At 42.0% G+C, this 144,179-nt stretch overlaps 2 protein-coding genes across 2 annotated transcripts; one reads left to right on the top strand and one right to left on the bottom strand.

The window, feature by feature from the left end:
• Window positions 1-45,057: 45,057 nt before the first annotated feature.
• Window positions 45,058-92,950, bottom strand: FAM120B (family with sequence similarity 120B). The gene is made up of 10 exons (XM_036381148.2): window positions 92,920-92,950; window positions 91,042-92,084; window positions 86,453-86,633; window positions 80,434-80,529; window positions 74,259-74,431; window positions 70,333-70,425; window positions 54,950-55,156; window positions 50,980-51,088; window positions 49,589-49,702; window positions 45,058-46,218 (listed from the first exon to the last, which is right to left on the bottom strand). Exons 2-10 carry the CDS (start codon window positions 92,056-92,058, stop codon window positions 46,166-46,168), a joined length of 2,043 nt encoding a protein of 680 aa, XP_036237041.1. The 5' UTR covers window positions 92,059-92,084; window positions 92,920-92,950; the 3' UTR covers window positions 45,058-46,165.
• A 6,879-nt stretch (window positions 92,951-99,829) lies between these two features.
• On the top strand, window positions 99,830-108,743 carry DLL1 (delta like canonical Notch ligand 1). Its single transcript, XM_036381147.2, has 11 exons — window positions 99,830-100,533; window positions 100,855-101,166; window positions 101,372-101,432; window positions 101,672-101,929; window positions 104,381-104,441; window positions 104,918-105,048; window positions 105,194-105,363; window positions 105,491-105,707; window positions 106,672-107,464; window positions 107,580-107,694; window positions 108,040-108,743. Exons 1-11 carry the CDS (start codon window positions 100,474-100,476, stop codon window positions 108,043-108,045), a joined length of 2,184 nt encoding a protein of 727 aa, XP_036237040.1. The 5' UTR covers window positions 99,830-100,473; the 3' UTR covers window positions 108,046-108,743.
• Window positions 108,744-144,179: the final 35,436 nt, after the last annotated feature.

The following is a 144,179-nucleotide window of genomic DNA, read 5'->3' as shown; positions in this document are numbered from 1 at the left end:
AGCCCCCTGCTCATATCCTACACAGATCATGCACATGCACCTGGACTATCTGCCCAAACACCTGAAAGAGTTCACAAGGCCAGAAAGATCAAACTCTCCTCCTAAAACACAATAATTTAGACACCAGCCCTTGGCATCTCCTTATCCAAGCTTCACTGGCCCTGACCCCTCACCTCTTCTACAGGGAGTCTCATCCAGCCTCCCCCTGTGAAGAACCCCAAACCCAGAAGCAGAGTCTATTCCTCACTGCTGTTTCTGGCCTACCCAGGTCGTTGTTGACTTTCCTTCATCGGCATTTACTCAACTCAGCTGCAGCCCTTCCTGGATGCCTCACTTCACCTGGGCTGCAGTTTTTGTAAGAAATGTTTCCAACTGACTGCTTGGTTATGTCTCAAGAATTTCAGAGGTCCCCTGTTTTCTTTTTGCAAGCAGTTCTCATACAGTAGCAAATCAATAGCTTCTTATCTCACTGTTAGAACGTTACTAATATTTGTCCATAGTTGATGTTTATCATTAAAGCCAAAGTTCTTGAGTTTCTTTTGCTCTTTTGGGTTATTTTTTGCAGGTCTTGAACTACATTCAAGTCCTTTCTTAAGCCATACAAGCAAATGCTTCTGTAGAGCTGGGCTTTAGATGGAGGCTGTTAAAACAGAGTTTGATGTTATGTTGGTAAATAATAAAAAATTAAACCAAAACTGAACATTTAAAGGAGAGAAAACTGTTTAATGTGAGGAACAGTTATGGTAAGGGAACCGTGCAATAAAACAGGGCAGATGTTGCCCTTCAGCTTCCATCACAGAAACACACTCCTGATTCTCCTTGTGCACTGGCTTCTCCAAGGACCAAAGGAAAAACCAAGAAAGTAGTAAAATGAATAAAAATAATGTGCATCTTTTTTGTGAAATTCTTCAAATTTGTGTTTGGAAAATATGTTTGTATGACGTGTTTAATTTAGTCATTGTCCATTAGCAGTGAAAGAGAAGCTATCTCATCAGTAGGATCTTTTTTTGATGGGGAATAGGCCTGAGTTGGTCTTGCTATGAGAGACCCTTGGATTAGGGTCTTTTTTTACACACAGTCTGGCATGGCTGTTTCCTTAGACAAACAGGCTTTGGGGTTGTTTTGATGCCTGTGAGGTTGCTCCACAGGCAAAGGAGGTACCTGCAACATACAAACCAGGGACAGGGAACCTAGACGGAAGAAGGCACTGGTCACTTGTGAGTGGAGACTGACAGAGACCTGCTCTGAGAGCGAACATGAACTGTCAGTGTGATGGGTCCCCACTTCCTCTGGAGCCACAGAACACCCTGCAGTCTGTCTATGCTCCTTTTCCAAGCATGAGAGACACAATGCCAGTGTGGGATAGAACACTCATGATGTGTGTTAGAATGGCTTTCAGATGAGTTGATGTGGTCCAATAAACTCCACCTTGGCACTCCTGCTCCAAGAGCCTAAAAGAGAGAGGGGACTAACCAGCAACTCTCAGACAAGCAGCTGTGACATGTGATCACAATAAATTGATGGTGGCCACAGTTTTGACAGCTAAAATCAAAACAAGAGAACAACCAGAGCAAGTTTTTGCCTTGTGGCTGCAATGAATTCCCTGGTGGCTGCACGCAGCCACTATTATTGTCTTTGAGAGTCACTGCCCTAAGAGATGAATTCTTTAACAAGTGAACAAATAATTCAAATAGAAATTGAAATTACATTCCTGAGAGGGGTTCAGCAGCCTCTTCTCCCATTAGCAACCGTGGGAGTTACCATGCTCTGCACATTGCCCAGTGATAGCTCTTCTTCCTTCAGCAGACAGCTCTGCTGTAACTGATTGCTTCACAATGTCATCCCAGTTTTCCTCTTTTGGGTACTAGTTGCTGATATGTGTGAATGTGCTGATTTTTGGGCAGGTTTCAGCCTAGGAAAAAAATCCTATTACACAAAGCAAAATGGAAATAGCAGGGAATTAGATTTCAGATTTATGAAAAGCAAAATTTTGTTGAAAAGTACTTACTGTGTACTCACTTTGTGGATAAGCTTGTTCTTTCAAGAAGAGAGAAAAATTCATTCATCCTAGAAAAAGTCATTCTAGGATGTAAAACGATTCAAGAAATCAAACTTAGGCAGTTTGAGGATGATAGATTGGTCAATATGAATTCTGTGAGAAGTACAGATATATTAACTTTTCTCCAAGGTAGGAAAGAGAGAGAAAAGTATTTTCATTAAATGTATTCAGTGGGTGTGGAAAGCCTCCTGCAAGGAATAAAATGTCCTTTGAGTCTATGTCGTGGTAGTGTGGTACTGAAAAACAGAAGGGGTGAAGGAATTGTGAACAGCTGGTGAGTGGCAGTCCTATACCAAAAGAATGAAGTGTGGAGGAGGGGAGAAAGCAATTTAAAAAACCAAAACAACAACAAAAAAGAGCTCAAATCCTAATGACAGTAAAATAAAACCCAAACAGAAAAAGAGAACTGAAGTGTTGGGAGCGTACTGTCAAGCACCAGCTTCTCATGGATTGTAAGAGCAACAGAAGCCATTGTCCTCTGTTGGGGATGGGAACCATAAAAAATAAACTGGGATGGGAACCATAAAAAATAAACTGGGCTGCTGTGTGCTCTCAATCACAATTCTCAACTAAGCCCAGCACAACTCTGGCTCTTCAATATGCTGGATGCTCCACAGAGGGTGAGTGCACCCCTGCCTAGCTGGGGAGATGATCAGTGAGCATTCATCTTCCTTAAAACAAACAAACAAACAAACAAGCAAACCAACAAACAAAAAACAACAAAAAAAATCCCATCAGTTAGAATGTAATTGCTTCATTAAGGCTCTCAGGTGAGAGATAAATAATTGCTGCACGGCAGGGCGGTGGGGATGTGGGACAGGCGGCCAAGCGCGTGGCACAGCCTGGGGCCAGCTCCAGGGAGAGGTTTGGGCTGGGTGCTTGCAGGCGGCTCCGGGCAGGCAGCTGGCACACAGCTGGCACACAGCTGGCACGGGCTCAGCTCCGGGGCCCCTGAACTCACACAGCTGGCACAGGCTCTGCCCCGGGGCCCCTGAACCCACAGCTGCACTCCTTCCCGACAAGAGGAAGGCAGAGGTTTGTGCCCAGCCTCGGGCGACGTGCGCTGGCTTTCCTGGCAAGCTGTGCCCGTGGCGCGGATTCCACAGATTTGCCCCTGCGTGCTTCCACCTGGCACGGCAGAGGTTCAGGCTTTGCCAGGGACTGCTCGTGGCTCAGGCAAGCCCGGCACGTTCCTCAGGACGAGGGCACAGCCCGGCACAGGAGCTGGGGCAAGTACTGCACAAAGGTGGTTAAAAGCTGAGGTGGTTTTTGAGAAAGGGGAGACTGAGCACACAGGCTCTGACCAAGCAAGAGCAGCGCTGTGTAACATCGTGACAGACATAGGCAACAAGGGAAAAGTTTTTCATCGCTTCTCGCAGTAAAAATATTAATGGACTTCACCTGAAACAATGAGACAGCAAGGTCAAAACAAACAGAGAATGTTATCTCTCCCTGTATAGTATCACTTATAACACAAAGAAACAAAGCTAGATAAAGATGGTCTATAAGTGCAATTCAACACAAAGATATGGATGCAACATGAACTCAGAAATTCTTAAATCACAAAATGCCAGCAGGTACCAGGAGGATGCATAGGAAGAATTGTCTCTGTTTGTTAGCCCTGTTGTTACACAGTTCTCCTGACCACTCTTGGAGGCTGGAAAGACCTTCACTGAACACAAGTCTTTTTTGATTTTTCATTTCTCCTTTAAAACTTGACATTCTTAGTGATTAAAAAAGAACCTGTCTTTGAAATAAATAAATTCACATCACATGTATTCAAAGTCCTATGTTAACCTTACTGCCACATGTTTTGACATTCACTATTTTTAAACTTTTTAAAAGGCTTCTGCTCAGGGATGGGCTCATCTTTTTCAGGGCATGATTGACAGGGGTCTATTTCAAAATACCTCCCATTAAGGGAAAAAAAAAAGAAAAGAAAACTACCTTAATGGTGAAGCAGGGAATGACAGCAGCAGACAAAAGGTCGTTGCTTCTTTGTTCTTGAAATCTGAGGAAAATACACAGAACTCCATTGTATGACTTTTTCATGCACAACATTGTCTCCCTTGACCCCATGCACATCTGCAGCCTGAAGTCCTCTGTTATCTCTGGATAACAGCTGTTGCATCACTGATTATTCATCAGTTCCACTTTAGTCTGCCTAAGGTGCTGTGAAAAGACCACAAGTTGCTGAGTTTACTAAGTGAATTCAAGATAAAACCTACACTTGCTGGGGAAAAAAATAGGAATAACAATGGATAACTTTTACTGGACATTTTATTTGGTCATCTGTAGCACATAGGTCTATATTTTAACACACTGGAATTGAAGGATCTCTTTAGAATTTCACAGAATCCCCTAATTTTCTCACCTAATTCCTTTATACTTTTCATTGGGCTTTGGAGAGCAAAATGCAAGGGCAAGGAACACATGCAGTCAGCACTGGAGGAACAAGCAAACCCTTCAGTTATATGATGTGCAGAAGCAGAACTTGCAGAGCAATTAATTAGTGAGGATTTCCAGTTAAAAGAAGGGGGACAAAGAGGTACGTGCACAACCCAACTCCTTGGAATGCAAATACCCCTTGATCTTTATTTGGGGTAGAGGAAGTAATTTCTCTCCTGTCCTCTCACACTTGCTATGGAGACCACAATTCAGTACGCACCTCCTCCCCAGGTAATTCATCTTCTGGCCTCTTCCATCACCACCTCCCCCAATCATTTTCCACCCCTGCCACTCCCCAGTTACCAATGCTCATATTCCCACATGGGTGCTAAATCCCATCAGTTTTTCTGTCCAAAGGATAAGGATGGAAGAGGATTTCTTTGATCTCCAAGACTCTTTCATGGGTCATTTGAAAGGTGAGGATAGAAGAAGGTGAGGATTTCCAGTTTATCAGCAAGGCACTGATGACCACCAGATTGCTGGGAATATAATAGTGGATATTCCTGAAAAAAAAAAAGTTGCTTTGCAGCCCAACACTAAGTTGTTAATCAGCTCCTGGTGTAAATTCATGGGGTGCAGGGGCTGACCCTAAGCAGGTGGTTCTGCAGTGACATGCAGCCTCTATTTATTTACTTACAAGTAAGTTGCACAGCTCCTGTCACTGAAATATCTGCATACTAAACATGTGAGTTTAGATTTTTGTTATGGAGTCCACAATGTACTAGGCATATTACCAGAAATACAAAACCCACCTTGCAGACTGTAAACCAGAGAAAACAGTTTCTGTAGGAGCCCCAGAGGAGACATAGGCTGTATTGTCAGGTGGCCCCTGCTCCTGGTGGCTCCTTTGCCTTGTGGCCAAGCATCAGTAAAACAGGATGTTTGGAAGTCCCCAGTCTTCCAAGCACGAAGGCGCTGCACAGGCACAAGTGTTGAAGGGAGCTGCACTTTGTCTGTGGGAGTTTTGAGTTCTATGGCTCAGGTACAGGATGCCAACACCTAAGTCTACTGCAATGATACAGAGTGACTGAGCTAGAGGTACATATTCAACCTTTGTTTTAAATTCCCTAACTTGATTGCAAAATGACTCTTTTTCATGCTCTCAACTTGTCTTTTGTCTCCTTTGGTTCGTCCGCATCATATCCCTTGCAATTATATCACACTCCCTTTGTCCATATGCCAAGAATTTGCCAAGGACTTGCAAAATCCTCATTCCTGATTGTTTACCTGTTTGGTATAGCATTTCTGCCTTTCTTCAGAAAGCAACTCTGCCATAGCCTCCTTCTGTTGGGCAAAATTATGCAAATTGCATAGATTAAATTGCTGTATAATGGTTGATCAGCTTTTCCTTATTGTTTGCCATTTGCTACACAGGATTTGCGTGCATTTAAGAGTTTTATGTGTTTAATAGTTATTTAAGAAGCTTAGCATGGCTAATACCTTCAAGCAGTTCTGCCCCTGCAGGCTGGAGAGAAGTAAAGGTTACCTCTGGCATCGGTGGTTTTGACTGGGGGAGTTTTAAAAATTATTTTTAAATTTTTAGTGGTGAAGATGTTGGGGATAAGATGCAGTGACTGCTGACATTGTTTGGAGAGAGCATTGCTGTTTACCAAGACTCTCTTCTGTCTCTCTTTGATAAAAGGAGCTACAAAGCAGACCCAGCTCCCACTGGAGGAACGGGTCCAGCAGGACACGGATCTCCAAATTCCATATTTTCTCTTACAGCCTGTTTCCACTCATGTACATGCAAATGCTTGGATTCACTTTGGCAGAAGCACAGGCTCCTATTCTGGCTCGAGGCTGGTTGCAAGAGAACACAGAGGCATTTCCTCTCAGTTGCCAGATCCTGTTCTTGTTAACATTTTGCCAAAGCATTAATCATATCCCAAATCCCACGTGCCCCCGAGCAGACTCTCCCTCCCAGCTGCCTCATCCCCATTCCTTGATAGACAGACTTCCATCTCTCCCCCACTCCTTACACATCCCCAATATTTTCCAAGAGCTGCAGGGTAGGCAGGACAGGAGCAATGAGTGCTCTGCTGCCATCAAGGTGGCTTTTAGGCCATGGAGCAGAGGCCACTCCAGGGCACTCAGCAAAGCACAGAGAATCCAAGCAATACCTACGCCTTTTCTGCAAGCAATTAACTGAAGAAGTCAGGTTTGGTTTTCTTAAACAAATTAGCCTTTTAGTATTGAGTTATATACACCGTTGAGAAAACAGAGAGTAAAGTAAATACGTCCTTGAAAAGCAGCCCTTCTCCCACGCAGCCCCAGAGAGTGCTACTCACACGTTTGCCCACTGCAAACAGATGGGCCATTTTCTTGTGTCTCTATTAGGTAATAGGCTCAAGCTGTGAACAAATAAAGCCGAAAACACCCAATATGCCAATGTGTTAATTTTGTCTTCCTGTAGGTGTCCCTGTCGATTGCAAAATTGAGGCAGCCCCAACTTTTTCGTTTCTCTTTTTTTTTTTCAACAAAGACAAGTTATGACCTTTTTCCTTGGCAAAATAAATTCTAAGCATTTTTCACAGTAACACATACATAAAAGTTGTTGAATAAGCCATATGTGAGAAACAACAAAACTAACTCTCACAACTTGATGGTCTGTCTGTAGCTGTGTTATTTATTTAGATAGCTGGACTCTCCATCAAAAAGTACATCTCTACGCACATTCTTCACCAACCCAAAATTTTAACGATATGCTCAGAACCACTGTACCTAATGTGCCTATGAGTACACACAGTATATATAAATATTTGTCACTTGCGTGTGGTACATGATGCGCTTCACTGGGGTATAGCTCAGGGCAGCATCTGGCTCAGGCTCCACAGATCCTAAAAACTAGTAACACGTGTGAATCGTTCGTCATTACTTTTATGCCCAGACTGTCCCCATGCTTGCACTGGAACTGCCAGAAGATTTTCACAGGGAGCAAAATGGAAGATAAGAACTCCTAAAGAGGCCTAGATATTAACTAAAAAACCTCAAAAATTCAATATTCTTTTCAGTCCAGTTCTGCAGTTCTACTTATTTTGCCTAGGAAGTCTTTCTCCTTGCAGAGTCGAACTCTTCAGGCCAAGGAGGAGCAAATGCTCAATGCCACAGGGATTTGTGTACTTCCCAACACAAATTCAACAGTTCTTAATGCACTCAGGCCTGTACCCAAGAGATATAAAGGTGCTTCTCTTTCTTTAAAGCTTAACCTGATTAGAGTCACCCCTATGACTCTTAATTTACCACTATCAAACTGCCTCTCCTATTGTTATAACCTTTCTGTCTTTCATGAGGGCTCTTTGGAAGCTTTTCACATACTTGTTAAATGCTCTTGGTCACAAAGCCTGCTCAAAGTTCCCTTGATCATGTCATTGCTATGGTGTAAAATTGAATTACTTTTACAATGCGTGCTGTACCCTGGCAAAGCAAAGCCTTTCCCACAGTTAACAGAGGTGAAGGACTCAAAAATAAATGAATAAGGGAGGACCAAAAGAAGTGAATTTTCATTAAAAGGGGGAAAATAACTTTTTCTTGAAATGCAGGGAAGGCAATCTCAAACAGGTCTTTAGTGAGTGTCTGCCAGACACATTATATCACTGTTTCAAAAGAGAAATGGACAGCTGGGGAGGGTTAATAAGAGTGAAAAGTAAAACAATTAAAGTTTGCTTGATTGTTTTTTTGTGGTGGTTATAGAAAACATCTTGTCTCCCAAGAAGAATCAAGAACATGAACTGCTTTTTTGTTTCGGAAAATGGCTGTGGGATATTGTAGGGCTGTGCATCACAAAGTTAGTTCTCATCCTTATTTGTGTCTTTTTTATAGGATTGGACATCAAATGAACAAGGTTATCCAAACCAGAAATAAGTATTAAAACTAGGCAAGCATACACTGAGAGCATACTCCCCATACCCCCAGAAGAAACACTCTCATACATCCCTTCCTGAAAAATAAGCCAGGCTTTGTTCTTGTATTGTATCACCTAAATAAAGGATTTTGATTAGCCCTGCTTGTTCCAGATTCCTGTTACACTGTGCAACAGCAAGGCCAGACTGGCAGCCCCTTGCTCCCTGCTGGAGATGGCAGAGTGCCCCTCGGAAGGCAAGGCACACAGAATCCAAAGGAGAATCCAAGCTTTGGGAGAGCTCCGTGGTGTTGCACTGTCTACAAGGCGTGAAACACCTGCAGCAAACCACAGGGACATGGCTAACATCTTTCTGGAGTTCAGCACAGTGCTCCCGTGACCCCACTGATCAACCACTTTCCCTGGTGTCAAGAAATCAGGCTAATTTTCCTTTCCCCTCTGTTTTTGGTGCCTGACTGTTCATTGCTATTACGCTGAGAGGCTCAGGGTCCCTTCTGTCACAGCCACAAATGGTTTCCTTCACCTTTGGGTCTTCACCTACTTAGCAGCACATCCAGTCCTCAAGCCAGGGCCAGGACCCCCAGGAGCTCATGGCCAGGGGCGCAGCAGTCATGGCCAAGGCCCTAACTGGAGAGGGTCTAGATGTACCCATTCTTATCTTGGGCAGCTCAGTCTCAGGAGTCCATGAAGTTCATGACAGTCCTGAGTGGCTCCAGTCCTGCTTGTTCTGTAAAAGGCTCTGTGCTGCCCTATCATGGGTAATTAATAGTCATCCTCCCCAGTGGTGTTCTTGCTGAAAACATGCTTTTATGAGGGCTTGGTCGTGCCAAGAAGGGGGATTTCATTGTACTAGTATCATGGAAGGTGTTTGTGTGGAGCTGTTTCCACAGTGCCCTGCTCTCTGATGCAGGCACAGCACATCTGGACAGATGTGACCCCTCTGTTGCTCAAAGGCATTCCCAGTTAACCAAGCAGCAAGGAGAACAATGGGAGCAACACCCTTTTGACTTGCATGTTTTTCATCTTTCTTTTGCTTCCCCTGGATTTTCTAAGGCAGGCAGTGAATACTGAAGTGTCACCACTTGCACTTAAAGCCTTTGCAGGTGATGGTGTGATGCTTCTTCACACCAGTATGAGAGGAACCCCCCAGCAGGAAGTCAGTTCTTTCAGGCCTCTTTAGAAATGTGTGATAATCTTATAGTGTATCAACACTTTCTCCCTCCCTCTCTCCCTGCCTCTAATTTCTCTTAAACAAGGCTGTGTTAGTCTCTACGTTTTATGCTGCTGCTGACACAGCTCTCCTTTTCTTTATATTTGTCTGTTTCACACCTCACAACTCAGGGCTTTGAGGACAGGTTTATGCATTCAGTCTGCACCTAGCCTGCTGTGTTGCACTCTCCATGATGCTCTTTTCCCACGTGCTTTGGAAAAGACACATTTGGTGATAGATATGCAGCCTTTTTGTGTTCTCTTTCTTCCTTTTTTTTTCTCCTTGTGCTTTACCTTCTCTCTAAGTGTTGGTCCATATTTAAAATTTGCATGTATGAATCGCATTCTTCCTATTCTTACTATGTTCAGATCCAGTCAGATTTTTTTTTCTTAACACAACCAGCGTTTATTATGTACCATAATTCTGAAGTTTTCCAGGAAAGTAAAGCCCAAGGTTCAAGACCTCTGAAGTCAATGACAATTTGAATATGAATCCACATTCCATAGGAAGACACTTACTGTCAAAATGATGTTTGTTCTATGTATGTATTTGTTTCAATTACCAATCCACCAAATAACCTTTGAAAGATTGTTTTATCTTGATGTGCAATAAAGTTGAAGAGTTTGAGAAGAGTTTCCTGGCCAGCCCTATTTATGTCACCAAGTATTCTCTGAGAGGTTGATTAATTTGCTCATGCAATTCAGCAAACAGGGCAGCAACTTGAGTTTAAATTTGGGAAATAATAACACAGAGGACGGGTTAAGCAATATTCCCAGGGTCATGCTCCAAACAGGAATGTGCTCTGCCACAAGACTGATTGGGAACATGTCACACGAGGCACCACATGTGCCATGATCATCCTCACCACAAAGCTGAGAGATGAGAGATGAAGGGCTTCAGAACCCAGACTTGGGCTTGGTTGCACTCAGTGCTACTGTTTTGTTTGATGCAGATGAGAGGCAGCTCAGGAGGAATTTATGTGTGAACAGGTAAGTGTGTGGCTAAACCATCACCTCTGGGAGCTGAAGGGGACACACCTCTGCTCACTCTGACCTGTAATGCTGCCGTGTGAGTAACTCAGATTAGGTTTGAAGTGTCTCTCTGGTGACAGCAGATAAGGTCCCTGTGGCTTGTTTAGGGAAAGACAAATTATGTACAGTGAAAGGCCTGGAGGGAAGGAGGGGAAACCATAATGAGAAAGACAACACATTCAGTATTGCCCTGACCCTGTAAAAGAGAAAGGGGGCAGTGACCAAAACCCTGGTCTAGATTAGATCCAGAGATCTGGTTGAGGCTACAATAAGATCATCTTCAAAGCTAAAGTCCTGACTTCAATATTTGTTTTCTCATGGTGGGTAAAAGCTGGTTTGAGGGCACTGCTTCAGGCATACCTTGAATACAAAATAGTGTGAAATTCAAAGTGATAAAAAAACCAGATAGAAGTAAGTCATCTGGGAGATGAGAACTTTTACCAACACTGAATGAAATTATACAAAAATTCCAAGATCAGTCAAGTAGGGTATCTTAACATATTTTATTGTGGTTAAATGCCTATTATCATGGGCCTTTCCAGCAAGTGTCTTTTGGTGCATTAGAAAGAATCAGCAAAAGAGCAGTTCTCATGGCTCTTTGAAAAACTCCTGATTTTTAAAAACTTAAGTAAGAGTTGGACTTCTGCCTGAAATCCTGTATCACAGATTGTGTCTCCCAGGGTGAAACTCTGTGTTCAAACATGTGCACATCTTTGCTATAACCAAGCCCTTTATTGTTATGGATTATTCTTTTTAGATGTCCCTGAGGACTTTAAAGTAATTTTCTTATAATTAGGGGTACATGGTGAAGCATGCACACCAGCACTCAAAATGGAAATATTCCTCACACTGCATTATCTGGCACACTCCTTCTGAGGGGTGTCTGGTTTGGGCTGTAGGGTTTTTCTAGTTCGTGTTTGTAGAGTTTGTCTTACATCAAAAGAGAACCAAGAGAAAAGGGAACAAAATCTTGAACCCACTCTCTTTCTTCTGCCACTACTGTGAAATATGTTCCCAAGAATGGGAACAAGAATGAGAGCAGGTCAAATTATGCAGCGCTGGTATATAAGTGCTCTGGGAAGGGTTACTGGGGCATTTCCATTATTTGCTGTGGTTGTTCAGTGGTTGTGACATTTAGAGGGTACTTTGAAGAAAACAGCCTGGCTGGGAAATGACAGCAGAGAAAGGGGAAGGCAGGCAAATGGAGAGGAGGGAAGTTCACAGAGATTTCCTGACAAGATGAAAGGGGAAAGAAAACTCAGTGAGTTCTTATTCAAAAACCATTTTGGTGGCCTCTGTTTGAATGAGAGAACTGTTTCCTAGCATGCTTAACAACTCCTTGGTCCTGTCCAGGAGTAGGCCTCACCAAATGTCTGCTGTGTTTAACACCACAGTCAGCTTTGTAATGTGTGATGAGAATTATTTTTACAGCTGAGCTTCTTAAGACAGGCCCACATGGGTGTAAATCCTGCTGGGTTTTAACACACCTCTGTTGCACTAAAGAGAGAAGTACTGACCTTCACCAGGATTTATAAGGTATACAAAAGTATTTACACCTGATGTTTAAGCCAAATGAAAAGCAGCCTGAGAACCTGGTCTCTCTACAGAGTGTGCATGTGTTGAGATGAGCATGATGACAGTACTTTCCCTGCTGATTCTCAGCACAGCTTTGGTCATGTTACATCCAAACCCTTACACAGACAATGATAATGATAATTGATGTTAATGATAGGAAATCTTCTGTCTTTTGCTTGTTACAAGAAGCCAACAGTGAAAAGCTTTGGCTTTTGCTAAAACAGTGGTGAAATGGGCCATGGGGTTTGAAGGAAAAGACGCCCAAGATCTTCAGCAGTGCCTCCATGCCCTGGGCAACCTGGCCTGTTTTCATTGCAGTCTCTTTGCCCATGTGGAGCTCTTCACCCAACCATCAATACAATGAAGGTCATAATTTCCTAACCTGCCCTGTTGGCTTCCCCATGGGATTTACGAGCTCCCTCCTTCTGGTGATCTCATTTCCATGTGTATGGGATGAGGTGAGAGTGTGGCCATTTCAAAGCCTCGGAAGTGGACCTCCAGCACTGGGGTGCTGAGGGAGGACAGGGGAATCAGCATGAGAATGTTATCCTAACACCTTGGCAAGAATGAGAGCCCTCACACAAATGTTTATTCAGAGGCAGAGGGATGGCCCTGCTGCAAAAATAAAATGCTGGCAGCATTTTATTTTTCACTCTTAGAAGTGTGAAAGGGGGATGGGTAAAGAAATTTACAACTTGTAATTCCCCCTCTGAGACCTACAAGATGATACAGAGTTGTGGAAAAGCAAAAGGCTTTTAAGATGCAAGAGGGAATTCACTGCCCACGGTGAGCTTAAACCTGCAGCTTGTTCTTCTGACTGTGCTTGGAAAGAATTCAGGCATAAAGCTGATGTCAGCAGAGATGGATCAGAAAAGAGCAATGGGATTTTGCTCAAGTCATGGCTTTCAAAATCAAACAAGATCATTCTTGTTTGTGGCTGGAAATGCTCAGCAGCCTGATACAATCTGGCCACAGAGCTGTGCAAGGGGTGAGGTACTTACCAGGAGATCAGCAAATCTGGTCAGGTAATGAAAGTTATCCTCTGCCTAGCAAAAGCTGTGAGGACTTATCTGGTGCTCCTAGAAGAGCTCAAGGTGTGCTAATTAGTGTTGGACACTAATGAAAGGTTAGCATGGTGATTGCTGCTGAACCAAAGCAGTGGCTGCTCCTGCTGCTGCTCAGCACAAGGTGCAGGAGAATGCAGAGGAAAGGTCTTGTGTTCTGAACCAGCCCAATTTGCTCTCAGATGTGTCCTGGGAGCTGCCTTCAGCTCCCAGGAGTTCTCTCTCATCTCTTCCATCTATAACAGGAGCAGGACATGTGGTTTTCCATATTAACATATCAGACCTTTCTCCTGGATGAGTGCACATATGTGATACTGCTAAACATTTTGCCCAATTTTTGAGACTTTTGCAAAAAAACAAGCCTTGTCTGCCCCCACATCATCCCTCAGGAGACCAACCTGTAAGTGTATTTGACATGTGTGGAGCAACAGAAAAATATAATCAGAACATATTGTTGACAGGAGTATTTCAAACCCAGAAAGTCCATGAGATTTCTCTTACTGAACACTTGTGTCCCAAGGATCCTGGATATGAAACTTCAGCCCATTCTTCTGTACTGAGAAGGGCTTTGACCCTGGGAGGATGATAAATTGCGGTGCCCTGAAGGAGATTAAAGCAGGTTAACAGAGAGCATGGCCTTATTTCTCACAAAATTCACACGGGTGAGTTCACCCAGTTTCTAAGGTTTACCTGCCTGTCAATGATAAGCAGTTTGCATTAGTTTCCTCTTTTAACCACCAGCCTCTGGCTAGCTTGTGTTACAGGGTCATGCCTCTACTCCTGATCAGCGAGTCCGTCCCATGTCCAAAGCCTGACCAGCTGAGGAGGAGCTGAAGGGATAAGCCTGGAACAGTAGCTTGATCTTATTGACCAACCACTCTGGACAACTGAAAGAAATTACCACATTTATCTGTACATCAGAAGACAGTGGCACATACTTCTGGCTTGTGTTAACGTGATCAGGACGAACATGAGCAAGGCCACTCCTGTAGAGTAATGTGTTGACAAGTTTTAATTTTTCATTATATTTAGCTTTTAAAATAAAAGCAGGTGATTTAATTAAATGTACATGTGTGAATGTGTTGTGCTCAGATGTCACAGCAAACTATTTTCTAATCAATATAGCATATATTTTCACTTAATGAAGTCCAAAGCTTTTGGTTTGGCATTTTTGTCCCATAGATGGTAACATTTACTCTTCCTTATTTGGGAGAGCAACAGGTCCCAGAGATTTCCAGAGAACCCACAGAGCTCCTGGGTTCTGCAAAATGTCCTCTCTCCCTCTACTCTGGTATAAGACTTTAGGAAAACAATCTGGTTTCATCCCAGTGCTATCTGAGCTGCCCATTTCTAATAGTCAAAGGAAAAGCAGCACTTCCCAAGAACAGGTGTGGGTCTCAAGTGACCTGAATAACCTGAGCAAGAGACTGGCTTTCCCCTAGCTGGAGCAGAACAGAGGAACCATGAGGCTGACTGGAATAACACACCTCAGGGAGCCAAGCCACCACCACCACCAAGTCACCAGGCTTCTGGTTTGTGTCAGCACTCCAGTCTCCCTTCACAGTCACAAACAAAACAGGCAGTCAGTGCCCCTAGGAGAATATTTTCCCACCTATTTTAGGAGGGCCTCAACTGCCCTCTGAAAATACTTGCTATGTCCTGGACTGGCAAGTGAAGAAAGATAGACTACCAGTTTGGATCTGCAGCTTTCAGACAGCCAGTGCTGGATGAGTGCCCTTAGGTATCACAGGTTAGGTGCCTCCAGTTAGTTGATGGGAATCTGGACAAAAGATTGCCAAAGATACCTTTGTCAGCCTCAGAGAGGAGCTTCACATTTGCAGAACTGAAACCCTTTTAAAAAGAATCATAAAAATCTAACAGAAGAGATAAATTAATGTTGCAGACTACTTATTGGACGCTTAGGTCTTCAGATTGAATCATCTTCAGCCTAGTGACAGCAAAACAAGAGCAACCAGAAATGGCTGCAGTGATTTTTGCTGAAGGAAGAAGCCTTCCAGGCTGGACTGAGATCTTGCACACTGCCTGGTCACTCTGGCTAGTGCTAATCTCACCAGCATCTTGGAAGGTCAGATGATAAGCTTGCACATCCACATGGAATTTTCCGCAACAGCCACAGGCATAAGTTATTTTCAATGATCCAACCTCAAACTTCCTATCAAGGCATTTCAATTCCCATGGAACTGAAGACAGAGCACAGCTGGCTACTGCTTTTAGGGGTAGTTAAACTGTATGGAAAATTTGGGCTATTGATTTAAAACCCTCAAATAATTATAATTAGACTCAGGACACTCTGAGTTTCGTGTCTGTCGTGGAAGAATTGTGCAAGCAACTGATAGTGAACCAAAGAAACATTATACATTCTTTACAATGTTATAAAGAACTTTCCTGATTTCCTTATAAATTATCAGGCTCAACCCATATCTGGAGATTCAGGCAAAATGAAGTGATGGTCTGATCTGGTGTAGCAAATCCCACTTTGTTTGGTTTCAGCCCCTTTTTCTTCCAGCAGCAATAGTTAATGTTTGATATGCAGGGCACAGGGATAATTATCACCACATCTGTTTTCTCTATTACAGACTGCATTTTTAGCCATGTAATCACTAAAAATTGGATGGAGGATTCTCAGAATATGTTTATCAAAGACAAGTATTGAGAGGCATCTGTTTCATTTAGTCTGGAAAGAAAAAAAAAAGAAGTCAAAATTGAATACTTACCCTGGAGCAATGATGAAATTATGCTACACACTAAAGTCCAAGCTACTGCTCTATTAAATCAACTTTTAATTCCTCCTTGTTAAATCTGCTAACCTTTCCTGCTCCAGACATGCCCAGATTTCATGAGCATCTTTGCCAATACTAGGAAGCAACTGATGGTAACCAAGAATAGAACGCAGCAAAATTTAATTCCCAGAGTCAAACCAGCTTGTATTTTCCACTGTTACAATAAGCAAACTCTAATTAAGTGTACTAAGCAAAGGCCTGGCTTGCAGAAGCTCTGCACAGACAGTAAAAACTCTGAAGGGCAGGACATGCTTTATTTGACAGGTCCTGCTAAAGAAAATAAAAATAAATACTTACAAGGAACATTCACATAACCCCTTGCTCATTTCAGAGTCTGTGGTTTGCAGATCATTGCAGACAAACTGAAATTGCAGTGCTTGGCTAAGTGAATTCCCACATTTCTGTCTCAAAGTCTTGTTGTTCTTTGAAGACAGAGGAAGTTTCAAGTATTAAAATAATCTCTAAGATCTTCATGAGGCAGTGTACTTGATGCTTGTAGGGAGATGAAAAACCAAAAATCTGTAATTTTTTTCCAGCTGTTTTTATGTTACTGGTAAAGCACCCTGGTACAGGGAGACACTCTCTTCTCACCCATCTCTTCTCCTCTCACCCCTCATCTCCCCTGCAGCTCCTGGCAGAGTTGCTGGTAGAGAACCCTGGGCTGCAGAGCAGAGACATCAATTGTTTGAGAGCTGACACTTCCTAGGTCTCAGTTGGGCCTCAGCTGTGCCCCATTCTGCACCTGTAGAGGTGTTGAGGTGGTGTTGAGGTCCCCACATCCAAACCCTGAACGATCAGGTGGGATAAATTAAAAACATCTCTTCCAGTAGGGAAGATCAGAAGTTGCTTTGCATGAGTTTTGTGTCTACATTAAAACTCTTAGATGTATGGTGACTTCCAACAGGATCTGGAACTATCTGTCTGTCTATCATCCATCCATCCATCCATCCATCCATCCATCCATCCATCCATCCATCCATCCATCCATCCATCCATCCACCCATCCCTACCAGTGTTAACTGGTGTTAATAAAGCACTGCACAGTCAGACTTAAATAGAAACACACATTTCAGATTCATAAAAATGACCACCAAAGCTTGACTTCATGCTAGTCTCTCAGCTGGCTGCTGCCAGTGTGATGAGCTAAGCAATTCCATTTTTTAATGCCATGTAAATGATAGCGCTGTGTTGTGATACATCAATTAAGTTCTTTGAATAAAATAATCAGAAAATTCTGTAAGGATGCTTCTTTGCTTTCTAAAGGGAAGAAATACTAAACCCAAACACAACCCCAGGCTTTGTGTTTATCTGGTGGTTTGTTTTCCTCTGGAGTTAATTCATGGGTTGAAATCTCCACGCATATATATTCACACATGTAAATAAGGAATGAAAGGCTTCACATTCTGTGTGAAAGGCCTCAAAACACTTCTCATAATTTAACTTAATAGATGTTAGAAACGTGCCAACTAAATAAAGTGCCTTACACACATTTAGATGAAGCATCAGTTTTGCAGCTGACTGACTACTGCTCCATTATTTCTACTAATTACATATTTATCTGCCTTAAGGAGCAGTTCTAACTATTGATTCAACTAGAAACAGCTTGCACAAAGCCAAAAATAAAGCAGCATTATGAAGTCAGACTTTTACATGCAAATACAGGACCCAGTCAAGAGGGTATAAAGCAGCAGTCACGTAACTTCAGAAAGACCTGCACCATCTCGTTTGACAACTAAAATTGTTTCATCTCAGGTTTTAACACAAAAGCACAGAAGTTGATGAAAATGGGAGGAACTTAGGGATGACGCAGTGCATGAGGATGTCCTGTGGTCAATGTAAACACATCAGTGCACAAAAGAAAAAGAGCCAGATTCATAAATGCTGAGTATTGCTCAACATGATACAAAGAGCTGGGACCTTCAAAAGGGAGCAATGCTGTGTTTTTAACAGACCCTAATTTCTCAAAAATTAATAGACTCTTCTTTTTACATATCTACTACTCACAGAATGATCTGAAATCAAATCTTGGTTATGCTTGGCCTATGTTTGAACATAATAAGAGCCAATACCCTTCTTATGTAAGTCTGGGTTGCTTCATCAAACTTACACCTTTATGTATAATTTAAATCCCAAATTCCATTTATATAAATTAAATCATGATTTTCAGGGCTCACAGGTTCTCAGGAATGGCTCTGGCTCTCTGAGGAAATGAGTACAGTGTTTAACTGTTGCACAAAACTCTCAGATGCTGATTTTGCTCACCCTCTCCAGTTACAATACACTTTCAGTAACTCATACAAGGTGCATCCTATCCCTTGTCTTCCCCCAAAAAACCATACAAACCAAAAAAAGCAAGAATTATCATATGTCATGGACCTAAATCTCACCTGGCATGGGCCAAGACACCAATGCTGAGAGTCTATGGAGTTGCACTGATTTATGAAACAAAGAGACTAGATGCTGCAGTTTCAAAATATGTTCCTGTAATGTTCTCCAAGACTCAAAGCCCACAAGTGAACATCACAGCCAGGTCAGGCAGCAGAAGTTGAGGTCTTGGTGGTGACAAGACTTTGGGAGGTTGCCTTATACCTTCCTATACCTTCCTTCCTTCCTTCCTTCCTTCCTTCCTTCCTTCCTTCCTTCCTTCCTTCCTTCCTTCCTTCCTTCCTTCCTTCCTTCCTTCCTTCCTTCCTTCCTTCCTTCCTTCCTTCCTTCCTTCCTTCCTTCCTTCCTTCCTTCCTTCCTTCCTTCCTTCCTTCCTTCCTTCCTTCCTTCCTTCCTTCCTTCCTTCCTTCCTTCCTTCCTTCCTTCCTTCCTTCCTTCCTTCCTTCCTTCCTTCCTTCCTTCCTTCCTTCCTTCCTTCCTTCCTTCCTTCCTTCCTTCCTTCCTTCCTTCCTTCCTTCCTTCCTTCCTTCCTTCCTTCCTTCCTTCCTTCCTTCCTTCCTTCCTTCCTTCCCTCCTTCCCTCCTTCCCTCCTTCCCTCCTTCCCTCCTTCCCTCCTTCCCTCCTTCCCTCCTTCCCTCCTTCCCTCCTTCCCTCCTTCCTTTGTCCTTCTTTCCCTCTTTCTTTCCTTTTCTCTTTTTTTAATAATTAATGTATATGTTTAGGGACTTTGACATCTAGCATATGAAAGGCATGTATGTGATCACTGTATGTAAAAGGAGAAAAGGTGTACATTGTATATAATGCTGAAAGTGTACTCATACACGTGTGAATATCCACATATGCTGTGCATTTCCAAGGGAACCCAGGAGGGCTTCTTCTGGAATAATGAAGAGAGCAGTAGATGACTGGGGGGGTGGAAAAGTCACCTCATCCCCTTGCAAAACCAAGCATCGTCTGCACTGCAGGCTGGCAAATAATAAGAAAATAATGCCCTGAAACAATGTGTGCTTGAAGAAAAGGGATGGATGTATTGAGGGAGGGAAGATTTGTAAATATTGCCCACAAATCATTCAGAGCTGCTTTCACAGTGCACTACTAAAGACAGACTAAATTAGCAGTCCACTTCCCCCGCTCTCCTTCCCACTCAAGTCATGTCTGTTTACCCTCAGTAACGACAAAATGTAGACAACTGTCTGCTAGGACTGTGGTGACATTGGCACACACATACCAGACAAGCAGAATGTTGTGGGAAACAGAGATTGAAGCATCTTGATATACGAGAAACAATTATCATGGGAATTGTTGTTTCTCAATGCAACAGCTATAATAAATAGTTGCCATATGCTAAGCACAGATGCCTGCTTGAAAAGCAGCCCTGTGATGGCACAGCCCATGTTCTCCAGAGTCTGGGGCTTTGATGAAATGACTGGATTTTTGCAAGAGCTGCTGCCCCAAAGAAGGGTATCTCAAGCCACTGAAGACCTTAAGGGTAAAAAAAAAAAAAAAAAAAAAAAAAAAAAAGGCAAAGTAGCAGCTTTGCATTTTGCAGGTGGATTTTGCAGTGGGATCTGAAGCTGATTCCTTCAATCCGCTGAGAGAGCTGGGATGCCTCTTGGTAACATGATTTTCCCCTCTGCCTGCTTCTCAGAAAACCAGGTAAACAGAGGGGCACCAAAAGCCTTTCTGAGAAAGAAGTGCTGCCTGCATTACACACGTTTCAGACCTGCAGGAGGGTTTGGTGCACAGCAGGAGCCTCAGGCTTTGTTTGATTTCAGGACTTTTGGGTGGAGTGCTTCATCTGCATCTATGCAGACACACACACACTGGCACGTATGCACATATGCATGCAGGCATGTATCTGCACCCATGCATCACAAAACTGTTCTGTCCATCTAGACAGCAAAAAGTTATTTCTGTAGCAGAGGAGGAAAAAGAAGCAAACAGATGATGATGTTCTTCCACCTATTTCACTAAAACATCTCAGGAGATTTGTGCCGTTCAATACAGAAAGCAAAACAAACAAAAAAACCTAACAGGTCCAAATAAACCAGGCAGTCTGACTTGCACAGTGCCCTGCTGAGGCTGCCAGAACTGATGCTATTTTATCACCACTCCCGATTCTGCATCTTTCTAGAGGCCAGGTTCTTTAAAACCCTATCTTCCTGGCATTCACAAAACCCTGCAGGCACATTCCCAGCCTTTCCTTTCCCAGCACAATGCCAAAGCTAGATTGTTTAGGTGCCTGAGAAGAGCCCAGCCCCCGGGCCATTCAGTCTCTGAAGGCAGCTAGCTACCAGATAATGGCGACAGTTAGGTTAGATTCTGGAAAAAAAAAATCTTTTCTTTATCATTAGACATCAAAAACTTAAAAATAGCCCCTGCCTCTGTATTCTTCAGGTTTTACAGCACTCAGCAGTGTCAACCCTCGCAGTGTGCTACAAACAGCTACCAACATTTTCTACTTCTTCGCTTGTGCTAAAATGGAATTATGGCCTCAATCTGGGCATCCAGGCATTACTGTAACAGGAACATCTGTTTAACACTTGGGTCTTCCCTGCCAGGACACACAGGACCTGACACTCCAACAAGTTCCACTAAGTGAGAAAAGTGGATGAAAATCTGAACCTGCTAATGATGCGGGGTCTGTGTGTGTTTTTGTATGTGTCACTTTAAGAACATGGCAGGGCATATATTTGGAAAGCCAGCTGTAAACCCCTTAGATAGGCTTTGGAAAAAGCCAACCCATCGTGCACAGCAGATGCTGGCTTCATAAATGTCACAGAAGGCAATGATGTAACCTGCTGTACTGTTTGGCTGACATAATTTATGTGTGCTATCATGCAGAATGCTAATAGCGTTTAAAATATATTTTTAAAAGTGTCAACCAGACTAAGAAATGTGTTACAGAAATATCAGCTAGTTTCTCATTTCTCATATGATTAACACAGCAGTGTTTTACAGCTACAAGGAATTTCCAATAACTTTTCACATTTTTCATTCATGCAGTCCCTTATAATCAGAAACTTTCTTTTATCTGAATTCAGTTGTATGCTTTGCTAAGAACTGTTACTTCAACAATACCAGGAACTTCCTTATTATTATCCTATTTATGCCGAGGATTCTGATTGCTACCCCCCACTCCCATCTCAAATTTAAAGGAAAATGGAAAACTGTTAAGGAAAATTAAACCCTGCCGAGTGGTTGCTACGCATTTTGAATGGCCCTTTTGTGCATGTATTATACATACATACATACTACATGAACCTTTTATTGGCTAAATTTGTATCTAGTGTATGTTTATTAAACAGCCAAAAAAAAAGGCGCTGTGAAGAGGCTGCCTGTTTTCAGCCCTTACTGGATTTGCAACAACACAAGATAGCTGAATGAAGGACAAATGCTGAAGTGTTAAAGATCCTCTTTTTTAGCATATGAAGACTTTACAGCTTCACACTTGGAGTTCTCAGAAGTGCCTCTGTTTCCAGGATCTTTTTGAGCTCTTATTTAAACCTGTCAAACTTTTTTTTTTGAAAGCTGTCCTATTGGTCATTAAAAGAAAAAACCAAACCAAACCAACAAACACAAAAAAAACCCCCAAACAACCAAAAAAACCCAAAAGCCAAACATAAAGGGTGCTTTCACAGTGCGCCAAACCCAAAACAAAAAAAAACCCAGACAAGACCAAAAACAAAAACAAAAACAAACAAAAAAACCCCAAAAAAACAACAAAAAAAACCCCACCAGGATTTTTTCCCATCAGCTATTCTAATAGCCTGTTAAAGATATCATACAATGATGGCAACACCAATCCACAGGCTATTTTAACTCTGAATTCCACAGTGCTGTCATATGTGAGGGACATATAGACTCAGATCCCATGGCTGCACTTGGCTGGTGACTGGGCAGCCTTTTCAGTCTCTCAGAGCTGACAAGAAGGAATGAAGTTCAACACTGGCACTGGAGTCTGCTTGACTTTAGAGCTAGGGCTGGAGGCATTTTGCAGTCCTTACCTCATCCTTCTCCTCACAACATTTCTATGGAGAGCAAGGGAAGCACCAGCTGGAGTAAGACACCCATTGGTTTCAGCCTGTAGCTAATGCTGTGCAAAACAAACTTTTTGCTGAACTGAGGTTGCCCTTGACAAGTATGGCACAATGAAGCTGTTTAGCCTATGAAGTGCTACCCAACAGTTCAGGGCAACACCTGCAAGAGCAAGCTGAAACCATGTGGATAAGAGGGAGAAGTTCAGTTACTCCAAATTTAGCCGGAATTTAGCTGCAATGTGCAAGTTGGCACTTGCAAGCTGTGAAAAGCAACAGAAGAAGGAGTCAGGAGCCTGCCTTTAGAGTCTGTTTGAAGGAGAAGTTCAGGCACATCAAACAGTATCTATGATGAACCAACTTTGTTCATAGGAGACAGGAAGCATTCCTCCTCTTTTAGCCCATGCTCATTAAGGAGGGCAATTTCCTTCTGCTTCCTTTGGATGAGAAGGCTTGCTCTGGAGATATTTGCAAGTGAAAAATCTGACACTCAGATGAAGGGAAGGGTTAGAAAACCAGTAGCTGGTGGAGTTAATGACAAGAGGTATCTGCTCCTGTGTGTTGCACCACGGTGTGTGTGAGAGGAGTGACACAAAGCACTCTGCAGGATAGATCCCGTGGAACAGAAGGACACTCACTTGCCAAGATACACATTTCACCAAGCCCTGCTAGCAGGAGCCCTGCCCCAGCCTCCCTGTACAGATCTCCTAGCTGAACACACTGATCAGTCAGCAACACATAGTACTGCCAATACACAGCCTCAGGATCTAAGAGTTGGAGCTTTTAGAAAAGATACGTCTCTAAATTTATCTAAAAGATAAACCTCTAAAGATCCATCTACATTTCCTCATTTCTTCTTATGAGCTCAGGTGGAAGTATCTTTACAGATAGTGTTATGGCACACTGTCTGCAAGGAGTTCCCCAGGAATGCCCTGAGCTTGAGCTCTAAATGCAAAGAGATGTCTCCACCATCCCTCAACCCCTGCAATGGCTTACAGCACACCCTGCTCCAAGTGTTTCCTGGTTTCCTGAGCTGCAGCAGCTGTGGGGCAAGAGAGCCATCACTCCCATGTCTCACCAGCCACTGGTTGCCATGAAAGGGATGAGTATGGGTGGCACCAGCATGTCCCACTCTGGTCCAAATGTCACCGCAATGGAAGCATTGAGGGAACAAAGGGCCGAAAAAAGACAAGAGCAAAACATTACTCTTCACTCCTGTCCTAGTGCTTCTCTATTTTGACATTTGACATTTTGACATTGCCACTCAATTTTGACATTTATTCCATCATCTCTAAGCACCTCCGATGATTTATTTCAATAACATGTGTATGTTTTTGTGGCAGATGAGATCTCAAATATAGTTGCACACCCTATTACCAGCAGTTACCCCATACCCTGCTCTGAGTGGGGGGTACTGCAGCAATCCCAAGGGACACCTCCGGCCCATGTTGCTCACTGGACTTGCAGGGCTCCCTTTCTTCCACCTCCTCTGTCCCAGTGACTCATTTCTGATGGGCAGTGAGGCCTCTGGGGAGCAGGGCTCAGCCTGCTGGCATAGTGGCTTTTGTTAGCTCTGCTTTCTGACACCTCTAATTCACGGCAGTCTCTTAAGCTTTTGGCTGGAGTGTCAAGAGTTCCTGTAGTGGGATCTTCGTCTAATCTCCTCTGGGATAGCCTTAAATGCCTTGTTTTCCCTTTTCCTTTTACTTGGGCATTGTTCTTTTTGGTTTGCATGTGGCTAAATTCTCAAGTTGACAGCAGTTACTGGGAGTATGGAGGTAACTTCAATTACTTCTTTCATGGTGAGAAGTCCCTCCTATTTTCCTCAGCTCTGCTTTACACAGACTGAGTGGTTGCTTTGGCTAATTACCTTAATTGTCCCGCTCTAAGACAGATCTACTCCCTGTGTTTGACCCCCAAGTTTTCCAAGGCATAGGAAAAAAAATAGGCAAGAATGACCAATGGTTTCAAGCATGCAGAGCTGTTTGAAATAGGACAAAACCTCACATTTGGAGACATATATCTATGTTAATTGTACCTGCCTAAATTTTCAAAGGAGATATGCTGTTAGGAAAAGTGACCTTCACATCACATTCCTAAATGGACACATCAGCAGATAAGAAAGTGCCCAATGCATCATGGATTCACAACTGCAACAAAAGCAGGAGGAGGACAGAATATTATTAAACAAAGATAAGAGCCTGATGTTTAACAACCATTTTAAAACAAGTTTACTAAAAAAGAGGTTTGTTCAATAATTTTTCTGCACATTTGCCCAGATTCATGTACACTCAGCTCTCTGAATATCCTTCAAGTTGACTGGCCACTCTCCACCAGGTTTGATGGAAGTTGAAATTGCACCACAAATTATTAAATTCCTACAAGTCTCTATGTAAATAGACACCTGGGTTGAGGAAGGTGGTTCTGTTTGTGGCCTCACTGAAGACAAGTCCCTATCAAATGCTAAAGGTTACTAGGTGCAGGGAATCCGTATGGGAGACATTACATATTTCTCAGACATGGGGAAAAACCTTGACTAGAGACGACATTTTATTAAACATCAGAGTATACAAAAACAAAGGAGAAATCCTGCAGACATCATGCTACTCCAGTTCCTCTACTCTTGCTGTGAATTTCTTGCCTTAAATTTTAACTAATTTGCTTAGGTGGATGATTCCCAAGTTTCCCTGCCTTGCTCATTATGGGCCTTTTGAAACATCTAAATGAAAGCAAAAATACAAAACATTATAGAGGCAGTTAATTTGCCTTATCAATCAGATTATTTAGTCTTGCATGTTTGTCCATCCAAATGCAGGTGATCAAAGAAAGGTGAGTGGGAGAAATGTACTAACAGTGCCCTGCACAGGGTGTTGCTTTCTGAGGGTAATATTTATTTCATTTATGGCACTACCAAATACTGCTCTCTGGGCCTAAAGGGGGCATTTGCAACCACATAAGTTTTTGCTAAATATGTTGTTTTAATAAAGATTAAATTCTTCCCAGGAACTTATTCATTTCAACAATTTTTTGGTCCAGATCCGTCTTGTCACTTCCTATTACAGAGACAGTAAAGAATGAATGGAAAGGTTTCAGTTTTCAAGACTATGTACATGAAAATCCAGTAGCAGGGGACTCTTCTCTATCTGGTTCTAAAGGGGAGACAGAAAAATAATAGCAATATCAGAAATTTATATGAGTTGAATAAAGCAAAAATTTGAATGAAAGCAATTTGTTCTCACGGAAATACATATTTGCATTATTTTGCTGTTCTATCTTACTGAAGTTGTCAAATTCTGCCTTTTTGCTAAAGTTTCCCACACTCTGTGTGATTAAGGGAAGTCAGGGATAGTGTAAAGAATATATGCATTCCGCCTCCTATTCTTGTTTGAGTGTTCTCTGAGGTGGAAATAGAGCACCGTTATTCTTAATCAACAACTCTGGTAACTAAGTGTATAATTCAAAGGGACAAATTTTAAGTTAGGATGGTTTTATTAAATTTTATTTTTATGTGAATCATCAGACTTTTCATCATCTCTGGTTTGGCTGTTGTTACAGAACTTATCTATGTGTTTTAGCAGCTAGATGACAAATTACTGCTGCCAATCTGGTTCAGCTTCTCCAAGATGGTAACCAAATAAATGAAAACTGAATACCACAATATCAGTTTCCATGATACATGTGCTCATTCTGCTTATGTTTACATGATGGTGAACCTTGCTGCTGCCCCTTGTACACATCTTCTATTGCAAATTTGTTACATCAGTGAAAGCAAGCCGTGAAGAGAGAAGTCAATGTTTCTGAAACAACAGAGAAAGTGTGTGAGGGTCCAAACACTTCACACCATTTTGGAATGCCAAGCTCTAAGCTAAAGTCACATTTGACTGTTCATTTGAAAACACTCTTCTGAAAGCCACCTAAATCTGCAACCAGATTCTGTTTCAGAATGCTGCCTGAGGCTTGAACAAAAGTGAAGCATCACACATTCAAGATTATGAAAAGTATGAATAACCCTGGCCAAAAATGGATCTTCTGGGGTGTCATTGGGTAAAACAGTTAAAGCAGCAATGGCTGCACAGGGAGACATTTCCAGAAAAACAAAAAGCCAGGATCCAAGTAGTATGAATTTGTCTTCAAAAAGAAAAAAACCACGAAACTCAAAATCCACAGTCCCCCCCAAAATACTTCCCCAATGTGATACTTGAGAAGACAGAGGAGTAGCAATTGCCTGTAAGATGTAATACACCATGCGCTGATGCTCAAGGAACATTGCGAAGAACCAGGGTCCTTGCCATTTTCAATAGAGAAACTGTGGCTGCATGAGTCCACTAGTTTCTGGTGGTGTTGCTATTTTACTTTCCAGCAAAGGCAACCAAAATAACAGCACTGAAAAACACCAAATGGATAATCCAAATTTTGGATATTTCACAGGGAAAAACCCTTTTGCATACCAACCTATCTTTGCATTTTTCATGAAGTGTCTTTGTCAGTCCAGGTATGATTGCAACTTTTATCTCTAAGCAAGAGTGATTCTATTGAAATAGAAAAAATAAAAATCAATCAATAATAGTTCAGCTGAGAAAAAAAGCCTTTGGAGCCCAAAAGACCAGGTTTGAAGGAGACACTAGGTATGTATCAGCCAGGGCGACAAAGGGAAAACAAATCACATATCCAGACAAATTGTTGATGGATATGCTTGCCAAAGATAATTTAGTGCTGAACACTGAGCTGAAAGCAACGAAGTAAAAATCAATAGGCATCTGAGTGGTGCTGTGTGGAGCAGTTTTACAGAGGACAGCAGACATCAAAGTCTGCAGTGAGAGTGAGCTGTGGCCTTTTCAGTGCTCAGAACTGAATTAAGTCGAACGCACATGGCTTCCTCATACAATGCTAACAGGATAGAAGGAAGACTTAAGCCCATCAGCAAGAACAGAGCAACGGATAAACCTCTTTGACTAAGACTTAGTTTATTTAGTCAGATGGGGAAAAAAAAAAGCAATCCACCAAAGCCCCCCTGAAACCATCACTATCCCATCTGTCTGTGTTATTAACAAAGACTTGTCCAAAGGCTGAGTGGTGTTAACAAGGCATCTCTGCTCATTTGAACTATACGAAGGTGCAGAAAGTCATAAAGTTAAAACATTGTTAAGCATTTACCAGACAATAACAACAAAAGGTGCTGAGAAATCCAAGAGGATCCTCTGCCAGCAAATATTTCAAGGATACAACTGCAGGACATGAAATCCAAATTAGAGACAAGTTTTTTTTCTTGTCCCATCAGCAAGTCAAACGTCATGAAATTCTTTCTTTAAAGATAGTGTGGGGGTGTGGATGTAAATCACAACAGTAAAGTACATCTCAATTCCACTGTGATCCTCTCTTTCTCCCTAGTCAGAGACCACCACAAGAACACAGTACTTCTCAGAGAAGGAAGATGTGTGTTATACTGCATGCTCCAACAATGAGCACAACCCAGCAGAATTATAGATCTTGGCTAATGCCTGAGAAAGTCAGAAAACAGTCACAAAGCATCACTCCCTGACAGAAATATAATAGTGTGCTCCCCTGGGACTGACACTTGCAGGGCACTGATTGGCCTGCATGTCTTCTGGGGATGCAGTGCTGTTGGTGTTTTTTTCAGACAAAGGAAAACTGGGAGCCCTAGAACTCATGCAAAGAAAATGTCATTATCAATACAACTTCGCAGGGTTTGGACAACCCTGGGAGCTTTCATCAGGCTTCTTTCAGAAATTACAAGAATTCACATGCCATCTGTTTGTCCCTAAAAGTGCAACAACTGATGCCATTATCAATCCTTCTCTGCCAAAAGGGATGAAATCGACTCCAGCCAGCTTCCCCCATGCAAAGATTGCTTATTCCAGCATGAACTGCATGCAAACCATTAAGCAGGCATTTGGAGATGATTCCTGCAATGTGAACCCACTCTGCTGGCTCCAGCAAGTTATGGCTGGACAACTGATGCCAAAGGGAATTTGGACATTCAGTGGATGTCTGAATCATCATCACCAAAAACTGTCTTGAAGCTTATGAATTACAGATGTGTAGTGTCCCTTCCTGCCAAACTGATGAATGCTTATGCATTAGTAATGGATTCAAATGCACAGAGATATGCAAGTTCCAAGCTGTACCAAGTAAAAGACTGAGAGGAGCAGTTTGCAAGATCACTTCAGTGAAGATTTGGCAGATGAATATTAGAAAGGGAATAATCATCTTATACAAGATCTGTGAAGAAAATATCTGACACAATTCCACAGGGGGAAAATATAATGTTGTTTATTATGGTATATTTAAAATTATCAGTTCCCTACTTGTGTTCAGAGCCTCTTTTTTAGCCAAGAACTATGTACTTTGATAAAGTGAAGGTTGCCAACAAAAGCATGCTTAGCAGCTCTAAACTACCCCACTAAGGAAGCTTGCACATCTACATAAAGTCTAGAGGTAGCAGCACCTGCAAGGAGCTTCAGAAGAATTTTGACCACAGGAATCATGAGCAAGAGGAATGCCTGACCTTGGCTCACCAGATGTTGGCTGGACAAGACACTTGTGCATTGTAAAATCCCCTCAACTCTCTTCTTTTGAAAGATGATCCTTTCAAAGCTGCTAAAAATGAGAAACTGTCATTGTTAAATGGAAATTAAATTTCAGTGGAGACAATAAGATAGCGCTAACACAGGGGAAAAGTGGCCCTGGTCTCTCTGTGTCCTGGCTCTCACTGTCCATCCTGGTGGTATCTTGTCCTGCCTCCTGAAACATGGGCAATTCATGCCATGAATTAGACTGGGCAAAGCAGATTCAGGTACACCCTTGTCCTCTCCCAGCTCCAGCTGAATCTGCTCCAGTTTCCCATTAAGCTAGTAAAAGTACTGTGGAAGGAAGAGAATAGCACAGGGTGAGAACAAGCAGTCAGAAGCAGAGGAAGTGTGGATCTACTGCTTTTATCAATACTGACAACTTACGCCAGCTTATATTATTTGTCTGACTACAATCCTGAGATCTTCCAAATAGCTTCTCATTCCAGCTTATATATTACCACTCCATAATCCTGTCATCACTGCCTGAAGCTGGTCAAAACACTGCAAGGAGAAAGCTTTATGGAAAAGAGGGTTTCTTTTTCAAAAACTAAGCTCAAGGCTTTCTCCATGTATGAAAAGGACTGAATACCTGAAGACTACTCCTGCACATTTGGATCACCCCAAAACCCACTTTGTCTCATTGCCCTTGACAATCACTACTGCCTGATTACTGAGCACTGAGTTTAAAGCAAAGAACTGTGGAGGTGATTGAAGAGACTGAGGAATAAAATCAAAAACCAAAAGCCAAAGCTGAATAAATTGCTCACACTCATTCAGAGACCAACCTAACTTAGCTTGAGCACTTCTCTCCCAAGTTACAGAAGCAAAACCATCCCCCTGTTTCCCTCTTTTCTTGTATGCCACACACAGTTTCTTGTCAAGCTCTGATAGTGTGCAAACCCCATGGAGGGCTCTCATCTTCAGTGGGAAAAACAAGCATTATTCACACAGCTTTGGCTCACTCATTTCTATTCACTAACAGTGTTAGCAACAAGTGCCAGCTTGAAAGCTTTAGGTCAGGATTTTAAAGTAAATGTCTTTCTGTCCATTAGAGCTCCCATCTCCAGGATGCTTTGATTTCTACATAGCTATGAAAAGAAAAAATTTTAAATTTTATTAATTTTGTCACAACTTCTTAGTTTCATTTCACTTGTTATCAAATTGGCTTTTGTAATAAAATGATTTTAAACACATTTTAATAAATATTTTGTTTTAAAAACTTACCATAATCTGCCATATTTTACCATGAATTAATATGCCTTTTAATATTGCATTTTTGAGTGCTTTAATATAAGGAGCATAAAGAAATTGGCATGACTGAAATCAGAACTTCACCCTTATTGTAATAAAAATATTCAATCAATCTGAAAGAGTAAAAAGTCTCTTCTTTGACCTAGATATACACTGATTCTGAAAAAAAAGCAGATTCCTTCCACCCTGATTCTGGAAAAAAGCATCCATGGCATTCATGCCCTCCCATTACTCTCCAGCCCTGCAGACCCTGGCTGTTCTGGCTCGGGGGTACAGCGGCTGCTGCTGCAGCTCCTTTGGACTGAGTACACGGCTCCCAGCGCTCCCCCCGAGCTGCAGCTCGCTGCTAACATCTTCATGGCCATTGCTTTTTGGTGAAATTGATTTTTTAAGGCCAAGCTTCTGCATTCAGAGCCTGCAGTCCTCTGATACCTGCTGAAAGTAATTCCAGAAACAGCCAGAGACTCCTCCTCGAGGGAGGCATGGTGCAGGTACCACAGTCCCCTCCTTGTCCCCAGCAGCTCCTCCCCTGGACGGGAGCGCACTGGAGAGCTTTTATGAAGTGCCATATGTCTAATTGGCTGAAAGGTAATATTCAAAGCTGCTCTTGGAGCTCAGGGACTGCAGCTGGCAGAGTGTTAAATCAGTTAACAGTTGGGCCTTTGCTGCGCTGCACCGCTGCTGCTGCTGCTGCCGCTGCTGCCGCTGCTGCTCCCGGGCCGCTGCCCACTTGGGCTCATTGAGCTCCCCACTCAATGGAGAAGGCATCTCTATTGTGCACCTCAAAGCAAGCTCACAGGCCCTGAAAGGGAAACAGGCCCCAAACTACTGGGGCAGATCGTATGACAGGATTACTTGCTTGTTGTTCCTCTTTCTTTCTTTTTTTCTTCTTTAAAGGACTTCTATTGGGCTACAGGAAGGAATTACGTGAGGGGGAGACCGTATTACATAGTGACAGCTGGAAACCTGGGGATTGCAGGCTAGTAACGGAGCTGGGTTCCTTCTGTTCTGGCTGGACACCTACCTAAGGCATCTTTTAATTAATTTGTGCAGAGAGTGATCTCCAGAGCCCAGGCAGCACAGGGCAAATCCTCTCACGACTGGTATTGGTGGCAGCCTGCCCCAGCACTGGGGTGAGAACGGGGTTTTTTCACAAAAGCACACACAGCAGCTCCTCGTTGCCAACCTTAGAGCACAGAAGTGCAAGCATTTGTTGTTCTTACAGGATCCAGACATCTAGGTTCATGAAATGTGTTAGAGCTGTGATTAAGCAGAGCTCTGAATGTATGACAGTCCAGTCACAGCAGAGATCAGGTTCTTGGCTGGCAAAAATCAGTATTTCTCTAATGGTGTCAATAACTATTTTCCAGCTGATGAATTTCCCTAGCAGCCCAGCACTGCTCCTGTAACTGGCTCTAGTACATCTGCCGAAGCAACATCAGGCAGGGAATTTGTGACCACTGCTCTCTTTCTGCAGGCTGAGGCTGTGTGTGCACCTCACACCCCTGTACCTGTGCTTCCAGTAGGACATCTGCAGTTTGCCTTCCAGGGCTGTAAACAGGCACAGCACCAGGGACCTCTGGCATTCCCCAAGGGGAGGACAGCACTCATTCCATAGGTGCCCATGATGGCAGTAAGGGAATTGCTATCTGGAGTTTCAGTGTGACCCTTGGCCCCTACACTTCCTAGAAATGCACAGACATTGCACATTTCTGGTAAATTACATGTATATGCCTCACCTCACCTTGCTGGTAGCATCTCAAGGCTTCAAAGCTCTTTAACTGACCACTCTCACTGTTTAAAGCACTCAGTTAAGACACAGCATAATCTGTTTTAGCACATGTAGAAAGCAGTGCCACTGTTTAATCTGGGCCTAAGAAGTGCACAAATGTGCACTCCTGCCCTGGGTAAAAATAACACTTTCAGTTGGAACTACAAATCCTGCTGGGGGCTTGACTTTTAATGGTTTATGATGTTAGTATTCCTTCACATTTTTGGACTGAAGGAAAATCAAGCTGTCAAATCTTGAAGCAAAGTGTTAAATTCTGCTTTGTTTTGATTCAAAATGCAGAGTTGTCTAGGTCTGTAGAGATACCAAAACTACCAAGCTCTATGATGTTCTTGGAGAGAAGAAAAGATCGACCTAATTTTCATCTACGTGCTGGCACATTTGCTCCATTCTGGCAACCAACAAGGACACCAAAGTGGATTTAAAAGCAGACTGGGATGAAACAAGTTGCCACAAGAGAAGGTTTGAATTTAGAGTGCTCAGGCTCCTTTGTGGTAATTGTGATAAGCTGCAGATAAATGCTTTTGTCATAACCACAGTAAAGGCAAGGTAAGAGACCTGGCATGCAGCTCGACATAAGCACAGGGCACTGCCCCACGTGTGCCACAGAATAAGACCTAACACTCATGCACTCACCACAAAGCAGATGAGGCAATGTAAATCCCCACCCTTGCTGGCTTTGTGTTAATTTGTTCATGTGCTTGTCCCTGGGGTGAGTAAAACCAGCCTGTTCTGCCAGAGCGTCCCGAAATAGCAGCATTTGCTGAAATTGTACATTATTATTAACACCTAGGATTACGTCAGAATGGATCATATCTTATCCAGCTCTACCACACATGTCATGTGGTCTCTGAGCACACAACATTATTGTACTATTCAGTCATTTAATTAAACAATAATTGATGCAGAGCATGAAAAATAAAGAGCCTTTTTTCCAAAAAACTTACAACTTAGCCTTATGAAAAGATGGTTCAGATACCTGACAGAAATGGGAAGAGGACTTTTGTGCTAGGAACAGAAGAAAAGGGGATTTTAGAAGCATGAGAAGTAAGTGGAGCTGGTAGAAAGGCCAGCCAGAGTACAGCTGACTGGCCAGGCTACAGGAATGACTGGATTGAGATAGGAAACAGAAAGGATAGGCTGGATGAAAGACGGATAAGTCTGCTTTTGCAAGCTAGGGACTGAAAAGGGACAATATATCTGAGAAAAGATTTTCAGGAAAATTGAAAGAGGCTGGAGAGAAGGGAATTGAGAGAAATGGAAGGATGACGGGATAGTCTTCAGTTCCAAAATTTGGGGCTGAGACATCAGGTCATTCAGGAACCAAAACCCCTGGGTCAGTGAGGAAAACACTGAGGAATATCCACACAACAAGTGAAAGGCCAAGCCATTTCACAACTTCAGAGTGCTTAACATTCCCAAGCATCCAGACTTTCTGTATCCTAATGGCTGCCACATTTCATCCTCTCTATTGTGGTCAGCTTCACCAACCCCATTCGTTTATTCATTTATGCTGCTCAATCCCCTTCACATATAACATGGGAGGAACAACAGGGCTGAGTCTTCTCAGCCCTGGTGTCTGGAATGCAGCTCCTCTTGGCACCATGGCAGAGCTGGGGCTCTTGGTGAGTAATGAGGGGCAATCTGCTGTGGTGATCTCAGCAGGCAAGGCTGGGAGGTGGGCATGCCTCCCGTCTAGTGCCAGCTCTCACACTCGCTTCTCCCCCTGTAAACTGGGAATGCCACCTGCCAGCCCCACAGGCTTGTCATGAGCATTGATTAATGTCTGCAGACATTTTTAAGAGAGCGGGAAGCTCACCAGACAGAGCTGCTAAAAGGCTGAGTGCAAATGGTTTTATCACTGCTATGGCTTAAACTGAGGCCCATACCATAAAAAAGGATTGTTACATTGGATTCAGTTATGTCCAAAAGATCTGTGGCTGTCAGGCACAACTGCAACATGCAGAAGTCTCAGAACAAGTGACTCTTAACCAAGGGAAAAATAGCCCATCCCTTGCCTTTTGCTTTTCTCCAAAAATCCCTCTGTAGCCTTGCATGTCTCCGGGGCTGCGGGTGTTTCTGCATGATGCCAGTCACAGCTTCTTCACAAAAGCTTCCGAAGCGCTACCAGACATTCTCCCTCCACCCTGGGCTCCCACTGGAAGCATGCCTGGCCCTGGGTCCTAGCTGTAATGCCAGCAGTTACTTCACAGGCACATTAGCTCTGCTGCAGCCTTTCAGTAATCTGCCCCAAAAGTTGCACCTTGAATTTTGACCGCACTCCCCACCCAGGCCAAGGGAAACTGCAGGGATGGGGTAACCCCTGCCACAGCGGAGCTGCCATTCCAGAGCACAGATAAAAGTGAAACCTGAGCAGAAAATGTTTGCGGTGCCACTGGCAATCAAGGGCCGGGTTGTCCCAGCAACGGGAACACTTCATCAGCTCAGCTAACAGATGGTCAGTGAGCAACAGGCAGCATATGTTCCAATAAGCACTGACATCAGCACAGATGGAGGGTGGGCAGGAGGCTGGCCCTGAAACATAACCTGACATTTCCTTCTCATTTGGTGCTGCATTGTTATAACTCACACAGGAAGATTAGCAGGGAAAAGTGAATAGCATTAGGGAATCTGCTCAGGAACCGATTACTAACACTTCACTGCAGTTTTAGATTTTTACTTAACCAGAGTGCAACATTGTTAACAACATTCAGGGGCAGAAAAGGAAAATGCACTGGGTTTTAACGATGGGGCTTTATTTTCACCACAGACAGGTTTTCCCAAGAACACTAGTTAACAGATTGCCACCTTCTAGGAGCCTAGATCTCCAGTTCCACTATTTCTACAGCTTTTTCTTTTACTCCTTCCATCCCTCCCCCAACAAAATGCACCCAAATACCCCACAGGATTAAATAAAGCTCCACAACACATTGTCACAAAGGGCATAGCTTTCCTCAGCCCAAAATAAACTTTAATGCTTGCTAAAAAAGACAGAAAAACAGCCACAAAAGGGGAAAAAACCAATTAAAATAAAACATATATTCCTGCTGATGAACATTCGATAAAAATAGGATTCAAAGGAGACTGTAGTCCTTGGAATCAACAACTGATCAATCTGGGATTGAGGGTCACTATACAAACAGGTTACACACAAGTTGTGTATTTGCAGGCTTGCACTGAGGATAATGGGCAAGCATGCTGCATGGCTCCAAAGTGCCTCTTTGTGACAGGCAGCAAGATGCCAAGTAGATGCATCCAAGTGATGTAAGAGTACAGCTGTATCACAGGCAGATATTAAAGGGAGGCAGCATGTGCAGCCACAGCCTTCTGTTACCTCGTGAGATACCTTTAGAAGCCTTTTCCTCCACCAGCTCATGGGAAAGTTTAGCAGGCACCTCCCTTCAATGCTAATGGCACTTGTATGTTCATCCATCTCTTGTGTCAGCACAAGAACAGACCCTCCAGTGAAGCCTGTCTGCAGTCCTGGGGGACTGCCAAGCTGTTTTGGAAATGGCAAATGCTTCCATCTCTGCTCCTTGTGCCTTTCTTTGGAGAGCATGATTTTGGACAGAGATTTGCAGCCTGGATAACCTCCTGTACATCCTCCTGTTTATTCACAGTTTCTTCTCATGAGCTTTACCCAGATGCTCTGCAGTTGTATTGCCCAGTTCACACAAGGATCTCCTGCCCATCTTCAAACTACAGTATCTCTGAGAGAAAAATACAGCTTTTTAGCAAAGAGCTGCACAAGGAGTCATCTGCTGATATTTTCAAGTGGCTCCTATTTTGCACAGCTTGGTATCTGGCCTCAGCAGTACAGAGTTATTGGGGTAATATTCCACACATTTAGTGTGGAATATACACTGCAGCAATCACTTCCCATGCCTCTCAGCTTCCTAGTAACTTCTAAAGATGGATCTGTGCTCCAGCTGATGACAATGAGTGTCACAAGATTCTGGTATATCTTGAGCAAGGTCACAGAGTCAGTAAATGATAGCTCTAGGAAGGTGCAGGGGAATCAATCAGGTTTCCTAACTCTGACCCCCATCCTAATGATTAGACAGAATCCTCTTAGAGCAGAACAAATTAAATCCTCATCAACTCTGAACACGTGTTCAGTGAGAGCTCCCAAATGAACCATGTGTGCCACTGAGTGGACAGACACACGGAAAGATCACTGCATAAGGAGCAAGGAGTCCCAGGACTGTGCTCTTGCTGCTAACTGCCAGAGGTAAGCACTGCAATTCCAGCAAAGCCACTTAAGAACACTTTTAACCTGAGAAGACTGAGTAGCTGAGCCATTTTTGATCAATTTAAAGCACAAGGATGCCAGACTGCTGAGAGATTCTCCTTTTATGCTCTGGGCTGTGTTATGCTTTATGCCATCCATGACTTTCAGTATCAGAAAGACAATCTGCAAGTCTGGGACTGTGCTCTTGGAAGTCCACCTCTTTTAGAGTTGTTTGGGGAATGGTGTTGCAGTCATAGGGGATGTTTTGCTCCTTTCCTCCACTGCATGTACAACCAGAGCTGGTACATACTCACTGATTTGGTGCAGCCTCACTCTCCCAGTTACACCAAAGACTGTATTTCAGATATCACCATTGGGTCCTCTGGCAAATCTTCACTGATGTTAAAGCAGTGCAGATCCTTTATGGTGAACAGTCTTCTTAAGTGGAAGTTGGAGATGGTCAATGATAGCCAAAGTCAAAATGAAAAATCCAAAGCATGTGTTTTAATTGCAGCAATAATGCTGACTGTTTACAAAACAGCTGCAGGGTGAGCATATACAGCCAGTTTCTGCCAGTTAGGAGCACTTGGAATCACATTAGACAATTGAAGTCTTTCAGGATCCAGAAGGATTGGTTTGGTTTCATAAAATGTGCTTTTTATGGGTAAAAAAATTTTCTGTATCTCTCTTTGCAGTACACGTGTTCCAAAACACGAGGCACGTGGGGCATTCAGATTATTTATCCTACAAAGCAGGCCCTGAGTGTGCTATTTCTGGACAGAGTTAGTTTTTCTAGGAAAGTCAAAAGCCAAAGGATGCTAACATTGCTTAGATCTCCAGAAGTTCCTGCCTGCATGTCCATCAGTTAAGAAATCAACCTGGCCAAGGTACCTGAGCATTCCCTTCTAGTGAGTCCCTCTGTTCTCTGAAGCAGCATGGATAATCTGGCAGGTAAGCAGAGGAGTAACCTGAGCAAGGAACAGAAAGTGGGGAGACTGCTTCTACCTCTCCTTCACTCTCCAACTTCCTGATCCTCAGAATGAGCAGGATAGTCATGTTTACTGAAATAAGAAGAAAAGGGGCAAGGAAAGGTTAATTTTCAATATAGTAAATAAATTCTTTACAATAAGAACAATCATTCACTGGAACAACCTCTGCAGGGATGTGGTATGGTCCTCATCACTGGAGGTTTTCAAGGTGTGATCAGACAGGGTGCTAAACAATCTCATCTGGGCTCCTTCTCCCATGGAAGGTTGGGCCAGGTGATTTTACAAGGCCCCCTCAAACCTGGGCTGTTCTATGATTCTATATCTCCCACTGCTTTAAAAAACCCACCAAACAAGTTCTACAAAATGCTTTTGGGAAGTGAGACTGGTTTCACCTTAATGTGGAGCGAGTCCTTCTCCTAAAGGGAAGGGAAGGTCCTGTGTTCCCTCACCTGCTTCCAGCTACCAGTGTCTGTCCCTTCTTTGTGCTGGCCACAACAGACAGATTAACTGACCAAAAGCTAGAGTTTGTTCTTAGCTTCTTGGGGAGGTTTTCTCTCAGTCAAGCCTGAGAGCTTGACTCCCTGACTTTGTGAACAAGGCATGAGCAAAGCAAGCCTGTGGACAGTAGTTTTCAGTTTGCTGTAAAACACATGACTGGAATTTTCAGGAGAGACAAGAGTAGTGTCATTTGCCTTTGACTTTTGTGGACACACAGCCACAAACGTGGCAGACACTGGTGGGTCTTGTCTTCAGCTCCAACCACTGAAGCTGCAAAGTGCAACCACGGGCAGGACCTGTAGCGGATGTGCTGCACCCACAAGTGAAATCTTGTTCAGACAGAGAAATGAAACCAGGGCATTGTCCACCCATAAAATACAGGTGAGTCTTTACTGAGAGCACCTCCTGGAAAAGCAGGGTGAATGTTGCAGCTGCTTCTCCTGATGTGCCCACCAATGTGAGGGCTCCAGTGACAGGTTAGAGAGTCACAAATAGAGAGATCCCAGCAAAACTTGCTCTGAAGCAGCATGAACAGAGCAGTTCTAACAAGGCTCATGCAATGTTAGGGGCATATTTGTGCAGGGACTGGCAGTGTCTTACAAATAATTGCAGGTGCCTGATCTTAATGCTGCAACTGCTTCTTTTTGTCTGTACTGTAGCCAGGACTTGTGAGCGAGAGAGAGATTGAATGCTTTGTAATGAAGGTATATTGTAACATTTCTCTCCAGGTGGCACTTTGTTAACAACAATTAGATCCTGATTCATCTTTGAAGGGCTAATTCTTATGTGGTTTGCAAGGGTCCTACAAGGAGCAAGTGTTGAGTGGGGGCACTTTAAAAGTATTAGTGGGGGGGGGGGGAAAGAATAGTGCCATAAGAAATTTGCAATACAATGCCCAAGCCTCCTTTGCACCCCACAGTAATTTGTTCTTATTCCTGTTATTATCCCCTCGGGCACTAATGGTCACTTTATTAATTAGTTGAAAATTGCATTCTAGGTCAAATGGCAGCTTTTTTCCCTCCCATTGTTGCAAATTGCTAGTGGTATGGCCCAGTAAATGGCAGTGTTACTGCAAAATGGGAAAGATCCTTTGCTTTTCAAGATAAAGCCTATGGACCAGCTGCACTTTCCATGGCATTTCTAAGCAGAGCATTTCCCCAGGCCTGCTTTTAAGCAGTTAGGAATTAAACAGAACTCACTGTCATTGTTAAGATTTCTAATCATAGGCTGTTACTGTATTTGCTCTCACTCTCCTCACCCTCCCCCCTATTTTAATTCTAGCCGAGCCTGTTCTCTAAGGTGCATCTCTGCAGTGCTTAGCCCCATTTTCCAGCAAAGTAGGCAGTGTGTTTAGGTGCCTTCATTTCTGGTGCTCTGATGGAAATACTTTAGAGACATCTGCTTTTGCAGAAGAGGACAGATGCTTGACTTATTTCTGAGAAATAAGGCCATGTCTGTGGCCTCTGAAGTTAGAGACATGAAAATTACAAATCACTCTTGAAAATGTTTGCTGGCTACTGAATGCAGAAATAGAGCAAACCACAGTCTCAGAAAACGAAATGGAAATTACAGATTTTGTGAAAGTTTTTTCATAAAGAAAACTCCTACTGGGGACAATAGATGTTTAGCCTTTAAACCAGAGGATCAGCCCACCAGAAGTGAACATCAAAGCAGTCTATTTTCCATTAACTACTTTCTGCAGCCTACTGTGCTGGATGCAATCTGTCATGCCAGTTTGTAGTCCAGCAGTCAGGGAAACTACCAGAAGTTAGAAGCCTAATTTCCCAGCACTGTCAGCCTAACTCATCTAAAAGGATGCAGTTCATATGAAGCAAGTTGCACAAGGTGCCTGAGACAAAGCACAGCCTTTAATTTTTAGTTTTTCAAGCAACCCTGGCCTCATATCTGATTAATTTTCTTTCATAAAATTATTTTTAAACTTCTGTTCTGCTAGTCCCAACTTAAAACCAACAGAATTCAGGGGAAAAAAAAAAAAACAGACCCTCCCTCTGGCCCTTTGGGGATTTTACTGAAGGCAAATAAAGAGCAAGAAGACTTTTTGTAAGGGAGGAAAATGCTACCGAGTTTCTTACAGAAACTTCACACGTGCTACCCTCACATACCTAGAAGCACAACTGTTTTGTGACTGAAACTATTTGCCCTCTAAGGATAGATCATATCCAGCACACAGAGAGGCATCTTATCCTCCAGCAGGCTGAACACTCATCCTCTCAAAGCCTAAATGCTGGAGCTGGCACCAGCTGTAGCCCCTAGTGAGCAATACACAGGGCAGCCAAAACCCCCCCAAAACTGCACTCCTGGATCATAGGGACAGAAGAAAAGCTTGATTTCTCTTTTTTCTTCTTGCCCTCTCCTCTCCCCCCTCCCTTCCTGTTTTCTAACATCATAAATGATCAGCCTTGCTAAGCTGGGCTCTTTCTACAGGCAGACAGGGGCGTTTATGAGGGAGAAGGATGGTGGAGTGATTAAGCAATAACACCTTAGTGTAAACAAATGCACAGTGACAAATTTGGGATTTCTTTCCTGCTTCCAACAAGGAAGTGTTAAGACATGCAAACTGGCTCTTGTTAGCACTTAATATTTTTTCTTTGATGCTATTTTTTAACTTGCTTGGAGCAAAAGTTTCTTACAGCACTATTTGTTGCCAAGAATTAATATAGTAACCAGCAATGCAAATAAGTAAAATAATTCCCTCTTCAAAAAAAAAAAAAGAAGGCTGAATTTGCAGGTTAGTATTTCTTTTGTTCAAAACTTCAGGAAATATTAAAATCTAATCTTTATTTAAAGCATAAACCACAATCAATGCCTAGATTTGCACTGGTGTCACACAGTTATAAGATGAGCCTAGATAGGCAAGTAGTCCATAAAAACCACAAACAAATCTGCATTAAGTGTATTCCAAACCAGTCTATGCTCAAGGTTTCTGATTTGTTTTTAAAACCTAGAAGTTTTGGTCTAGATGCACTGACCAACTTCTAAATGCTCTGTGCTACTGGACATCAACTGTATAGCTGCTCTCCCTCTTCTGTCTGGAAATGCAATTTTGTAGTGGATTTGTTTGAAACTCTCCTGTTTGCTCCTTTGTGAAATCCCCTCTCTGCATAGGGAAGGTGGAGCAGAAATTAAATCACACCTACAAAATGAAGGCTTTGTTAAAGAGAGGAGTATTGCAAGTTGCTCAAGGATTTGGGGGAGCCTTCTCACCCTATGATTTTTTCCTATGTGTATTATGTAACAAGAGGTTCAGCCTCATCACCAGCACCCTGCCTCAGACCTCCATAAATGTCACTGGAATTGAAAACCCTCCAGCAGAATGTAGATCAGAAGGACTGAAGGAGCTGATGGGTAATTAAACTAGGGACAAAGATGATTATCAAAAGGCAGCTCATTATACACTTACATCCCTTTCAGATGAGCTGCATCATGATCACAAGTGAAAATTAAAGTGTTATCAGGAAGTAGATACAGAGCCTGCTGGTTTTCTGCTATTAACAAACAACCTCTTGCCTAAAATAAAGCTGAATGTCACAAAGGTAACTTCTGAATGGTTACCTTGACCTAACTTTTCCAAATGCCATAAATACCACGCAAGTTTCTCATCACTTTTCTAAAAACTGTGATTGCTTTCACTGTTTGAGTTTTTAAGCCACCTAAAACATCATAAGGAAACACATCTGATATCAGAACATCTCTTACAGTACAGTTTTGCTCTTTAATATGAGTCCAAAAACAAGCTGCAGACTTGGCTACCTAATTTTTGAGACAGGGTGCACTATTTTCTATTAAAAAGTCTGCAGCTATCAAGCATTTTCAGAGAGCTTATATCCAGGATTGGTTTCTGTGCCTAATATTTCTTGTATCTTCTGGCATGAAAAAGAGAAGCTTAATACATTTGAAATATCAATGTATTAATATAAAAAAAAATCATACCTAGATTAACTATATTAGCAGTTAATATATCCCTATTTATCTATGGGACCACTACTAAAAAAAGGTCATTTGATAAGTGATCTAATGTGTACTGGGAAAATAAGAATCAATGCAAAGACAAATACTCAGAAAGATTCAAAATACTGCAAAGCCTCAAAATACTAAATTGATGGGTTGTGTGCACCCATACCTTGCATTCTGTTGTGCCCTTGCTTCCCTAGCCTGTGTAGTTTTCAGGTTTGTGCTTGAATCTGATCACCAAATCAAGTCCTTCATCTCCAAAGGAATGGTAAACAGTCATCACAAATGTCATCACTGAGGAGAAGAGAGTCTTTTGGTGATGCTTACTGGCAAGATACATTTTGATATTGAGCATGAACACCCAGAGCAGAATACAACACCATATGACTGAAATTCTGCACTCAGAACAGTTCTTTGCCCTGAAGAAATGCCTATCTCCCTATTTCACAGAATCACAGAATGTGCCCAGTTGGATCAAGTCCAACCTCTAGTCCTGCCCAGCATCATCCCCAAGAGTCACACCATGTGCCTGAGAGCATTGTCCAAACTCTCCTTGAACTCTGCCAGGCCTGGTGCTGAGTATTTGTATTTGTAGTTTTTAGAGGTATAGGACACAGTAGGTGCAATTGCTACAGCTGATGTCCTGCCTGCACTCTGATTTCAGATGTGTTAGTGAGTTTTAAGCTGTGTACTACCAGAGCTGCTACCCAGGCAAGGAGCAGCACCCAGTACAGCACCACAGTCAGTAACTGGTTTCGATTCCTTACCTGAACAAATATTCCAGACTCTAAGATCGAGGGGTTTTAATACAATAAAGGTACTTTCCCAGTTGGCACAAGCAAAACCAAACATTAGACCCATTAGACCTTAATTTCGTAGTAAGATAAATTTAAGATAAATAAATTTAGGCTGGTGAGCACTCAGATAGAATACCCTGCCAGCTGCCCCTGTCTGTTACAGACAACTTTTCAACTCATCATGTGTTGTCTCAATGCCATACTTCAAGGTAAAAACTGTAGGCTAAACTTAATGCCTCATCACCAACCTAGGGCTCCAAAACAGTACAAGCCACAATGCTCTACAAGAATCAGTTTCAAGAACATACTCTTTAACAAAGGAACTTCTGTGTTCTGCACCAGCTTCACATTTGTGGTGGGCACTGCTGAAACACAGTGTACCCATCAGCCTGGCTATGGGTGAGAAAGGTCTGGGTGTCAGCTGCAAGGTTTAGGAAAGCAATGAAAGCAAGGTCCTAATTCAGCAGGGATGCACAAAGACACTTGGCTGGTTTGTAGCCATTTTCAGTTTTCTGAGCTGATTTCAGCCCACAGACCATATCTATTGTTTTGACACTATCCAAGCACTATGGTAGCTTCAGCCAAACTTCCTGACCCCCTGTGCTGTCATGGAGCAGCAAGGGGGGCCTGCTGCACAAAGGAAGGCAAGCCAGCAGTGGAGGGGCAATGTAGGGCAGTGACCTCACTGCTGAGGCTGCAGTCCTACAGCACCTGAAGAGCAGCAGAGCAGGTCTGATGGTGTAACCAGTGTCACACAACAGTCCTGTGATCACTGGACAAGTCCATGGGGATGAGGGATGTCCATGTCACACAGGGAGGTCAAATCATCGAGGCGAAGGCAGAATCAGAGAGGCACGGTGCTGGATTCCTACAAAGTAGATTAGGCAAGCACCAAGGACAAGGACCTGGGCTTAAACACTGCTCTTGAGTTAAGAGTCTTGTGAGATTCCCAGGAGGCTTCCCACAGCTCTCTCACACAGATCCTCCTCACTGACCAGCTGGATCCAAGGGCACCCAGCTGTAGGCAGTCAAACCCCTTTGAGGACCAGGAGGAGAGCATGGCAGTGCCTTCAGGATGCAGGCATGGAACTGTCAGTCACCTCTGCACCAGGGACATGGGGAAACTCTGGTGCCTGACACAGTCACCATCACTGAGCCCCGTCCTGAGCAGCCTCAGGATGACCTGCACTGAGGAGCTGCCAGGCCATCCATCAGTGTGTACCCATGAGGGCAGCCTCACCAGACTCAGAACCTCATGGCATTCCTGTGCTCCCAAGCACTATAGCAGAAACATACCAAGGTTTCTGCATATTTACTGGGCTGACCATGCTTCTATAGAACCCAAAGATACTCTCTAGGAGAAAGAGGCTCTGCACCACAGAGGACTGTCCCATCAAACTTCCAAGTGAAGGAGCATATACTAGCCTGCCTGCCAGTTTAGCTGCCAATGGGGAGTCAGTGTTTAAATGTGAGCATGTAAACTTTTGATTTTCCTCCCCAGCATTTAAATAAAGATCACCTTTGCAATATAATACCACATGCTGGAGTATCCTTATACTTTTGCTCAGACAGCATGGCACAAAAAGATCTGTAGAGCTTTAGGATGGCTGTTCCCCTCCATCTCAGCACAGCACTTGCTAAGATAGCAGAACAAATAAAATTGTAGTCTCCTGTTTTATAAAAGAGGCACAAACCATATATCTTGATAATTGCAGTGTCACAGCATTGTAAGATTAACTCATTGTTTCAGGGTTTTCTTCAGTCCAGATTCAGATTCCCAGTGTGATGGTGTCACAAATGAACAAAGCAATTTGAGAGGAACGATACATGAAGAGGAAAGCTGATAGATGTGCTCCTGTCAGTCATTCTCTCACAATGGCCATGCCACAGTTTCTGCTGAGTCACTGTTGACAAAGTTATTGATGTTATGGAATGTTCTCTGGATCCCCTTCCATAAGGGGAACACATAAGGCTATTAAATCAATCCACAATTTCAGTGAATATTTGATGAAAGGCAGCTACCCAGAGCACAGGCTAGAGAAGACTAAGCAGTACAGAAGAACAAGAATGCTTTCTTCACTTCTTTGAAGTGTTCCTTCACTTCAAATCCATGTCTGTTTGTCCTCTATTCTGTAACCATTCAAAACAACCCTATGGTCCACATATTAAACTAGAACAATATGATTTCCTTCTAGTGTCCGTAAGCTTTGTGGTATTGTGAACAATTCAAAATTCAGTGAGACAGGAAAACAGCACCTCTATGTTTCAGCTTCATGCTTCTGCTTTCCCTCCACTATTCCTGGTGGGAAAAAAATCTTTTGGCTTGGAAATAATAATAAGCAGCTTCTCCTTATGGTCTAACATTAGGAAGAAAAACAACCTCATAGAGACGTTATCAATTCTTCAGTAATCAGGGTAATTATTACCAACAATTCATACCACAGCTAGCACAGCAAAACTCCCACTCTGACTGTATTTAACTTTGTTTATTGAGGATAACAGACATCTTTTCTCATATCAAAGCCTGAAGAAGGAATTACTAACAAATTCTGGCACAGAATCACATTCTTTTAAAATACATTATTATACATCATGAGATCCCTGAAACCAGAGAAGTCTCCATAAAATTCAGACCACATTATTTCAAAAGGTTTGTAGGGGAGGGATAAAAATGATAGCAAAAACATGATAGTACAATTACAGTCAGTGGAAAATCAATTGAAAAAGGAAGCAGGAATACCCCTATGATGACAGCGCATTTCCTGAAACACAAATCAAAACACCGTGTTGTGTGAAATGGTGTTGGCTCATACTTTTAATAAAACTAGAAATCCTTATTGCTTTTTATTTTGGATTGCTGCTATGTACAGAGTATGAAAAATATATTTATTCATTATACAAGTAGAGCATGATAGATTCCTTCCTCAGTTGAAAAAATTATAAAAAGTTCCTTAACTAAAAGTATCAAATGTAAAAGCAATTTTTTTCCTTTGTAAAAAAGTGTTACATTTTACAAGAAAGTCACATTGTTTCACTGGCAGATGATGCTTACAACAGTGATGTCATGTTTCAAACTTTTCAGGGTTTCAGAAACAATGGTATAACCCTTAAAACACAGATATAATCCACAATCAAGACATAAACCACAATACAGTGTAGACATGACACATTATTCATGGTGAGGAAAGTATTGTAATATAAACAACTATTACAAAAATATGCAAAAATTATAGCTTAAGTCTTACATTTACACTCAGGAATTTCTCACAATGTTATAAAAAACAATTCAGACTTTCCCTTGTCAAATGGACAAAACAGCGTAGCTATACTGGGATGCTACCGTGCCTCAGGTAGCTATAACTTAAGTTTTGGTGATTCTGGTCTCATAACAAGCTTAGACCTTACATGATAAGTCACTAACAAGCTGAACAGCCTCAGATTTGTGTGATTTTCTCCACAGTCACACTGTCCAGTTATTCTGCACAGTTCACAAAAACCAGGTAAAAGCCTGAATAAACAAAAATTTTCCCAGTGGCAACTATTCCACCATCCCATTTGCCACTTGTAGACATGAATTCTTTACCGAGGAGGATGGTCATGCCTTCTCCCATGTGGATGTCCTGATCTTCTACCTGGAGAGAGTAAGAGAGGAATTAAATACATTCAGTGAACATTAAAGCAGAAAAACAAGGGCTTATTAGGATAGCATGCAAGAAAAGTTACAATTATACATATCTTAAAAAAATACATGTCCCTGCCCAGTTGGTGTGTAATTGTGGCTAGTATTCCGAGATCCCGGAGGATAAAGTGCATGGTGGCTCTTTTTAAAACTCTTGGGTGACTGTAACTTTTAAGCCTACTCAAGTTAATGGGTTGGGATAGTGAATCTCATCTGTGACTGGTAGATCTGACTGTATGAATTCAGGTAAGGATAATATGCTGTTTAGAACCAGACATAAGCTATATTTACAAATATTTTCATACTGGTTTAAGTGTGCCTGTGCACCATACTGCTTTAGTTAGAGAGCTCTATTAGCAAAGCAGCCCCACAATGTAAATTAAATCTTTTCTCAGCACTGAAGTTCCACCAGGTCCCATCTGCATTACAGTTGTACCAAAATCCTAATAATCAGAAGCATGGTTGAAAGCAACACCAGTGTGGAAGACTTGACTAAGTATCTTGCAAACGAGAGGCTGCTTGTATTATCAGCAGTTATGTGTTTTACAGTGTGCTAAGACTGAAGTGAATGTACCCTTTTGATGCAATTACATTCTGTGAAGAAATGGATAATTAACAGTGATTTCCATAGTTCTTAATGCTCAGTTTATTTTTAGGTTCTTAGAGAATGAGTTAACATTGTGATGTATGAGTGGTCTTAACTTCTAATTAATGAGGTTTGTCTACCAATAGGGTATATGGGCTGTGGTGTGGTGTTGCAGCCACAAACCTAAAATCCATAAATTATGAAACAAGAAATATTAAGGGGAAATCTACCTTCCTGAGGCTTAGATGTCCTGCTCTGAGTAACACAGATGTGCTTTTATCCATTTGTAACAGACAGCCAAGAAATTTATGGAGAGAAGTTAAATGAATAAAATCAAACAAAAAACCCCCAAACCTTCCCAAAATGCAAAAAAAGCCACAACTGAATTCCCTGCGCTCAAAATACAGCTAGAGGATGAGGTGCTTATTACAGCAGCTGGGTACAGCAGCTACTACTGGCCATATAATGAAGGATGCCTGAGTCCAGTTCTTGCTCTGCCTGAGGGGATTCCAGCCATCCTCTAAGAGAAATGCCACTGCTTCTCAGGTTGATGCTTTTTTGGAGTCACTCTTTACTCCACTGGTGAAGCTGAGACATTGTCACAGAATTCTTAAACATCAACTGATAAGAGAGAGCAAAGGCTGCCTAATCATTATATGCACTCCTGATAGAGAAGATATGGGTCCCATGGTTACTGTTCCATTACTTTTTACTATATTTAATCCAATGATTTATATATTATATGGAGCCATATGATTTATCTATTATAAGGAGCCATAACAGTGTACCATGGAAAGGTACATAGAGGATGGGATAGACAGATATCAGTATTATTACTAGGGAGTTTTATCACATAAGCTACCATGAACAGAAAATGGCTGTTTTTTCTTTCTCTCTCTTTGCTGAGACACTCATATAACAGACAACAGCTACATAGAGAAGTAACCCAAATACCTGTGCTAATATTAGCAAACTTAATAGAAGAATTTTGCCAAAATGAGTCATGTTGGCAGATCACTTTAAAAGGAGCTCTAAAACATTGAAGGGCTCTTTTATAAGGACAGATGTATTTTTCCAATAAACCTGTTTCACTTATAACACAGGCAATTTAACTGCAGTTATGGGATCATGTTTTAAGAGTGTCCTGAGGGTAAGAAATAGGTATAGTGTAGAAGAAGCCAAGATGTTTAAATAATGCTACTGAAAGACATTTATAACACAGCAGCACGGTTACTGTGGAACATACTTTGTGGAATACACCTAGCCATAAAATCTCTGGAGCTGGTCAGAGATTATCTAACTCCTGAATATCAGGGTTCTTCAGATGATCAAGAATGGGTAACAATGACCAGTTTGGGTTTTGCATATGGTCAGCGTACATACTCTATATTTTAGCTTTATATTTTACATAGAGGATCAAATAATATTATTTGTGAATCAAATGATATTATCTTACTCTGAAGCATTCAAAAGTGGCAGCTGAAACACATTTAAGACTTCACTGTATCTATTTATTATTTATCTTTCCTAATCACATCAGTGATCTTATTTGAAAACCTCACCTGGAAATATGAAAGAAATTCAGGTTCTGCAGACTTAATAAAATAATTGATGTTTTTTAAATACCTCTCTTCCATTTGCTTATTTTCTTTCATCTACGTGTATGTGCTTCAACTCACAGTAACGAGGAAGTAAAACTGAATTAAGTCAGCTCAACAGTGTTATCCACTGTGGTGTTTCACTGAAATGTGTGTTCTTTTCAAGAAGTGAGACTGGTGAATGATTTAAGATTAATGCCAAGGCAAGACAAAACTTGCATTTGTATCACTTAGGCAGTGACCTGGAAGCAGGGACCCTGATCTAGAAAACCACTTAAGAATGTGTTTAACTTTATTCATATGCTTGAGGGTTTTGTTGAAGTATGAACAAAGATCTACAGCTAAAGACTTCAGACACATTTCTGTGCAGCTGTGCCAATTTGTTTTAGAACAATTACAATTTTAAACACAGTTCAGCTGAGACCAAGCTTGAAAATTACAAATACCACATGAAAGCTTATTTCCCAGAACACTGTGAGTAGAAGATGACTGCAGATTACAGTGCTACACTCCACCTCACCCTGCAGAGTTGGTTTTTGCAAGAGGCAATACACAACTGTGTAACTGATGCTGATGCCTTGTGAAAGCTGACCTAGAACAGAGGCTAGACAGAGTTAAAGAATGAAGTAGGTATTTATTAAAAGGCCTCAATGGATACACCTTGGGCAGTATAAGAGCCTAGCCAGGGCTACACCCAAGAAGAACCAAAATGGTCACAAAAATGGATGACCGGTCATGAGGTCTCACATTTTTGTAAGTTTTGGAGTTAATTGTCCAATTACAGCTTTAGGTTATGAAGTCCCATCCTTCTTGTTTTTCCTCTTCAGTCCACATTGTTTATGCTCTGGGCCCAAAACAAGTATAGATTGTCCTTGGTCCCTAGCTGGAAAAGGACTTGTTCTGTCTACCTACTCTGTGAAGAGAGCTTACCAAGCCTTAAGGTGAAGCTCAGAACTACACACTAAAGCAGCACAGAATCTGAAAAATATAAAAGCTAAAACTTAAAGCATCAGTGCAAGTTTTGTTGCTGACTGCTGTAGGGTTACTGCCCACATAAACATGAACTGCAGGTAGACACAGAGCTGATATACTGGTGATAGGGACAATTCCAAACCCACAAACATGCACCCATTTTTTACCTTGGGATTGCTGATGTCTTTGTGTGAACTCCCTCATCTGGTTGTGATACGGAGAAACAACATGACTTCTGTGTGGCTGTTGGAACCTGGGATTATAATCTCCTTGTTCTCTTCCTGAAAAACAGTAGTCACTAAGCAACTCTGACAATATGTAAGATTAAATGGAGAAAAAGAGAGACAGTGTATTCTTTTTTTAGGAAACAGAGTATTTCTTAGTTAGAGTATTTGTGCCAAAATACTCAAGCACAATTATGATCTTTCCAAGCTAAAGTCAGCCTAACAAGCATGGTTCTTGCCCTCATTTCCATCTATGCACATCATGATTACAAGCTGTTAACAAGTGTATTTAGAAACCAGATCAAAATTTTATGACACAGATTTGGAGACTGCAGTCATTAAAACAAACAGAAATCCCTCTCCAAATTGGAATCACAAATCATAATTAAAATGGTTAAATATAGCTCTCAAGGAAAAGCAGATGCTACCAAGGTCTGGTATTATAAATCACCAACAGATATCCTCAATTTTGAGTGTCCAGCATGAGCTTGTTGTAGAGACACATCAGAAGTACTGCTGCCACATAATACAAAGTACTGAATTAGCAGAAAACAGTTCTGTCTGTTGTAATTTGCTCAAGAAATTCTGAAGGGGCAATTTTTATTCTCACAGACATTATAACTGATCAGGTATTAAGCAGGTAATAAATATAATATGAGCACAAACACTGAGATTCAGTGTAAATTATTTCAAAGTCTTGAAGCTTCAACATTCAGGCTGATATGTGATTGATTTAAAAAAACCTTTTAGATGTTTTTTACCCTGAAAGTCAGGTAACTCAGGTAGGGAAAACAATTCTGAAAACTGAGTTCTTTAGCAAACTGTGCCATAAAGTTGGGGGAAATAGCAAGATCTTAAGCAAGAAAGCAGAGTTTTTCAAATTGCCCAAAAGCCCTCTTCTATTTTGAAATATGTCAGCAAATGCAATAAGAAGTATTTCATCTTCAATGCCTCATTCCGACCTTCAGCTATCAATGTTAAATAGCTCCCCTGAGGGATTGAAAGAAAAAGCTAGGCCCTTAATTTCTCATATAAAAATATCTTTAGTCACTGAATAAATAGTGATGTTTCTGTCAATTAATGATACTTATTGCATATATCTCACTAGCTATGTACCTAGATGGAAATATTATTCTATAAAAACTTGGGTAATCAAATTCACATAAATTGCTAAAAAGAGTAAATACTTTCTTAGATCTTTTCATTGCTTCTTGGAGAAAGGAGTTCAAATTTACTTAGCTTGATGGATTGCCTATGTAATTGCTGCTGCTGTTGAAGGATAATTTAGCTCATCTATATATTAACTTTACTGAGAAAATTCACACAATGCCAACCTGTGTTAAATCCATTCCCTCTTGGTCTGCTCTGTATTGTTCTGTTCTTTGCCATGCAAATCTTGCAAATGAGAGACTTCAGATTCTGGAAGGGTGTGTACAAAGACTCCTGCAGAAAACACAGTTAAAAATCAATTACTCTTCTGCTCTTCTTTCTTCAGGTGTAGCACAAATCAAACACAGACACAACAACTCTAAGACTTAGCCACACTTGTGCACGCATGAAGCTGGTAGATCTGGTTCACACTTTAACAGGAAATAAAGTTTGAACATTTAATATTAAATGTGGATACCTGGAAAAGTGAGTAGGGGTGCAGAGGAAATGCTTTCCCCTTTCTCAGTGAAGTAGTTTTTCCTTCTCTGCTCACATCTGCAAATCCCTTGCTGTCCTGTCCTATTCTATGACCTTGCACCTGCAGATCCCCTTAACTAGACTTCCATCTGCAATACCTCAGGCAGAGATGGTTAAAGCCTCCAGATAAGGACTGATGAACTCATGGAGAATATACCAGTTAGAATCAGTCTCTTAATCTCATACATTAGAAACAGAACTTACCCAACAGTAATACATCTGCCCCAACTCCTGACTGATAAAACATAACTCAGTCTAAAAAGAAATGGGGGAATTAAATTCAAATGTTTACCTTGTGGTGCGATAAAAAAATAATCTACTGTCAAAAGGACAAGCTGAAGCTACTTAAGGATGCAATATTGAGAGATGTGATACATCCTTGACTTTCTCTGTTTTCTGAGCTCTGAAAAAGTGACAGATCTTAGAATGTATTTTTTTTTCGGATTGATACTGGGCATGTGGGATTTGCTACACAATGAAGAGAATTAGGAAAAGAGAGATTTTAGAATAATATCATAATTTATTATTTTCATAAAACTGAACTGATTTTTACAGGATGACATTTCCTTTTGAAGATGACAGGATAAGGTAAAAAAATCTAATAGGTAGCAAGGCTGCAGTAACTAGAGAGGTTTCTTAAATTAGAGTCTGACTCCCTGAATGAACCCTGCTGAGAACTTCCCTAACTTCCCTAATACATTTCTTGAGTTAACAAACATCTTTAGAGAGACTTAACTAAAACCCACAGATTTTTTAAAATTTTGTTTACCACACAAACTGTGTCCAGCCTGTGAAGAGCACAGAGAAAAACCTTTCATTTTATTCCTGGGAGAATAAACTCAGAATGTATGGAGGTTGGATGAAAAGCGAAATCAGAAAAGAACAAAACATCAATTATGCCGACCCCATGATGTAATTTGGTTCTAATTTTAAAAAATTGACCATGAACATACTCATTAGTGAGAAGCACAATAAAAAGGCTAATAAAGTGATAATATCATTGCCTCACTTCTTTATGAGACTATTATAGCCAATTTTCTGTGTGGATAAACAAACTAATATGATTACAGTTTTGAAAAACAGAACTAGCATAATATGAGCTTAGCATAATTTTGTAAAAAAACAAGATGGCTCTATTTTTATTCTTATCAGAAGCTGTCCATTTTTTTATCTTTAACAGCTGTTAGGCTACAAAGAGCTGAGCTACACAAAAACTTGCCCACAAAAATATCAACTGTATTTAGTGTACACATTTTCTTCTTTTGGTATAAGAACCAAAAGGAAGGTAGGAAGCAAACCCTAAGATGCTCAAAATTTTTTTGCACATGTAAATATTTAACCAGGATTGTATTTCCACTGTAATTGTCAGAAACCTATTAACTGTATTTAAGCCTATCAGATTCAAAACAACACTGATTCTGAGATTGCCTCAAGTCCCTGAAGTAATGCAACTGTCCAGATAATAGAGAAAGGACCCTAGAACTTAGGAGACAAGCACTGAACAACCAAAAGAATAACTTTTTCATATAATTTTTCTTTTCCATAACAAACATACCATATAGAATAACTTCTTTTCTGAATACAGTACTGTCATTATCACCAGATTAGATTTGTGGTGCTCAAGGTTAGATTGTTAACAAACAAGTGCTGAAAGATCTTGGCTTCCAGCAGTACATTAAGCTCTGCCAGGAACTAGGTACCATTTTTATTTTTTGAAGCTGAACTTATAATAAGAGGAAAAACCAATCACATATACTTGTTCTCTTGCCAGTGTTCCCAACTAAACTGGCATCTCTTGGCAATTCTCCCCAGAACAGATTCTTGCCTCAAACTGATAAGCTGAAAGCTATTTTATTAGTCTGGGTACATATCTCTGCCATATATGTACCATAAAATTGTACCTAAAAAAGAAAAAGGTATTTAAACTACTCTGAAAGTTCACATAGCTAGAGTATTTTTCCTCACAACAGAACAGTTTATCTGGGGCTTGTTTAAAACAGAGCATCAGGCTTTTAAAAACCCTAACCTAGATATTTCAGTTGACCAAGGATATTTCTAACTCAATTCTAGGAAAGTAAGATCTTTCTTCATCTTCGTTATAAAACAGAATAAAATAGAACTCCAACACTAACACAAGATTTTAAAATGTTAGGTAAAACATACTACATGACACATTTAAAAATATCTGTATCAATTAATATAAAAGTTGTACAGATTTAAATTTTTATTGTCAAAGTTTTCCACTAACCTGGATTCTAACCAAGAGGAAAACAAGTATCAATTTCATTTTGGATTCTTTAACATTTTCCCATTTATTCTTTAAACCCTCTATTGTTTTGTAAAAGTCCTGCATGAAATCCTGGATGAACCAAAATCTACTGAAATCAACAGACCAATTAATAGGAACCACAGGATTTGGATAGAGGTTATGGTCCTAATCATATGATTGAACACATATGGAAAGGATTATTCTCCTCCTTCATGCTAAAAACATGTTCATTCCACCCACCCACAAGAGCTGCACTCCTCACTCCAGACCAGCATGGGATGCAGCTGGACACAAAATCAGATAAGATAGCCAGTTATACAAAAATAACTGGCACTGATGCATAAGATTAAAATTAATCAAAACTGAAATATTTTTTCTCTTTAATTAATTTAAGCTCAAGTGATACATTCAGTAGCAGGTAAAAGAATTTCAAAGGTAAGATTTTCAAAAGTAGTTAAGTGGTATAGGCTTTTCAGACACATTAATTGAGAAAGACACATTAATTGAAGGTCTTTAGAGCTACCTTCCCAGATGGGTACAGATCTACCCAAGCATCTCTCCACATATTCTGTGCTGGTGGGGCACAAGGCAGGTCAGGTTTGAGGCTTCCCCAGTGCAACAGCACAGTCTGGCACTGAGCCCAGCAGACCCTACCGGTGAGCCTGGCCATGCTGCCCCTGAGCAGCGCACAGTGCTCAGCAGCACCTCCCTGCCCAGACAGGTCTGAAATCACACTGCTCTTTTGGTAAGACAGCATGCAAATCTTGTAAAGCTCCAGATTTGTAAGATAAAGTGGAACTGAGAACCAAATAAGGACTTAAAGCTACAGGAAGGTACTTGGGGAGATTCGAAAAGAAATACCCATATTTACCTATTCTAAAAGATTGTACCTTCTGATTTGAAGTTCCTCTTTGAATTTGCCAAACCTTCATCTCAAAATTTAGGTTCCTTAATGCCTTTAAAAATATCACTCTTAAACATTTGATTTTTTAAAGGTGTTCTTAATATGTTGCTTAAAATCTTATGGGAGAAAGATCTCATTAATATCTCAGTACTAGAAAACTATTGTGGGCATTTTCATTTTTGAAATTGACAACTATTTTCCTTCTATTATTTTCTGAGTAGTGGGAACAAAATCAAAGGTAAAATTACAGCTCCCTTCATAAGTTCAGTATTTCTACTTTTTTTTTTTAATTTTGTTTTGTAGAGAGAATGAAAAAGGAATGAGAGAGAGAGAAGAAAAATACAAAGAAAAGGGGGAAAGTGTAAACATGAATACAAAACAATCAACAAAACAGACAGGTACATTTTTACAAAGAATGCAGAACTAAAAGGAAGTGATTACTTACATTGCCTTCCAAAAGTTCTTCCACAGAGCAACCTTGGTGTGCCTTCTGGTATTTTTCTTGAAAAAGTTTTCCATCAAACACTACCCAAGGCATCAGATCATCCATCCTGAACGGAAAGCCACAGGCACTGTTGGCCATGAGCAACGTTGTAAGGCCACGGATAAGGACAGCACCCAGGTGTACAGCCCTGGGGTCTACCTGTGCAAGCTGGGAACACACACACACACACACAGGAAACATGAGCCATCTTATATGGTGTCTGTACCACCATAGAAACACGCAAGCAGCAGAGAAAATTATCAGCTGTCCCCATGTTGTGACAGTGATGGCCCTCTACTCCACATCAGAATTTGTCTGAGGGTTCTGTATCTAGTTTTATTCAATAAAGTGGAAGAAGTGAAGTTTAACAAATACAGTATCTCATTCAAGTTTTTAAGACAAATCATTCAAAATGTAAATGGAAAGACAAAATAAATGGCCCCACAGTATTTTTCAAGCATTAGCAGCTCTGCAGGGAAAAAAGTTCTGTTTGTGGAATGCAAAACATGAACTGGTCAGTGATCCACTGACCTTCCAGAGTTTGCTTACCCTGGAAATGTTACAGTGTTTAGACATCATTTAAATTGCAGCATTTGACAGAACAAAGTTTATTTTGTATCCTAGCTTTTATTTTAAACACTCCAGAATTTCCTTTGACTGTAATCTGAAAGTCAAATTATTTCACTTCAACCTGGATGTCTCCAGAAGAAATACTGGAATTGTGTGACCTCATTTAGAAAATGCAAAACGAGAAGCTCAACAAGACAATTAAAACTCACAGCCAAGATAAACTCCATGTGTGAATTTAACATCCTGTTGTGGCAGAGGACAGCAAAATATAAAAAACCTTGAATCCAGTATGGGGAAAACTCTGACTTTAAGCATTGTTAAAACAGTACAAAGCTCTCAGTGGGCAATGCCTTTTCCAGTCTGTTCCACAGCAGTCTGTTAGGATCAGGAGAGATCATAACAGTGCGGCCATCCATGCTGTAATCCCTGGTAGCTGGTGTACCCTTAGGGTATAAATTATAACAGAAATGGAGTATCTGGTATGGATATATTCAGGAATGGAGTACCCAAAACAGTCCAGAACAGAAAGGGCAAAAAGTGACTCAAATTGTCCTAGCCCTAGCTCCTGCAGAGGTGTGAACTATTTGTCTGAAATGCAATGGAAAGGGTTGGCCATTATTACTACATCTTACACCTTGAAAGATCTCCAAAAGACTTAAAGGTATGAACATACAGCACCAGTGCCTTATGTTTTAAAAAATGACAAGCAAAATCAGTGAAATGTAGTACTAATGAATCAGGATTTTTCCTTCCTAAGGTCCACATAACAAAATCAGGAAACCTTTGCCGGCAAAGAAGAGCTACAAAGCTTCTTCCAAGAATGAAAATCATAAATCGTTTGGAGAATAGAGCCAGACCCTGGTGAAGGAATTAATTTTTCTGCACTATTACACAATGAGCTGAGTTCTGTTGCAAAATTTGACTAGGTGAAGCTGACCTCTGTGATGGGGCTCTCCCCAGCCACAGACAAGGGGCAGTAGGGTTCTGTTAAGCTGACTTGAAGATACGAGGTGCATCTCCATGAGCTGCTTTCTGCAAAATGCAAAAGCAAAAGAGGACTCAGATACGAAGTTGCAGGCAGGGAGATGCCAGGCAGGGAGGTTCAGAGCCCTCTGGGAAGAACTTATTCTGTCTCTAGCGATTCCTGGAAAGGCATCAGGCTCACCACCAGGGCACTGACCCAACAGGACAGTCAGTAGCTGAAATTCATCCAGTGCAGACAACTGGCGACAACCACTGGCATCCAGACAAATGCAGACAACACAAGCTAATTTCACAGAACTGTAGGATGGTTTAGGTTGAAAGGGACCTTAAAGTTCATCTTTTTAGTTCATCTAGTTTCAAGCTCCTGCCATCAGCAGGGACACCTCCCACTAGAATTTGAGCAGTCATTTAGAAAATGAAAGATCCATATTTTTCTGATCATGACACTTCATATTAGAGTAAGGAATCTCTCTCCTGCCCTCCCTTTAAAATAAATGTACTTTCAGTAGGGGATAAGGCCATTGAGTTTCAGGAAGTTATTGCCTCCAGATGTCAGCTACCATTTTGCCAGCTGAGACTAGTAACTACATGCACACTCATAACTTTCTTGCTCTGGCAAGTAAAGCAGGGGTTTGCAAACTGTTTAACAATGCTGAAGGGTACTTGAAAGAGGAATGTGGTTTAAATGAACCAGTATTTGAACTAAAGTAAACTGCTAGAGTGCACACAGTCACTTAGCATGTTGCAGCTGAGATTCTCACATTGCATTTACTAGATTGTTTCTGAACACCAGATCAAACCTGAAGATCTGCTAAGGAAGTGTGTTCACATCATTTACAATCCTAGCTGTGCTCTTTTCAGTTAAACTTGAGACACAGTGACCAAAAAGATAAAATAATGTTGCTGGTGACAGGCTCTATGGTTAGAAGACTTCATTGTCTAGGGATATCAGCCCAGGACTTTCCTAAAGCGATTTAGTATTGGGGGGTGGAGGGTTTGTGTGTGTGTGTGAGGGATATCAGGTAAGGCTTGGTGTTTTAATGGAAATTAGTATGAGGAAGACCAATGCTAGAGCTATCAACAGTGATTTCTTTATTTTAAGAGGATAGGAAATACATTGACTAAAGGACAGTTTCTATTTTCCATGTCTGGCAATGAAAACCAAAGAAAGTGAAAGCACAGTGAGCCTATAACAATGAGGCTGTGCACATGGCAAACCACAGAGTGGCCTTGCCATGGGAATGCTCACAACTGCTTGGTGTCTGCAATGTTAAGATGTCATGATGAGAAGTGGAAAATTCCAAAAGAAAATAAGTCTTGTCTTGCAGGGCATTACACCCTAGAGATTACTTCCTTTTGGAAATTGTGTCCACTCTTTTTACCATTTCTATAAACTCAGGACCCCAGTGAACCACATGAGATGCAGCCCTGTGATCTCACTGCTGCTACTCCTACCACCAGCTGATGACATTTGTGTGAGAGAAACAGGGACTGTGAGAGAACTGCTCCTCCTGCACCAGCTACCTCTGCTCTGGGCCTGCTGCTGAGCCTACCAATGGCAGGTCCCCACCCTCCCAGCACTTGGGGAAAAAGAGAACTTTTTCCTGTTTGAAGACTCAGAACTCAAAAGTTCCCAGTCCCCTAGCATCATTGCAGCAGAGGTTACTGATATCAGAGGCTTGATCTGAACTGGGTAAGCTACTTGAAAAGAGCAAGAGAAGTGCTACAGCATCCACAACACTATGCATAAAGTTTTTTTCTAACAATTTCAGAAATCTCTTTGCTAGAAGACTTATATCACTGAGTTCAGGCCAATCTCTGTGGCTGTGTGCATGTGCACTGGTGACAGAAAGAGGCTTGGCAGAGTGGAAGGTGTTTGCTCACAGCAGCACTTTGCAAGTCTAGACCGAGACTGCACATCCTGCTGAACAGTTTTCACTTACAGGAAGAGAAAATACATGGATCTTGTATATGAAAGGCAAATTTCCAGTTCAAATTTCATCTAATGAAATAATAATTTAATAATAATCAGGATGTAAAAATACCTTTATGTTTAAGGAAACAGTAGTAGTCCTCTGACTCTTCTTTGTAGATTCATAAGGGATTTTTTGATAGAGGTCTAAACCTTGTACTATGCATTTTTAAAGCTGCTCAAACTATTTTCAGGAGCATACAAAAAAAAACCCAAAACATTTGTCCCTCAACTAATTGGAGTTTAAAAGCTTCAAATTCCATCAAAATGATAAATAGGTTCTATGACAGTTGAAAAGTGAGGGTGAGTATCTGAACATGCCAGATGTCAGCAGATACAGCAAAGCCATCACACCATCTGAATTTCTTGAAACCAAGGAGAAAATATATGATGACAATTTCACAGTTCTTTACTTGTGCTATTTTACATGTCCTCTGTATCTCAATGCACTAAATACAACATTTAATTTAAAATGTGCTCCTTTAGTAGGATTTTCAACAACATTCTGGGCATGCCCCTTTTCAATGTAAAAAGTCTGTATTAATAATTGTTACTTAGGTTAGAGTTTACTTTTTTCCTGTTCTGTTGCTTTCTTCCTGTGGTGAAGTTGAATACATAAGACATGACTATGGCTAACATTTTGACATAGAAATTTTAAAAGAAAAAGCTTTAAAATTACATAATACATTTCTCCACTCCTCCCTTCCCCACCTTCCTCACCCCCCTATAAAAGAACATACCTGTTTTTGTGATGAAAGGGAAAACATAACATACAAGGACAGTTAAAATTAATCAATTCAACAATAGTTACAAATCAATATAATTTGTCCCATGCAATTAACTGCTGGAATTCAAGTGGTAGTGATCAAAATCTGTGTACTTGTCTGGTTTAACCAGCTCCTTTTAGATCCATTTGAACTCAGTTGGTATATCATCAGTATTGCTGCTTCTTACATTAACTCTCCTAGCAGCCACCTGTATCTATAAATGACCAAATATTTAACCATAGGCAATTTGTGCTTGAGCAATAAAGGCAGCAGGTAGATCCTATCTCAGGAACTTGTCACTAGAACAGTAAGGCTTAGCTTTGCCTGAGAGCTCTAAGGCACACCATGTTCTAAGTATAGAGAGACGAACGCTCAGCTGAGACAAGTCCTTGCAATGGAAAGCAGCACTAAACAACCTCAACCCAAGACAGAGAGCAGATTGTCCTGCCTTCAGCCATTACTATAAATTCCTAGTGGTAGCAGGAAAAGGATGCTAAAGCCCCTGCACACTGGAGCTCTACTCTCTGCTCTTGAGAAAAGGATAACTTAAACTGGTGCAATGTTGGTAAATTACAGGAGTGTCACCCTGCAGAGGTGGGCTGGTGAAATAGTGCATTTACTAGGCATCAGTCAGCTTTAAGCAATAAGCTGCTGGGCCCTGTCAAACTGAGGGGGGAAAGGAGTGCCAGTATTTTGAAAACAGACTAAGGTTTATTCTGATGAAAGATTATGGCTTAAATTAAGCTCTTCCTGCTTAAACAAGGTGTGTGCAAAGGAAAATGGGGATTGAAAAGAGATCCTATGAGGGCATTGGCTGCAACAGAAACTAGAAAAACCAGTTTTTAAACACTTCTAAGACTTTGAAGTAAATATTTAGCTGTAAACAACCCAATTGTTTAGTATTTATATGTTCAGGAAAGTTTATTTACTGTGTTTTATCAGGACTTTGATGTAAAATGATACCTCTCTGTGGAACAACACTCGTATTTACATTAAACCAAAACCACCACTGAAGTAAACTTTAAAAAAAATTAAATATTGCTTTTACCATTATGCACCATTAAGCACAAATAGTAACACAAAAGTATTACTGCTAACCAATTTGCAACTAGAAAAAATTTCCTTCAGTTCCAAAAAGATTACATCTCGTTTCTTGTTTAATTTTTATAAACAGCTGCTTTTATCAGAAATCTTTATCATATCCACAACAAACCCCAGCATAAGTGACACTTCTGTGATAATTAATTTCACAATTAAAAAGTTTTTTCCTCTCAGCTTATTTATTCAATTCTGCAATGGACAGCACGTTAACACCTGCAGAAAGACTGGAATAACATTAGTTCCCTTATTTTAGCCACAACTGCTCAACTCTGATCTAAAGTGCTAGTGACAGTCCCCAGTACCTATGACATCTACAGAATGCTGACATCAATTTTGAATATAGTCACCAAGCTAACCATCTGACTGTAGCCCAGCCAGCAGCCATGTCCTTTCCACAAATGTGAATGGATTTTAATTTCTAGTGTCTTAAATATTTACTCATGTTTTTGGTGACATACTTATCCTCAAATCTCCTCACCTTTCCAACACATAGATAATATTGAATTTTGTTGGTCAGGAAATACATTTTATTTTTTTGGGACTCTGAAAATACTTGTAGCCTGTAGCAATGTTTCCCTTTCACATGGATGCCCTAATAAAAGTGATGCCACAATAAAGTTTCATCCTGTTGGGCAACTTAGAGTGCCCTCTCCATCTTCCTGCTGTCTATTTAAAACAACCAGCAGTAAGTATTGTTCTCTTTGACTCTTACATTTCTGTCAAATGCAGCTGAAATTGGCCAACACATTCAAACGTTATTAGGGGACACAGAAAAAATTTAGAAAGCATGCAAAAGGTCACTTCTCTCCCAGTAACTTTCCATCGTAAGCCTTCAAACACCAAATTTTTTCCACTCTTTTACTTTCTGACATTCACTATATATTTCTGTATTCTACTCTATGCTGTCTAGCTCCATTACCAAAATCTTCAAAATAAGGGTCTTCATTTGCTGCTGCCTCATCCTGACCATACTCCTGATCTGAAGTCCTTATCCACACCTTAATCCAGCACTATTCCTTTCTTTAATTATAGGACTGGTCCATGGAACACAGTTTTAGGTGTAAAAATTCTGCCACCAACAGAACTACTGGGCAGAATGTGCTTGGCTGCCTTTGCTGATGCAGTCTGTCCTTCCACAGTCTCAGACTCCATTGGCAAATGACAGCTCCTTAGGCCTGCAACTGCTCAGTTCACTGCTACAATTGTCCCAGGCTTAATTAGCCAAGCTTAAAAATCAGTATTCTTTATTTTCCTCCCTAGATTCAGAACGCAGGTTCAAGGTTTATTTAATTGTCCTAATGTAGGATCATCCCCTCTCTTAAGCTGTTTGAGTTTGTATTTCTTAAGGGTCTGATTTATTTCAGACTGCAAACAACAGAATTTCACAGAATTGGACCTGGCAAAATTTAGCATGTCTGAAGCACTGCAGCTTCCAGAAACATTATCACAACTGTTATTCATGTCAAGCTCTTCAAATAAAACTGTCATTGAACCAAGATACCTTGTGTAGAGAATTCCAGTAGAGCAAATATTGCTTGCCAGTGCAATATAGGTTTTGTAGGGTGTTTTCCCCCCCCCTTGAGTTTCTTTGTATTGCAAAGCAGCTGCACAGTAAGATTGTTGATACTGCGGTTCACCCTTTGAAGTGATATGGGCCACAGCAAACAGTTCTGGCTAAGGAATTTTCTAGGTGTTAAGTCCACAGGTTGAGAAGGAAAAGAAGAACTTGTCTGCTTCTATTTCATGACAATCCCAAGCTCCAAGACAAATCAAATGAGTCACGCAGCAGCATTTCAGATGACCTGTGAAGGGAACTGACAAACTGTAACCTGTGATCAGGGATGTTCAAGATATCAGGATTTCATTTGAAACTAAGCTACAATAGAGTATCCACTCCCAGAACACCTATTCCTTTCAAAATGGAAAATTGCCAGACACAGCTTGAAAGTTGCTGCCTTTTGCACAAGAATGCCAACCCTGTGCTGTGGTTTAGATGAATGCATACAGAGAAATTAGAGAAACCTTGTTTGGTGCACACAGCTGTCGCATAAATATAGTCTTCTGAGCTATTCAAGAACTGACTACAAATTTAGGTTTTAATGAAAATAAAATTATTTACAGGTAGTATTCTACATTTTCTTGTGTTAGCACTATATCAGAGCAAATTAAAAATAAACAGGGATACAGTTAATGTGAGAGTAACTTGGCCATTTTTAGAGACTTATTGAATACAGAGAAGAACGTTGTTTTAAAGAAAATGCATGCTCTGTAACTAGCCAAACTTTGGCACTGCAGCCCTTCAGCCAGCACTGGACTCTGCAGGCACTTTGCTGATAACATTTCAGCCTCAGGAACTGATCCCCAGCCATTTTAAATCAAAGGATACCTTTTTTTTTCTTTTTTTTTTTTAACACAGAAGGTGCTGTGCCAAAATAAACTTCCTGCAGAACACCACTATGCTTTCAGCCTCCTGTAATTGAAAAATACTACTTACCATTGCTCCTAGGCTGAACTATTCCTCTATTGTACTGGAGCCTCAGGGTACAAATACAACATACAATTGTATGATTTTGCTAGAAAGTTAAACATGCTGACATGCTGATGAGATTATAAACCCTTAACTAAATCTCTCCATAAATCACTAATTTTCTTTGGAGGTAATACGCAACTACCTATACACATTTGGTGTTTATTGTCCCTGTTTGTTCTTTCCTCACATGTAACATTGGGATCAGAATGTCTTAAGAAGTGATGATGTCTTTGGATGCTAAAAAATAATGCTGGTAACAGATATTATAATGCACTTTTAACACTTTTCTCTTAACACAGTTCCATTTCTCTCCTTCAACCACATCTCAGCTGTTTCTCAATGAACATCAAATGAAATAATCCCAAAACAAGGATGAAGGGGAGGAGAATACATGTATGACATCAATATTTATGTTAACACATTAAAAGTTCACTTTCACACAGCAATTTTGGCTAAAAAACTTATATTATTGAGACTATTGTTACAAGTAAGAACTAAAAACTGAACAATTTGACCAAAGTCATAGAAGAAGCAATAGATAGGAACTGAACACTGTCTTGACTTTTAAACCCTGGACAGTGGCCATGTCAATCAAGAACACATTTGAAAAGAAAGGGAACAAATCAGTTCTTGCTGTTTCTGACACCTTCCAGATGAATATTTCTACTATAGTAATTTGAAAACCTCCAGGACATCCAGCAAAGCACTGTAGCCCCACATCTATAAATGCATCCACGTCTCATTGGCTCATTTCAGCAAACACTTGGCTTCTCTGAAGCTGCACACAGCCATCTGCTCCTTTTTCCAGGGCCAGCCCAGCCAGATGTGCAGCTGGCATTGCCGCTGGGGCGTGCCAGAGGCGCGGGCAGGTGCAGGCGCCCCGAGCAGATGCCGGGCAGGTGCGCGCGTGCAGCCGCTTCCCGACTGCGCCGCTCCCTCCCTGCCCCAGCCCCTGGATGTCACCTGCCCTGGGGGACACAGGGCAGCCCTCAAAGGCAGCGGGAGCAACCCCACCTACGCCATGCAAACACCACCTCCAACCCCCACGGGCTGCTGGCTCCTTCCAGCATACAATATGCAAGGAAGTGAGAACTATTGAACTCAGAAGTAAACGTACACTTTGACCAACACAAACTTGGCAGGAAAATGCCAATTGATACCAGAAATATTTATTTTCCCCTCTCTGTAATAAGTTATCTCTGACTTTTTCAAAGCTGTCAGTTTGCTTGATATTTTGGGAGAGCTTTATTACCCTCACTACTAACAAACTTGTTTCACTTCCTGCAATATTATTTGGCATGGATTAAAAATTAACAGCAATTTTGTTATCTGAAATTCCAGAGTGTCTTTTACCTTAAGAATCCTGAAATATTCTTAAGCTATATACAGTCTAAAAGCAATTTATAACTGAAACATTGCTGCATTTCCATGTTGTTGAAACCTTCCTAATTATGAGCTACAGGACAGTAAAGGGGAAAACTCACAGAAATGCACAGCAAACTTAACACAATTATGCAGAAAAATGCAAGACCATCTTCCCCAAAGGAATAAAAATCCTCTTTTTAAGATCCTTGTTCAAAACCTTGAGCAAGATTTTCCTTGTAAACAAATGAATTTTTTTCACAAAGTAGAAGAGATGACCTATAACTCAGCTCTCTACAGCTACCTGAAAGGAGGCTGTAGTGAGGTGGGAGTTGGTCACTTCTGCCATGTTTCAAGTGAAAGGATGAGAGAAAAATGGCCTTAAGCTGCACTAGGAGAGATAAAGATTAGAAAATAGGAAATTTTTTTTCACTGCAAGAGTGGTTAGGCACTGGAGTAAGTTGCTCAGGGAGGTGGTGAAGTTGCCATCTCTGGAAGTGTTCAAGAAGCATCTGAAGATGGCACTTGGGGATGTTGTTTAGGGGTAAATAGGGTGGTGCTGGGTTGATGGTTGGACTAGATGATCTTGGAGGCCTCTTCCAACCTCGACAGCTCTGTGATCTAGTTATGCTGTGGTTTGTATTTGTGCCAGTTTCATATAATAGAATTTAGACAGCTATGTGAATTCTGGCATTGGGGCTCACGTCAACTGCAAAAAATGTTCAGGAAAATAGACTCTAATAATACTAATAAATACACCAAATTTTGTCAAGAAGAAAATGGGGAGAGTGGGGCAGAACACCAGCCTTGTCTGCAAGTTGAATAGGTTAGTTATGCCCAAGATTTCTTTTTAATATGCTTATGAACCAACAGCAGCAAAAAAGGTAGAGCTAGTTGTCAATAGACTAAGAAAACTTTATTCAGAACTTCAAAGATGCTTATGAAAATAGCCACAAATTTAGAGATGGGTCTTTGAAAAGCAATGAGTAACTACAGCTCCTGAAACATAATTGTATTTGCACTAATGTTTGACCCATGTAACTGCAGTGGAACTGTTCTATTTGGACCGGTTCATTTAAGATCTTGAGTATATGAGAAGAATATTTCTAATTTTGAACAGGGATTGAACCAATACCAACTTGAAATCACATCCCATACTGCTGCACTTTAGTTCCAGATTAGCCCAGAATGCTGAGGAAACCTAAAGACCGCAGATGAGAAAATGGGCTGGGGAGCAATGCCAAGATCAGCAAATCACCTCAATCCCCCCTGCTCTCCACCACCTGCCAGTTACAATCCTGCCTATAATTTTTAGAACACTTTTGACAGATGCAAATTTTGAGGGAATATGAACCCTGATTCAGCAAAGCATCTGGGAATGCACTCAAATTCCATTTTAGTTACTACTAATATACATTACAGAAGCAGGTCTTTTGGATATAAGAAGGGTTTATCCCTAAGATCTTTACAATATTCTTACTTGCATTTTATGTTTTACTCAATCCAGTTAGACTTCAAGCAAATATTAATTAGGAAACAGTCACACAGACACAATAAACATACACTCCCTGGGGGGAAAAAGGATTTTTTAAAATAATCATATTCTGACAAATACAGATAACTCACAAAGGCTGTTTGGGGTCTGTTTGAAAAATATCACACGTAATGGTGTCAGACAAACATAGCCTGGCTTGCCAACACATCAGGAGATTGAAATTATTGAGTGTTCCGAATCTGGGTACTATTTATGTCCTTTAATCTGCATGGCACAGAAGAAAAAACACAGGATAGATGTAGCAACATCCTTTAAATCTGAGGGATCCCAACCAAGACATCCACACTACTACTTATGACTCTAAAACATAGTGCTATTTTACATGGATGTGGCCAAGTATCTCCCTCAGGAAAATATTCAGAGAAAAGTACCTTGTGTAATATTGGTATAATACCAAGGTAAATCAAGGCAATTTTGATTCCATGACGCTGCACAATGAAAAATACTCAAAAGTTCTGTGCAACTAAAATTCTTGCGAAAGCTATTTTCAGCTTTCAAGCTAGTTACCTAGTTTGCTGAGTACTTATTATTATTATTCCAAATGTAAATTAAATAATACCTAATACATATTGTGTGAAAGTTCATTTGCAATCAAGTTTCAAAGACTCTTTGCTTCTTTAATCTAAAATGATTGTGCTCATTTCACATCGGTAACAATTTTAAATAACAAAAAACTCTTAAAAAATTGAAGAAATATATTTCAGTGCTTGACTGTCTTATACCTCATACACAGCCAAACTGCTCCTTTTACAAGTGGTATAAAAGATGTTATTACTCTTAAGAAGATATTCTGGCAAAATGGGACATTTTAAAGCAAAGCTATCAAGGGTTTGCAAATGGCCTGAGTTCCAGCAGTGATGTGTATGTCTACCCATGCACCTGCTATTAACTTTTTCTGACATACATTTCACTGCTAAAATAATTTATCAGGACCCAAAATTAATCTACTGATTTCCAGTTTTTATTTCCTTTTTAACCAAATTTTTCCATCTCATCTTGGGTCACAACTTTCAGAAAAGATGTGATTCACAGCTTTACACTTCCAACACAATTTTTTCATATTGTCACATACTTAGTGAAATCTTAGAAAAAATGTAATTGTGTTTATAAGTCATTATAGTTTTTCATGTTTGGGCAGTATTTTACATGCATTATTGTAATTGCACTTGTAAACAACCAGGGCCAGCACAATGTAAGAAACGAGTCTGGAAGCACAACTGCTGGTGCCTCTTTTTCTCTGCAATGGCCTCCAAGTTAGACTGATGGCTCCCTGGGCTTTTTGCCAACACCACACACCAGATTTAAATAGAAAGAAGGGAACTAGACAACCTGGGGTCCAAAATTTAATTCTGACCTTATGTATAAGCTCTATGGGAGGCTTGGGCAAAGTAGAATGCTAATCTACCATATAAGGGGGGCACCACAAGAAAACTAGAAAAAAATCTAACCAGAAAAATGTCTTTTTTATCATGTGCACATTTTGGTATTTTGAAACCATCGATCTTGAAAAATAATCAAATCTTTATGTATAAACATTATGTTATTCTCAGACAGTAATATTTAATGTACAGTGTTGTTACATGTTCACAGCCCACTTTCTTTCAGCATGAGATAAACTATATTTTTTTATGGCTTTAACCCACTTTATTCAAACCATAGACTTTTCTGTTTCATAGACTTGTGGGTTTATGGATCTCATTAACTATGAAATATGGACAGCATATTAGAAAGTAGATTTGAAAGTGAAGGCTGAAATGCTCTCTTCATTCCATCATAACGGGCTTTATTTATATCTCCTCTCATATTTCATATTGGAAGTTAAGTATTCTGCTAAAACATATTTGCTAATTGACTTCTTTACAGAAAGAGATATTTTTTTAAAAATCAAATTAGTGTTCTTCAAAGAAATACTTACAAGAAATAAACATTCTTTTCTACATTTAAATATACTATAGTGTTAAGTCCAAAGTGGCAAATAAGAAAATATTTTCATAAAATTTTGCAGATGCTGACAAATTTTACCATTTTCTTTGGAAGCTCTGTGATTTAGCTGTTTCTAGGAATTGCTTTTAACTTTTCAGTGGAGAACAAAAACAATTGTAAACAGATTAAACTCTATTCCTGTTTTCTTACTGTAAACTCCATTTATTAATCAACTACATGTTAGTGCAATTCATTGCACTTGGATCCTTTGATTTTAAACACAAATATCTAGAAAATTAAGCTGTTAAACACCTATTGAAACATTATTCACTATTAAAACAACTCAATAACTCTATTGAGCAGAACTCAGTTTGTAAAATGACTAAGTAAATAAACTAATGAGTAAAACTGTTTAAGCTATTCTGAGATGGGATCTTGAAAATTAGATGCTTGAATGGTAATTCTCAGAAAGCTAGCTTTACTGATCATTATTCTTAGAATATTTGTATAAGATATTCTATTTATTTAGTGCCCTGCCCTTTCAAGAGAGAATTCCCAGGACATCATTAAGTTCTCTATTCTTGATACAGCTTGACACGACACAGATACACATACAACTGAGAAACAGCAACTTTTTTCCACAGGGAAATTCAGGTCATCAAAACACAGGAAAAGAGGTTAATTTGAAGGCAATGAGGGAAAGTTTTGAAACTCTTATTTATGTATTCACAATCTCAGAAGAGAAAGAGACCAAAATCTTTCCTCACTATTCCCTTCAGAAGGATTTATTCTGGCTCAAACTATTACCAAAGGCACTACCGTGAATTTTGACAGAGCAAGACAAGGAGCTGATCTACAAAGTGGTCTGATACAAAAAATTTCAGTTATGTTACATGCATCTTGTGCTGGTTTCTAGCACAGCAGAAGGCATTGTGGGACAGTGCATGAAGTGCTTATATAAGCAGCAGAGTGACATAACTTTGGAAAGGAGTTGGCAACGGCATCAGTAGTCAATTCCAACAACATTCTGTCCACTTCATGAAGTGGTACATGACACAGTGTAAGACCAGCTTCACACTTCCTGCACTTCTGTGTGCACAGCTATCTGCCATAAGCTTTGTGGGCAAATAACAAAATCTTGTGAACAACTTTCAATCAGCACAATGCTGATAAGCAGCATACATTGATTTATGTTATGCATTTGGATGCAGATTTGTATTTCCAAAGAGCCACAACACAAATGAATCAAACAAAGGCCTCTAATTCAAGCAGAATAAACTTAGAAGCACTTTAGAAACTTATGTAACAATCCCTGTAAATGCATCTATAAACAAGTTGTTTCAACACTTCCTGCTTGGGCTTGATTTCCCTTATGGTGCTGCTGAATGACTGCCATGCAGACTTGAAGTACTGATCCTCCCAATGCCGAGTGCAGCACTATGTGCAGTAATGTATGACAGAAATAAATCCTACATTTCTGCTGTGTTCCATATTGCCTTCATTTCATTGCTTCCTTTTTGTTACACAGTCAGCTACAAATCAAATTTGTGATGACTTTGAAGAAACTTGTAGGAGCCTGGACTTCATCTGCTATAAGGAATCGAATAATGAAACTGGGATCACACTGGTTTTGTTATTTTGGTACTCGTGCACTAGAAACAAATGGATAGTAACAAGAGTGTAACCTTGAGATCAACAAAAAAGTACTTTCAAAATTCTCTCATGGACTGTTCAAAGAAACAGGGAATTTATTGGAAATACAAGCAAGATTTACAGAATGAAGATATGTTAAGGTTCTAACCCTTTCCCACTTACTTTTATGTAAACCCACAACTCAAATAACAATTGACATGTGGAGTCTGTGCTACACATTGCTAATACACATTGATTGCAATTTCAGGCTATGAAATTAAAAATACTCTTGCATAATTTCATGTGCAGGAAGAATTTTTTAAATGGTTCTTCTGCAATAACCTTCTAGGAACCTTCAATCCACATGTAGAAAGGCAGAAGATAAGAAAGGAAAAAAACAGATTTGGATGGAGTATATATAAAATATTTAAAAGAACTTCCAAATAGTTACAGAACAGTGTAATCCAAATGGTTTTCACTGCAATGAGTAACATTAGGTAACTTTTTTCTGGTTAGGTTTATACTGTTTATATTCTCCTTCAAGCAGTAATACCAAAATTTAATTTAATCTAGAGATTTTCATACAACTCACATCCAAAACCAAAATCCTCCTCAGTAGAAAAAATGAAGCAATGTTGTGTGACAGGATTGACGTTACCAATTTTTCATCACATGGAAGTTTGGAAGCTAAGGAAGGAAGAAATCTGAGAATAATTTGCTCACTCTAGGACTGCAACCACTACAAAATGTCCCTTCCATTTTAATTTTTTGTGTGATTAGCAAATATAAGTATTCACACAAAGTATAGCACACCAAAAGCCTACATAGTTACCCTGACCCTTAGCTCCTGTATCTGTAAAAAAACTAATGTAGAATGGTTTATCCCCAAAACATTCATCACAATGTTTCCATGAGTATTTCATGCTACATAATTATTCCAGTGCATACCTGCAGGCCTGTCAGTTGAGCTGCTGATTTCCCTTTGAGGCAGAGAATGAGTGCCAGAAATGCATTTAAGTCCTCCAGAGAGAGGCTACTGACCTAAAACAGATGAAAAAATGACACATTATCTTAAGGTTCTGAAGAGGACCTTTCTGAAAAATTGAATCCACTTGCTCAAGCACATCAGACTTGGAACAGTGACCTCAATGACCACCAGGAATGCATCATCTAGGAAAACACACAGGGAACAAAATACATTCTTTCACAGCTTGAAGCAAGTGGATACCCCAACACTTGTGTATAGTGTATACACATGGATTTCCACACACCAAACTAAATGCCCACCCTTCATTTTTCCCTTTTCCACTTCCCTTGGAATTTCTTAATAACAGGAAATTTATCCCTCTCTGTTACATCAAGCATAGTTAAAAGAAAAAGAGATTAAAAAAAAAATTCCTTTAAAATCAAGACATAGGATAAAAATCACCTCAATGAGCCACAGATATGATGACCATCAGGAATTTTAAAAATTGCTTACACATTTATCTGTTAAACATTTCAAAATATTCTAAAATATTTCAATTACCTATTTTAACCTAAATTTCAGGATTTATCAAAACATATTTGACTTCTTTCAGGTTTTAAGGCTACTTATGGAAGCAGGGAAAACTTAAAACTAAAACCTAAAATGTTCAAGTGGGGAAAAGGAAATGACAAGTCTATATTGATGTAACAGCTCACTTTTATCTGTAAAGTGGGCACTTTTTTTGCTGTGAAAAAGTGTTTAGAGATGTTGCAGAGGCACATGATCAGCACAGAAGAAACACAGCACCTTGAGAGCAGCTGGCATGATTCCATAACACTACCAGTGGAGTTCTAATCCTTTCCTTCCTCCCATGAAACACTGTGTATTACACAAGTGCACCAAGAGCACTTATCTGTTACAGCAGCTGAGGACATGCAGAGAGATCCAACGTGAGATCCACAGAGCATTACAGTTCCTTATCATTTGGAACTTGAGGAAAGGTTTCTCTTGCAAAATGCGGAAATGTGCATTGTGGGTGTACAGAACACTTAAGAGGCTGCCAGAACCTCTGCATTGCCTTTCTTTTAATAGGATAAAAATCATTCAACCACTATTCAGATTTCTTTTTTAATCAAGCCCCATTGCTTGTCCCATCGTAAAATACTTTCTCCTCTATGATCTTGACTACGGCAAAAGAATGTGAGGGATATCAGAAACATTTTAAGCTTTCAAAATGCTCCTTGGTATTCATTAACTCCACCTGTCTGCTAAGATCTGATAATGGCCCTCCTTTACCCTGTAATTCAAGTCAGGTGTCACCTTTGTGTATATGGCAACAAGAGAGGTTTACTAAACCTGCACATTTCATACACTGAAGTAACAGAAAAAGTGAGTTTTATCTACAAACAATTCTTAATACCTGCACAATTTTGTCCTAAGAAAAGGAAATCAAAGATTGCAAGGACAACAGCAAGAAAATGCCTCTAACAGAGCAGATCAGCCAAAAATGCTTACCAATGTAAAAACACTTCTTCAGAGAAATATTTTATTCAGTGATCAAACTTGGTGAGTTATCACAGTTCCACTGTCAGATTTAATCCAAAACTGTTAGAGACTGAATGAGAAAATTCCCCTTTGTCTAGAGGCTTCACTGTTTAATTTGAATTCATTTGCTGCTTTGCTAACTTTAAAGACAGACCTAATATTTTGTAATTTTTTTGCTATTTTTGTTTTTAATTTAGAACTATTTGAAAGGTACCCTTGAAAAGAACATTTTTCAAACCAACACTTTTTTACATAGTTAAGGTTTGTTCAATGGATTTTTTTTTCTTACCTAAAAAAATGCATCTGAAGTTTTCATTAAATACTTGCACATACATTCTGAGGAAGCCAGATGGGTTGGTTAGTATGCTGGTTCCTGCAAAACCCTCATTTTTAGCTTAGATTCAATTATAAGTAATGAAATTTTAAAGAATTCTATTTTCCCTCATATGAGCTGAAGGAAGACTTCAGGCCTGCTTCAAGGCAACCTACAATTTTCTCAACTTAAATAATTTCTGAGGAAACAATTCACCTTCCTTCTCTAATAAAAATTTAAGACCAAAGTGTAAAGACAAGAGTCAGAACACAGCTAGACAAGCCTTGTTTTCTCAGCTATAAAACAAATGGAAGCAATATGGCCAGCTCAAAGCACGGCTACTGACACTCCTGCCCTCATGTTTTCCTCTCAAACATCCCAAGAGAACAAACAGACGATATCAGAGAAATAACCAAAGTTTAAAATAACTCAGCAGTGAAAACCATTTTACTCCAAATCAATTCCCCAGTCTGGTTCCCAGGGTAGCTTGTATCAGTGCAACTCTGAGGGCAGAAGAGAATCAGGAAAATGGGGCAGTTCTTGTGAAACTGGCACTGCTATGAAAACTGAGCCCTTTGCATGAGCTCTCTGCTGTTACTCCTGCTGAAACCAAGAGCTGTAAGTGTGATTTTGTCTCTGTTTATAACAGTGGCCATTGGATAATAAGTTCTGAAAACCATTTTCCTGACAAGCATTTTTTTTCTATTTTATTAATACCCTGTGATCACGGGTCAGTAAATCCACATCTCTGCAGGTGTTCCATCCTGTTACTCCTCTTCTTAATCCCACTAAAGAAACCCTTCTCAAATAATTTAGCTATCATGCTATGAAAGGGTGCACAGAATAAATCAATAAATCGTGGAACATTTATGGTGGAACTATTCCACAATAAAAAGTGGAACAGTGATAAATGAAACTGCATTTTCATATTCTAATAGGAAAAACACTTCAAGTATGTTGAAAGGTAGGTACATGATATAGATCTTGCTGACCTGAAACTGCAAAGCATGAAATGATGTTTAGTAAGTATTATCTTAAAAAAAAAGTCAATTTGTATTCTGTTATACAAATATTAAAGAAAAAAAGACCCATACAGATCATTTGTGTAATTCCCATATGTACTTCCTCAATATATCATCTAAGTTTGAGTAAACATATGAAGGGAAATGAAAGGAAAATTCAGGGAGAACTTGTTTTCATGTATCACACACCAGTACAAATCTGTTATTGAGGAAATTGAAGCCTAAAAAAGCAAAACAAAAGACAAAATGCAGTTCAGTTTAAATACAAGTGAAACTGAGTTTATCAGATTAGATAAATGCATAATCTGCTCATCCTCAGAGAGGAAAATCTGCTTGTGAGATCACCATTGAAAATGTGGCAAGTACAGGCAATATATTAAATGCCTAAGAGAAAAGTAAATAATGAAGCAATATTGTATTTAATCTTGTGTCCCTTTTTATTATAATTAAAGTAGTCTGCAGGATGCCAAGTATTTGGAATTATAACAGAAATGCTACCTAATGATCCCCTATTACTCAGAATTTAATGAGAAGGGCCATATCCTCAATTCTGGCTTGAAAATTAGTAGACTGATGAGATGGCATGAAAAAGTAGTCAGTGAGAGCTGACTAAATATTTATATTGTCTGTTTGCACAGTCTGCATAGTCACCTGAGGGAATGTCTCCTTTTGATGACACAAAGGAAAGACAAAAGGAGCAACTTTAATTTGCAAACAGGTCCCAAAGAGCAGGGGAAATCCCTCAGTTTATACTCTCTCTGCTAGACTGCCCGAGGGGTTTTGTCATGGGCACATGAGAGTTATGATTAGCTACTAAAAACCCCAAGTATTTCTTGAACAGGATGGTGCACGCTAAGTGGAGTAATTAAAAATACTGTAATTCAGTACTATTAAATTTGATCAGCTATGCCTACAGTAGGGATTAAGAGGAATGCCCAGCACAGGCTAGCAAAAACCACTTTATTTGTCCTTTGCACTTATCGGGGCTGACAGCCCTGACTGAGGGGAAAGCAACCATCCCTCTTACTTGCATCATAAGATAGGCCAGCAAGCAGCAGAATCCTGCAACAGGTGCTTCCAGAGCTTGGAGCTCTTCCATCTCATCTTGAAGGTGAAAGCATGCCAGAAATGTGCTATACCGTTGCTTCTCCACGTCAGGCCCCTTGGCAAGCCACAGTGTTTTCAAATTAGGTGTTCCACCTACAAAAGAAATCCATTATTTTATTTTGGCAGCAACAAGATGAAACATGTCTACCTCGTTACAAATTTGAAAGGAAATGACTGCTCTGGCAGGAAAGGAAATGAAATGCTCTTGGCACTTGCCAGGACCACAGAGTCAAAAATAAAATGTATTTGACAAAACTTGCATTTGAAAAAAAAAATTAACAAAAATAATGGCCTATAATTTAAACCAAATTTATTGAATACAGGCTTGTTTAAGCAGAGTGGACTGAATTCAACCCTTACAATAGACATAGACAACCTTGAGACAGCAAGCATTTAACCTATGCAAGGGCAAAGTTTGCCTGCAAGTGTGTTCTTTCCCTTGGGGATGCACAGCATTAATTGAGGCTCACTTCATCGTGAAACAGTGATTCAGTAGAGAACCATCAGGTCTGTTTTTCTCTCTCTCTGCTGGAGTTAACATATCAGGGGTCCCCAAAGGATGCTCACACTGCCTCCCTCATGATCACCTGTTTCAATGACCACCTCAGCCACTCGGTGGTGAGCAGACACTCCCCACCAGGCACTGTGTGGGTCTGGCTCCTCTGCAGCACGTTCCAGTTTGGGAACAAAAACCAATGGGATCTGGTGTTTTTCACTTCCTAAGCTACTGTATGAAACACTGCTGCAAACACACACAAAAGATCTGTCATCAGTTATGAATAATGGATCTTTCCAGACTTTCTCTAGTATCATTCATGCTTGTCTCTAAATCCTTAATATTTACCCCATGCTGCCATCTCCCAGCTTGTGACACGTGTAATGCAAAATTTGCTCCTCATTTAAATTACATTTAATCTGTTATCAAAATAAACATTAAGGCACGTGAAATAACAGAACAGTGAACTGGTTATGCCTGGGAATCTCAATAAAAGACAGAATCGTACCATAAAGTACGGCTGCTTCTGTAGTTAAATACAACGAGGTGTGAATTTTAAATGTGGACTAATTAAGCTACATTTGGTAACACCTCTTCCTTTTTTATGGGACATGCAGCAGCTGCAGACCAGTTAGGAACACTTGGTGATAATAAATGGTTAAAGTGACAAGGTGCTGAAATCTACATAGATGATGTTTATTTAGCCAGGAAAGCCCATTAACCAAATGGTACTAATCCTTTGGAGAGGGGGAAACTAGAAGAAAAGTTAGTATTCTCTTTCTTTATCTCCCTGATGGATGTTTCCTTTACTATTTTTGAGGCTAACTCTCCTGTCAAAAGTTTTAACCATAAAAAGAACTACTATCATAAAATCCATAAGTTTCTAACCTTATTTCTAAGGGAAATGTATTAAGAAAAAAACCCAATTGCTTGATTGGAGGTAGAAATGCAGGAAAGAGATAAAATAAATAGTGGCAGTGAGTGGGGTAGTATAGACAGAACAGTAAGACTCACATTACTGGTTTTGAGATTGGAAATTGCTGCCTTAAGAAAAAAAAAGAACAGCACAGACTGACTTCCAGGAAGAAAATTAAATATAACGTGCATGAAACAAAAAAAAAGCCAACTTCTGCTACCAAGCCTAAGCAACCCTGATGTGTGAGACAAGCTGTATATGGGTAAACTCAAATTATTTTGACAGTTTCTGCACATAAAGAGATACACCAAGAATCAGTTAAAAGAAAAGTTCTCTTTTGCATCCAGGGGCATAGCTAAAAACAGAAATCCTTCCTTCTTCAGAGTAAAACCATTAACTTCGTCAATATTCAAGATTATAGATCTATATTGAGAGAACGAAAAATTCAAGACATCTCTTCCGTAAACAGTTTCTTCCACTTTCAGAAACATTTACTTGTGCCTGGGAAAAGAGGGTACTGAAAAATTATGAGTTATTTACTCTGGGAAAGAAAATTTGATGCTGTCTCCTTTAGGAACACACCAACAAAAGGCGCTTTTTTTCTGAAGGGTTCTCTTCTTCAAGTAATAAAATTTCATGTAATACCCAAGACTAATCTATTATATCAAATGAAAGATAAGTAAAACAAAGAAACAAATATCCTACATTTAATGACTGTCCCACCCTACATGCAGTCCACAGCAGATTTAATATTCATCTACAGTAGATTCTCAAAATGTTCTCTGCTTTACGTACATCCTCACTACATTATTTACAGTAATTAGAAAACATTTCTGAAATAGAAATGTACTTGGAGAGGAAGGAGAAATATTCTATTTTCTGAACATGTCTATACATTTCGTAAATTAACCTGAAAAACAACCAAAACTGAGTAACAAAAGAAAAACACCCCAAAACATATTTATATCTACCTAATTGAAACACCTTTACTATAAAGACTAGTAATGATAGAATTATCTGTTGGGGTTGTAGGAACTACAATTTCCCATTAATTACACAAACATATGCAAACATAATTACTCTCAACAGGCACAAAATTGTGTGAAAACCACTATGTGAACTGCAGTTCTCAGGAACCTCAAGAAGAGGAGCTTTAAAAAGACCTCCATGGAGGTGAGATATTACTTGCCTAATACAAAAACAGACAACACACAAATTTAAAAAAAAACATGGACAAATCACTTTTTACCCTTTTTCTTTATACTCACACATTTAATACCATTATCATATAGAAAGCAGCATGAGAAACAAAAGAATTTCAAGGGACTACATAAACATTTATTTCATCCGTTTGAATTTCAATAATTGATTTATGGATATGCAATACATGCAAAAGTTGTGGAATGCATTAATTCCATTATATCATTTAACTCAACACTTAAAGGTGATCCTCACACTTAAGTTGTAGCAAATTAAGTTGTAGCAACTTAAAACACATCATTACTGTGTATATAGATGTATAATAGTAAATGTTCATGTATATTTGTAATGACTATTGAAATTTTATTTTATAACACTACTAATAGAACTTTAATACTTCTTCATTTTTACACACTCATGTAAATACCAAGGAATAAAAATAAGTTTATAAAAATGTACTTGCTAGGAACACTCAACAGTAACTTCTCAACAACTGTGGCCAAAAAACTCAAATGCCAATTAAATCCGACCATTAAAGACAGAGACAGCATTTTGAACTTAAACATATTCATGACACATTCATGAAGGATGCAATGATTAGAATACTGAAAGTAGATCCAAACTCTGTGGTATGAAGCTACAATATCCTCTGCATTGTCAGAAATAAAATGAACAGCAGAATGTATACATTTCCAGCAAAGACTTTAGAACTTTTTCTGTTCCACATAAACTGCAGACATATCAAATCTAACTGCTATGTTCACAAGATATGGATGTGAAACTGTATTTTCCTAAATCATGGATCTTCTAACAAAATTGATTTGCCAGTGACACTTCTTATCAATATAAGTGCTGCTCTGTCAATGTGTGTAAATCATGATCATATTCATTCAAGCGAAAAGAAACATTCTAGAAGGAAGAGACACAGACAATGCAAGAAAGCACAGATGCTAATTCAGAAGACTGTTGCTCAAAAATAAAAAATATAGTTAATACATGCTATATTTTAAATATATTTTAAGTTATCATCTTACTTACCATCCTGCCTTTAGGATTCGATATTTCATTTCTAAAAAAAGCTAACATTCAATCTATCACCTGCAACCTTTCCAGATGAAGGGCACTTCTGCTGTTTTATACACACACAAAGTTAGTAGGAATTCTACTTTGTTTTTTAAGATCAATGCAAAATTTAAAATATTTATCATTATGTTAACATTATTTTAACTGTGAAGTTTAAACTTCACAGTTTCTTTAGACTTTTTGATCTAAATCAAACTGAAAGAGAGTCAGGATTTTCCATATATTCTCAGTACAGCTCTAAGGTAGTTTTGATGATCAGGTTATCAGATTTTTTCCAAGAAAAGAAAAAAAGAAGAACCTTCCCAAATTTATTGCACTTCACTTTTGATGTTTCAAATAGGTTTTTGGTAAAATTCTTTTTTGTCTTTTTGAGTAACCTGATCTTGATTGACAGTCTTGAACTCTAACTTCCTAAAACAACTTTAAATTTAGCTCTAAATATAATCCCTGTCTGAAAAATGTGATGTGCTGTTGAGAACCTTATTTGGTGAATTAGAGAGTAATGCTGTGGAAAATCAAAGACGCATGAGCAAATGTAAGGCATACAAATATGGACTGCAAAAATTTTAGAAAAATATTTGTCTGCTGAAGGAATGACAACAGAGCACTAAAAATAAACACTAAAAGTCCTCCTCCCATTTTTTAATAGTCTGCTTGAACAGCTTTTCATTACTGAGTTAGTAAAGATTGTATCTGAGAAGATTCTGTTTTTATAAACTCCACTTATGTGGTTGCTATAAACAAACACACTTAAAATCCTGTTTATTGTCAACATGAAGGTGGGTTCTATGTATTGTATGTTTGCAGAGCTATAGAACCAGAGTACATGAGATTAAGTGCATTCTCCAGAAAGGGAGGAAGCAAGTATACTATCTGGGAGGGAAAATGTCACAACAATATGCCAGACAATTTGAAATGTAACTACGTAGGTACAGTTTATATTTTGCTGAGTTCTGTTTCCTTGTTTTTCAGCATGTTCCCAGACCACTGTATGCTGAAATAAAACATTTGCACAGGATGAACTGATGAATTTTCACTCTACATATTCATATTCCGTTTGAAAAATTTCACAGCAATTTCTTACTATCATAAAGCCAATTAGATAATCACTCTCCTAATATTGTGTACTGGACAGTGAAAGTACTGTATATCAAATAAAAACTCTTTTGTACTTTGTCTATATAACCAATTTCTTTCTGAACAGTCCTTTAAAAAGGATTTTGAAAAGGATGATATCTAAAAAGCAACTGATTTTCCTTCATCTTTGATTTCAAAGACTCTCATTAAATATATGAGTTTCAAATATGAAGATAAATATTCAATCTTTGGATACCGAAAAAGAAACTTTACTATAAATTTACAAAGACGTGCCTGCATTTCAGCTTCTGAATTTGGATTTAGACCAGATCAGCACAAAGACTGCTACAGAAGACGTAGGATGCCCAAGGAAGATGCGCTGGTAATTACTGTCCAAAAGCTGAGTAACTTTTGGATAGTAACTAGATAGTAACTTTTCTTAACAAAATATCAATGCTATTGTATATCAGTGGAACAAATACATTTCATGTGAAAGACTAGAAAAATCGCTGAGCTGCTGATCCATTTGCTAACAGATGACAGAGAGAGAGAGAGCTGTGAGATCAAGGATGAATTCAACTGCATGGACAAATGAACACTTAAAACAATTTTCCCCTGACATAATAAAAGTTTTTACTTCTCATCCTAAACTTATACTGAATGATACAATTGTGTATATATATATATACACAATTATATATATACAGTGCTCAATCTTTTCACTGAAATGTATGATACTTCCTCATAAATGTAACACATTTCTAATAACTCCAATTTCACTAAGAGTGTTCATTAATGTGTTTTTTTTACCAAAGGGAAGAAGATAAATCCACACAATATACTTAAGAGAGTAGAAACAGCTTCACAGAAACAGCCCAATTTTATTTTTAATTAAAAGCTGGAATCTCTCTCTGGATTGTCAGAGATTATATAAAAATGACTCCTTTTTACATTCTCCACTGTTCTCATTAACACGATCTGTCAAACAGCTTAATGGACGAGTTTTACTATGGCCCCACACACCACTTGTCCTGGCCTCAGAGCAGTATTTAGAACTTCTAAGAAATTGTCTGCATTTTAAAACTGATGTTTGAATTAGCACTGGGTTTAACAAGACAAAACATCAGCAAAAAACACGTATCTCAAAGCTGAATCCTATTATAATTACAAAGGGTAATTAAAAGCAACTACAAGGGTGCAGCTCTTCAGCTCCTTGTTCTCCACAGTCATCCTGGATTCTATATCAAACATATGATGGATTGTCCAACCTCATTTTAGTGAAGTGGTTCTTTCAGTTTAGATTAATACACATTTTTATTCTACCTGTTACAGGAGGTTGTACAGGTTGTATCAGGTCCGGCTGCTTGAGAGGATTTCCAAAATAGACAAACCACTCTTTTACCAAAGGACAGGTTCCACCTAAAAAAGACAGAATTGGATCAGTAAGTCAAATGCAAGTATTGACACTACTGTAACAGCTGGGATAAGCTGTGATCAGGATTCTAAATAGAAGGCACTTGATGACTTGTTTGCTCAGCTTTAGAAACAAACCAAGAAAAAATTGTTTCAGTATCTTTATGACAAATCATCAGAACAAATAAAGAGAGTTTCAATTACATACTATAAACATGAGTTTGGACTGGGGAACTGCAACCAAAACTGTAAATACAAGAGTCTGTGGAAAACATTCTGAAACAGGCTTAGGTCTTTCCAGCCCAAGGCAGCTCAGGAAGCTCTGGGGGCATGTGCCATAGCTCAGGGACCTGCAGGAGCTACCTCAGTCTCTCAGCACTGTCACACTGCCACACATCCAGGCAGAGCTTAATATGATTCACCTCCCAACTTGCCCTGACGTTTCCTGTGTCAGGGATTGAGCCAAAATCTTAAAAGGGAGGCCTTGATGGCTATTTGAAAGCTGACAGCAATGGAGTCATCCCACCATCAGATGCAGAGCTTTTACAGCCCATTGTTCCAGACCTTTTATCGAGCACTTGGAGTAGAGTTTTCAAATATTTCCTTTTTTTCCTTCCCTTGTCCCTTTCCAGATTCACAGGATTGCATCTCTAATTTCTTCCAGCTCTCAACCAATATTAAAGCCATTATCCTTTAAAAATCCTGCCTTTTATCACCAATTCCAAACTCCCTAAAATTTACTGCACAAGTATTTTTGATGCCATGTGAACCTTAATCAAAAACTTCCCCTAGATTAAACCAAACCAAACAAACCTTTCCAACACTGTCCTTTCCTTGTCCATGCAAAAAGGTTTTGTCACACAATTTCCTGATCTCACTCATAGCTCAATGCTGGAGATAACTGCTGACATGAATGAAAAAGTATTGTGCTACCGTGCAAGGGCAGAAATTCCTCAGATGAATTTCTAATGTCAGGGGTAAGAGAAGGGAAAAAAGAACACTACAAAATCTGTTTTACAACCTGCTCCTTCCTTCCTTCCTTCCTTCCTTCCTTCCTTCCTTCCTTCCTTCCTTCCTTCCTTCCTTCCTTCCTTCCTTCCTTCCTTCCTTCCTTCCTTCCTTCCTTCCTTCCTTCCTTCCTTCCTTCCTTCCTTCCTTCCTTCCTTCCTTCCTTCCTTCCTTCCTTCCTTCCTTCCTTCCTTCCTTCCTTCCTTCCTTCCTTCCTTCCTTCCTTCCTTCCTTCCTTCCTTCCTTCCTTCCTTCCTTCCTTCCTTCCTTCCTTCCTTCCTTCCTTCCTTCCTTCCTTCCTTCCTTCCTTCCTTCCTTCCTTCCTTCCTTCCTTCCTTCCTTCCTTCCTTCCTTCCTTCCTTCCTTCCTTCTTTCTTTCTGGACCTGCAGCACAAACTCTGAATAAAGGTGAGGGACTGAAGGACCAACACATGGAGTATGAGAGACTGTGTTACACATGACTTGCCATGCTTATCTATTCAAAAACCAATGACATTAAAAATAAAATTTAAAATGCCTACACTAGAGGGGACAAAAGCCTTAAACTGTACATTCCAATAGCTGAATAATCTCACATCTTGATTATAAATCATTGTCTATGATAACGTTATTTCATTAACAAAACCCTTCAATCAAATAACCCAAAATCACGTTCGGAAACATTCTGATGTTTTAACATTCAGTTTTAAGATTTAGTGTGTGGATTACTCTGCTTTATTTAATTTATTCAGCTCACTCAGACTCCTAAATTTTAGCCTGGTTTCTTAAGGAGGCAAACCTAATGCAATTAGGACATCTGTCTTGTAATTAATTCATGGATGTACTGCTCTGCTTCAGCTAAATCTGCCAAAGGAGAAGTGATTTCAAATGGATTTCAAAAGTCCTAAACATTTTGTGAAACTGAAGTCAGCTGACAGAGGGATCCTATTAGGGCACCAATTGAAAGTAAGGCAGGAAAGTCAACTTACCTGTTGTATCCAAACGGGCTGAATGGCAAATCAATACACAAACAGCTGTAGAAAAGCTAGAGATGAGAGAAAAGGTAGATGGGACTTGGGAAGAGCAGGAAACAATAGGGAACTGACTTAGGAACACCATATACTGCAGGAGGGAGTTGTCAAGGACATGAGAAGAAGTTAAGATGGTATAAAGAAACATGGAGATAGAATAACTTTGCTGGTGAGGAGCACTGCTCTTTATGAGTTCCACAACTCATAGAAAAACATATCAAAATGCGTCTTGATTCTAAATACCAGTAAGAGAGTATTTTTGACATCAACCATTGATGCACAGTAAAAAAGGAAGCTGATAGGAAGTCTACAGTTTCATTCTTTACATGTTTGTGAATGTAGGTACAGGACATAGCCCCACATCAGCTGAGTGCTTTTCATTACTATAGCCCATTAGTAACAAACATATATCACTGTTCACATAGATAGCCAAATAAATATAGCTGAAAGCAAAGTCCTGCAAATTGATGGCCCATTAACATACCAAGAACAAAGTGGAGATATGATTTCTAAATGTCAACCCTCTCTGCATGGAAATGTCTTGGGGAAAGAAACCCCAACTGTTTTCCCCACAATGCATATAAAGAATATCACCAATTAAATTTTTTAAAAAAGCAGTTCCTTTGCTTAAATAGATTCTGAATGACCTGTGAAAGCACTGCCTAGGCAGCCTAAGGAAACTTCAACTATGTGCAAACCATGAGAGAGTTGGAAAATGCTGTTATGTGTGTTCCTCTACACCTGCAACAACCCCAACTCTACTGAGTGGTCACTGGTGATAACTGGCAAAAATTCTGCTAAGGGACTGGTTTTGACAGTGTCATAGCAAGAATCAGTCTGGCCTGCTAATGTTAGAACTGGGAGTGATGCCAGGACTTCGAGGAGCTGGCCACGGGCTCAGGCTACATTACATAACCTCCTAATTGGCAATGGACATGCAGGTGCAGGTATTTTCATGGACTGTGTTAGTGCCAAAACCTGCTGGCTTTGTTCTGAACCCCTTCCACACATAAGAAAGCTTGGCTGGCCTATCAGGGTGTATTATTTACTGTTATTTTCCCCTCCTACTTGAATTTTTCCAGAAGTACTTTTTCTCAGAAAGATGCTAAAGTGTTGACAATTTCTATCACCATAGGCAATATTTCACATACTGATCAGAATGGCTCAGTTAATTATAAGTACACTTTTGAAATACACAGACAACAAATCCCATGTTGTCAGAATCATCATCAGCCCCCTATTTATTTCTGTAGCATCAAAAATAAGGCTGTGATTCTCCAACATTTCCATGAGTAAAGGTACGTGCACCACACACCAAACTATACCAAAGGCAATGTTATATAAGCAATTGTTTCAGCAGCTCTGCTATCTTTTACAGGCAGGCACTGATTTGCTCATTCCCACTCCCTGCCATTCCCTCAGGGTGTTTCAGCACAGCTGCTTGTGGCTACACAGAGCCGGATAGGGAAACAGAGCAGGTTAGTTACCTGATAACAAAAAAGGCAGGGAAGAGAGACAGAGGCTATTTTCAGTTTCTCAAACTAGGCCACCACACAGCTGCACAAACAGCTGCAGCAGCACAACTGAGACAATGTGCAAAGATTGAAATGAGTGCAAGAAAATTATTTGAAGTGGCACTGATAGCAAAAGCAACACATCCCACTATGACTTCAGGCAAAGTGGCATGGTATGGGCCAATGGCTTCAGAGGATATGACATTCTGCTCCTATGGATTTGTGGGTCTCTTAAGCACCCTTAAAAATCTAGACATTCAGAACTAACAGTCTCGTGTTTCAGAGTAGGGCAAACGGTTTACATTAGCTTTAACCTGTTCTGACTAAGACTGTAACCACTACTTTTACTAAATTTTGTCTGCTTTGCCAATTAACGGTAAGTAATCTGCAAACTGCAAAGAGGTCAGTTTCCACCATATTTTAATTGATGATATTAAGGAGTAAAAAAGAGGATCACTAACACATGCATGATCACAGCAAACTGGAGCAAACATTGTGTAGAGTTAGTCGAGTTAGCTTCAAATGTGCTACATCAGCAGCTGTAAAATGGTGGCAGACTCCACATGGACTAATTTAATTCGTTGTCTTGTTCCAGCAAACTCTTTTATAATGCTAACCCAATGTCATTCTACATTATACTACAACCTATGGACAGTGTAGACTACTTCTTCCCATCCTATCCCTTATCAAATTACAAAAACCAATCAGCTTGATCTCATCTGAGGGAAACTGGCAAAGGATTCTACTTACTTTGTAAAGAACAAAGCTTTGTAGGTCTAGCACTGAATCCATAAAACCTAATGCTTACACATACCTATGCATTCCAATACAGACTGTGACTAATGATTTACGCTCTTGACTTAGAAGCAGCTATACACTGGAATAAAAAAACAGCTCATGAACTACGAGGAAGTGACATGGTTAAAGCAGTTAGAGGTAGACACATGCATTGAAAATGCAGATTTAATAGAGGCACCCATGCAGACACAATCTACCTACCTTTCTGGAAGGGTTAAGGACTGATTTTCTAAACTATGACTTAGTTTAGAAAATTATCACTAGAATTGGAAGCCTGAACTGAGAACAAATAACCTATGCTATCTGTCGTTTTATTCTAAAATCACTTCCTTAAAAGAAGACAACTCTCACATTAAAATTTCATTTTCAATATGACTCTAAATAAACATTTCTGTATTTCAATTCTAATCTTCTCTGAGTACTAAACCCACTGTAACACAAATGCTAACCTGCCTACTACCCTGCCATCTTGCAGCAACAACTGTTAATTAGGAATTTTGGCCTGGGTGTTTCTGAAAACATCAATGAATATCCTGCTGTTTAGATGAATAACTAAAACCCAACCAAGTTATAATTATATACAAAATTTGGAGGCAGTACACCAAAAAATGAAAAATGACAGATGCGCATGATTACTGCTGGGATTTTTGTTATTCTCTCCAAATTGCTATGTAAACTCTGATTCAGTTTTTCCTATTATGGCACAACTTCAACCTCTGGCTGCTGAGTGAAATCATGTACTTAATTACCTTTTTGTGCCTTTCTAAGCAAATAGTTTGAATATTAGGTTTGATGGCGGTGCACTTTGATCAATAAAATGTAAAGCGATTACCACGGAGAAATCAACACATTCAAAAGAGTAAAGTTCAGTACACTTTTAATTTTCAACTCACTGGCTGAAAGACAATGTAAAGATAACACTTAACTAATGGAAGTCTTAAGAACATGAAATTGGTCCAAGGATGTGAATAAAGAACTCTCTGTCTTCAAGGAGATGAATGCAAGCACAGATATAAGTACCTGCTACCGAATCTGTTTATACCACTGGATAAGGAAATCATATTTTCTAGCACTTGGATGAAAGAACTAATAATAGCTGGCATGACTACTTGCATTTGTATTATTACAGTAACTGTATTTGACTGCTCTGAAAATTGCAGAAAATCAACAGAAGGTAAAACTTTAACAGTGCATTATTGTTCTGTAAAAGTGTATTACAACTCACTAATTCATCTAGAGCCACACTTACCCAAGAACATTTGGTTTCATATACCTTCAAACTTTCAAAAATCTCATAAAGACCATTGCTTTGCTCAATTTTTTCATCATTAACAACTTTCACAACTTCCCATTTAGCAAGGAAAAAAGCTCCAATTTTTAAAAATCACTTTAAAAGCACTGAAATGGAGCAGCATGTAGAAAAAGCCCCACAATTTCACATTTTCTCTTACTTCCATAAGAATTACATTTCAGCTGTTCAGAGTTTTTATACTAAATGCATTTTCTATCCTAAATGCTGATAAAGCAACTGAAGCAATGAATTCAATATTTCTTATTTCAAAATTGAAAGTACAATGGTGTAAGTGGTTTAATCCTTACCTTTTCCAGATTCCAGCAAGATAGAATAAATATGCTGACGAGCAGGGCGGTAGATAAGTGCCTGTCCAGGAATCTCTGTATCATAGTCATCTTCCAAGGAGTTGCTGCACTCAATCTCTCCATGACTCAGGATATTGAAGATCGAATAATTTTCAGATTGGATATGCTGTTCTTTAGCTAACTGTTAGTTCAAAGAAGGAAGAAGGCATTATCTCCAAAGTTAAGAATAATCAAAAAGTAACAATATGTATTCACTGTTTGAGGAAATAGATATTTCTCTATCAGTAGAAATGGAGGGAATAGCCAGGGAGGGAACAAGTGCTTTTTCAAATAACACCAATATAGTTTATTTTCATCTTTTTGTGGAGAGGAATCCCCAGGAAAACTGTCATTACCTTTCTTAGCCCCTCCTTTAATTAAAAAAATTTAAAAGCTTGAACAACAGTTTTCTAGAAAGTAATTATTCTTAAAATTAATTCTGAATTCTAGCATAGCTGCCCTCCTTTGGTCACCTGAAAATCTATCTTCTTTCTTTAAACAGTGAGTGAAGGCACAACAAAATGCAAACTTTCAATTTTATCACAAGATGAACTATATAAGACAGCAGTATTTCTTTACTGACCTGACTTGGTGTAGTTTACATTCTGGTAAAATTAGAATACTTAATTTCACCATACTTTTACTTTGCAATAGCTCTCCACTGTGAAAAGAAATGCCATCTACTCTAGTGAGGAAAACCAGGTCTGTAGGCATGTTGCTGAAAAGCAGAATTAACAGCATCACCCAGGCTGCACATTAACCATGCACTGGATGCAAACACATCTGGCTACAGCAGCTGGCTACAGGCAGCCTCAGTACCAGCAGGGTCTGCTGGTCTGGAAGAGCCTAGGTGAGAAAGCAACAAAGATGCTCTCAGCATCATTCTGTGCTCATCAGCACAGAATTCCAACCAGTAACACTGGCAATCTGGATTGGTCAAGTGCACAGACAGACAGACCTTCTACTGCACAATCCCAGACCAAAACTTGGGGTGTTTAAACAGCTGAGCAGAGTGAGTATTTCCATAGGGTGCCACTAACAAATTCTCAGGACCTGTGCCGTATGGTGAGCAGGCACTGATGTTTCTCTGCTCTGCACTCCCTGCATGTGTCGGGCCAGTTGTACTATTTGGGTTGTGCCATCCAGCTGAAGCCACCACAGATTCTTTCACTAGGAGTTACTGGACCACTGCCCAGAAACAAATTCACCGTTTCTGCAGAATTCCAGTATCTGCAAACCCGGAACTCAGCAGGTGAAAGCTGCAGTCATTCACTGGGTAATTAGTGATCAAAACTAATTCTACTAAAATGTCATACTTTCTGTGTACAGTGCCAATCAACAGAGCACTTATACAATAAATTAAAGGTTTCCCTGCCAGAAATACTTCAATATTCCTAATATGTGTAAACAATGTAATCCCATCAAGTATACTTTTGTATAAAATAAAAACAGAGCATCAAGTATTTCTAAGCATGATTTTAATGAAGCACTGAACTATTGCACAGAAACCAGCCACAGATGAGACCATTAACAACACTAGCTTATTGCAATTTGCCAATAAGCTACACATCCTTATGTACTGAAAAACTACAAGCTGATTTCAAAAGTACTGCTGTATTCAATGTCTGTATCTTGAAAAATATTTCTGATTCATACCTACAATCAGCTAGAAAGTTATGCTCTTCTGAGAGAAACAGCAACATGAGGCTATGCCCTCATGGTGGGAATTGAGCTTTGTGTGCCATTTAGCTTTAACCTGTTCTGACTAAGACTGTAACCACTACTTTTACTAAATTTTGTCTGCTGAAGCTCAGACAATGTACAAGGTAAGCAGAACTACATAAGGGTTTCAAAATATGAAGCAAAGCACACACATTACATATTCAAATATTTGAACACTTGTAACAAAAACAAAAGAGAAGTTAACATGTCTAACATTTCTACTGTAATTTCCTTGGCCCAGGGACTGGCTTCATGTATGATTCTTGCAGCAACAGGGAAGTGTTCTTCAATGGAGTTTCTAAACATTATTACTTTATTAGAGCAGCAGCTCAGCATGATGCTTCAGAACTTCAACCCTTCAAATTAAAGACCAAGCCAAGAAATAATGACCATTTGTCATAAAGACCACATGGTACATTCTCTTAAGGAATAAGGATATTGCCACTTTTGTCCTGGCCATAATCCAACCTAGATAATTGCATTCTGGCTGTTTATTCCTTGCACTTCAAGCAGAAAGAGATTTTTCAACACCTTATTATGATGTAGGGCTGCTGATTTTTTAAAAAATCTTCTATTTAACTACAACAGTCAAAAGTGATATGTACTGTAGCTATGTGTGGTGAATATAAAAACCCAAATATATCTACAGTTTAGCTGAAATGAGCACTGCATAGGTTACAATGCAGTTATAAAATGTTTTATAGTCTTTTTAGAAAGCAAAATGTAAATTATATTGTTACTTTAGAGTAACATGAGGAAACAAAAATAGTTTTAAAGAAAATGCTCAAGATAAGCAAGAGAAAGAAAAAAAACCTTCTGTGTTTGAAGTCTACAAGGACCTAATAAAATAGGGAGTAACAGATGGCTAATACAGGCTCTAAAATACACTTCCTTGTATAGATTTTTTAAAAAAATCTCAATATGTTATCTTAATTGCCACGAATTGACAGAATTGTACTCTAGACTTACTTCTGTACCATAAACTCTGATGCAAGGTAGCACATTTTCTATTAGCCAGGTACACAACCCTAAGCTAATATATCCAATTTCCCAGAGTGACTCAATCTGCCATACTGTATCTTACCCCCACACCAGTGCATCCCTGTCCATATGGCATGCCATAACTAAAACTTGCTACTGCACCCCTGACCTTTGGGAATTAATAAACCCATTGAAGTGCTTTTGGGTCATTCAGGGACAATGAAAACAAGGATAATTTAAGCTGAACCAAAAATGACAAAATACAGACTTATTGCATTTGACACTGTCCTGTACAACATCCTTGTCCCTGAACGGGAGAAGCATGGATTTCACAGATGGACCTCTTGGTGGATGAGGAACTGGTTGGATGGTCACACTGAAAGAGTTGTGGTCAATGGCTCGATGTGCAAGGGGAGGCCAGTGACAATTGGTGTCCTCAGGGGTCAGTACTGGGACCAGCACAGTTTAACATCTTTGCCAGGAACACAGGCAGTGGGATTGAGTGCTCCTTTGGCAAGGTGACACCAGGCTGTGTGTACCATCCACATGCAGGACGGAAAGGATCCATCCAGAGGAATCTGGACAGGTGGGTCTGTGCAAACCTCACCAATTTCAACAGGGCCGAGTACAAGATTCTGCACTTGGGTTGGAGCAATCCTGACCACAAATTCGGGCTGGATGGAGAATGGATTGAGAGCAGCTCTAAAAAGGGCTTTGCTGAGGGTGTTGCTGAGTAAGCAGCTTGACCTGTGAGTTTGACCAGCAACGTGTGCTCACAGCCCAGAGAGCCAGCTGAACCCTGGGCTGCATCCAAGGCAGCATGACCAGCAGGGCAAGGAAGGGGATTCTCCCTGTCTACTCTGCTCTGGTGACACCCTACTTGGGGTGCTGTGCCCAGCTCTGACATCCCCAGCACAGGAAAGACTTTGACCTGTTGGAGTGAGTCCAGAGGGCTGCAAAGATGATCAGAGGGCTGGAACATGCCTGCTATGAGGACAGGCTGAGAACTGGAGTTGTGTAACTGGAGAAGAGAAGGCTCTGGAGACACCTTAAAGCAGCCTTCGAATACCTAAACAGGGCTACAAAAGAGCTGGAGAGGGACTTTTCACAAGGGTCTGTAGTGACAGGATGAGGGGAAATGGATTTAAACCAACAGAGAGTAGGTTTAGATTAGATATTAAGAAGAAGTCGTTTGCTGTGAAGGTGGTGAGGCACTGGCTTAGGTTGACAAGAGAGGAGTTGGATCATCCCTGGAAGTATTCAAGGCCAGGTTGGATGGAGCTCTGAGTAACCTGATCTAGTGGAAGCCTCTCTGCTCAGAGCAGGGGTTTGGAACTAGGTTATCTTTAGTCCCAACCTCAACCATTCTATGACTCTGACATGATTCTGTAGGAATTTCCATGTCTCCACCACAAGCAATTTCAACTTCTGCATTCTTAGCACAGCTACCTTGATACCTCCACTGCAAGGCACAGCCAAGCAGATCACTGACCAGCTTATGGCTGACCTGTGGGTTCTCAAAGTAAAAACCAAGTCAATACACAAATCATATAAACACGGGAAGTCATATAATACATGGGAAGTACATTTCTGTGTCCAGCTGCTGGGCTAGACAGGAGCTGCTCCCCATTACGTGACCTACCTGATATTTCAAAAAGAGAGAAACTACTTTTTATTAAATGTGCTGCATCTGTGCTCATATTAATGCATGCAATAATTGTAACTGGGGCTCTACTTAACAGACAAAAGATTCTTGCACAAGCAAATTTAAATCAGTAAGATTGATCACTAACTTCCACTAACTAGTCATGGCAATGAAGTGATCATTCAGTTAAAAAACAAGTTACCTGAAAGATTTCTTTATCTTGACAGAGAGCTGATTGTTGTTGAAGGGATAACATTTGACAATTTGTTTCATTGGGAGGAACCCATGGAGACTGCTGCCCAGGCAAAAGGTAGGAGCTCACTCCTCTGCAGAGCAATGTCTTGTCTGATCCCAGAGGTAGAATCTCTTCCAAGTGTTTCAGGCTGCTGTACGAGCATGGCATTTTTGAGATGTAATTTGCTACAGAGAGCAGTATGTTTGTTCTGTTGTAGCCGCGGTTCCTGTGGGGACTGCTGGTTAAACATTTGTTCCAAAATCCTTCCAACATGCTTTCTGGAACAATATCATTGCCAAGCAAGCATGCAAAGAGAGGAAGGTGTGTCAAACTAATACCCAGCACACGGCAAAGAACTTCTCGAGAGTACCTAACAGTGACCAGTCTGTCCAAACGGAGGTTCTCAATGGAAAAGTAGGGACATGTGTCATAGATGAGGTAGTCACTATCTTGCCCCAGAATTCCTATACAGTTGTGCTGCAAACCATATGCAGCCACCTCAAAGTCTGCCTCTTGCAACGTGCAGATTGTTTTTTGACCGAGTGATTTCAGGGCATAACGCGTAAAAGTAGGCAGAGCTGAAGGAAGAACAAACATTTCTCTCCCTGGCTGTTTCCTGTGAGTCTTGATAAACTGAAATAATCTGGCTATTTCCTCAGTATTCTTCATCCTCCGTTTGATCCACTCATCTCTCTTTTTCTCTTCTACCACTCCGTCGAAGTAAAACACCAACTTGATACCAGCTGCCATAAAAGCATTGATAAAATCCTCTAAAATGGCAAGGTACTCCCGCCACTGGCCACCACACACCCAGGATTCTGGTGTGTACCAGCGTCTAACACAACTCATGGCATCTACCACGATAACAGGTGGGCAGTCAGGATGTTCAATGCGATGCTTTTCTGCCATTTCTCTCAGATCTACCGTTTGGCACGCATGAGGGCAAACTCTTGCCACAAATCCCTGCAAGCCTCTAACACCCATGGCTGATCTCCAAAACTCACAGCAGTCTGAAAGAAAAGAAATAAAAACAATGTTCTAAGATGCAATTCTGGAAAACAACGAAATTCTACAATAATATTTTTAAAAGCTGCTTGGAAACAGAACTGTTATTTTTTTGAATTTGCTGATAGTTAACAGCTTTTAACAATTTGAAACAGTTTCGTTTCCCTCTGCAAACTGAACATAAGTACTCATTCATTTTCCCTTCCACTTCTGGCTTTTGTATCAGTGAAAAATATAAGTATCAAAAGATTCTGGTAAATATGACCAAACAAAATTCACTCATTCATTCACACTGAATGAGTAAGGCTGGAAGGAACCACGAGTCCAACCTGCCTGTTCCAGCAGGGCCATCCTAGAGCACACAGCACAGGATTGCGTTTGGACGGTTCTTGAGTATCCCCAGTGAGGGAGATTTCAGGTTAATAGCGTATAGAGAAGAACACAATACAAGAAAAACGAGGACAGATTTTGGTTTTTTATTAAGAAATATACATGCTTATGGTACTCAAAAGGAAAAGGAAAGTGAGTTTACAAAGTACAGTGAATAGACAGCTTTTAAAAGCATTCCCGAAACCTATCAGTTAAAGACAGAGTTCTGAATGCCACCCTTTTTAATCACAGTCTGGCTTGGAAAGGACCTCGCAGGGTGCCGGGGGCCGCTGCATGCAGCCCCGGCAGGACCGACCCCCCGCCCCGGAGTCCGTGCGGCTCCCGGGCCGCGCTGCCCGCGCACCCCGGGACCGGGACCCCGAGACCCCGGGACCCCGGCGCCCCGCCCCGCTCGGCCCGGCCCAGTCCCGGGGAGCCCCGGGGGCCCCGGCCCCACCGCCCGGCACTGACCCGAGCGCCGCTTCCGCTTCCCGCGGGGCGGGCGGGGCCGCGCCTGCGCCCGGCGGCGGAGCGGGGCGTGCCCGTGAGGGGCCGGGCCGTGCCTGTGGAGGGGCCGGGCCGTGCTGGTGAGGGGCCGGGCCGTGCCTGTGGAGGGGCCGGGCCGTGCCTGTGAGGGGCCGGGCCGTGCCCGTGAGGGGTCGGGCCGTGCCTGTGGAGGGGCCGGGCCGTGCCGGTGAGGGGCCGGGCCGTGCCTGTGGAGGGGCCAAGTCGTGCCTGTGAGGGGTCGGGCCGTGCCTGTGGAGGGGCCGGGCCGTGCCGGTGAGGGGCCGGGCCGCTGGCAACCGCGACTGTCCCCGCTCGCGGGCTGCGGTCCCTGGGCTTTGTATGGCCACAATGGGGCCGGAGGGGCCATTGTGCCCCCCAACAAACCCGGCCGGCACGGAGGGACGGGGCGGGGGACATGAAAGCGTCGCGCACCGAAATCGCTTCAAACCCCCCCGAGTCGCACTTGGGAGATTTATGTCCCCCCGGGCAGCGCGACCTTTGGCGGGGGGCGGGTTCGCTTTTCATTGGGACGATTGCCAGCGGAGGGGAACCCCCGTTGTCCCCCGGGCCGCACGTTATCCCGGGATAACGCCCTAGGTGCGGGCCGGGAGCGGGACCCGCTCGCAGCCCGCCGGCAACAGGTGGGGACCTGAATAACTTCACATCTTTCCGGGAGGGGCAAGAGGGACACGGGGGAGCCCATGGGAAGATTAGATCAGATGTTATTGCCGGTGAAAAATTAAAGAGAGCGGTGCTCTGGGGAGTGCAGATTAATATATTTGGTGACTCCGAGTGCACAAAGCCTCACCATTGTGGCTGTGTCTGAATGCCTGTGAATAGGATGGAGCATATGTGGCCTGTCACCGCAGGTGCCCACATCTGTTCGTCTCCGGGCAGATGCTCTCAGAAAAGGGGAGAGCATTTCCAAAAGCTCAGGCCCGCCCCATCCATACCCATCCTCTTTCTCATAATCACCTTCTGCAGAGTAGTTTTTGCCTGCACCTTCTCCCACCCCCTGCCTACCCTGAACGTGGAGAGATGAAGAAAGAAATAAAAACTCCACAAATTGGAAGTGGCTTGGAAAGCTCTGGAAGCACGTAATCAAACTGCTGCCCCCTCTCCTCCCCCAAAGTTTATTAGCAGCAAGTTTTGCACTGCAGCCAGTGCGCAAGATGCACACACTGTGCAAAGGGGGGGAACACAAAAACCCTTCATGCATGAAATGCAACGCAGTACAGCAGCACTCTGTGCTGTCACAGGGCTCTAGAGAGTGACCTGTGCTGGAGTGGTGGTTTGCAGCTAATATTTATAGTTCTGGCTTAAGATGATGATTAATAATGCTGAGCAAAAGTTTTCCTACAAGAACTGGCAGAGACAGTGAATATTGCTACTGAAGTTGGTAGCAGAATGGGATCTTTCCAGCCATCCAACAGAATCTCGTAGCTGCTATGCAGAACATTTTTTTGAGGATGCCATCACATTTTTTATCACCTGTACACGATCTGAGTCCTATTGCTCACCCTCCCTCTGTGACGCTGCTGCCAAGACAAGCCAGGCCTCAGCGCTACATGGGGTTACACTGGCCTCGCTTTACAGGGGTGCTGGGGTGCAGGATAAATATCAGGATCAAGGGATATTTAATGTGTTAAGGCACTTCAGAAGGTTTTCTAGTTCAAATATGTTCGGTGGCTTCTGGTGTGGTGAAGACCTTGAGTATCCTTGAATTTAAAGGCAGGCAAAGATGCCAGTACTCCAAATGCAAGGCCGAGGTGCTCCCAAGGGGCGCACGGGCAGGAAGAGCCTTTGAAAATGCGTGTCCCAGAGCAGGGGCAGGGGAAGGAATGGCACCTGCCCAGCTCAGGGCACCCACAGGAGGTTTTGGGAAAAATTATGTCCCAGACCGGGGCAGGTGGGGGGGGGGGGGGGGGAACCCGAGGGCTAAGGGAGGGCAAGGAGGGGGGAGCCTTATTTCCCCGAACCCCTTTTGTCCTGTCGTTCCCTGGGGGGTCCCGTCGTTCTGGCCCCCTGGGCGGAGGTAAGCAGCCCTTCGCCCTTCCGACTTTGGGAGCAATGACAGCTCACGCACACGAGTGATCAATTTTATCCCTCTTAGTTTCCCACAAGCCAAATCCCGTCGGAAGCGAGCCAGGGAGCAAACCCAAACAAACAAGTAGCGCAGAGAAACGGGGCCGGGACGGGGGGAGGGGGTATCTGGCTTTCTCCTCGTGTGCAATCAGTAAAACACATATAGGGGCCACTTCGGGATTTGCCCAGGGAAAGGTTGGAGAGCAGCTGGCTGCGGTAATCTCCTCGGGAGACAAAGGAATGCCCCGTCCCAGGATCACAGGTAAACACACAACCATTGTAATGAAAATGAGGGGCTAGGATAGGGCCAGAGCAGATGATTTGCGATTTCAAAAAGGGGGCTGGGGGGAAGGGAAGACCCAGAGCTGCTTATCTATCATCTGGCCTCGCTGTGTGCCAGCTGAGCCACGCGACTGCCCTTTCTTATTCTAATCAGCACATGCCTTTGCAACTTTGGGCTAACCTACACGCTAAACTTCTTAATCCTCCTCCCCGCATACGGCAAGGGCGGCGGAGCGCCCCTCCGGCACCGCAGCCCCTCCGCGCCCGTCAGGCACCCGCCTCGGGTCGGGGCGCCCGGCGGCGGGGCCCGGGCAGCGCCAGCACCCCCGGTCACACCGCCGAGCCTGGGGCCAGCGGGGGAGCCGGAGCCCCGGCTCGGGGGCACCCTGCCTGCCCTCCCCCCGCTTCCCATCCCCTCCCGCCCGGCCCGGCACGGCCCGGCCCGGCCCGGAGGAACAGGTGAAGGGGCGTGCGGCGGAGGGGCAGCCGCGCACACATACCTCCGTAGGGACTACAGATCTAATTAAAATATTATGCACACTCGGCTACACATAACTCCACACGTTCACGTCCCTCCGCCGGCGCACCGTTCGCCATATGCCCGGAGCCCTCCGTCCCGGGAAAAATCAGTGTTGCACGCCAGCGATGGCAGCGCGTCGCCCTAATTAATATACGCACATATCCCACCCACCCCCCTTTTTAAGTGACTTTTCCCATAATCTGGCTCGCTTAGAAATAAAAGCTGCGGCTGATGGAGAGCTCTCGGCCGCGCTGGTCCGCGGCGCGACCGTAAATACTCGCCGGAGCAGGAGAGGGGGGCTGGCGTTGCGGGAAGGGTATCAATTAGGGGCAGGGAGGGAGAGCACAATGCCCCACCAGCCCCAGCGAGCCGCTGGCAGGCGGGGCCGGGCCTGCCGCGTCCCGGCCGTGCGGGGTCACCGCGCCCTGGCGGGGCCCCGCTCCCCGCGCCCGCCCCCGGGGGTCCCGCCGCCGGCTCACCCGGGGGGCGGGTGCGGCCGCGCAGGGCGCCGGGACGGGACGGGACGGGACGGGACGGGATCGGGCGGCCGTGCCCGGCAGCGGGGGCCGGTGGCGGTGCGCGGGCACGGCGAACAGCGCGGGGGCGGCGGGGGGCGGCGGGGGGCGGCGGGCGAGCGCGGTGCGGAGACACGCGGTTGGGAGCGAAAAAGCGCCATTTGGTTGGGAGCAGATGGCTGGCTGGGGGGCTGATCGCGTCTAAAGGCGTGTCATCCCCCTTCAGCGAGAATCCCTAAGGGCTCCCCTTGTCTTCGAAATCAATGAAAATTAAAGTGCAGAGAATGGATGAATAGTTAGACCTCGAGTCCCTCCTTTGTTCGCCTCAGCTACTGGTGGGCAGGAGTTAAACTACAACAGCCTCCTATAGAAACACTTAAGTTAAACAGTCTCCCCGTTAGTCCAGCATCTGAAAGAGAGAGGGAGAGGGGGGAAAAAAGCAGAAAAAGGAGCTTTCTGCTTGATTTCCCCAATACAGAATCGCGTGGCATAAATTAAGCCAGAGAAGAATGAGCGCCGTGGGCAGGATCCTGCCGGCTCTCACGGCGCCTTTCAGTCACGCTCAGCAGCGGTAATCGAGAAATCTGTGCCACGTCAATTTAACAAATACCCGGTACCGAAGGGGGGTTGTTAAGGATTTGGGGGCAAGTTTTTTCGGTTTGGTTTTTTTTTCCCCCATCACTAGGTTAAAGGCCCTCGCGCGTGTAACTTTTTATTTCCAGTTTTTTAAGCAAGGAGACGCTAATGGACCAAGTTTCTATCTCTCGCAGATTAAAAGATCCGCGTTGATATATCACTTCTCGCCTCCGCCGACGGGCCACCACCCAAATTTCAAGAAAGATATTGCCGCTCGCCCCCGCCCCCCCGCCCCACTTGCTTAGTAAACCTCATACGAAGTGATGTTTTCCCCCTCTCTCTCTTTTTCCCGGGGATAACGCCGCAGCAAAGTTTGCGAAGCAGCGACAAGCCACTTGAAAAGATGTTGACGCTAGGTGGCAAAAGTAATGTGCAGTGAAAACCGGCGCTGCTGCGGGATGCGCCCCCCCCGCTCCCCGCTGCTGAGGCCGGGCACGGCGGGGGCGGGCGGCCGGGACTCCGGGGATCCGCTCCGCTCCCTCCTGGGCCACCTTCCCTACGTCCTCGCACTATGCCTGCGGGATCGTGGTCCCCACCCTGCCCAGACACAACTCCGGGGTAAAAAAAAAAAAAAAAAAAAAAAAAAAAAAAATCAAACCCAAAAATTCCTGTACATTTTAAACTTTTGCTTATGCGTCGAGCGGCGGGGAGAGGTGAGAGGAAGAGCACCTGGGTGTAGATGGCTCGTTCGACTACAATTTGATGTAAAGGACGCACGTTGAGTGGCAAAATGTTGCCAAGATCTGGATGCTTGTACCAAGGGTTGGAGTAGGTGGCCTGGGTTTGGGGTAGGTGCCACGAACCCCTAGTAAATGAATGTGGGCAGCTACAGTCCTGGAACAGTCAAGAAGAGCTGGGCTGAATGAACTCATTAGTGATTTTCTTTTAATTGGTATTACTCAATGCTTTTACTTTAAGAAGTCTTTAAGATTTTTTTTTTCCTAGCGCATTGTAAGATAATTTGTGATCAAGACATCTGCTTCAATGGAAGCCACATTTTGCCATGCAAATGCACGTTTCAACCCAATAAAGTCGCCATAATAAGGCTTTTAGCACGGCATACCTACAGTGAGGTTATTGTAGCCAAATCCTCTCCTTTCGCACACAAGCTTAATCTGTGTTGAAATGATCTGTTACAATTAAAATGACATTTACAGAGACAGTCACACCTTGCATCCTAATGAATCCGCCTGCGCCTACCAAAGGTGTTTAAACAGAGGGCCTAAACAAAGTGGAAAACCCTGCTTCGAGTGACATGCCAGAGTTGCCCTCCAACTTTTATCCCCTGCTTCCATCCATCATTAAGAAACTGCCCAAATGGTAATAGTCTCTATCCCTTTTTCACCGCACCAGTAAACTCCTTTCCGTATTTTAAGGATCAAAACAAAAGTTGTACTGTCTAATGGGTACGTAAAAAAAATTATAAAGGTGACGACTGGTGTAAATTTGGGCTAGTTTATTTTGTGCGCGTATGTGAGTGTGTGTGTATGTGTGTTGTGGAGGGGGGAAGTGCTGGAAGGGATTTCTTTAAAAAATGTGCGGACATTGTTGTAGAGGCAGTAGCGTGCGCCGAGGGGAGCTCTTTCTCTCCCTCGCATTGTGCAGGGAGCAGGTGCTGTCTACATTACCATACAGCTGAGAGCACAAAGAGCTAACTGATTCAGCCCTCACACAATAACAAACGGCCTTAATGACAGCCACGCGAACGACACACACCAAACTCACTTTTTACTAAGCTGAAGGACGAAAAAAGAGAGAGGGAGAGAGAGAGAGAGAGACGGAGAGAGAGAGGGAGAGGTTGCTGGTGATGATGATAATAATCATAGAGGGGTGCGGGACCCGGGCTCAGCGAGTGGCTCTCTCCGGCAGCGGTGGTGGCGGGGACGGGACCCGCGGAGCCCCGCAAACGGGTCCCCTCCACGAGTCCCCGCCGCCAACCCGCCCGCGTCCTCCCTCGCCGCCGGACCCCCGGGGATCCCCCGTGCCTCCGCCGGCGGGATGCGCGCCGTGAGCGGAGCCTCGGGAGAAGCGAACCCCGGGTCACTTCGTCCACGTTCGTTGTCCCCCTCCCCAATTACCCCGGTTACGCCAGGGTAAATGCAGTATGAATTTCATGGTATGGGACTCTCCTCGTTGCGGTTCGATGGCTCCCACCTCCCTCGTCCCTTTAACGCCGGAGAAGCCCCTTGGAGTAGTCACGATCACCGAGTCACTTTTTGGGGTCACGGCGGCTGCTCTGCACGTTCCAAGAGGCAATTACAGCCCGCCGTCCCCGGGGCTGCTCTCTGGCCGGAGCGTGTTGCACTGCCTCTCCCCGGTGCAGAGGGGGTGTTACCCTCTCGCCGGAGCAGAAGGGGGATTCTTGCGGTTACCAAATTTGCAGGAATGTAAATGAACACGTTTTGTGAGCGCGAAGGGGAGGGGGAGGAGGGTTGCACATTTTACAGCTCACTGACCATTTGGCGATCCATTGAGAGGAGGGTTTGGAAAAGTGGCTCCTTTGTGACAGCTCTAGCCAGATTGGGGGGCTGCTCATTTGCATCTCATTAGGCATGCAGTCGGCCGGCGGGATATAAGGGCGGCAGGCGCCCAAGGAGAGGCAGATCCTTAGCGCTTCACCCTCGGAGAGAGCCGCCGAGCCGAGCCGAGCCGAGCCGCGGCACGGAGCGGAGGCGCGGCAGCGCAGAGCAGGCACCCCCTCCCCCGTAGGAGCACACCCGGACACGCTCTGTTCGCTGCTGTTGAGACAAGAGCTTATTTTTGTTGGCTGGGATTCTTCTAAAAACAAAAGTAAACCCACAACAAGGAAAGAGAGCTTCGCTTCCTTTGCAAAAAAAAAAAAAAAAAAAAAAAAAAAAAAAAAAGGAAAAGAGAAAAAAAAAGAGAAAAAAGGGGATCAAGGCTCCGACGTGACCTGCCCGCCACCGCTGCTGTTTGACACCCACCAGCCCCGACGTGCGCAGGGCGAGCGCAGCCGCGCCGAGCCGCTCCCGAATCGCACCGCCCCGGGAATTATCGCCGCTGCCTCCGCCGCTGCCTCTGCAGGGATTTCCAGATCGCCAATTTTTAATCTTCCTTGGGAAGCCTTTTCTCTGCCTCTGTTGGGAATTAAGTTGCTTTTATTTTATTATTTTTATTTTTTCTTCCTGAAGAAAAGGAGGAGCATCGTGGATTGCGAAAGAAAAAGAGTTTAACAGATAAATATTATTTTTTTCCCCGTCCTCTTTTCCTCTCTTTTTCTTTTGTCATCCGAAAGAGCTGTCAGTTGCCGACAGGCTAAGTTTAGAGGTATCGGCAAAAGGGAAAAAAAAGTCAGAGACACTCCTGACAGAAGGAGACCGTGACACTAACTCTTCCAGCTCTGCTGGGACGAGCGGCTTTGGCCGCTGTGTTTTTTCCCTTATCCCGAAAGACACTTTCCCCTTTTCCCTCTGACGAGAAGGGGGAGGAAAGCGAGGGCACCAGAGCTGCACCTCCAAAATGGGAGGTCGGTTCCTGCTGACGCTCGCCGTCCTCTCGATGCTGCTGAGTCGCTGCCAGGTAAGTGCCCGCGGGGTGGGGGACAGGAATGCCTGAATGCCTGACCCGGGGTCCCTGCCCCGGGGAGTCCCGCGGGGATGCCGGGGACAGGAATGCCTGACCCGGGGGTCCCTGCCCCGGGGAGTCCCGCGGGGATGCCGGGGACAGGAATGGCTGACCCGGGGTGTCCCTGCCCCGGGCAGTCCCGCGGGGATGCCGGGGACTGTTGCTGCCGGTTGCAGCCGTGAGGAGCGGGGAGGGGGTGCCCGCCGGGGCCGGGGCCGGGGCCGGGCTGGAGAGCGGGCTGCTCGGGGGCTGACGGCCGCTGTCCCCGCCTCGCAGGTCGGCTCCTCCGGGGTCTTCGAGCTGAAGCTGCAGGAGTTTGTCAATAAGAAGGGGCTGCTCAGCAACCGCAATTGCTGCCGCGGGGGCGGCCCCGGCGCCGGCGGGCTCCAGCAGTGCGACTGCAAGACCTTCTTCCGCGTCTGCCTCAAGCACTACCAGGCCAGCGTGTCCCCCGAGCCGCCCTGCACCTACGGCAGCGCCATCACCCCCGTCCTCGGCGCCAACTCCTTCAGCGTCCCCGACGGCGCGGGCGGTGCCGACCCCGCCTTCAGCAATCCCATCCGCTTCCCCTTCGGCTTCACCTGGCCCGTAAGTGGGGGGCGATGCTGGAGGGGGCGGCACATATCCCTCCTGTCCCGTCCCTTACCATTCCAAGAGGCCACCAATCCCCTTGAAGTGTGAAGATGGGAGGGGGATAATGACTGCTAACTTCTGGGGACTGGTGGCACTGTCCCTTGGGCCTACCTGCTCTCATGCTCTCCTGGTGGGTTGTGTCTCCTTCTACTTTTCACAGGGCACATTCTCGCTCATCATTGAGGCTCTGCATACGGACTCACCTGATGACCTCACCACTGGTAAGTGTCCTGAAACACACTTTTCCCTGTAATAATCCCAGTCCTGCAGCCCTATTTTGTCCCTTTTCTCTGCAGTGTGTAGCACATTCTCCTCTACAGTAGCAACAGTGGCAACAGAGGCCAACCTGTTGGCTTGCAGCCATGTCATCCTGCCTCTGCAGCTCCCTTCCCACCAGAGACCCCGCTATGTCCTGCCTGCTTTGGGCTCTCTAAGCACTCTCCTCTCCACTTCCCCACAGAAAACCCAGAGCGCCTCATCAGCCGCCTGGCCACCCAGAGACACTTGGCAGTGGGTGAAGAGTGGTCCCAGGACCTGCACAGCAGCGGCCGCACCGACCTCAAGTACTCCTATCGCTTCGTGTGTGACGAGCACTACTACGGAGAAGGCTGCTCTGTCTTCTGCCGGCCCCGGGATGATGCCTTTGGTCACTTCACCTGTGGAGAGCGTGGCGAGAAAGTCTGCAACCCGGGCTGGAAAGGCCAGTACTGCACTGAGCGTAAGTGTCCACCTCCTTGTCTCCTTGGGTGCCCCTTGCAGCAGGGTCTCCTGAGCACTTGGGGTTGGCGGAGGGCTGTTTCTCTGACATCAGGCCCCATGGGGAGGGAGAACCAAGCAATGGTGGATGGATGTCTGCTTCCATGCCCAAGCCTTATCAGTGTGAGGGATGGGAGAACTCAGCATTGCCACAGAAAGTTAATGCAGACAGCCCCTTCTCAAGCCAACAAAATGTCAGTGCCAACACTACACTCTTGCTCATTTGCTTTAGATCGTTTAATCTGGAAACAAAATGTTCAGCAGTTGCTTGAGGATTTATTAAAATATATCAGGACTACTTTTTATACCTATCCACTCTCCAGCCACACAACTTTGATATCATCACCTACAGGGTACATAGCATCAGGGGAGGGAGCTAGGCTTTGGTAACATCCACGTGACAGCCTTGTGGGTAGGCTTGCTATGGTCTGATCCTCTGTGGTCTTGTATTAAGAAAAATATTGGGAAGTCCAAGACATTCTCTATGGCTTCAGGACTGTACATTTCTCATTTGGGGTACCCATATGCTGCCACTAACAATTTCTGCACATGGGGCCACAAGAACGTTCAATTTATTCCTCATCTCTCTTCTGTCCCATTGCCATGATAATTAATACCAATAAAGTAGTGAGGGACATGAAACATACCCCAGAGCTTGAAGTTTTTGAGGAATGTGGTGTGTTGGTACAGCAGGAAAAGCTGGGACAGTAAGCAGATCACAGACAGGATAGTCCAGGATGTCAGATACTTTCCGGTTGTACGAGATTCCGCCCTTTGTAGATCCGTAGCAGTGGACACCCAAACGTGCACACAGAGCCCCTGCTGCAGCCTGTGATGGCATTCTCTGTTTGTGTGTATACACGGGTCTGAAATATGCTGGCAGATGACGTACTGGGCCAGTGCTCCTCTGCAGTCATCAAAGAGCCAGGCAGGCAGGAAGAAAACAGTTCCAGGCTGTAAAGCAGCCTCTCAGCTTTCTTCTTGTTGTGTTTTTGTTTCTCTTTAAACCCACCTACACTGTGGTCTCAGCTGAGCTGCTATCAAACCATTCCTGATTGATTATTCACACTGTTAGTGAGTGCTAGGATGCTTTTAGCAGTTCACGGTACGATGTTGCACAATAAACAGCAGGCAAAGGGGCTCGCATTTTCTTTGATAGTGTTTTAAATGAGAACTACAACCTTTCCTATGATCAAAAGTGCCTAGCCCAGTTGTGTCAAGGGGTGGGGAAAAAGGAAGCATTTTGATAATGAGCTCTTTTGAGGCTGTCAGCACTTTTGAATGCCTGTACATCTCTGCTATTCCCACAACGAAGCAGAAGGCTGTCCATCTTTCTTGACTCATTACATACGTTCTTTGCTGTGTTTTCCCTCTCAGAAAAAAAACCAGCTTATAGCACTGACACAAACCTACTAGGCAGGGGAGATGTGTTTATGTGTGCATGCAAAAAGAATGTTTTGCCGTTAGTGAGTGGAGCTGCCAGTTGCAGATTGCTTCCCGTTGCCTTGCCCCCAGCTCCATTCTTTCCAACTCGGAGGCGATCTGATTATCAGCACTGATTCTTTCTTTCTTTTTCTTCCCCCCTCCTTCCCCTCGCATGCCATTGTCTCCGGCTGGCTTTGTTGAATTAAAACTTTGCAGTGCCTGCTTAATGAGTTCCATAACCAGGCGAAGTAATGAGCAGAAGTCCCTTTTTTCCCTTCTCTCATCCTCCCTCCCGCTGGCCCGCTTACCTCTTTTACCAGGGCTGCACCCACCCGCCCGCCCCTTTTTGGAGCAGGGCGGAGGGGGGAAGGAGGGAGGGAGGAAGAACTTTAGACTTATTTATTTGAATAAGAAAAAAAAAAGTTTTTTTGCAGCGAAATCACGCGCGTGCCATAGATTAGCTGTGGGCAGGGATAGGCTGCCCGGTCGCCGGCCGCCAGCCCCATTGGCTCCGGGGCCGGGGTATTGTTGCAGTGGGGCAGCTGCTGGGAGAGAATAGACAATAGAGCAGCTGTCTTGCACTGGCACCCTGCACACCAGCTGTCCACTCTTATCTGCACACACACTTTCGGGGGATATTAAGAGGTGGAGCTGTGTGCATAGAATTGGAAAAAAGGACTTCTGACCCTCACTGGGAAGGGAAGGGGGGTGAGGGGCTGTGGGGAAGGGAGCAATTGTGAGCCCTCTTTTGTCTGTGTGCAACTGTATTAAGAAGAATGCTCATCCCTGGTGATAAGTAAAGTGCCCAGTTACGGGGCAAGATCAATACTCCTTCAGACTCCAGAGATTAATTCAGCTGCGCTTAACTGCCCCAACCTAGTAAAAGGGACTCACTCCCCACCCACAAGGTGCTCCCAGACTCAGACTTGTAAAAGAGAGTTGTTTTGGCACCAGTGCTGATGTCTTTCCCTGCTTGGTTTGTTTACAGCGATTTGTTTGCCTGGATGTGACGAGCAGCACGGCTTTTGCGACAAGCCAGGGGAATGCAAGTAAGTTTTCCACTCCCTTCCTGCTTCCTTCTTTGTCTTTCAGTGTTGATGCCTGGTGTTAAATAAGCCATTGGACATTTGAAGGGTTGGTTTAAAGGCCTTTCTTCATATTAGATGGAAATTTGAAATATCTGGTTGATGCCAGATCGAAGAATTATTCCATAAGTCAAACATCACTGCCATTAATATTAACCTAATGGGTTTACAGTGCTGTGTGTAAGGTTTGGTTCTTTGTTATTAGAGTAAACAAATTAACTATCAGAACCATGGGTCTGTCTAAGGAAGTGGAAGAAATAGCTAGGTCTGATGAAAGCTGATGCTATGGTTGGACTTGGTGACTTTCTCACATGAGGGATCACCGAGGGCTTTTAGGAAACTTGATCCCTGGCATCGGTGTGCTTGCAGAGTGTGATAGGGTTTCCAACTGTGAGAAGTCTAAATCTGAAGAGAATTTTTTGTCATTTTTTTTTTTTCAGGTGCAGAGTAGGATGGCAAGGGCGATATTGTGATGAGTGCATCCGATACCCAGGCTGCCTTCATGGAACCTGTCAGCAGCCATGGCAGTGCAACTGCCAGGAAGGCTGGGGTGGCCTTTTCTGCAACCAGGGTGAGTTCTCAGTCCTTGCCTGAGCATCTGTTTTAAAATGCAGAAAACAGGCAACTATTTTCAGCTCACCCACTGTCTGCTAGTCTTGCAAAGTAGCAAGCACCTTGGTTGATCTCTTTAAAAAAAGAAAATATATCTTTTACAGACCTGAACTACTGCACCCACCACAAGCCCTGCAAGAATGGTGCCACGTGCACCAACACTGGTCAGGGGAGCTACACTTGTTCGTGCCGACCTGGGTATACAGGCTCCAACTGCGAGATTGAAATCAATGAATGTGATGCCAACCCTTGCAAGAATGGTGGAAGCTGCACTGTAAGTTTTTTGTTAAATTCCTCCAAGGGAGGAGTTAATGTCAGTTTTACTAATTTTTAGAATCTCTTTTTGGATTTCAGAGCAAGTTCCAACAATGTTTTGATAATCTCTCATTTCTTCCCCCCAGGATCTGGAGAACAGCTATTCCTGTACCTGCCCCCCAGGCTTCTATGGGAAGAACTGTGAGCTGAGTGCCATGACTTGTGCGGATGGGCCGTGCTTCAATGGTGGGCGCTGCACTGACAACCCTGACGGGGGCTACAGCTGCCGCTGCCCACTGGGTTATTCTGGCTTCAACTGTGAAAAGAAAATTGACTACTGCAGTTCCAGCCCTTGTGCTAATGGTAAGGCCAAACAGCATACCCTTACTTTGGCGTCTGGTCTGGAGTTCATAACAAGGAACACTGATCAAGGCACACTGATGAATCATAGAATCATAGAATGGTCTGGGTTGGAAGGGACTTTAAAGGTCACCTAGTTCCAAACCCCTGCTGTGGGCAAGGACACCTTTCACTAGACCAGGCTGTTGAAAGTCCCATCGAATCTGGCTTTGAACACTGCCAGGGATGGAACATCCACCACTTTTCTAGGCAACTTGTTCTCTCACAGAATTTTTTCATAGTATCTTATCTAAACCTGCTCTCTTTCAGTTTAAAGCCATTCTGCCCTTGCCCTACCACTATATCCTCTTGTAAAAAAGTCCTTGTCATGTCAATAGTTGACTTGATGGAGGAGGATCTCTACTAAGAAAGCAGTGGTGTGGCTTGGGCCATTGCTTCAGATTGCATTTTCTGATGGGGTGGCTAAGTAACTTGGTCTGAAGAGTCATTCATGAAAGCGTGGAAGATTATACTTTCAAATCCTTTACAAAGGGTTTTAGAGGTCTGTGGATGCAAATGCCACACAAGTGCTAAACATTATTACTTGTAATCTGGTAACAGTAATTTTCCTGTTTTGATTATACTAGTGAAGACTTTCTGTACTGTTATCCTCCTTATTCATTGCCACTCAAACTCTGTAACATGAGATGTGGTGTTAATCTGACCTGGACTAGTGTTCAGGTTCAAGCTGAGTGAAATGTTAGAAAAGGAATAGAATTGAGAATGAAAAATAAATCTACTTAACAAAAATCTTTCTTAAAAACATGTGCTTTTTATGTTGGATTAGACTTGTCAAAGGTCAAGCTGACCTCTCAAAAAGAAAGCTTTCCTCAGCTGCTGGTTGTGCCTTTTGCCCCAAGAGCAGCGAGCGGGAGGCTGTTGTGTCTGGCTGCCCACCACTCAGCTCTTCCCCCTTGCTGTGTTGCAGGAGCCCAGTGTGTGGATCTGGGCAACTCCTATATCTGCCAGTGCCAGGCTGGCTTCACTGGGAGGCACTGTGATGACAACGTGGACGACTGTGCCTCCTTCCCCTGTGTCAACGGAGGGACCTGCCAGGATGGCATCAATGACTACTCCTGCACCTGCCCCCCAGGATACAATGGGAAGAACTGCAGCACCCCGGTGAGCAGATGCGAACACAACCCTTGCCACAATGGGGCCACCTGCCACGAAAGAAACAACCGCTATGTGTGTGAGTGTGCCCGGGGCTACGGCGGCCTCAACTGCCAGTTCCTGCTCCCCGAGCCGCCGCAGGGACCCGTCATCGTGGACTTCACTGAAAAGTACACGGAAGGCCAGAACTCCCAGTTCCCCTGGATCGCCGTCTGTGCTGGGATTATTCTGGTCCTCATGCTGCTGCTGGGGTGTGCTGCCGTGGTCGTGTGCGTCAGGCTCCGAGTGCAGAAGAGGCACCACCAGCCTGATGCCTGCAGGAGTGAGACCGAGACTATGAATAACCTGGCAAACTGCCAGCGCGAGAAGGACATTTCCATAAGTGTCATTGGTGCCACTCAGATTAAAAACACAAATAAGAAAGTAGACTTTCACAGCGATAATTCTGATAAAAATGGCTACAAAGTCAGATACCCATCAGTGGATTACAATTTGGTGCATGAACTCAAGAATGAGGACTCAGTTAAGGAGGAGCACAGCAAATGTGAAGCCAAGTGTGAAACGTATGATTCAGAGGCAGAGGAGAAAAGTGCAGTACAACTAAAGAGGTATCTCACATCTGAGTGCAGGGGGCAGCTTGGCTTTGAAGGGGGAGTGTATATCTCATAGGTAGCATTAAGCAACAGTCATCTGACTTGTTCTTTCTCTTTTTGCCTTCAATAGTGATACTTCTGAAAGAAAGCGACCAGATTCAGTATATTCCACTTCAAAGGACACAAAGTACCAGTCGGTGTATGTCATATCAGAAGAGAAAGATGAGTGCATCATAGCAACTGAGGTTAGTAGGGTTGGAACAGCAGAGAAAAGTCTTGGTCCACGGCTCCCATCCAATACATGCCAGGGCAGATAAACTCCTTTCCATAATGCCACACAGTGGTTTGTAATGTTGAAATCCAGACAGCTTGAGTTTATGATCCTGTGGATGTTGTAAAGACAAGCTCAGTGACTTGCTGCTGTGGATGTTGTGGGTTTGACAAGTTTTGTAGACTAGGGTACAATGGCTGAGGTGTGCTGACCCACCTCTTGGTGTGCTTTATGCAGTCCTGACCCTCTGCAGCCTTACAGCCCTCTTCATATATTTCATTAACCTCTCCTGATCTCTCCTTGTGTCTTCTCTTTCCAGGTGTAAACCAGAGGTCATATGGCAAGGTGGTTGTTCAGAACAATTTCAGAGGAGACGTGCCCCAATGAATGCTGCTGAAAGAGGAATGGGAGATAGATTCCTTCACTGACTGCTGCTGAGAAACTAAATTCAGGCTTGAGCTGGTTCTCTACTGAAGTTAGCAAAGTGACTGCAAAATAAAGAAACAAGATGGACACCAGGCAAGGGTCTGTGTTCAAGGATTACTGTTGCACTGCCTTTTATGAATTTTATCATTGCACTATGGTCAGTTGCTTTTCTATATATATTTAAATGAATGGACTTAATTACTACATAAGAAGCATGCACTGCCTGAAGTGTATATTTTGGATTATTATGAGCCAGTCTTTTCTTGAATTAGAGACACAAACACTGCCTTTATTGTCTTTTTTGATACTAAAATGTGTTTTTACTAGGTGAGAAAAAGTGTGTTATTTTTTTGAATCTGTAAAAATATTTTCATGATAATTGTAAAGCTTGAGTATTTTGTGATGTTCATTTTTTTATAATTTAAATTTTTTGGTAAATATGTACAAAGGCACTTCGGGTCTATGTGACTATATTTTTTTGTATATAAATGTATTTATGGAATATTGTGCAAATGTTATTTGATTTTTTTTACTGTTTTGTTAATGAAGAAATTCATTTTTAAAATATTTTTCCAAAATAAATATTATTAATGATAACCAGAGTGCTATGTTTATTCCATATCTGATGATGAACTGACTGAACTTTGCAGCCAGGCATCTGACAGGCCTGTGTGGACTAATGGGGGCATTGAGTAGGACTGAGACTTATTACAAAGATTGGGGAACAACTTTTTGTGTGTAGACCCTCCATCTTTCCCCTCCTAACCTTCTGACCTTTTGACCCCATGGCTGTGCTCAGTCTTACCCCAAAGGCAAATGGCAAAACCTTGAGTAATATTTGCCCCGTCATGTTGGGCTGTGTGTTTATGTAAACACATATGGAGTCACTTCCTGAGGAAGAGCAAGAGTTGAGTGCACTCCATTGCAATCCAGACCTGAAACATGTCATGACTCAACTTCTCATTTTGTGAAAGCTCAAACACTTGCCTGGAGTCCAGGGGAGTTTGGGACACACCAGCAAGGGAGGGCTCCTAGCTCACGTCCTTGATGTGCTCCCATGGGCCCTTGAGACCTCCCTCTCCAGGAAATAACAGTAACTGACTGGTGGCCACAAATCCCCTGACCACAACACCTACTGAAGTACCAGCTGTGTCTTTGGTTTCTGCTTTGCCCCTGGTGCCTGCTGCCTTCATTGTGGGACAGTGTGATCCCATCCCCTGGCTTGGCCCTGAATGCTCAGGCAATTTCCCCAATTTAGTTTGCTCTAACGAGCTCGCCTTCATGTTGTGCTGCGTGTTAATCTGCAGACACCCTTCAGAAACAGGCAAAGGGTTCTTCCACTTCAGGAAAATAAGGAAAATCTAGGGAATAATCTCATTTTTACTCAATTGTGGGCCTTCTGCAGCTTTGCGAAGATGGTGAAAATCCTCTGTCCCCATTCACTTCAGGGGAGGGGGATGATATCCTAAACACAAAGAATGGGATAGCAGATATAATTAAGCAATTATTGCAGCTGGTGATCTTTATGTATTCTCCTTACTTTAGTGTGCATAAGTACATCAACCACTGGAACTCCACTTTTGTCTGAGGTCAGTGGAAAACTCACACTGACTGCAGAGGCTTGTCTGTTTATAAGCTTAGCTTTTTGCAAAGTGAAACCTTACACAAGGCATACAGGCTCACTTCCCACAAAGTGTCCTGATGAAGTTATCATCTTCATCTATCCTAAAGTGTCCTTTAAAGGAAAGTTTTCATAAGGGGAGTGATGTGAGATATTGAAAACCAGCCTGTCAGTGACAGTCTGAACAGCAGTTTCAAGTTGAGCAGTGACATAACAACCTGCCAATAATCAGTCAATGCATCGTATATTAAATGAGGCATGATGGTGTGTATGGCAGCAGGTGCTCAGTGCAACATAATCTCACAGATTGGACAGAAAAGTGAGCCTTGGAAGGTGTTGTTGCTATCTTTGTTGCTCATTTGGCCAAAGCACTTTATTTCTGTGTATTTCCTCTTCTTCCCAAGCTTTATGGAGCAGGCTCGTCTCTTATGAGGTACTGCACTTTGCAGTCAGTGCCATGGTCTTGGCTAGGCTTTCTTAATGCTGCTTCTGTAGAAACAGCAGTAACAAAAGGAGGGCCATCAGTGGTTGAGTACTTCTGCAACATCAAGTCTTCAGTGCTACAGCAAGATCTACTTTAATTTACTGTCAGGTAAAGGTCTGGAAAAGCACACAGCTCTGCTCTTGTGAAAATGCACAGTGTGGTGGTGTTTGCAAGGGTTTTAGGATGAGGGAAGAGATGAGAATCTTGACTTCATGTTTTAGAAGGTTGATTTATTATTTTATTATATATATTACATTAAAAGAAAATGATATACTAAAACTGTACTAGAATAGAAGAAAGGATTTCATCAGAAAGTTAGAAAGGAAAGGAATGGAAATAAAATCTTGTGACTGACTAGAGAGTCTGAGACAGCTGGAATGTGATTGGTTATTAATTAAAAACAACTACATGAGATTAATTAAAGATGCACTTGTTGCATTCTACAGCAGCAGATAATTATTGTTTTTCTTTTCTTTTCTTTTGAGGTTTCTCAGCTTCTCAGGAGAAAAAATCCTAGCAAAAGATTTTTCAGAAAATATGTCCGTAACAGCACAGCATTGGTATCTACCTATCTTTGCTTACAAATAAAACACCTTTGGAAAGATAAGTTTGTCCAAGTGTGCTAATTATCAGCAGTGCTGAGTTTGGTGAGTGACAGAAAACTATAGGCAAAAAGAAGGAAATGGTCCTGGCTTTCTGAAACACCTCCTGAAATGATAGCTACACAGATCAGCCCAATGGCTTCTTCTATTTCTGTCTTGAGCAAGATTAGGACTACAGGCACACACAGGATTTATTTCTTCTACAGGATCACCAAGTCCCTCAGCCCTGAGTGGCTCACAGTGACCAGAGTGGGTTGAGGTACGCAATGTGAAGCACTGGTTCCCTTCTCCTCACCTCACTTGGGCCTTACTGGGTAAAAAAATGGGTGATCTAGGCAGGGGGTCTAAGTGGAGCATGTCTTGCTTGGGAGAGAGGATGGCAGATGCAAGCAGGGAGCAATGTGTGCAGGTGGAGCACACTGGCCAAGGGGCAGTGATGGGGCAGTGCTCCCTCCAGGATGGGAGCTCTGCTGCCAAAGAATGGCAGGAACCTCCTGGTCAGCAGGGTCTCTGAATGGCTTCCTCATTCTAAAACGAGAGGAGAGCCTGCCTTGGGAGTCCATTTAGCTGGGACAGCTGGGAATTCAGGGCCCAATCCAAAGCCCATTAAATTAATGGAAAGGTTCCAGCAAACTGCAGGGACACGTGGCACCGTGTCCCTCCTGACACAGCACATCTCCGTCTCTCCCCAGGGAAGCCGCAGGCACTGATGCAGCGCGTGGCCCTCCGGGTGGTGGACAGGAAAGCCTGCGGCTGGTCCAGCCAGGTCTGTGCCCTGGGCATCATCCCCCTGGAGCCAGGACTTTGGGGGCCTGGGCTCCCTCCTCAGGTTGTCACTGTGGCACTGGTAATTCAACCTGCAACATCTCCTTCTCTCCATCCCCTGGCAGCCCTGGAGGACCTGGCCTCCTTGTCTGGAGCCAGTTCTCAACAGGGTGGCCAGAGAGGGCACCCCTCAGCCCACACCTCTGCCAGCCTGTGTCTCTGTGGCAGGTGGCATTTGCATTGTTGGCACAGACAGGACATGTCAAGAAATTAGAAGAAGTAGGAGAGATTAGGTGCTGGGAGGTATTATCTGCCCTGGTGGTAGACAGAGATTTCTTAGAGTATCACATCTTTCAATACATAGAAAACTTTAGGTTCAGATAGAGGTCTTAGGTTTAATTGCAAGGCACAGCTTTATAAATTGATTTAAATTTATATTTGTGCTTCTTTTGTACACAGTGCAGGACAGTTTGTGTGTCAGGAAACTTGGGTGCTATTCCTGGCTCCACCACAGACCTGATACATAACCTTGGGAGAGGAAGGATGGTCCTGTGGTCAAGGCACTGCAGAGGGACTCAGGAGGGCCCCCTTCTATTTCCAGCACTCCCTCCAGACTTCCTGTGCAACCTTGGACCTGTGTCACTTAATCTTTCCAGGACCTTAGGAAAATGGGGGCCTCCTGGTTGCTCTAATAGGGAGAAGGTCATTTGTGCTTGTGAGAGGATACCGTGGTGGTGGGGAATGTTAAAACACCCTTTGAGGCAAGTAAGGCTATTTCCTATTTCTGCACATCAGACTGCTTGTCTGTGAGGTGTGAGCTATTTTTGCAAAGCACTTTCAGATGCCTGCATGGAATAGAGCCCCCTCTCACAATTGAAACATCCATCATCTCAGAGAGGATATGCAAACCCTGCACTGGCAGCGAGGAGACAAACTGGAAGGGGGAGGGAATGTGTGTGCACAGGGTGTGCAGAGGGAATGTGATACAGCTGTGTGTCCATGGCCCAGAGAGGATGTCACACACCATAGTGCTGACATGGATGGCCACAGTGCCATCAGCCTCCTCCTGCAGATCAGCATCTGCAATCAAGGTCTGTAGTCATCTCTGCTGTAGGTAGGTTCTCTTACAGCAAAACAATTTTTCAGGTAGAGGTGCAGATGATTAAACTCAGCTTGGAACTATGAGGGTCAAGGAGGAAAGCTGCAGAAATTATGCAGATGGCATTTTCTCACTGACAGACACTGGGAAACTTCCCTATTGTTGCAGCCTAACATCCAAAGTCATGTACTCCAAAAAAAATTATCTGAGAACTATTCCTAGGCCAACTCCCAACCTGAGAAGCAGTCTCTTCTGACACCTGACATCTACTTGTGTCAGAAGAATGAGGAGCCTCTGTTCCCTTCCCTCCTTGGGAGGTACATTTTTCACCTGGCTGTTAAGACCTGGCTTTCTGCCTGTGTCTGTGTTACCTGCTACACAAATCAGAGAAATCAAGAGCCTGGCCAAAAAAGACCCAACAGGTACTGAGAGGCAGATTTTCAGATGAAACCTTGAGCCTACTGCTGTGACAAGAGGACAGCTGATGCTGCTGCTCTCGGTGAAGCAGAGAGGCGGATGACAGACCCACTGCCACCCACTGCTTGCTGCCTCGTCAGTGGGCCAGGGCCGTGTGGGAGGTGGGGCTGGAGATCACAGCATCCTTGTGACAGGTTGGCTTTTTTCCTTAGGAAGAAACACCCTCAGTCTTTTCTCCTGCTGCTGCACCAACAAATTCAACACTGCTGGGGCTGCTCTCTGACCCTATAGCCAGTCACTGTGGGTCAGTCTGCACCCACAGTGTTAAACTGCCTTACTCCACCAAATCAGCTGCTTACATCCACCCTGCCTGTGAGGCATGGCTCCTGCTTTGTGCCAAGGAACAGCCTGGGATTCTGATAACTGTGGGGCAAAAGCTTGTCAGGGACCACCACAGCAGTGCAACACTACAAATGATTGCATTTTAGAGACCAGAATCTGCTTTTCCAGGACAGGTGTATCCAGAGTATCTTAGTGATGTGTTCAGGAATGCCTTACTCCTTGGCACAGATGAGGAATGGTGTGTATCAGCTGTGGGAGTAACTCTGAGGGTCAGTGCAGGTCCATTTCACCTGCTAGGGCAACTATATAAACTGGCATTGCTTACTTTACAGCCTGCCTTATGCATGGGTTACATGTGAAAAGGGCAATTTTAAATTGTATACAACGATTCCATCTGAACAGCCAGTGTGGATGAAGCTATATTGAAAAAAGTCATGTACATCAGTGTAGATATAGGTGTCTGCACTGACTGTTTATCAGTTTCTTTCCCTGGTTTATTTATCTAAAGCGTGCCAGTAAAGGCAAGTTTGTACCATTGTGCTCTCCAGAGCATGGCTGTGCAGCTATAAAGAAGCAAGTATCATTAAAATATTACATGGCTGTTTGGATAAGGTTTGAGTGCTTACAGCAAGTTAGTGTGTCTTCACATGGTAATTTCCCACGGTGCTGGAGGCTGAGCAGGAGAAAGGATCAGAACTGGGCTGACCTGTGTTCTTTTTCATAACTTGAAAGTGGAACTTTGTGGGGACAGCACTTTTCTGTGAGAAAGAACACAGCAGATAGACAAATCTGACCAGCCCTTATTGCAGCAAAGATCTGCTGCAGAGCCATTTCTGCTCCCACCATTGCCAAGACATTCATGCTGGAGGCAGCTGATGGTCATTTCTAATCAGAATTTTTACGTACCAGAAAACTGTGTTTTATGACACTCACAAGTCAATGCTTTTACAAAGGAGATTTTCAGTGGAGAAAATGTTTTTCAGCAATGGTAAACTGAAATACCCTCTTGAAAACCTCTTATGAGTTTCATTTTCTTCATGAAGCAAGATAGCAAAATGACAAGTGTTTCCCAGCAAACAACAAATTATCTATAAACTTCCTTTTTCTTTTTTTTTTCCCCCCCAAAATAGAAGTGATCTGGGAATTTTGTCTCATTAAAAAGTCGCACATTTTACTTTTGATTTTGCTTTAGAATGCAAGCATTTTTAAAGATAAGTTCTCCCCCTTATCCCATTTTCTGGCCCTAAGTAGCACTTCAGGGTCCTGAGGAGGGTTGTACTTAGTATAATCAAACTGCATTTTTGGACAGATGTCAGAAAATACTTTTAATGGTAGCCTGGAAAAGGAAAAACTGGTATTCTCAAGCACATCTAATTACATGAGGGAAAATGTGTTATGAGGTATGAACTTTACTGTAATATTTTACCATTAGTCTAAACAATTCAGGAAGTTTTCAGTGAAAATACCTTAACTATACCTTAACTAATACCTTAACTAAAACCCAAGCTATGTCAAATCACATACTCATCTACATTTAAAATAAACATTGTATGGAGGAGAACCAGGTCTTCTGCATGATCCATGTTCTGCAACAAAGATAATTTGGCTATTAGTTGTGTGCTTTCCTTTTTAAGTCACTAAGAGATTTTCCTTTACAAGGTTTTCCATACATGAAAACGGGGGTGTTTACCAAGGCCACCTGTCTGAAAAATGTGAGCCTCTCTTTTCAGTCTGGTTTTACCTTAGTGTGAATCAAAGGGCCCATGGAATTCTCCACTGGCCTGCAGTGGTGATGGCTTGGCACAGCTGCTGCTCCTGTGACTGTGGGCGTCTTTGGAAAAGTCGAATGCCCGTTACTCTCACTCAAAGCCAGCAGGATTGTTCAGAGCAAAAACCAACATGGAATACTACATATCCTGCTTGTCACAGCCTGTATCTTAATTTTCTTTCTTTTTTTCTGTATCAATTTAAAGAAAGGAATTGTGAAAAATGCATGATGTTGTGTAAGTTCTTCTAATTGACTTCAGGAAGTGTTATCTGGAATGGCAGTTGTGAGCACACAAACTCAGCAGACTTATCTGCGTTATCTAATTACCAGACTATAAAGTTCTGCTGACATTTCCTTTTGATAAATACAATACACTGCTTTCTTTATCTATCTGTATTAAAGAAACAATGTTCTCCTAAATCCAACCCCATGCATACTTTTTACTAAAACAACATTATAAACCCCAAGACTAACAGAAATGTTGTCACAACGTCAACAGTCTTAAAGGAAAACAGTGGCTTTCAGATGAAAAGCACTATCTAAAGGTGGTAGGAAACCACTACAAATCTCAATGTTTTAACTGTGAATAAGCATGAAACAGATTTCACAGATATTTATTAAGCAAAAAGAGAGAGCTAGAAAAAGAAAACGGTGACAAAGAGCGCATTATTACATGTATGCTTACATTTCTTCACTAGTGCTGTATTTACACACAGAAATAGAGAATCAGAGTCATTTAGGTTGGAAAAGATCCTTAATGTCAAGTCCAACTGTTAACTCAGCACTGCCAAATGCGCCACTAAACCATGTCCCCAAATGTCACATCTACACATCTTTTATATGTTATTTTATACTATAAATTACTGTTTACCATAAGGTATTTAAGGTATTTAAAGGTCTATTAAGGCCTTTCAGGCCTTACTTCTGCACATGCACAGGAAGGTTTTGGATGATTGTGGAAAGCAGCTGTGCCAGACTAGCTTTGCTGCTGGAAGTCTACAGGTAATGGACATAAAGGAAAATGCCTCTGAACGATGCTTGTTGATTTTCTGTTCTCTCCTGATTCACCAGGCTCAGATGCCTCCTGCATTGGGAAGAGAAAGGGCAAGAGGCAGCCAAGGGTTGTTGTAGGGTTGAGGTAAGGCAGGACATGGTTTTGCCTGGGGAACCCTGCTCCTCTAGACAGCGTCAGGGTGGGGAAAGGCAGGTGAGGAACCTCCTCCCCAGCTCTCTGGGGTACCCTGGCTGTGCTTGATCTGAGCAAGGAACTCTGACAGAAGGCAAAAGTGACACGGTAACCTTGCAACACCTGTAGCACCAAAGCCCCAGCTTGTATGCTCTCTGCATTTGCATTTACCTCAATGAGAATTAGGCACCAGGGGGACCACACTGGTTGGGAATCCTTTGGCACCTGTACACACCCCACAGGCACTGTGTGCCCCCACCTCTGTCACCAGCTAACCAGGACACACCAAAAATTAGAGGCTGCACAAATGTTCAACAAAGGAAATGGTATGTCCAGTGCTTTTAGAATCTATGCTTTAAAACAAGAAGGAGCCCACAAGTGAAAAAGAAAAGCTGTGATAAGATGTAAACACACATTGTAGATCAAATGTAGCCACCGAGTTCTGGGGATGTTCCAAAGATCACTTTTCTATCAGTTAGAAAAGATACCCATTTCTGTCAGAAATGCTAAAGGAAGTGTTAATGACTGGAATAAATAACAGGTGCTGGGAGCAGCTGTTACTGATTAATGACTTGTCTTTTTTTAAATAGGTTTTCTGTTGGGGGAATCAGAAGTTTTCAGTAAAACTCCATTGTAAGACATTAGAGGAATGTTTTTTTTCCTTTTTCTAATAATGTGCTCCATTATTTCTAAGGCTAAACAGATTCAAGATTTAATCTAAATTAATATTTGAATTTCAGGCCATCAATAATTGAGGAGGATTCAAACCACAATACTTCTCAATTACACAAATTACTTGCTTTCTTTAATTTATTTTTTCTGCCAACTTTCTTCTTGTTTTCTCTCACTGTTTTTGTTCCCTGCTCTCTCCTTGCCTTTACCTCTCTACACCCCTCTTTCTTTTTACCTGAGCTGTCTGGAGATGGTGCTTCCAATGCTGGTTATATTTGGCCCTAAAGCTGGTTTTTTAATAAGCATATGAAGGATGATGAGATTGAATGTCACAAGAAAGACTGCCACTGTTGCCATTTCTCAATGATGAAGTAATTTAAAAGTCACTGAGGACAGCTCAGGGAAAACATCTGCTCTGTGCCTTGAGGCCATCAGGGAAACAAACAAAACAGTGTGATGGAAAAGAATACAGAAAATACAGTAATAATTAGAATTAATTTTTATTAAATAATTTTATATGCATGTAAGCCCACTTCAGAAATAATGGCAACTACCATAATACCTCAATTTTAGCAAAAATGGCACAGGGGCTTCTATCCTGGCCCCTTTGAAGTCAATGGCAAGGCTGGTATTGACTCAGATGGAGTCAGAATTTCTTACAGAAATCTAGGTCACTCAAGACTGCCTTTCCAGTAGTCTAGAGCCCCATCTCCCTGCATCCTAAAGTGGACAGAACCCACAGTCAATTCCCATCTCTGCACTTCAAAGCAGGTGGCCTCATAACTGAGTGGATTTCAGGAACTGGTGGAGGTGGTGGGGCATGTGGAAAGGCTTTTGTGTCATAATAAAATGTTAGAGTTTCCTCAATAAAGAGTAAGTAAATATGAACAGTAAGAACAATTTCAAGAGCTTAGTATGCTTTAGAAAAGTATTCTTGTTCCTATCAACTGTGAGGCAACAGTAGAGACAACAAGGAATAGAACTCAAGCCTTAGTAAGGCTTTACCATACCTGAGGCATGTCATGTGTTACATACTTTTCCTAGGTGAGTTTCTGTACTAAATGTTCATTAAAATTCTTTTTCTCTTTTTTTTTCAAGTGGTAATTTAAAAACATCACCAAAGACAGGATGCAGTATGAAATAAACACAGAGATTTTTTCCAGTTTAGAGACAGAGCTGAAGTCTTGCTTTGCATCCTGACCGTTTGTGAGCATGCAGAAACTCTGAGTTATCTTCATCTGATCGGGTTTTTTTTCACTCACTCGTCTGAAGTTGTTAAAAATGCTGTCAAGCCATGACTTCCATATACTGACCAACTTAATTGTCTTTGCTCACACAAGGAAAACATACTCATTTTGCAACAGAGCCTTAACTGGGGAGAGCGCTGCACTATTCTATACAACACTGGTTAGTTGTGACAGTTTTGAAGAGAAAAGCAGACACAACTGTTAATATGAGGGGAGGAGGAGAAGGTTAGGGCTAGGAAGAAGGTAATGACATGGATGACAAGGGCCAGTAGCTCACGATCTGTGAGGATAAATCAGCCCCTGTTGTGTGCTGTGCACCATGGCACCCACCGAGTGTGGTTCCAGGTGTAATGGCACTTGCTATGTCCCCACTGCCATCTCCCAGGTGCTGTGACACCAGGGCTGTGTGTGCTCCCACTGAAACCCAGCACAGCCCTCAGCTCATTTGCAAAATGTGGACATTGAAGGTTGATGGAGCAAAGACAAATGGATATGGCCCCAAACAATTCTAGAACATCCTGCACAGTGGCATCTATTTGCCACCCACCCACTGTATTTCTCACCTGTAACCATATCTAAGATTTTTTTTTAGCTGACATGACCAAAACAAAAACAGTCTCTACATTTAGAATTCCTATGAACACTTCACAATGGTTCCAAGAAAACATCCTGGGCTTAAAACAGTTTCGAAAAAAACATGAAGTACCAACCCCTAAGGGATGTCTTTGGATATGCATCCCAGTCATGACCATCCCCAACTTATTTAAAGTTCCTCAAGAAGTATTCCCTCTCCCCAAAGAAATCCATTCCACAGTTTTCAGCATCCCTCTCTGACAACCAGGATTTCAAATCCCTTTATCTGGAGACAAACAGAAAGAGTGTGCTTGTGGTGAATAATTTGAGCTGATATTCTTGCCAGCTGTTAAGGGACACATGCAAAAAAAGAAAAAAAAATCAGTGACATCTGGTCAGCACTGATATGTCCTAACAGAAGTATTTGTTTGGGAGTGGGGAAGGGGTGGTGGGGGTAAAGAGAAATACCATCTCCATGCACCTCCTTGCCCCCTTTTGAAAACTGAAAGTGATAACATTGACCACAGCAACTGGAACAAAAATTGCAACTTACATCATGGGGAAACAGTGACATTACATTAGCCCATATTACACAATGGTTGAGCAGTTGCTTTCACACACTAAGCTTTCAACTTTAACTTTTTTTCCCCCTTAAGCTACACAATGGATTTTTTTGCTGAGTTGGAAAATATCAGGAGACAGGCAGAAAACCTTCCTTTTGTTCCTTCATCCTGCCAAGCACCTCATCATAAAGATTTTTTCCCTTCTGTTCTGTTTTTCTTTCCCAACTTCCTTTCCCCTTTTCACCCTCCCCCACTTTTTTGTCAAATAAATGTGACTAATTAACAGCATGGCTCCTCTCCACTAAATCGTAAAACCACCTCCTTTAATTTCATGAAGGTGATAACACTGCATCCTGGTTCTTCTTGGGAAGTAGACTTGTAAACTACCTTCCAAAGTGCTTTGATTCAAGTGATGGTTTTCTTGGGCCTCAAACTGGAGGACAAGCTGGCTTTAGTTCAATAGGAACTTCAACTCTCTCCTTCTCTATTGGGCCTGCTCACTGAGGTACACCCAGCACAAGGCAGTAGATAATAGAAATCCCAGAATGGAAATGCATAAAAAAAGTTGTTTCCTGGGGTCAACAAAGGACAGGAAAAGAGCCAACAATCACTTAAATAAACAGTATTCAGAGAAACAAAAAAAAAAAAAAAAACCAAAAAACCACCCACAAAAAATCCAAAACTAAAAACCCACAACAAAACAACAAAAATGCCCAATGCCCAAAATACCACAAAAAACTCTCAAACCAAAAAATACCAAAAAAACCCTAACAAATGCCCAACCCCCCCCTTGTCTGTACAAACTGACTTACATATGAGGGAAGCGATGGTTTAGAGCAACCCACTGCTCATTCTGCTATGTTTAATACTGTTAGGAAAAGGAAATCAAAGCCAAATAAAATTTGGAGGGCACTTATTCTCAGAAAAACAACTTTTTCCCCTGCTTCCCACCTCATAATTATAGTCTGTTTTTATATAACACTTTTCATCATCAGAGCAGTAATGTCTGCAGGGTGGACGTTTCCTGGGGATTATTAACTAGCTGAAGGTTAACAATTTTCTGCTGCACCTCAAACCAACAGCTCCTCCTGACTTCTCAGTAGCTCTTTAAAAATATTGCTTATCAAGATTAGAAGAGTGGAAGACTAATCATGAGTTTTGTACTTGACAGATATCTTAGAAGAAGCATGACTAGAAAGAGATGAAAAAATGTCTTTAGCTGCAAGAAAAAGATACAACAGGGGGAATTCATTATTTCTGAATTCTGCACTATGATTTACTGTTAACATGGCAAAAATCACCCATACTAGCAATAATGCCAGTAAGTTCTGACTTCTTACAGAAACCATAGGGCAATTGCAGGGGAGAAAAGGCAAGTGAATTTACCCTGTTGTGAGAAAATGCTTTGCCTTCAGTTCCAGAATGCTCAAGGAAAAATCCAGATTTGACAATAGGCAGGTGATCTGTAAATTTAAAGCATGGAAAGCCATTTGCTCTCAAATGCAATGGGTCAGCTGTCAGAAGATAGCCTTTGAGAGTTTCCTGGTTGGAAAAGTTTAGTCTTGCAGGAAACAGTTTTAAGGCAGGAGACAAGAGTCAGGGCTCTGAGAAATCTGTGGAAATGGTGGGTCTGGCTGTTCTTAAGAACCTGTGTAAAGAAGGGCATGTGAGGGCACGTGATTTATCTTTGTCATTCTTTTGAGCTCTGCTTCCCACATTTCCCTCTGCACTCTGGTGTTAGACACTGGCTCTCTGCCCACAAGGTGGGTGAGGTGCTCTGAGTAAACCCATTTGATACGAGAGACCTGGAGTCTTCTTTAAAGGAAAGAGCCCTAACTCTTGAATAGCTGCTTCCAGAAACACAAAACCTATCAGAACACATGTGAAGATCAGCTGAGACACTCAATTCTATCTAATCTGCTTCTTCCTAACTGCAATCTCTTCTTGGAAACATGAGTTCAAATGGGTGAGACATTTCATGCCAAGAGAGAAGAGGAATACTTGTGTCTCCAGTTTGCTGTGGTGCCACTTTTTACCTTGTGAAGCCTTGGTCATAGAACTCATGTCCTGCAGGATATCAGTAAAAAGCTATATAGGTCCCTAGCATTTAAGGCCTCAAAACAAGAATTCACTGGCACACTAGTTCCTTCTGTCCATATGTTCAGAGGCTGTCTTTGCTCTATAAGAAAAATCCAGTGTATTCCATATCAACATCAAAAGGTTCAAGAAAAGTAATTCTTGACTCTAGTACTTAGAATGACTTATTTCTTTTAAATTTATTTATCAAACACCTAGAAATAAAGAAATGAAGCAAATATATATATATTTTTTTCTACACATGTGTATCTTTATCCATATCTCTGACATACATGCACACATACACCACACCTATCACCATATTCTGTTTCTTTCTATGGACTCCTCAGAGATTTTAAAATTTATTTCATGAAATTGAATTGCTCCTTCAAATATTTTTGAGACTGTCTTCAATGAATTTCTGGTGGAGCTAGTGGCAGCCATTATCTTCTTCAGAACTCCCACAACTAGAATATATTTTTGGACAAAGGTGTTCTCACAGTCAGGAGAGGGGTCTAGTACTTCTGGATCATAGTTCTCACACTGAATTGATGACAACCCATTGGGCTAACTGCTGTGCTCCAATTTCCTATCTCCAAAAACTGAATTGTTACACTTGTACTTCTTGTAGTGTTTTAGAAGCACCTCGGAACATTAGCATTCCAGTTATTCCCTCCAAAACAAAGTAGAAATAGCAGTGGGATCAATTCTGTCAGGGCAAACAGCCCTTCAGAGAGCATACAGCACTCCAAGTACAGTATAATCAGCACTTCAGGTGCAACGGCTTGGGAAGAAAAGTGTTGTATAATTAGGTGAGCAGAAGTGGTGAGGTTCAGTGGTGAGTGGCAGTGAAAGCCTTTTGGATTATGAGTTCTTTTAGAGCAGTCAGAACTATTTATTTGAATTGTTTATCTTGTGTGGCTGATTTTCAATGTTTTTTATCACTGAAGCAGCATTGAATTACAGAGTGTCACAGGTTGAATATGAGAGCAGAACTATCAGATTATCTGACTGATAAGAAACATTTCTGTGGTAGAATAACTGAAAAAATAAAAGCCAGTCACATCAGGAACATTGCTCAGAACTGAGATTAACTTTATGAGGATCAGTCTAAAGGTTGTGATAACAAATAACCAAATATTAATCTTATTTACATGATTCATTCAACCGTGGCACCTTGAGTCAGCAGTGAAGGATCAGGTACTAACACACAATAAAGTCATAGGATGGGATTGAAATTACATCTTCCAGGACCTTGTACAGGAGCTAAACAAGACTGAGGCACAAAGGGATTGATTTAGAAACCCAGTTCCCCATTGCTGGGGACACGCTTGGTACCATTTAGCTCTGAGCTTTGGATCACATAGTTCCCTAAAATTCCCTCATCCATAAAGCTACAGGAGCTTTATGATACTGGGGGCAGGCACTTGCCTTCAGGCCCAGCTCACTGAACTTTGGAGACATCTGTGCCCTGCCTGAGAACCCTAACGGGGCTGACCTCGCAGCATATGGATCCTAATGCATCCCAAGCCATGGAGGCCCAAACAAAGGATGCTAGGTGGGGTGGGGTGGGTGATTGCTTAACTCACTGAGCACAAAGAGAAAGACAAAGTGTGAGCATAGAAGGAAAAAATGTATGGTTTGCAGACATCGTAGTTTGCTGATAAACTGGCAGCAGCAGAAATGATGCAAATGATCCTCTCAGCTGAAGAATTAGGAAATTTAGTGGGGAGGAAGGCAAACATAGTCCTACCCAGAAGAGAGTCCAGTTGAAGATAATGGCATTCATGGAAGCAGTTTGTCGCTCATAACCTGCGATGGTCAAGCTGATAGCCAAATTAAATAGCTGAAAAAGATTCTTGTTTAAGGAGTGAGAGAAGAAATTCTCCTTTGACGGAACTAAAGACTGGCCTATCCAAACTAGAAATTGAAACAAATGCAGATAACTTCTGTGAAGTTCATATAGAAAAATCTGAGGAATTAGTATGTGCTGAAAAAAAGTCTGCTAGAGACAGTTTGCCAGTAGTCTGTGACTGCACTATTCCTATGAACCTTGCAGAACTTTACAAGCAACTCAGAATTAGCACTAATAGAGGCTATTTTGGGTCACAGAGAATTTTCAGCTGTGAGGTATTTCTGATTTTTCTATTCCTCCTTTTCTCTTGATGCTTTCTGATCCTCAGCTGCATTGCAGAGCCTGACATGGCAGGGAGGTCAGCTTCAGCAGGTAAGATCAAAGCCCACAGGCAGGCACAGCTTCACACTGTGCTCTCTGGCCAACCCATTTTCATTAATGGAGACACAATCCAAAGATTGCTGTAACTCTTGGCACATATGTAGCTGTGGCACTAAATCCCTCTGTACTGGTTTTTGCAGAAACACAACAGGGATCTCTGCTCCTTGCTCTGGCCTGTCATCTTTTCAGTGATTGCAAGTAACAAAAAAGAGAAGTGTGTGTGTTTGGGGAGAGAACAGCACATTCTGCAGTAGGTGGATGGGGTCACGGCGCGTGTGCATGGCCCGAGTGGCAGTGTGCAGTGTACGCCTGAAGCAATGTGCACTTACAATTAGTTGAATTTCACTGTGTTGGAGATGGAAGCTGACAGGCCACCACACAAAACCTCCCTGCAGCCAGACTCATGCTGAGATCCAGAGCGGAAAAGGATTTTAACTGAAAGGCTTTGAAGGCTTTAAATATGGAGGCAGTGAATTCATGCACTGTTTACCTTTGCAGGCTTGGCTTTGACTCTGTCTTTCATTTTGTTTTAATGAAGTAGGTGGTCTCATGTAATTCCCAATTACCGTAAAACTCCAGTGCCCTAAACCCCATAGCTTACAAGTTATGAATATTCACTGAGGCTCACCAAATTCTGAAGAACTGGCAATATTGCAGTATTTAGACATAAACAGCTCAAAACAGGTGTATCTTCACAGAACTGTCTATTGCAGGCATGTAACAGCTTCTGAAGAAGCATGTGCTGGTGACTCCACTGGGATACTGGATTAAGTGGACCAGAGGTCTGAGCCACTGTGGAAATTTGTTTCCAACTGAAAGAGCATTCTGCCATTCACAGCCTATTTATTCCAGTACTGATCTAACTTAAGAATAGATCAAATTATTCAGAGGAAGGTCAGAAACCTCAGAGGTGCAATTCACGTGTGGATGATGTTTCTATCTGCCCCTGAATTTTTTTTCCTGGTTTATAGTCTAAGAGATGAAGACTAGCATATAACATACAATGCATGTTTTAGCTTACCCATTTATGATATCTGAATGACATTCTTCTTAATATAAATACTCACCCTTTTGTGATTCACAGACCTTATATCCCACAGAATACTGTGGAGATGGGCTCATCCTACAAACTCTACATCTTGGCTCTGCCATTTAACTTCCTTGCCCATGGCAGGACATTCATTCCAACTCTTTATCCATGGCAGCAAAATTAACTTTGCACGTACTCTACTAGTAAACCTCTGAGCAAAGTAAGCTTAACTTCATTTGAACTGAGAAAGGATCCTAGAAAGGCAAGGCTTCAGCCAAGGCCCAGATAGCTCAGTTGTCATCACATGTGCCTCTGACTTGCACTCCTCTAAGTGGTAGCTCTTCATGCTCCTGCCTTAGAGATGGACTCAGGATCAGGTGAGACCAATGCCTACTAAACATTACTTCCTCCTACAGCCTTAATACTTTTAGCGAGCAAGCAAGCAACAGCTTTCTTTTAGATTTTGGTAACACCCTGAGAATTCCCACTCTTCATACTGTGAGCTACAAGGGAATTCAGTGTGCACAGACAGCTCTGCTTGTGGACCATGTTCATTAATGTCCAGACTGAAGCTGCTGAAAGTTTCCTTTTTTTTTTTTTCTTTTTTTTTTTTTTTTTTTTTTTTGTTGAGAGAAATCAAACTGGAGGATCACCAATGAGAACTGAAAGGGAATATCTTTCATGCAGATGTATCACTTATTTCTCTCCAGCTCTAGAGAAATGCAGTAGAGATTATATATGCCTGTGAGGACCACTTCCTGCCTTCCACATGGATTGCCTCTAGCCACAGTCCAACTGATGATGGAAAGGGAATTGTGAGAGCTCAGGAGGGCACCACATGCGGGATAACCATGTGTTTTTTGAATCTACTTTGAGAATTGAGTGTTGCTTTCCTTTGCACCTAGTCTGCCAATGAACAGTGAGGCTTGATGTAGGTGGTGAGAAGGACATTTGTGTATGTGTGAGAGGAGCACATATGGTAAAGACCTGCACAAGGCACAATGTGCAAAAGACAGATTCCTCCTAATTTTAAGGCCTCTTTCATTCCTTGTCCATATCCCCTGCATCTATGTGTCATAACTGTACTAGCACACAAACTTCTCATGAACTGCAATGCTGGGAGTATTCATTCAGATGTCAGGTAATCCATGAGCAGCATGGATCCTACCACTTGGAGACTGCCTGATGGGAACTCACACTCTTAATACTTCTGTTTGTGTCCCTGAAAGGGAAAACAGATACTTACAAGGTGCATTTTCTACTTTTTGAGGTTTGGTTTGACAGTGTTGCTGGCAGTTCTGACACCCTTCACTGCTTTTCTTCTTGTCTGCAGTGGGGCAGGCCCAGATTTACCTTGTGGAAAACATCACTGGCCAGCACCAGGCTGGCTTTGAGCAGGCTTTGGAGCACCTGTTGGTGCCCCAGCTAGCCAGACCATCCTGGCATCTCTGACGTCCCATGGCAAAATCAGCATTCCCAGGAGATGTTTGAAGGACACAAGGTAGGTGGCTGTGGCTTACAGTGTAATTGAAAGTCCTCCTCACAAAATCCTCTTCCTAGTACTTTATCTCCTCAAAACAGGGAAGGTATCGGCTGCTCAGAGAAACACCGATCAAATAAAAGATTAAAGCTCTTCTCTCTAGGGCATCAATTTTTATTAAGCTATCAAATTTCACATTTTATTTCTTCCTACATTGTTTTAACATCTTAGATTGAGCTCACTTTGTCAGGTTCCCCCCTCACATAAGCTTATTAAAGTTCTTTGGACATATCTGCACGTGAGCCCTGATGTCCCTACACGCACATCGGTGAAAGCGGGGCTTAGGCCTTGGTCCCGCTTTGCAGACAGAATTTTAGCTATAGACCCTTAGGTCCCAGGGAGTGGGCTTGATAGCCTGATGGGTCCTTTCAGAGCCCCATGCTCACACCAACACTCTTCTGGGGCCACCAAGAAACAACGGTATCCACCTGCAGGGCACTGCTGGCCTGGGGCCTTAATACCCCTCAGCCTCCCCAGGATCTGTGTTGACAAGAGGTCTTTTCCACTTCAGAGGACTCCCCTTTGCCCTGAAGTCTTTTGTTGGCTCAAAGAGCAGATGTGGTGCAAGCAACAGCAGTGCCAGCTTCCCCCAGCACTCACCTGGAGGGAGCAGCTGAACAAGAGGAGGAGGTGGTACAGCCCTACTGATTTTTCCATTCTTCAGCCTTTTAGCTGAGCTGGCCTCAAAAAAGCACCAATTACTGCCACCTGTAGCAGTGGTCTTGATGATGTGGAGAGCTGTCAGCTGGGAAGTGGACTGACACAACCAGTTCATTTCACATAGGTCAGCAAACAGCCATCAGATTAAAATGATTTTTGTTCGCTATCGACCTGGGCTCGATTGGAACCAGTGACCCAGAGATGAAAGGCTCAGAAAGAAGGGTTTCTATCTGGTGTATGGTCACACATCACTTCTGTCTCCATCTCTCTCATTTTCTTGTCCAAAATGCTTTCTTTTCTTTCTTTCTTTTCTTTTTTTTTTTTTTTTTTTCTCCACTCAAAAAATTAGAAATCCATCCTCTACTCTTTTAATTGCAATGCACCATATGGGGATCTGTTGAGGTTTTGTTAAGGCTTCAGTAATCTATTAGTCATTCTCCCCTTTGTGTTACAAAAGATCTATCCTTCAAGAGGCATGTATTGATTTCAGCATTTCTGCAGCTTGTTTGAATTTGGAGGGTACTTGGTGAAGTAAACCAGAGCATAGGTTGAAATCAACAACAGTAGCAAAAAAGCATGAACAAGAGTCAGTCTTACAGAGACTTCAACATGCAAACTATACAAGGAAAAATTAAAATGAATGGGACAGGAGATATGCTAGTAGCCCAGGCCTGCTACTTTTGACGAATAAAGCAATGTTCTTTTGGATCTAAAATGTCTCTATCAATTTTTAAAATATGGACAACTCTTTAATTTTATCTTATCATCCCATTCTCTCTCATTTTTTGTTACTTAGTCTCCCCCTACAACATATAAATGTAGCTTCTAACCTTTTTGTTAGAAAAAAGAACATATACTGGGAAATGAATATGCTTAACAATTTTTTGTGATAATATACTATTCCAGAATTTTTCCATTTATTCTTTTTTAGAGAGACTTTCCCTCTCATCTATGCTTAAGTCCCACTGTAATAATAGGAGCCCCAATATTCTCCTGAATTGTTGCTTATGAAATTCACAAGATGCTCACAAATCTTAGTTTCATGTTAGCACGTGCATTTTTTTTTTTTCTTTTGATGTCAGGGACAAAAAAAATAATAGGACTCAAGTAAAATTTTAGGGCTTATACAAGTGATGCCAGTAAAGATGTGGAACTCTGCAGTGGTTCTCCTTGCCATGATCATGACATTAATACCTATTTTTTAAGGATAGCAAAGAATATCTACATAAAAATGCTAAATCCTCTCTTCTTCTAAATTAATAGTGCAAACATGGTAGCACACTACTTAAATCAATGTAATTTTCAGGCATTCAGAACAAGGCATTTTTCTAGGACCATATTCCCCTATAAAATTCATTATCTGTGATAAACTATTCATTTTGATTAAACCTGTAATCCGTCCCCTAAAACACTGGTTATTATCATCCTCGCTACAGTTCAGTAGTACCATCATCATCCTCACCCCACCATCATTACCATATGAATCACTGGTAATAACTGATTTTGTTGGGATAATTGCTTCTTTGTCATGTCTGCAGTTGCATTTCCAGCACAAGGGTGATGGTTGAGAACCTGGAATGGGCAGCAGTTAATTTCTCCAGACACTTTCATTTAACCCACAGAAATGTGCAAGCACTAGCCCTTATTCTGAAGCTTTTATCATTTACAAGCTGGAACTTGCTAACACACTGGTCTTTGGGTCTTTAGAGGGAGAATTGTTTTTTTCTTTTTTTTTTTTTTATGGAGAGTGAGCCCTTTATATTCAGGTTGTAATACTGAAAACACAGAAAAATCGTATTGGAAGGTACCCTGGGAGGTCTTCAAGTCCATAGCACTGCACCAAGGCAGACTCATCCCCCTTCCTGAGAAATATTTTCTATCTGCTTCTTTCAGACTTTGAGTGACACAGATCCTGCAACCACTCCTAGTGATCCAGTTGGGCGCTTCCCTGTCACAACTGTTATAAAGATTTTCTCATGCCTGTCTGTTTTCCAATGTCTAAACTCCAGACTTTTGGATAAGGAGAGCAGGTTATTCTCTTCTTTACTGGAGACCTTTGCATATTTGAAGACTCTTATCTGGTGCCAATCAGACTTTTCTGAACATGACAGGCTGAAATTATTCAGCCTTCTCTCATCTTCTAGGGGGTTCCTCCAATTTCTGTGCATCTTGCTTCAATAGCTGTACTCAAATTTGCACAGAGCACCAGTGGTGAGCTAAGTTCAGGACTGTCACACACTGACAACACGTGCTGTAAAGTCAACAGATACATAAAACCTAGAAGATAAAGTATAAAACTACATATATTTATGAAAATTAACAGAACATCTTATACAAGCCAAATTATTACAGCAGTGGCATCATTCATTCAGAGTGTACAACAACTGCAGTCTGACACAGTCCTGGCATGGGGCTGGTACCTGTGGCTTTACCAGTTGTTTTTCTTGGGAAGAACACTATTCTGCCCTTGAAAAACTGCTAGACTAGATATTTTTGCCTCTCTCCTGGAGAAGTCACTTCCAGATTAGAAGATTCTGACCTGTTTTTGTCTAACTACAACAAATTCTAGAAACAAGATTTTTTCTTATGAATTGTACAGCAATATTTTTTGCTGAGAGGTTTTATGCAATGGACTTTTGAGTGGCTTTTCCTCATCTCTTGTGCACACAAGACTACGCAGAATACCTTTTTGTATGATGCTGTGCGATAATCTGCTTGTTCAGTGAGGTAACTGGACCCAGGGCAGCTCCAAACTGAAATCTGTGGCTAAAGGGATGCTTAACCTTTGCTAGGAAGTCTGTTGAGAGATGCAGGAGAAACCACCTTGGATCCATGCAACACTAATACAGCTGCATGGTTGCTAGAACAAAGTTTCCTTGGTTTTGACTAGGGTGGAAAGAGTTTGTGCTTCCCTGGAGTGTGGGCAGAGCGAGCTTGTGTCAGCCTACAAAGGTTTTTGCAGCCAAACCCTAAGTCAGTGATGCAGAGTCTAGGCATTTCTTTATTATGTTCTGATTCATTCCAAAAGCTCTGTCCCCTGGAGCTTTTATGAAATACTGCCTAATCAGTTGTTTTCTAGCCTGAGTGCAGTACACCATCAGCTGTCCAAGGAGCTAGTTTATGAAACAATATTCCCATTGGAGTGCACTGAGCTAAAAGGTAAATGTTTAAGGTTACCTCATGACAGACAGAAATGCGAATGGCTGTCACAAGTCTCCGATCCAGAAAGCCTGATAGCTTCAACACTGAGAAAGTCTCCCAACTCTGCGTTACTTCTTCTCCAACCAGTAGCTGTTCTGCAAGACCACAAAATCTGGTATTGTTCAACAGAGTGTGGATGCCTAAACATAATGGGTCCACAAATAGGACTCTGCAATGCTACAGAAACATAAACAACACAGGAGGCAGTGCACAACACAACTAATGATGGAGTAGTTCAGGTTTGAAAAAGTGTTTATTGCTAGATATTGTGCAAGTTTTTGAAAAAATATACACATAGCACCAAAGTCTCTTTATTATTGTGTTTAATTCCCTTGATGACTTATTTTTAGGCACAGATTCTGTCTACAAGCTATTTTTGGGTAAACCAGGGATTGCGTGGTATGTTGACCAAAACAAATTGTGTGAATGCTGGTAAATGGAAACTGTAGTTTTGTTCAGCTTTCCTGAGTATTTGCTGTGACAGGAAGTTCACTGTCTCTGGCTGAAGCATTAGGAATAAAAATGATGTATAATAACAATTACAGCAAATATTATTATATAACTAACATATATAACTATAGTCACTTTTGCTCTTTCCTCATTGATTAGCAGGAGCAGTTGTCTTCATCCCTTTTTATGATACTACACTGGGTTGCAGTTTTTTGTTGTAAGAGGCATTAGTGCTGAACGACGTGGTGACTCTTCTTAAAACCCAATAGCTTCCTCTAAAGGATGTAATAAGGGACAAAATTTAGAAAATTGATAAGGGAAAGCTAAACTTCACTAAACTGGTATCTGGAGTTGCTAAAGACAATGAACACAAATTTTTAAACTACAGTAGTAACAAAAGAAATCCTGTTGATATGAGAAATATTAAGAGATGAAGATTACAAAAATTGATTACTCAGATGTGAAAAAATAGATATTTCACAGCTTTTTTTCCTTTTCTTGATGTACTCCTATTTTCAAAGAAGTATCTTTCAGACACTGAATTACTGGAAGAAAAACAAGTCATCATCTTTCAGTGATAGTCATTCATGAAACATCAGGGATCAGTAACTTACACACAGAAATTCAGAAACCACTGACCGATGAAATCCTCAGTTTGTTGACATTCAGTTTAAATCCACCTCAGAGCTGAATACTCCAGCTCTAAAGGGTGTAAAACATTCAGAGAGCAAGTAGGATGATTCAAGAAACAGTGACCTAATTAGCCTACCATTTATCTGAGGCAAATAATGCTTAGACTAGTAAAGATTTCAATCAATAAGGAATTAGATGATGGAGATATTTTTTGGATTAATGACACCAAACAAAGTTGAACTTGCCAGATCACTGACAACTACTTTAATGAGATTCAAAGACTTTAAAGTTCAAGTTTTAAAAATAACAATGGAAATAAAATATACTTCATACAGCATTAATGCTATGGGACACAAAATAGGACTGAAATTCTTTAAAATATCACAACAGATCATATTATAAACAGATCAAGAGCTAGACATTGGCGTGTATGGAAAAGAACGTGTCCCTGCATAATTATCTTTCAATGAGATTGTTCCTAGTGTGCTTGTCAACAGCCAGATGCAAGCCTCATCCTGCTTCTCTTGGAGTAAAAACTGCCCTTCTAAATGTAAATTTACATAAAAAGATTAGTGGAATGCTTCAGGACACAGAAGTTCATATGGAGCAATGTGATTGTGTGTCCAACAAACATCTTTAAAACTCCAAAACAGTGCATACTTAGGAGCAAAATAGGTGAGCCACTCCTGGAAAAAGTGGGTTTGCCTCCTGAAATATGACAATTTTGGAAAGGAGTGGCACTTACAGTGGACAAGCTGCTTGAGCTATGGCAAAGGGGTCAAAGCAGTCCTTGGGTGCCTGCGCAGGATTTGAATGTGACAGCAGTCAATCCTCACTTAATAGCCAAGAAAGACCAAGGAAGTGGCCTTCACTGAAAACCTTAAGGAGTTCAACCAAAAATAAATATATATAGACAGAAGTTTGTGAAGAAATACTTTTACAAGGTGCAAAAGTCAGGTTCAGGAAGGCCAAATCAGGCAAAAATGGACACGGAAGCAAGGCAAACTCAAATAAGAAATTAGGTACATGTTTTTCAAACTTAAGGTCATTAAGTTTTCTTTTTTTTTCTCCTTTAATTTCTACTCATTAAAGCAGGATGGGTGATCTGTTTTAATCAAGTACAAGTAATTAGGCTCAATATGGGAATAACTGGGAAAAAATATGATGGCATATGGTACACAGAAAGTCAGAGCAGATGATCTAAAAATCCCTGTGGTCTTTGACTCTGTGCAAATATGAAATCTGTCTGATCAAATTTAGTGCTAGCCAAGTGCAGACCTCCAAATCTAGGCTTGCCCTAGGACTGTCTTCAATGTCTTTGGAGCCAGGCAGGTCAGCCTAGTGTTACCTGAGGCATCACAAGTGGATGGACTCATTGAAGCAATGGAATGTTGAAACTGAGCAAGTTTACAGTATCTACCAGCTGTGACGGGGGTCTGGCTGGGTTGAAGAAGGAGGTAGGCAGCAGCAGCAGATAACTTTTAGGCAGTGACTGTATACAGATACACTCTACACAGTGGTAGGCCAAATCTAGATAACAAGCAAGATCAGTAGGAGGATTCTCACTGATTTAAGTTGATTTAGGATAATGCCAAACAAGGGTGATGATATTTCCACTTATTTAAATAGGAACAATTCAAATCCAGAGGAAGTGATAAAGGGTTTAATATAAATACCATACACATGCTGCTAATGGAAGCTGATGGTGCAGTCATTCTAATTCAGCAGCTATTACGTGCTGAATGCTCCTCTTTGGCATGTCAGACATACTAGGCTTTTAAATATTTACCATACCGTAGACTCATAGATTGCAATGTCATCTTTGCTGTTACCTGTGACATAGAGCCCGGGCTTTGATTACAAAAAAGCTGTGGGGGGGAAACACTGCAAAACTAAAGAGCACTTAGGGTCAGGCCCAAGCTAACAGGAGGCACAAACCATCAAGCCCAGACTGACACGCAGGCCCCTCCCTGCTCCCCTCGATGCCATAGAGCAAACGGCCTTAGAACCTATGCTGGCAACAGGACTGTCCCCTTCCATCCGAATGACGCTCCAGCACATGGTGTGGTGTTGAGTCAAGCTGCCCTCTCCAGGACTGCCCAGCAACACTCCCTTCTCCTTCATATTGCATCCAAGGAATGTATTAAAACTAATCAAAGCCATCTCCTTTAGCAGGCACTTGTTGTCTGCAAGTTAAAAAAAAAAAAAGAATGAGTTAAAGGCAGGACATCAGACAAGATGTTGAATTTCCTGTCTTTTGTGGTCAGTATCTTACAATACTCAGACATTATTTCCAGGCTGTAGTGGAGAATGATATAGATTTGTATTTATTAATGATTTTAGTGAATGTGGGGCCTAGTCATTCTTGTGTGCAGTTTTGCTTTTTAGGATTTTTTTTCATGTTCTGTTGTTCTTGCTGCTGCAAACACTTGTGCCTGGCGAAAAAAAGAATTAAAACGGGGAGGAAAATAGATCAGCCTCTATCAATTGGCCTGTTCAGCAAAGAAGGAATAGATTTTACTCTAATCTGTACCATTAGCATAACAAGAGAAATGCTGGAGCAGTTGTTAATAACAGCAAAGAGGTTGTTTAAGTCAAGCATGTGTTTCAGCTCCACGGGCTGATTAATCTTGTCACCATTTTTTTTTTTTTTGGTTCAGAAAACTTTTCACTGGAGGCAGTGGGGAAGGGAGGGGGAGTTAAAAAAAAAAGGAGGCATCAGAATAGCCACGTCCCCGCCTTCAAACCTGTCTCTGTGTCTACCCTTACTTCTGCCTGGATTAGTCGACATAAAGCTGTTTTCTACAGGCAGGGCCCTCAATGGCAAGTTAAATTCAGACAGATTGTGAGGAGTGGAGAACATGGGCCTGAGAAAAGGGACCCGGCTCCCGCCCTGACCCCGCTTTGTTCCCCCGCCGTGGTCACCTGCCACCCCGCACAAAGGCCCGCGCCGCCGCCACCGCCGCGGCCGCCGCCGTGCCGCCCTGACCCGCCACGGCCCCATTGGCTGCCGCCCGCTGTTGCCGGGGAAGGAAGGCCGGCGAGAGGCCAGAGAAGGCCGGTAAAGGCCAGAGGAGGCTGGAGGAAGGATCGCAGCCGGCCCCGCTGCTGGGCGCTGCTGCAGTGGCGGCCGGAGGCCTCATGGGCGATGGGAAGGAGGTCGCTCGTGGCCCCGAGACCTGAAGCGAGCACCTGGGCGGCCGCTGCCGAGGGGGCGATCAGCCGCGATCTGCTCCCCTTGTGACCCCTTCCCCATCCGGGCCAGGCCTCTCCTGCCGCTACTGCTCTGTTTCGCAGGGCGGGAGCTGGAGCCGCTTGGCTAAACCCACAGCAAACAGAGGGTGGGTGAGCAGGGGCGGCCAGCGGCTCTCGCTTGCCATCCAAACCTGCCTGCGCACAGCAGGGGCCCTTTCAGTTTGCAAACGGATCTGCTGGCAGTAATGCTGCAGGCAGGAGGAGAGGCAACAGCTCCTCACCTAAATACCCTGCACACCCATCCTAAAAGGAATTTTGTCCATACTTGTTCCTGCTGCTAGAACAACAGGGGAAAAAAAAAAAAGACTGCTGCAGTATTTCCTGACACGCGAAAACATTTATACACAGGCTTTTCTGTAAATGTGCCAGTGCTGCTCTTCACTCAGGGCAGCTGCTGGCAGCCTGGCTGACGCTGGTTCAGGTGGGGCTTGTGCCCCTGGCTGGCACCTCTCACAGGAGCCGTGTGCTGGCTCCAGCCAGGCCACCAGCAGAGAACGGTGAAAATGAAAAGCATCAGAGTCTGTGTGGTTGGCCTGAAGCTGGAAAAAATACCCAGTGAGGCTCGTTGAAGCTGTATTATGCCAATAGGGTGCAAATCTCTTTCTGTGGAAAGCAGCACTTAGGTGCCTCCTCACATCACCTCTGGGTTTTGCTGTGTTTTACTGAAGATCTTGAGAAGGTCATAGTGCCCTTCATGGGAGGTCTTGGTTTGGTTCACCTTGTTACAGGAAATAATAAACGCACAGGTCCTCCTGCAAAAGTCAGTAAAGGATCCCATATCTTAATGGCAGTAGCAAAGGAAGCAGTGGTGCCTCAGGGACCTATAGACTCAGGAATGGTGGGTGGTAGGTTTGCAGCAACTTAGCTCTCACAGCTGACCTGGGAGGCATCTGCAGCTTCAAATCTATCGTTCAGAGCATTTGTATGTTACAATCCTGCTCAACGTCACAAGTCACGTTTTCTGGCTGCTAAGATAATTTTATTGCTTTCTGCCTATGGATATAAAGTTTTATAAAAGTGAATCATACACAGTTTGTACATGTGAATTCCTTCACATATATGCTTTTTCATCTTCCATTTTTAAAAAAGAACTGGTGAATTTCTCGTTGCTCAGATTTTGTAGCCATTGTGGAGACTAGATGCTAAGTCCAGGGGTCCAGCTCTAGATAGTCTGTGCTTCCCCAGGCTCATCTCATTTTAGTGGTAGAAAAGCTGCAAGTGAGTTACCCAGACATGTTTTTCTGTTATCTGTTGTCTGTGGAAAAAGGGTTTCAGACTGCAGAGAGGACCTCGATCATGGATTCAGCAATGTATTTTTAAATGGTCTTAACCAGCAGCAACTCAGCAGATGTGTTGTCTAACATCATACCTGGCTTAGCCTGTAAAGTGCCCTTATTCTCCCTAAACTTGTTAGATGCTCAGAGAGAACACAAACCAGTTTTAAATCAGAAGTCCTCATTTAAATTTATGGTAAAACTGAAAATGGACGTTAAATAACTTGCAAATGTTTGAAGGCAAGGTGATCTGGTGCTAAAGAGAGTAGTATGTCTGTACAGTACTTGTTCATGTTCCTTCCGTGCTGTTACTGCACTTGGCCTTATTTGAACTGGCAGTGTAAAAACACTGTTGAAATAGCTTGAGTCCCCATTTAAAATAGGAATCACAGAGATATTAAATGCTACCATTTTTTCCTTTCCTCAGTATTTTTCCACCCAAAAATGTAGTAGAGATGATGCAAAATATAAATGAGACTAAGAAACAGTAGCCAAATGCAGTCTTGTAAATGCTTCTCTGATATTTGTTTTGTCACCATGTGCTGTATTGCACTGCCTGACAGTTCTTTGAGACTAGGTGGAAGGAGAGATGATGATCTGGGGAGTTGGGGGCTTAGTTTAAAAAACCTTCTTCACAAGTTCCATTGTTGTTTTTTCCCCTCCCTCTCTCCAGTATTTTGATCAGCACTAAAATGGATTTAAAAATTCAGCTAATTATTAGTACTACTTCCAGTACTACTTCAGCCACCTTGGTTACTTTAACTACTATGAAATTTTAAAAGTACCTCTGAAGGGATTAAGTGTGATTTTATGTATAGTCAGTAGCTCCAAATTAATGAAAAGGTGAAGAGAAAAAAAAGAGGATAAGAGATGCATCAATACCTTTGGGGAGATAAAATATCACTTGTGATCTATGTATTATGGGGAGAGGTATTTACAATGCTTATGTGGATATAGAAAATGCCATAAATACAGATGTAAGTGATAACTATATTAGTGGAAAGTCCACAGTGTTACAGATGACTCAGGGGGAATGGGAGAGGTGCATACATAGGAGAGGTGTGATGTCTCTTTTAATAGCTCCGCTTCTCTGTGTGAAGATTTATGTGACAGAATTGACTTAAAAATCCAACCACTAGGAACCTGGCTGTCTTTTAAGTGGGTTTTGGTCAGAAGGTACATAAGGGCAATAATTTCACCCAATTGTAAACGTGGTTTTACTAGTAACATCTGTTGCGCTTTCTTTCTCCTTGCCCCATAGTGGGCTATTCTGAGCTGACACCAAGGATATTGTCGTGAGTTAAAAGTGGCTCTCTGGAGACGGGACCGTTCTGCGCTTCCAGGCTCGTACTCCAAAAGTTCCCAGGAGAAGTGCTTGACACACTAACTGTTTGACAGAAGAACAAGGCAAGATGACAGCTTGGGACGCCTATGTCCATCAGAAGTCTCAGTCTGTATCCCACTAGCAGAGGGTATTTAAAAATCAGACACATAAATAATAGCATTCACACACATTTGGTTACAATGCTTAATAGCCGTATCAGGAATCAGGACAAAAAACAATGCATCCTTTATAGTATTTTTAAAGGAATTAAAACTGCTAGTTGGGACATTTTTTGCTTTTTGTATCTTTGCTTGTTTTTAAACCTTGACTTAATGCCAAACTGTCACTATTTTAAAAGCAAAAAAAAAAAACCAAAACCCAAACCTAAACCAAAACCTAAACCAAAACAACTTAACAACAACAACAAAAAAATCTGCTTCATTTTCCCATCCATTGCAAGCTCTGAAACTTTTTCTACCAAAAATGGTCCAGCCTGTTTCTTTTTATTTTAATGGTTTGATGCATAGAAAAAGGGTTAACTGCATAACTCAATCACACAATATCTTAGATTACAGATAGCCTGCAAGAAAAGGTTTTGCAGCGTGGTAATAACTACCATTGCATCGTGGGAACAGGCTGTCGCAGACAATGATGGAATTGACAATGGTGCATACAAAGGCCACCTTTGGGAGAAACCATATCTCACAGCATGCTGGGAAAAGTGAGAAATAGTAGCAGATGCTGTCAGGACTATAAGCAACAGATGCCTCCTGGCCAGCGTTCAGCCAGTACAACCAGATCACACCATTCATAAGCAGGGAACATTTTTTTTTTCTCCCTCTCTTTGTAGGAGGGAGGTAGCAAATACAAATATTGCAGAGGAATTAAAAACAGCAGATGGTGGCAGCAGGATTTGATGAGATCAGGGTCAGGTATGGGTATACATTTGGTAGTGGCATTAATCATCCTTTCCCTTTGGGAACTGAAAGTTCAGGCCACTAACACAGCATTAAATTGACCACCTTCAGGTTATGTTTTACTTACCCAGTCACCCTCAATACCCCCTTGTCATCCTCCCCCCTCTTGAACAGCATGGCCGCATAGCTCTCTCGTGCAAGGCTCTGGTAGATTTAAGAGAGTTTAAAAGAACATATGTTCAATATTTGGTTAATTCAATTTGTGCTTAAATCATTAATAAGCCAGCCAATCCCGAACAGGAAACGTTAAAAGCCTCCTATTAAACCCACTGCATTATCTCCCTCTCTCTCTCTCTATTTCTCTCTCCCCCTCCCCCTCTCTCCCTCTCTCCCTCTATCCCTCTCTCCCTCTCTCTCATGCCAAGCTGGTTGTTTTCACCTACAAATGCTCTCTGTTTATTACCCGCTTGAATATATTTGGTCACCTTTCATCTTCCATGTATTGCTCGAAACATTTAGCTTATAGCTCCTGTCGTAAATGCTCCAAAGGAAATGAGGAGGTAAATAATACAGCTCCCTTGGAAAAACAAAGTTGGAAGTGTAAATGAGCTCTTGCATGGGTTGCTCAGTGCATTGGGTTCAATACAGTCAGATCATTAAAGGAATGTAAATGAACAGTTCATTTCAGAAAGTGACACAGATTCCTTTTCAGAAGCTTGTTTCAGATTTTAGTTTTAAGAGTGGTTTGAACTTGTTACAGGTCTCCTCGTGAGGACTTGTCAAACCTCTGAGATAATTTTACAAAACCAAAGTGTATTTTCTCCCAGTCATTGCTCTATTACTGTATTGTTGAGTAAACAGGATAGTGATGATGGTATAATCATTCCAGTGCTAGGGTTGTGGGTTTATTTGGCAATTAGAAGAACACAGTCCAGTAATTAGAGGATCTGCATTCTAGCATTGTCTGTGATGCTGGTTTCCTCACCTTAGGTAGGTGATATTTTTTCCATTCCTCCATTTTCTCTGTTGTGAAATTGACATTTTCATTATACCCGCATCAAAGGAGTAGTGTGGATGGTTAAACAAATTATTCTTCATTTGCCCAGTGAGTTTCTGGAGTCTGAAAAACATGCCCAGTAGGCATGTTGTGTCAGATGCCAAAGTCTGACAGTGAGGCGCTTGTAATCTGAAACTTTGACACATAAAATGTAGGTTCTGAAATTCAAGGTGCAGGAGAGGTGAGACTTGACTTCCCTTTATTGAATTTCTTTTTTTGAACTCTGGCCCCAGGCTTGTGCAGAGTGTTCTGGGAAGACACCCAGCATTGCTCCAGCACCCTGACTTTCCAGGCCAGTGGACCTTCCTGGCCACCCAAAGCATTGATTCCCTAGAGACATAACAGGGTATCTGGCAATGAGTTGTGGGTCAAATCAGGTCCTCCAATAAAACCATCAGATTTAACTTGACATGATTTGGTCGATATTTGCTATGTGGATGATAAACTTCTGCATTCTCATTAGAGGTTTTTCTTTTAATTCTAATTCTAAAATTCATCCTATCCATGCTGGGGATGGATTGGAGATTAGGGAGGTACTATTTAATTTATTAATCTGTCTGTTGTATAAATATGCTGAGATGAGCAAGAATGAAGAAGATATTTTGTGCCCAGCAGGAGAAGAAAATATTTGCAGTCTCCTTTTCATATGTTTTCCTTCTCCCAGACTGCTATCTTCGGCATCACGAAATTCATTTGCCTCAGGGTCTACTCCTGCTAAGGCCAGGTGACTCATCACTACTGAAAGGGTAAAAAAACTGAGCTTTCATTATCCAACATACTCTTCTGTTTTAATTACTTAACCAAAAATGGGGGAGATATGTGTTTTCAGTGGGAGATTGCACTGGAGATAGATGTTATTTCCTACTTATTCTAGCACACAGAGTACATGAAAAATGAATTCTCTCACTTAAAACGCAGAGGGTGTAAAATTAGCAGAAGGGAATGGTTTTTTTATGCTAAATCGTTTCACAGAGCTGTGGGCCAGATGGGACAACTAAAAAATTTAGTTTGACCTCATGTTTATCAGAAAAGATTACATTTTTTCCAGTTACCTTTCTCTCAAGCCTGGTTGAATACATGCTTGCCTAAATCACAGCTTGTGCACTCCTGATGCACAGGTGATTATCTAAGGAAATTCACAGCTTTGGGATATTAGTAAGTAAAATAAATAAATAAAAAAGCAGCAGAGAGTCATATGGATAAAAAGATTACCTATGAGAATGCTATCCATATCCAGTCTTTTATTATGAGTTGTAGGGCTCTTCTTGGACATTAACATTCAAAGTATCTACACTACAATATTGAGGGGTTTATGATGCATTTTACTATTTTTTTGAAGGCTCTGGCTTTGGCCAATATATTTCTGATACTGGCAAAGTTATGAGAGAGGAGTATTTATTCTGTTACTGCTGTGATATCCTGCTATATGGCAGGCTTCTGCTGGATCTTATTGGAGGAAATATTTCTATCGCAATCTGGGTGAGCACTGAGTTTACAATTACCAGCAGCTAAATGTCTACAGAGTAGCATAATTTACATGTCTATAGAGACTGCTTTTACTAGTAGATATAGTTCCTATGACTGAAAGATACCAAGGAACCATCTTGGCTCAGACGCCTTTGAAATTTTGAAATGCATTTGATTTTTTTTTGTACAAAGTGCCAGACTGAAAGTGAATTTTTGTGGAGTCTAAACCAGACCTTTCTTTTCCAGAGGTATGAATAACACACTGAACTAATCCCTAAACCAGACACTACAGAGCCCTGTAAATATGAATTTGAATGATGGTGTTTTGGTATCCACATTGAGTTGTGGATCCAGCTGTTCAGAAATGGGAAAAAGATTGTCCTGAATCTTGGACTTCAAGGTACTGAAATCTTGCACACAGGGTTATAGATTCGTTCTCCTGAAATAACCTTGCTTGTAATAAAATGACATGTTTAAATGTGTTGGCTAAACGATCCTATTCCATATTACCCTTTGATAGGATAAGAAAGATGTTCAGTATTATGTACATGCCACCTGGCCCATAAAAAGGTATACTGGGGGCTGGCAACAAAGACATTTCCCAGCAGAGAAGCCAGAGCCATGTTCTGGGTGGTGCTGGTGGGCTTTGCAGCATAGAGACAGAGATGAATGTAGTCAAGGATGTGGGCAAGACATGTCCATGCTCCATTGGGAATATGGGGATGTAGCTTTGGAGACTTTGGAGTGACTGCAATGCTCTGTGACTCTAGCAGAGTGCAATCCATGTTGAGATACAGGTATCTAGGGTTACCTCCTCAAAGATCTGGCCTGTCTTTAAAAATACTGACCTCCCTTTTTAACTTATACAGAGATTACCAAAAGCTTTTTAGTGCCTCTGCAGATCATGTCTTTGATTGAAGTTCTAAAGCTGGATGAAGCTCTGACCTCCAGCACCTGTCTCAGACAATCAGCGAGATCCGTTCTTCTAATTTCCAAATTAAAAGAAAAGGGCTTTTTTGAGACCTTTTTTTTAAATAGCCAATTGTGTCTAGTCAACACAATTCTTTTCCCTTGCTCTTTCCACAAAGTTTGAAACTCTTGTGCTTGCTGTGAAAGCAAAAATTAAAACCCAGATCTTTTGAAGCCTGACCAAGCCTGTGTATTTGTTTTCCTGCTAGTTTGGGGATAAATCCACCCAATAGGAAGTTCTTTTGTTTTAACTTTCTGTCTCAAGAAGCCAATCATCAAACTTCCCCCAGTGCCCACAAGTTCAGCTGTCATTAGTCCTTTCTTCTGAAATGACTAATTTCCATCACTCCATGTCATCCATGAATGGGAAAGTAATCAGCACCATTTAGAGAGAAAACCCACTTGAGCTGCAGGATCCTTTTCTCTCTGTCGGCTGATTGTGATTTCATATCTTTTATGTAAAGCAGACTTTCAGAGCTGTTACCTATTTAAGGAATTTTTCAATTAACATTTTTTTTCTTCAAGAGTGACCAGGGCCTTTCGATTCCATCACAAAGGATTGGCTTACTTTTCATATAACTGTGCTCAGCTCAGTTCCTTCATCCTGAAAGTCTTTTATTTGGTAGTGATAATTTAGTTTAAACCCTCACCAATCAATAGCTGATCAATGCACAGCAGGAGAGGATTTCTATTGAAAACCCATTACACTTCAAGGGACTAAAAATTTCTCATTTGAACAAAAAGTCCTCCAACCTTATTCAAAATCTGTCTAATTGGCTCTTGGTTAAAAACAAAAATAAGCCTAAATAGGGAAAAAAGTCCCATATGAACATTAAGAAGAGACTGAGGACTTGTCCTGAAAGGTAACAAGAACCTTTAGTTTTGGAAGAACTTGGTCTTTCAGGACATGCCAAGGTTAGGTTCCAATGTTAAAGTACATATTATGAAAAAGGTTGTATTTATTTTGCAATGTTTTCATTAGGATTTGATTTTTCTGGAGTGTGAATTATATTATTTTTGAATATTAAGTCCTTCATAGTTTTTCTGCCTTCACAGGACAGGACAAAATCAAATCCCAAACAATGTGTGTAATCCATTATTGCTAGCTAGTTGTTCTCCTAACCAGGGAGTATCATAATCACAGGGTGTAAATATTGTAAAGATGGGCTCAAGACTACTTGTGATGTTTGTGCTTTCCTGCAGAATGATCTTCAGATTTCTCCTGTGCTGTGAGCCTCATGTAACTGACACTGTGTGAAACTTTGTCATTTATTTCTGTGTCATTGCTTCTCTGTCCAGCCAAGATCACAGAACCACACTGACAACAGTTTTACAATAATTTCTGGGGTTGCTCTGTGAAATGGCCATTGCAAACTCCTGTTTTGGCAGCTGCTGGTGGTATCCTGCTCTCATTTCCCAGAGTTTTGTCTCTATCTCACTTCTCATTCCTGTGCTACTTCTCTCCACTGTCTCAAGCAGATGAGGCAAAAGACATCTCCACAGCTGCAAGAGCATATGCTTCTGGCAAAACCAGCAGCTGTATCTGTGCCCCAGCTGTGTGACTCCTGCCACAGAGCAGTGGCGGCTGCCTCCTGGCCTCAGAAAGAAGTACCAGGAGTGCACCTGTGCAGGCAGTGCCCCAAGAAAACCTTCAGCTGAGTGTTACCTCTCTGAACAATGTGGGGATCCCCTATTCTAGTCCAGGACTGTGCCCCACATCACCTCCCTGGGGAATCAGTAATGGTCGCAGGCTTCTCAGAAGTGGGGGAAATTGTACTTCTCCACATGATCTGCTGAGAGAAGGAAGGGCCTTGATTTTCTCATCTTTAACTCCACTGGGCAACAGATACTTGGGCTCTGGGTTGCTTTGTCAAACCAGATTAACCCCAGAGAACACTGGTATCCTCTTTGACCACTCCTGCAGTGGCTTTCCTGATGAGGGAGACCCCATGTCAATGAGAAGCCTTCTCCTCCCAGCCTCCCTCTCTTGTAATCCGTGTCCTCTGGAAGTACTGATAACCCCAAACTGTGACATTCATACCAGACTCAAACACTTTGACTTAAATGTCCTTTGTGTCACAGTGGAGTTCAGATTGCCCCTCCTAGGCTGGCATGATGGACTTAGGCTCCTCTGTGTGGAGTTAATGCCCCGGTTTTCATGCCAGAAGCATCTTTTTGAAGAAGATCCTTTAAATGCCAGAGACAGATGAGGCAGATGTTAGGTAAAATGAGGAAGCATGGGAAATCTGTTGTCAGACTTCAGTCCCGCCTGCAGATCCGCTTGGACCAGAATAATAGTAGTGTAGTAATAATAGCAACAGAAGTAACAGTTGCACATGATGCCTGCTTTGCAGTAATTCACTCAGGAAATCACACCATAATGCTGGTTCTTGAGCAGCTTTTGCAGGAAGTGAGGTTTCACAGGTTGTCATTTTAGTGCTCTTGATCTTCCATGACACTTTCTCGCCCATTAGCCAAGATTTATTTTGTAGGGTGATGTTTTGCTTTACTTTGCAGAAGAATTGTATGCCCACATATTTTTCTTTCTTTCTTTCTTTCTTTCTTTCTTTCTTTCTTTCTTTCTTTCTTTCTTTCTTTCTTTCTT

Source organism: Molothrus ater, chromosome 3, assembly GCF_012460135.2.
Source record: "Molothrus ater isolate BHLD 08-10-18 breed brown headed cowbird chromosome 3, BPBGC_Mater_1.1, whole genome shotgun sequence".
NCBI classification, from domain to species: Eukaryota; Metazoa; Chordata; class Aves; order Passeriformes; family Icteridae; genus Molothrus; species Molothrus ater.
Note: the sequence above shows the minus strand (reverse complement) of the source record. Positions and strands in the feature narration are given on the sequence as shown.

Bases quoted from the DNA above. Each gene is read 5' to 3' on its own strand.
- FAM120B (XM_036381148.2), bottom strand. From the start codon at position 92,058: ATGGGTGTTAGAGGCTTGCAGGGATTTGTGGCAAGAGTTTGCCCTCAT. The intron at 80,530-86,452 runs GTAAGGATTAAA...TGTCTTTTTTAG, and splicing joins CTTGCTGGAATCTGGAAAAG to GTGGAACCTGTCCTTTGGTA. The intron at 70,426-74,258 runs GTAAGAGGGATG...CATCTGTTTTAG, and splicing joins TGGCCTATCTTATGATGCAA to GTCAGTAGCCTCTCTCTGGA.
- DLL1 (XM_036381147.2), top strand. From the start codon at position 100,474: ATGGGAGGTCGGTTCCTGCTGACGCTCGCCGTCCTCTCGATGCTGCTG. The intron at 100,534-100,854 runs GTAAGTGCCCGC...CCCGCCTCGCAG, and splicing joins TGCTGCTGAGTCGCTGCCAG to GTCGGCTCCTCCGGGGTCTT. The intron at 105,364-105,490 runs GTAAGTTTTTTG...TCTTCCCCCCAG, and splicing joins AGAATGGTGGAAGCTGCACT to GATCTGGAGAACAGCTATTC.